Source organism: Podarcis filfolensis (genome assembly GCF_964270895.1).
Source record: "Podarcis filfolensis genome assembly, chromosome: 17".
Classification (NCBI taxonomy): Eukaryota; Metazoa; Chordata; class Lepidosauria; order Squamata; family Lacertidae; genus Podarcis; species Podarcis filfolensis.
Window position 1 is genome coordinate 10,627,609 of NC_139621.1, and position 142,317 is coordinate 10,769,925.

Genomic DNA, 142,317 nt, shown 5'->3' on the forward strand with positions numbered 1-142,317 from the left:
TCAGGATCTGTCCTTCTAGTGAGCACTCAGGGCTGATTTCCTTCAGAATGGAGAGGTTTGATCCTCTTGCAGTCCATGGGACTCTCAAGAGTCTCCTCCAGCACCATAATTCACTCGGAGATCACTCGGCTAGTGATCTCCAAAAGATCTACGAGTGATCTCCAAAGAAGAAGATGCTGATTGTCTAAGTCGTGGCGTGGAGAAGGGGAGCTTCAACCTCGCTGGCTCAGCAACCCACAAAGGCCCTCTCCCTCCCACACTTCCTCTCGCGGAGCCATTTCTCCGGGAGGAAGCGGGTTTTTAAATGCACCGCGGGCGCGCAAGACAAACGGATCCGCTTCTTCTGACGCCGGGACCGCCCCGCCGGGACCGCTAAGCGCAGGAAGGCGGCCGCGCCGAGGCAGGAAAGGGGCGGAGGGCCGTCGGGTGGGCCTGACTTCACCGCACAGCCCAGGCAACGCTGCCTCTCTCCGCCTCCTCGCAGTCCCCCGGCGGCGCCTGCGGCAGCAGCGGCAGCAGCGCTCTCTGTCCCGGCAGCGATGGACGGCGAGCCGAGCGGCAAGGAGCCCGACGACGCCGACCAAGCTTACGGTAAAGGAGGATGCGCGGGAAGATTGCGCGCGGAGGGATCCCTCGGGCCGGGGCTCGCACCCAGGACCTTCCTTCCTCCCTCCCCCCCGCCAGCCGCTGCGACAATGGCGCCCGCCCCTTGTGAGGGGCTTTGCCGGTGGTGGCTCTCTGCCCGGCTAGGGCGTCGGCCCAAGGCGGGGTGGCTCCTCAGACCCCGGGCTCCAGCGGCCTCCGGCTTCTCCCCTCGGCGCTGCTTCCAGCAAATAGGCAGGCGCCCGCTACCTGAAATCCAGGGCAGGTGGATGGGTCGTAGCCCCTCTCCCAGGTAACAGGTGTGGCCCGACGAGGAAGGGAAAGGGGTTGCTGGTTTCTTCTTTTTTTGCCGGGGGCGGGGGGGGGGGGCGGAGAGAAGATATATTGCTTTGTTTGTAGCTTCCCTCTATAGCAGTGGTTCCCAACCTTTTTTTTGGCCATGTCCCACCTAAGCGTCTCCAAAATCCTGATCCCATCCCCACCCCTGTGACATATAATTCTTATTATTCAAAAAGCAAAGTCCTATTCACGTGGAGGAAGCCTAAAAGGCCATTCACTGTTAATAACTCATTCTGGAATATCCCCCCCTTAAAAATCAAATTGTGCCCCACCTTGGGAACCAGGGGTCTATAGGTAGCAACCTGTTACCTGGGGCAAGATAGGAAGCGGGGGTGCCAACTTGAAATTTTATTTATGCTTTTCAGGTTTATACATTTCACTAATTTTACAGTCATTTTGACATTTCAAAACTTGATTTCCTTGAATAAACTACAGGGGGGGGGACCCAGGTAAGCCCCGTCCCGCAAAATCAAACACAAGATGTGACACACGAACACCATTTGAATGGCAATGCCCTTCAACTTTTGGGCAGAGCGGTCCCCTCAAATGTTTTATTGGGGGTGGCAAAGTGACCTCAGCCCCTAGGAGTTGACTCCTATGGTGGCGGGGGGGGGGCTTTCTCATCTCCCCGTGACCACCGGTGAGGTGGGTTGACTGTTGTTTGGGTGTTCATCATCGTCCTCTTGGCTCAGGCAGCTTCTGATTCTCCATTGGCCCAGGAATGTCTCCTGGTCTCCCTAGCTAGTCTTGTGAACCGTTAGAAGATGGGCAAATTGATTATGGCATGAATTTCTTGAGGACCACCGACTTTATGGACTGCAACTTACGCCACAATCAGCATCCAGGTGCCCCAAAAGTCCTTGTTGCCTTTCCTGCAACAGACTAAGGGGGCTGCCCTCTGGCCAGAGATGTATGAGAACCTCTATATAAACAGGAAGCAGACAGAAGCTGTGAAAACAGCAGTGCTTGTGGGTGACGAAGCGTCTTAGCAGGCAAGGTTTTTTTGAAACGCTGGGGGAGGAGGGCATTTATCTCTGCCCACTGGCTTGAAGGAGTTCGCTTCTGATTTAAACTACTGCAAAACAGTGGTTCTCCAAGGGTGTGGCAGGAGAGGATGGCAAGTGTGACGGGGAAGATTCTAGAGAGATCAAAGAAACATTTAAACATTTCTGAGTAGTGTGGATGTACAAACAGAAACAGTATCCACTCCTCTCTTCAAGAGAATTGGCTATTCTTCTACAGTTCTTCATGGCATATTGTGAACAGGGATTTTCAACTCTGATAAATATGGAAGATCAGAAAAGAGAAAGGCTTTTTTTGTGGTGATGAGGACATGAGGGTTTGTTTCAAATTGGACCTTATAGAAATGAGATTACCCGGCAAAGTAATAATAATAATAATGTATTATTTATACCCCGCCCATCTGGCTGGGTTTCCCCAGCCACTCTGGGCGGCTTCCAACAGAATATTAGAATACAATAGTCTAAAGCAAGCTTGCACCTCTCATTGAGTTTGTATACATAAGGTGCATATGTAAGAGGTTCATTTAATCATTACATTTTGGGAATGATTCATGTTATTATGTAGATGCATTGTTTTATACTCCCCAGATGTCCCATGATCATATTAAAAAGCAGTTGTGTTTGATGTTATAAATCAAGCACTGCTACTTGTTGTTTCTTTTTGTTCTGCAATGTATTTCTTGTCAAGAAAAGGGTCAATGTGGCACGAGCAAATTTTTATTCTGAAAATGTGGCCCAGGGAAAAAAGTTTTAAGAACTTCTGAACTAGAGCAGCAGGCAGCTCTCTTTTATCTAGGCTCCATCAAAAGGCCTTTTCTAAACTCACCGCCTGAAGCGGATTAAGTAAGTGAAGAGGAGAGTGAGGCTGAATTGGTTGATTGTAAGCTACTTACAGGGACGCAGGTGGCGCTGTTCGAAAGCATGCAGTGCAAGTAGATAAATAGGTACCACTCTGGCGGGAAGGTAAACAGCGTTTCCGTGCGCTGCTCTGGTTCACCAGAAGTGGCTTAGTCATGCTGGCCACATGACCCGGAAGCTGTATGCTGGCTCCCTCAGCCAGTAAAATGAGAAGAGCGCCGCAACCCCAGAGTCGTCCACGACTGGACCTAACGGTCCGGGGTCCCTTTACCTTTAAGCTACTACATTAGAGGGTCCGTACCAGGAGGTCCTGTGCCCAAATATGGTGCACGAGGGGGCAGCCTGCCCCTTCCACCAGTGCCAAGCAGAAAGGAAAGGGGTTTGTTGTGGCTGCAGAATGGCACTTTGGAAGGCTGGCCCAATTCCCCTTGCTCAACTTTTCAAATTCTCCACTGAAGGCTAGCAAGTGATGCCCTGACTCTAGTTGCTGCTCTCAGAGCAATGTGGGCAGTGGGAGTTCCCCTTTCCTTGAAGGAAGTGTTGTTGTGCTTACATCATGTGCTGAAGACGTAGACATGACCAGTGGGGTGCCAGGCAGACTCATTTAAGGCCTTCCACCTCTGTTTGAGTGAGTTGCTTTCCCTCTTAATTGTGCTTCGCTCTGGGTTTCTCTCACACACACACATGGCTGTGCTGCCTTTCTTCCACCCACATCCGCCCTAAAACCATTCTTGCTTCTAATCACTCTGTCCTCACGCATGTTTTCACTTTCTTTTTCTTAAGACAATAGCTTGGGCAGTGACTGGATCATGCCTCACCAGCTGAGGAGCACAAGCTGCGACAGCCATGCAGTGTTAGAAACTCAGCTATATAAGCTAGGAACCAAACGGCTCCTTAAAACCAAGGTTACAGTCGCCAAAATAGAATGTTTAGGGAAGCTTTTAATATTTGGTGAATTATTGTATTTTAATATTTTGTTGGAAACCGCCCAGAGTGGCTGGGGAAACCCAGCCAGATGGGTGGGGTATGTATGTATGTACAGTGGTACCTCAGGTTACAGATGCTTCAGGTTACATACGCTTCAGGTTACAGACTCCGCTAACCCATAAAATAGTACCTCAGGTTAAGAACTTTGCTTCAGGATAAGAACATAAATCGTGCTCCGGTGGCGCAGCAGCAGCAGGAGGCCCCATTAGCTAAAGTGGTGCTTCAGGTTAAGAACAGTTTTAGGTTAAGAACAGACCTCCAGAACAAATTAAGTTCTTATCCCGAGGTACCACTGTATGTTTGTATGTATGTATGTATGTATGTATGTATGAATGAATGAATGAATGAATAAATAAATATTATTATATAAATTATTATTATAATATCTAGTTGCCAGCTCTAAAGACAGCTCTAGTAAGACAGCTCAAAAGTCTTATTTTTCAAAGGATGGACTGACTGTGATTGGTTCTCAGTCAAACATATGGCTAGTTCAGATGACAACCTGGAGCTAGGTTAAGATCTTTGAGAACTGAATGAAGAATGTCACTTGATCCAGGGACAGTCCACATAGATTTTGGCCTATTCCTACCCCCCTCCCCCTTAATGCTGACTGCTCCTGCTCAGGCTGCACAGAAAAATCAAATTGGTTCCTGAAATTCAATCTGACTGTGCAGATAAAATTCTACAGGAGCTAGTATTAGTGTGTGAAAACAGCCCAGATCCAATGAACCACAGATGGTGGAGATGTCAGGCACCATCCTGGCACCTAGGCATCTTCACTTGGTCGCAGGTGATCATAACTGAGTGGGGATTTGAAACCTGGTCTCCCAGGTCGTAATCCAACATTCTAAGTACTACACCACACTGACTCTCATTTAAAAGCATTTTAAAAAACAGAAAAGGAACATTGAGGCAGAGGAGGAGGAAGAGGAAGAGGAAGAGAGAGAGAGAGAGAGAGAGAGAGAGAGAGAGAGCGCACGCCTTTAACCCTTTCACCACTGGCAGTTTTTAGCTGAAATCCAGCCTCAGCTGCTTCTCCTCATCTGCTTCTTCTTGCCCTATAGTGTGCCACCTTAAAGCAGTTTCTCAAGTAAAAACAGGACAACAAAAGATAGGAAGGAGAGTTTCTTAAAAGAGCGAGGTGCCACGCCTCAAGGAATAAGATGCTGGGCTTCCAGTTCTCGCATACAAGGGAGCTGGTTGCCATTGCTCTCTGACAAGGGGAGGTGCAGTGCTCAGAGGCACTCACTCATTGCTGAGTCCTGGCACTGAAGGAGAAACAAAAGTGCCCCCTGGTCAGGTCTGCCAGCTGGCCTGTGTACAGCAGGATGCTTAATGCCTCTCTTTGCCCATTGCACCTGTCCCCCAGTGGCCTCTTGACCTCAAGCACACAAAGAAACAAGACTGAGACATCCAGAAACTCTGGTGCTGTCTCTTCTGAGACCGAGACCCTAAACTGGGCCTTTATTCATTATCTCAAAACAGGGTGGATTTGATTTAAATCGAATCGATTTAAATCACGATTTAAAACATTAGTCAGTAAGACTTGATTTAGTTTTTACAGTTATATCAAAAATTACTGATTTGGTTATACTATTGGAAATACATAAGACAGATAATTATGAAATTATTGTGAAGTTTAATAAGTTAACTGTTTATATTTGGACAACTTTTCTGCTGTATTTCATTGGAAGGAAAAATAATCATTAGTAACCATTTAAACAATTTATTTAACTAAAACAATAACATTATAGTATATGTATCCATCTTTGTTAACTGATGTGGTTCAACGGTTTGTTTTTTTTAAAAAAACAACACCACTTAAGACTGAGTTTTAGCACACATGAAAAACTTAAAACAAATCATAGCCTTTGTAACTTAAATAGAAAACTATCTTTAGAAAGATTTTTCCTCCAAAAGCATTTTATTTTAAAAATCTGATTTAAATTTTAAAAAATCTGTTGTTGTTTTTATAAATTAAAAAAATCATTGATTTTTATCCACCCTGTCTCAAAAGGAGAATTTCAGCAGCTGTTGCTTCTTAACATCACCAGTAGTATGGTGAAACAATGCTTCCTGAACCACCCTGGATTTATATAGGGTGGTATATAAATTCAATAAATAATAATAAAAAGCAAAAACAAAAACAGGGCTTGATGTGACAGTGGAATCCATCGCTGGAATCCTTTTCAAATATTAAAGCAGCAAATGGAATAGGGATAGCAGAGATGCATTTTAACTCCTCCCCTTGCTGTTTTCCCAATCAAAGCCATCGTCCCAGAGTTATCTCTCAAGATAAGTTAACAGCAAGTTCTGAGTGGTTAGGAGGGGAGGGTTTTGATGAGGAAAATGGGTCCAATTTAGTCTGCTCCCTGCTCTGCACCCCATTGATTGCTTTTCAGCTTTGAAAAAGAATCTAGGTGGTCTAGTTGCAGGTCTCTGATATACAGCTGCAAGAATTACACCCTCTGCTTCTCTTTCCTTACACCTTCAGCGAGACTACAGAGCTTTCTCCTTGTGATTTGGCACAAGAAGTGTACCAAGAAGACCTGGAGTAGTTGTTAGAACCAGCAAAGGCCTCCATCAAGCAATTGGTGGGTCTTTTGATCCTGGCTGAGCAGCCGATAAAAGATAAAAGCCTTAAAAGCTGTCTAGAAGCACATTTGCTCCTTTTAATTAGCTAAGCCATTTTCCATTTAGTTCCTCATCTGTTTTGTCAGCCTCATGACAAGTGTGTGGGACGACTCTTCTCCCTCCCTCCCATAAAAACTGAGGAAGCTGCCGCCTCCAGATGGGTTGGAGAGTTTGGGAATGTTGAAAGCGGCTGAAACTTCGACATTTGCACATGTGAAATTTGCATTCTGTTTGCAAGCAGCAAAACAGAAATTTGCAGTGTGTTCGTGTGCGTCTGATACCTACCGGGGTTTTCCTGAAAGTGTTTTATTTTACACTTGTATCATTTGTGACTGGTTGAAGTTGACCTTGTGGTGCATGTTTCTCCTAAGTACAAGGACTTTAAAAAAAGAGAGAGCTTTCATGTCACAGAGCAACACTTGCTCGTGCCATATAGACAACAAGCTGCATTGTCTGTAGCCACAGAATCTGCATGCAGTTTGGGGCCAAAAGGACACCCTGTGTGTCCGTGTTGGGCTGCTGCTGATTCCCAACAAAGCAGGGCTGGAAAAGCGGGTAGAGCTTTGAGGCAGAGCATTGGCAAGCAAGAATGGAGGAGCTCAATATTTCCCCTGACTCATACTTTCCCCATGGAAACTAATACTCGCCCCCAAGCTGTGTTTCTTTGGTGAGACACCATTCCTGGATGTATTCCCTGCTAGGCTTAAAAGCATTTGTGGAGTGGAGGAGGGACATGGCTTCCCCCGCCATGAGCCTTCTTGTTTGTCCCTCTCCGCTTTGTAGGGATGCACCCTGGGTTCTGGGTTCTACCATCACATTTAGCTTGCCCCTCCATCCTTCCTTGCCTCCAGCTCCCATAGCTGCTAATGCCTCTTGGAGTGGTCCTTGTTTTTATCTTCTACTCACCTGTTGCCTTCGACTTCCATGTTGGGCGATTTGACCCACATGGTGAGAACATGCAGTGCCAAGAGGGGTGGCAAGGCAGGATTCTGGGTCGAGCCTGGATGCCCATTTTGTGGATTTCCAGAAGGATTATAACTCAGACAGATAAAATAATCTTGGTGTACAAGACCCTAGAATCAAACACTGGATTCTCTAGCCTTGTTGAAGTTCCCATTGGAGCAGGGTAGAGAGGACCAAGGGAGATGGAACTATCCAAGTGGACTCCGGTGGAAGGGCCTAAGCCAGGCTTCCTCAACCTTGGCCCTCCAGATGTTTTGAGACTACAATTCCCATCATCCCTGACCACTGGTCCTGCTAGCTAGGGATCATGGGAGTTGTAGGCCAAAAACATCTGGAGGGCCAAGGTTGAGGAAGCCTGGCCTAAGCAGAGATTTTGGGGAACAGAGGCAGATTTAGGTGAGCGCAGCTGGTTCACCCAGACTGGGTGCAAAACCAAGAGGGTGCTGCAGGGGGCACCGCAACAATGATGTAGAGCAGAAGCTGAAAGGCAAGGTGTGTGTGTTGAATTTTGGTGAAGGACAGCTAGGGCTAACCTAGTGCAGCTGGTTTAAAAGGAGTTACCATGCAGCAGCAACAGGATGTCCAAACCCAGAGAGGCAGATGTGGCCCATCAGATATCCTGGCTCAGGGCAAGGAGGAAGGAAGTAGCACCTAGTCTTCCATGGTACCAACCTCTGGTTTCCTCAGATGCTCTCTTCATAGGTTCCTCCCCCGAGTTTGCTAATTCCTGGCATTGTTGCTTCACTTCCGGTATTTCTTTCTTACTAGTGGACGCCAGTGGTGTGTGTGAGTCATGGGCTGGCTCATAGCTGCATGGTCAGATGCAGGGGGTTCTTCTGTGGCAGCTTTCTGTCTTTCCTCACACTACTCTACCATTGATGGCTGGGGACACACTTGGTTTCCAAGAGCCATTGGCCATTTCCTGGGTTTGATGGGAGTTGAAGTCCAGTGACTTATGGAGGGCCCTGGCCGCTTTCTGGCCTTGCTTATCCTATCTGCTGCCCAGTCCTGCAAATCGTGCCTTAAGACAAGAATATGATATGTCTCTGACAGTTTAAGACAGGGATTCCCAACCTTCTTTTTTAAAAAATAAATCTGGTGCTGCATGTAGAACTCTAATAAACTTGTGGGCATCAGAAATACCTATGTTGCAGAAGAAAAGCAGGCGATGCTCAGACAAAACAAATAAACACAGATTGAAAGAAGACTCCAACAGCCCCCCCCAACTAAACAACAGGTAAAAAGGTTAAGGACCCCTGGATGGTTAAGTCCAGTCAAAGGTGACTAGGGGGTTGCGGAGCTCATCTCGCTTTCAGGCTGAGGGAGCCGGTGTTTGTCCACAGACAGCTTTCCGGGTCATGTGGCCAGCATGACTAAACTGCTTCTGGTGCGATGGGACACCGTGAGGAGTGCCAGAGCACATGGAAACAGTGTTTACCTTCCTGCTGCAGTGGGACCTATTTATTTACTTGCACTGGCGTGCTTTTGAACTGCTAGGCTGGCAAGAGCTGGGACAGAGCAACGGGAGCTCACTCTGTTGCACGGATTTGAACCAGCAACCTTCTGCTTAGCAAGCCCAAGAGGCTCAGTGGTTTAGACCACAACGCCACCCACTCCCCCACAACAACAACAATCCCCACAAGTGCCAAAACATAATTTTTAAAGAATAACAACATTGGGAGGAGACTGGATTATTGGGGGTATCAGCGGGGTGTTTGAATTTCCCATGGTATCCATCAATGTCTCAATGGGGACTCTTGTTTTAAGAATTTCTTGTGCCAGTATCTCAGAATGGCTTGATAAGGGTTTATGTCTTAAGTGTGTAAAACCAGCAAGGAACAGTGGTTCTAAAAACAAATTATGCCCTGTGGGTAATTAGGTCAGGCATCATCTAAGCACATAAAAAGATCCCTGTTGTATCAGGTCAAAGTGGTGCAGCATCCTGCTCTTACAGAAATGCGAGCAGAACCTGAGCACACCCTCCTCATTTCCAGAAACTGCTATTCAGGGATACACTGCCACCTTCTGCATGAGCTTAGTTAACAGCAAATGTTTGTGCTTGTTTGATGCTGTGTATGGGACTAAACAAAAGAGTTGGCCAAGAAGGAGAGCCGCTAAGAGCCAGTTTAGTCACAGATATGGCTTAACTGTAGGTGAGTGTCCCTGGGTAATCCACTGCCTCTTGGCCACAGTTCTCCAATTTGTACAGTGGGGCTGATAGGTAAAGGTAAAATTAATAATAATAATATCAGTGGGACTGATAGTGACTTGCCCAACTGGGTAAATGAGAGAAGTCTGTGAAGCACTTTGTACGGGGAAAAAGCACTACAGAAATGGCCAGTAATAATTACAATTAAAGTTATTTGCATTCATATACCTTGGGAATCTTGGGAAGACTTTTTCTCAGGTGGAGGGTGGGGGAAAGCATAGAACAAGATTTGTGAAGTCCCGATCAAGTAGATTCAAGCAATCTACACAAATGACACCTAACAAGTAGCGTTTTACAAACAATAAAAGATGCGTGAATCTGTTGACTCCATGGATGTTGCTATCAGCCCCAACACAAGTCAGTTGACTTCCTGGGTAGTCTAGGGTGGGGGAAGATGGGCAACCAACTGTTCTTCCTAAAAATAGATAGTGGGGTTGGGACTCTTGTTGTTGTGGCTCTTTGAGGAAGTGCTTCTGCCACACCTGCTCCAGGAAAGGAGAGGTCAGCAGGAGTGTAGAGACCCAAACTTATACAGTGGTACCTCGGGTTACATACGCTTCAGGTTACAGACGCTTCAGGTTACAGACTCCACTAACCCAGAAATAGTGCTTCAGGTTAAGTGCTTCAGGATGAGAACAGAAATCGTGCTCCAGCGGCGCGGCAGCAGCAGGAGGCCCCATTAGTTAAAGTGGTGCTTCAGGTTAAGTACAGACCTCCGGAACGAATTAAGTACTTAACCCGAGGTACCACTGTATGTTCTCATTCCCAAAAGATAGGCAGAGGATATCAACTAAAGCCCTGGCTTGCTCTTGGGCCTTTGACAGCAAAAATCAACAGAAGAAGCTATTCACAGCGTGAATATAAGCACTAGCAGGAGATAATGTCTGCAGTTCAAGCTGTTGTTAATACACATAGTTTGATATAAAGTGGAGCTGTTATTCCAGGTTTGGCTGAGTTTTATTGTTTTATTTTTGTGCTGGTTTCACAGGGCTCATCCACACTTCTGTTTGGTCTGTGACTTCTTGTTCCATCACTTTCCCTGGGAAAACCCACTGCTGATTGCTGGAAATGTCAATTGGGTTTTCTGCAGATTGACGGTTGATGGGTCAAGACTGGTGGGACAAGAGAACACCCTCTTGGACCCAGGACTAGAAAGCGCAGGGCAAACTGAAGTGCAGATGAACCCATAACCTTGCAAAGTAGATAGCATGATATTTTCTACTGGGAGATGGATATTGCAAATGGTTTTTATCTTGTATCTTGATTTGTATTTTATACATGTTTTGAGTTGCTTTGTGGGGCCAAAAAGGCAGATTTGAATCTGTAAATCCTTTAAAATATTCAGAAGATGTGAACCATAGCTGTCAACTTAGAGATTTGAAAATAAGGGACCAGCAGCATTGAAAATAAGGGATCAGCAGCCAAAATAAGGGATTTTCCAAGCACAGGTATGTTCAACTTCTGAGCCCCTCCAAGCCAAAGGCAGAAAGCCCAGCCAGCAGCCAAACGAAGCTTCAAGCGGTGGTTCCCACAGCGCAGCAACCCGGCAAAGGGGATACAGCAAGGAAAACCACCGTCACCTCTCCGCTGGGAAGCGCTGAGCAAAGGCGAGTCTCCAGGCAACGCGGCTGATTTGATCGGCACAAGGCATGCAAGCTCCACCCCCCAGTCGTTCTTAGACTCCTTATTGGGTGAGCAACGCAGCCAAGCAACACCATTGGAGCCTCCCTCCTCTCTGGCCAGCGGAGAGGGAGGGAGAGAGAGGAGCTGCTGCCTTTGAAACCCAGGAAATTTAAGGGACATCATCAATAAGGGACAGCAGCGGGACACAGCGCTGGGATAAGGGACTTTCCTGCCAAATAAGGGATGGTTGACAGCTATGATGTGAACTGTAGCCCACAAAATTCATATGGGGAAGCGTCATAGCTTAGTGCTTGTCCTGATGGCTCTCTGAGGGGAAAGGCTGTGGCTCAGCGGTAGAGCTTATGCTCTGCATGCAAAAGGTGTCAGGCTCAAACCTTGGTGTCTCAGGGTGGGACAGGAAAATACTTTTGCCTGAAACCCTGGAGAGCCTCTGGCAGTCTGTACTGATAATAGTGAGCAATTTAGTGCCCTCCAGATGTCTTGGGCTACAGTTCCTATTGGCTTGCAGCCAGTAGGACCAAATGTCAGGGATAGGTAAAGGTAAAGGGACCCTTGACCATTAGGTCCAGTCGTGACCGACTCTGGGGTTGTGGCGCTCATCTTCCTTTATTGGCCGAGGGAGCCGGCGTACAGCTTCCGGGTCATGTGGCCAGTATGACTAAGCCGCCTCTGGTGAACCAGAGCAGCGCACGGAAACGCCGTTTACCTTCCCGCCGGAGTGGTACCTATTTATCTACTTGCACTTTGATGTGCTTTTGAACTGCTAGGTTGGCAGGAGCAGGGACTGAGCAATGGGAGCTCACCCCGTCGCGGGGATTCGAACCGCCGACCTTCTGATCGGTAAGTCCTAGGCTCTGTGGTTTAACCCACAGCGCCACCAGATTAGGAACGGTCAGAAAAAGACTGGGAAAATGTATCCAAAGGCTCATCTGTAAGCGGCTATGAAACAAGATGAATGGAAACTGGGAGCAGTTCCCAGCAATGTTTACTTTGGGCTGATGGGTGCTTCCTATGAAGCTGAGCCCTCTGGGTCCTCTGACTAGAGAACTTTTTCATAACAGAATAACTTCCTTTTTCAGTGGCTGAAAATTGTGCTGCAGAATGACCTATCCTGACTCTTCTTTCCTGCACTTGGTATTTGCATTAAGAAGAAGGAGGCACATTGCAGCTGCAGTTGGTTGTTCAAACTAAATGGAGAAACCCTTCTTTTTAAGGACTGGGGGAAGTTGCCTAGTTTTGGTGGGTACCGCAAGGTTCCACCTGGCTGTCCTCTCTTAAGATTCCTACCTGCCCGCTTTGGTTAGAGAGCAGGGCTTTACTCATGTTCTGGGCACAAAGTAGACACTTGTTCTGCAGTGAAAGATTTCTGTGCCTTAGAATCCTCTCCCCCAAGTGGATCTGCAAAGTCACTTCCTTGCTTGTGTTTAATGTCATGGGAAGGTCTTTGGTTTACTATAGCTTTTCCTTTTTATTGGAAACTCAGAATCTTAGAAGTTCCCGCTGCTCTTTTGTATTAATAGAATCCTTCAACATTGGTAGTTTTAGCTGTTTTAATGGTGTTGCTGTTTATGTTAGTCTCTTTCTGTGCTTCATTTTACATAAAAGTGACTTTTATTTATTTGTTTACTTACCTACTTGCAGCATTTATACCCTGCCCTTTAGCCAGAAAGGTGTGGATTAGGGGGGGAAACAGTCAAATAAGACAATCCCTGCCCTCAGGCTCACAATCCAGAAAGACATGACAGGTGAGGAGAAAGGAATAGGAGGGAGGGAGCAAGCAAGCCCAAGCGACAGTTCTTAAAGTTACAGACAAGGTTCAGGTTGCCTAGCCCTTGATCAAGAACAATCGCTCCCCAACGCACTCCCCCAGCCCCAAAATAATCAGAATCGGAAGCAGAGCTGTTGACAGCATTTGGGCCAGGAGGGGTGGGCATTTTCTGCCATACAGTTCTACCCCTGGAGAGATACATACGTTTCATAAATAAATGATTAGCTAACACATTCCCAGCATGGTAGCATATGCCATCCCATCATTGCAGCCGACTGTGGGCTGCTTTGATTGCTGCCCCAGGAACCAAGGCCTCCTAAGATGGATGTTTCCTTGCTGTTTTCATACCTGAGACACAGGTTATCTAAAATTACATAACACGCTTCACCCTCGCCTTCAGAAATATGCAGATATACTTTCTCAGTCTGTTCCTAGAATAATGGGCCAGCAGTCTCCTTGCAACTGTGAGACAGCCCAGGGCTGGCATCCCACCTCCCCTTTGCCCAGCCAAACAGGTTTCAGATATAAGATTGTGCTTTCTAAGCAGTGGTGATGCAAACTGTGATAAGTACTGTGGGAGGCAGTGGAAGACAGGAGTGCCTGGCATGCTCTGGTCCATGGGGTCACGAAGAGTTGGACACGACTAAACAACAACAAAATGTAGAGTGGAAGGGGATTCAGATTCCCTTCCTCCACTAGAGGAGAAACTTCTAGCCCTCACCCCCTGTGCTTGTTATCTGTAGTGTAGGTTGCATCAGGAACTTTCAAGGCATTCTTAACACCCCCACCACCCTGCTGCTGCCATTGCCCATGCAGTAAGAGAAAGGGTAGGCTCAAACTGTCCCAAGAGGCATGGGATGTGTGGCCCCAAAGCCCACATCAACCCCTCATGTAGTGCATGGCTATTGCCTTTACATACAGTTTGAGGATAACACCTATTCACAGTGGTGTGGAGACCTTGAGACCTTATGGGACGTGGGTGTCGCTGTGGTCTAAACCACCGAGCCTGTTGGGCTTGCCAATGATTGGCGGTTTGCTCTGTCCCAGCTCCTGCCAACAAACACCAATTCCCTCGGCCTGAAAGCGAGATGAGCACCGCACCCCATAGTCACCTTTGACTGAACTTAACCATCCAGGGGTCCTTTACCTTGACCTTTTTTTAGAGACCTTGAGTGTGACTGATCTGTACAACATGCAACCTGAAGAAAGAGACAATGATGTGCTTTAGTAAACGAGGAACACACACACACACACACACACACACACACACGGCTACAGTTCTGGAAGTGCCTGGGGCAACTTTCACTTCTACCAGAAACTCAGTAGATGGCTTGAAGCAAGCTGTTATCTCCTAGCTGCCAGTCCCCACTGTCTGCAAATCAAGGATAACAATCCTGGCCTTTATACACAGTGTGGTTGTAAGAGTTACACATAATGTGTGAGAAGCATTTACCATGCTCAGAAGTTGCATACATAACAAATGTGGAAGAGTATTATTAGGTGCAGGGCTGGAAAGTGTTTCAGATTTCTGGGTGATGTTCTTAGGTGTCAGTGCAAATCTCCAAGTGTCTGAGCATGCTGAGTCCATGGGATTTTTCCAGTCCTAATTGTCGGTTTGGGTTAATTTCATGAAAAGGCACCCTATCACTGTTCATCGGTCTGTTTATGGTCGTTTTACAACTTAAGCCAATGACATCTCCAACTCCAGTAAGGTAAAGGTAAAGGGATCCCTGACCATTGGGTCTAGTCGCGAATGACTCTGGGGTTGCAGCGCTCATCTCGCTTCACTGGCCGAGGGAGCCGGCGTACAGCCGTTGCTCAGTCCCAGCTCCTGCCAACCTAGCAGTTCAAAAGCACGCCAAACAGTGCAAGTAGATAAATAGGTACCTCTCCGGCGGGAAGGTAAATGGCATTTCCGTGCGCTGCGCTGGTTTCCAGAAGCAGCTTAGTCATTCTGGCCACATGACCCAGAAAAACTGCCTGCAGACAAACGCCGCTCCCTCGGCCTGTAAAGCAAAATGAGCCCCCGCAACCCCAGAGTCATCTGCGACTCGACAACTGTCAGGGGTCCTTTACCTTTACTTTTTTACACACATTGCAACTGTGATGAACTCAAGGCACCTGCTTAGTGCCATACTAGTGCATCCTGGCCCCCTGGTTAGGTAGAAGCTGTAGGTGTGTGAGTGGTGGCTGTGGGAACCAGGCCTGGGGCAAAGTCAGTGAGTGAGTGAGTGAGTGAGTGAGTGAGTGTAGCTTGGAAGTGGAAAGAGAGAGGCAGAAGAGAAGATCAGGTGCCCAACAGAGGGAGCCTTGCATTCTTTAGACTGCTAGCCTGACATAATTATTTGTTCCAGATTGCTCAAGGCAATTACTTGGTTGAGAAAGTTTAGCTACTCGAAGGTCACACAGTGAGCTTGGTTGCTGGAAAAATATTTAAGCCCAGTGCCGCCGCCCCCCAACCCACCTTGTCGGGATTGGCTTTCTTTTTCTTGTCTTGAACTTAAGACGTTCTTTCTGAGCTGCTCAGTGAACAAGGGGCAACACTGTTGGTTATGGAGAAGCGAGTCGCACGTGCAACGCCTCCCTTGTGCAAAAAGGCTTGGGGCGGGGCGTCTTTGATCCGGAGAGGGTCTCTCGGAGGCAGCTTCCCTCCGGTCCGCTGCTTCTGCTGCTTTTCTGTAACAGTTCCTGGATTGGGGTGGGTGGAAAGGCGCCTCCGAATACTTTATTTGCAAATAAAGAAGCCTCGGTCGAGCCGGCTCTTTGCAAGGCAAGGGCGTGCCTCCTCTTTTTTTTCTTTTCTGCTTTCCTCCAAATGTATTTTACAGGTTTGGCCAGTTCGGCCCCCGAGGCGCCTCATTGGGCGGTTGATCGGCAGCTGACTGGGGAAGGAGGGAGGAGAGAGAGAGTGAGAAGGAGAGAAAGAAGGAAAGCAAGCCAGCGAGCAGGAGGGGAACTCGGCTGGGATGGCGAGGGAAGAGGAGAGTTACTATGGCAAGCATGGTAAGGCTCCAGGCTGCCACCCCTGAGCCCTCCGAGGAGGGAGGGGGTGCGGGCAGCAGGTGGCCACGCGCAGCCCCGCTATGGGGGCTTCGGCGTCCACCATCGGGAAGCTGCAAACCCTCGAGGCGGGGCTGGGCCTTGGGGCGCAAGGCAGCTCGGCCTCGGCGGCGTCTCCCCGAGGTGCCCCAAAGCGCGAGCTGCGCCAGATGCTGTTTGTGCCACCCGGGTTGTACCGCGCACCGCCGTCCCTCCCGTCTAAGACCGGCCACCGAGCAAGTTTAAATTCTGGGCAGAAAGAAGCAGCTGGCGCCAATCGCGTCGGTTCAATCAATGGGGCAGGGGGGAGGGGAACTAGTTCAGCTGCCGAATAAATAATAATAATAATTCCAGTGGGTGTGGCGAGGGCGCGAAGAAGGGTAGAGCCCCTTCCTCTCCTCCCGGGCTAGGGACGCCCCCAATGCGCCTCCGGGCAATCTTAAGTCCTTGCTGGTGCAGTTTCTTTCTGCGCCTCTGGAGTGGAGGTTAGGAAACGGGCTTACTAAAAATACTACTCCCGCTGATCCACGGGTCCTCCCGGCCGTGGGTGCGCGCCTCTTACGGCGGGACGCACCACCGGGCGCTCAGTTCCGCGTAACCTTAAACCGGATTGCTATCCCCAGCGGGGCTGCGAAGCTGCTCTGGAACGCAGGCGCCTTCTGGGAGTCCGGGGGAGCGCAGTAGCCGGGGAGGAATGTCGGCGAGCCGCCGCCTCCCCTGCCGAAAACGCGCGCCCGGTCTAAGCAGAGAAACTTGCGAGTTCCGGAAAGAATGCTTCCAAAACTACGCGCCGCTGTTCTCTCTCTCTCTCTGCGCACTCCCAGCAGAAGGGATGTGTAGGGGGCAGCCAGGGGTTAGCTATGGGGAAGGGAACCAGGATGTCCCTGCAAGGCTAAAGAACTACAAAGTGTTGGCCGTGTACTGTATGTATACATATGTATATATGTGTGTGTGTGTATATATATATATATATATATATATATATATATATATACACATACATACATACATACATATATATGTGTGTGTGTGTGTGTGTGTGTGTATATATATATATATATATATATATATATATATATATAATATTATATATATATACGTGTGTGTGTATATATATATATATATATACACACACACACACACACACACACACACACAGTTAGGTAGCCGTGTTGGTCTGCCTTAGTCGAAACAAAATAAAAAAAATTCCTTCCAGTAGCACCTTAGAGACCAACTAAATTTGTTACTGGTATGAGCTTTCGTATCTTAAGAAGTGTGCATGCACACAAAAGCTCATACCAATAACAAACTTAGTTGGTCTCTAAGGTACTACTGGAAGGATTTTTTTATTTTAAATAATAATAATAATAATTTATTTATACCCCGCCCATTTGGCTGAGTTTCCCCAGCCACTCTGGGCGGCTTCTAATCAAGTGTTAAAAACAATACAACATTAAATATTAAAAACTTCCCTAAACAGGGCTGCCTTCAGATGTCTTTTAAAGAGAAGATAGCTGCTTATTTCCTTCATATCTGAAGGGAGGGCGTTCCACAGGGCAGGCGCCACTACCGAGAAGGCCCTCTGTCTGGTTCCCTGTAAATCACTTCTCACAATGAGGGAACCGCCAGAAGGCCCTCGGCGCTGGATCTCAATGTCTGGGCTGAACGATGGGGGTGGAGATGCTCCTTCAGGTATACAGGACTGAGGCCGTTTAGGGCTTTAAAGGTCAGCACCAACACTTTGAATTGTGCTCGGAAACGTACTGGGAGCCAATGCAGATCTCTCAGAACCGGTGTTACGTGGTCCCGGCGGCCACTCCCAGTCACCAGTCTAGCTGCCGCATTCTGGATTAATTGCAGTTTCCGGGTCACCTTCAAAGGTAGCCCCACGTAGAGCGCGTTGAAGTAGTCCAAGCGGGAGATAACTAGAGCATGCACCACTCTGGCGAGACACAATATGTATATATACATAAACCCACACAGTCACCAGCCCCTTTGCTTATCCCTCCTCTGGCTGGTGTACTCCTGGCTAATAATAATAATAATAATGAAATAATAATACTGGAGTGGGGAGGGAATTCAGCACTTAAACGGCAACCATTTTTCCATAGGCACCTGGAACAAAGTATCCTGATAGTAGCAATAAAGTCTCCCCCTTCACATGTTCTCTGGGAATTGCCCATGGAGAAACTTGGAGAAACAGTGACAGTGGTGCTGTCACTGTTGCTTGTTTGTTTGTTTGTTGTTTACTTTTATATATAACACCTTTTCTCCCAAGGATGTAATTGGGACTGCAGCAATCAATTCATTGGCCGGATTAATTAATTGGAACATTTAAAACAACTTTAAAAAGTGCCCCAGATGAACTGAGCAGCAGGTTTAAATATATGTCCATGCTTATAAAATTGGCAGGTGACTTTTGCGTATCTTGAAAGAGGCAGATTCTGCCTTTTCTCACACACAGGAGAAATCTCTTTTCTGATACCTCTGTGGCAAATGCATGCCTCATCTGAAAACAAAGTGTTCTGCATCAGAAATATTGAAGGGCGTTTCCTCCCCAACACTGAACCATTTTCTTGAGCATTTGTCCCCCAAGATAAAGCACAGTCTTTAAGCCTGGCTGATGGTGTTAGATGTCCATCAGAATAATCTCCTGCCCACCCCAAATGTCTAATAGAATATTTTGTACTCTCTTCTCCACAACATAGCCGAGGATGTTGTGCTTTATCTTAGCCTTATCTTACCACCAAACCCTTAGTATAAAGTTATTTTCCATGGGATTACGTCCATACTAGCCCTTGTGCTGAATTCATTTGTTCATCCAGACTACATTGTTGCAAGTGAATTTAATTCATTTTAGCTGTTGGTTTTAATTATATTTTGATTTCTTAAAAAACAACAACCATTTTTAACTTTGCCTTAATTTTTGTCAACCGTTTTTCTGCTTGTGAGTAGGCGGAAAGTAATTTTGTTAAATAAATAAAATAATAAAATAAAATAAATATTGGCTACCTGGGAAGACTTCAAGTACCGGTAAGTCTTCCAGGACTTCTTTTACCACATTATGGCTACTATGTGGGGGCAAAGATGCTGAAGTGGAAGCGACTTTTTCTTCTGGACATACTTTGGAACTCAAGTCTATTTGATTACCCTTGGCAATTATCCCACCAGAAGTTAAATGAGTAGATCGCTCATCTGTGCCCAACCCGCCTTTCCTAACAGGGAAAATTGGATATCTTCCAGTCTTCCCTTCACTGGCTGAGAGTGCTGCCAGTCCATAATTTCTTTGTGGCTCATGCTAAGATCAGCCACAGGCTAATTTTGTGCCACACTTGTATTCTGTATGAAACATTGAATCGGGGTGGAATGAAGGACTAGTTGCTGTAGTTCTCAGGGATGTGCCCAACTTCCTTTCTGCAAAGTCCCCAAAACTCCCCTGAAATAGAATGGCCATTTTGGAATGCAAAGCTGAAGTGGAGAACTGTGTGTCCCTTTCTGCCTCTCCCTGAAACCTGTGTTTTCTTGGAGACCTGTGGAAATGGAGTTTTCCACCCAGGACAGGAGGAGGTGTATATGCAAAGCCACATATACTGGGAACCGAACCAAGAATTTCCTCCAGCATGGAGAGGATGCATTTGCTGGAACTGCATTGGCAGTGAATACTCTGGCAGAATGAAACAAGAGAGTTGTTGAAAGAAATCAATAGAACAGTTGAATATCTGATCTTACCTCTAGCCCTGGTGTCTCCAGTCATTTTCCTGGGGTGCTAGTATTGTATTTTGCCCAATATTACATATAAGGAAGCCATTCTAAGCAAAGGGCAGCGTTCACAGTTGCCCAGCTAAAGTGGCGAGTTAAGGCTGCTTCAGGAAATGATATCAGTTGTCTATAGGGGTTGCTTTTAATTGAAATTTGAGGAATATCCAAACCCAATCCCCACTTGAAAAGAATCGTAAGGATGTGTGTTGTGAAAAACCATACTGCATTTTATTTGCATGCTAAAGTAATACCTGATTTAAGAATCTTGAACAATGAACTTCAGCTTACTCAGAATTTCCCCCCTTTGAGTCAGGGTGGGTGGGGGACATGATGCCATTTTAGAGGTGTAAAATTAGGCTGGCAAGACTCCCATCTCTATTTGCAGCAGGGCCTTTGCAAAGGGGAGGCAATGGTAGTGATGACAGAGGAGGCCTGTACCTACTGATAGTGCAACTGGGAGGTGGGGCAAAGTAAAAAAAGATGTTGCCTTTACCACCAGCCTGTCTGTTTCTCCTGGAACCTCAGGCCTGTCGTGCAGATGCACTTTAGAGCAGATAATAATATCTGAGGTTTTGCAACGATTCCAGGGCTTTTCGGCCGGGGAGTCTATGCTGGTACAGAGAAAAGTATTTTGCTTCACTGGCTGGTGTCTAACCAGAGAAATCTTATTTGGTGAATGGGAGGCATTGCAGCCTGTGGATGAAAGGAGTGACTGTTTGCTGGGCTGGGAAAGTTCAGTTGGGGTGAAGGAGGTGGGGATCACTCCAGTTTCTAAATTGAGAGGGTGCTCCAGTCTGCACCAGAAGGCATGCCTAGAAGATGGGCTTGCTATTAACACATGATGTGTGAAGGCTTGTGGGTTTGGCTTTCCAGTGTGGAAGAGGAACTCTGCACATGAGGAGAGGCCTTCTCTTCCTACCATTACTTCATTTATCACTTGCCCCCAAACCCATACGATAGGGCAGATTATACATTTGAATAAAAATGTGTTCTGGAGGATAGCTATCGAAGACCATTTCCTGGCTAAACACAGATTAAGGTGAAGTTCTGATGAGAATCCCTCGTTGAGAGATATTTGTGTGTGCTTCTCTCTCTGAAAATTTCCAGTAACAGCCTGGAACCACCAGCAGAGAACCTGTTCTGCAGCTATTCCTGGGATTATTCACTTGCTTAGCTTTGAAACACAGACTCCCTGCTTCACCTACTCCTTTGTCTATCCGTGTAGGAGTGTATCCTGAGTGGCTTACTCTTCTCCATTCAAATTTGCAAAGAATTTTGCTTCTTCTGTGTAGGAGGAGATTCCCACATTTCCCTTCCTGCTTCTGGTGCGCAGTGACAGGGCATCCCCATAGCTACTGCTTTGCTTTTGGCTGGGATGATTCCTCTCCCTCTTTTTACCCTCCCTGTCGGTTAACCAAGAGGGAGGGAGAGGAGCTTATAGGGTGACTCAGTGCAATAGACTAGCTGGGCGCAGGGTGTATGCCTTAGACTTTCAGGCTGTTTGGGACTGGACTATAACAACTGCTGAGGGTCCCAAGGCAACGGAGGGGAGAGAAATGAGAGCTTAGACCTGGGGTCAGCAAACTTTTTCAGCAGGGGGCCAGTCCATTCTCCTTCAGACCTTGGGGGGGCAGACTGTTTTTTTGGGGGGGGGATGAATGAATTCCTATGCCCCACAAATAACCCAGAGATGCATTTTAAATAAAAGGACACATTCTACTCACGTAAAAGCACACTGATTCCCAGACTGTCCACGGGCCGGATTTAGAAGGCGATTGGGCCGGATCCGGCCCCCGGGCCTTAGTTTGCCTAATTATGGCTTAGACTGACAAATCGAATTGCATGGACATGGGCTGGGGTTTGTATGGAAAGGCTCTTATTTATTATTGATTTATTTCGTAAAATGTATTACGCTACCTGATTGTGAAAAACCTCAAAGCGGTTTACAAAAAGATAAAACAATGAAATCAAGGGGAGAAATATACAACGGTGTTTTTGGACAAAGTGTGAGCTCTGAAGGTGGTGGATGAGCAAACTTGACAGATGAGAGGCTGGGGATAAGTTGTTCCTGGAGGCAAGGGACAGTAGATGGGAGAAGTTTAGCCCATCAGTGAGTCTGTGGAAATTTGTGGTTGGTGGACTGTGTACAAATTTTTATTCTACAGAAGGAGGAATGTTGGCAGCGGCTTTTTTCACCTCTGATGTACTAAGGTACTATGATCTCCACCTGCCACAATTTCCATGTCTTATTACAGAAATATTCCAGGTTCAGAAGCCCTATCTTCCTTACTGTCTGGTATCTGTCCTAGAATAATGCAGAAGACTTGACTTTTCTTATCCAGGTCTTTTGTTCCTTTAAAGTTGCACAGCTGTTAAAAGGTTGAGTTGCCAGGAGAGGAAGTGGTGGTCCAGCTCACTGAAAAGATGGTTATCACATTTGCAAAACCTCAGTGTTGTCCAGGTTCCTGAAGCAATTATGTAATACCCCTCTCCCTCTCACACACTGCTTAGAAGGCAGGGTCCTGTTCATTTTAGTGGGGCTTCTACCTGAGAACGTCCCAAAAGATGGATGTACTTAAAATCAATATATTTCCCAATTATCCTGTTCCTGCCTTCTGTAACTGCTTAACTTAGTACATATATTCTTTCTCTTTTTTCCCCCTAGGGACACCCCAAAAATATGACCCAACTTTCAAAGGCCCCATATATGACAGGTAAGAGCAACCTGTGTGTGATGGTGTTTTGCAAAGCGTGTGTGGAAGGGAACACTGCCAGGGGATGCTGTCTCTTGTTCTGAATTGCCGTCACCCCCACCCGCATTTTGGAAAGTAAGAGGGGCATGCTGCTGTATATGCAAATCCTGCAACCCTAAGACTCAAAATACCAAAATGAAATGATTCTGTGCATAGCTGCTGCATGGGATCTGGCAAGCTTTTGTGTCTTGGTGTGTGGAGGTGGCAAAGGGAGGCCATTCTACCTGTGTACTTTCTTGGAGCTTGCTTCATGGGAGTCAGGATGTTTGCAATGAGACTGGGTTGTTTTCTTGCCTGAACCACTCAGCTTCCATGGAGTCTCTAAGCTGGGGCTCTTCTTCTCTACTCTCCTCTGCCTTCTGTCAAAGCTTATTTATTACCTCTTCATTGTTGCACAAATATATTTTCTTTTCTTTTTTTATTGCCTGATGTAGAATACAATATTTATAGCATATATAATTGCCGTGTTGACATAGGCTGCCACATGGCACACACTTTAAGAGATTCAAACATTTTGGGGTGGTATTGAACTAAGTTTTACTCATAGTAAACCCACTGAAATTAAGGAACGTGACTAAGTTAGGTCCATTAATTTCAATAGGTCTATCTTGAGTAAAACACCCATCGAATTAATGTTTTGCCGAAATGTCAAATGGTGTTTATAAATTAATCAAATATTTACCTTTTAACTTTACTTTCATGGACCTACATGTGATACGCCACCTTAAATTGATCAGCTTATAATCACTATTCAGCTTTATTGCCTCATGATGATGGATGTTGTTGTTTTAAAAATGAGTGATTTCTGTTCTGCCTGGGAATATGATGGAGGAGCCTTTCATCAGTTATGGAATTGGAAGTGCTAGAATGATCAAAGGTCAAGAGGTCCAGTCCCTTTGCCCAAGAGGCAGGACCATCTACCCTCCGACCTCCTCCCTCAGATCAAGCCACACAAGCACAATCCAGGCCCCAGCAGCCTTGCCAGGAGAGAGTGACAGGTGACTTGAGCAAAGGCTTCAAACACACATTTTCATCCAGAGGCAAAGAAATGCCCGAGTGGTGGAACGGAAACACAGCTTTGTGTCATAATATACTAGCCCTTCTATCTTGTGGCAGAACTGCCCTGATGGAAACTAAGGGATTGCAAAAATAGACTCTGACTTAAACCCAGTGAAGCTGTTTGTTCGCCTATCTGGATTTACTTTGTTTGCTTTTTCTGTGTTGGTTTCTTTTGACTTAAAGGACTAGGAGAGCTGAGTTTTTACACACGCACACACACTCTGTTTTAAGAACCCGTAGCAGAAAGTAGCAGCAAAAAGCGTATACAGATATCGCTAAAAACAGGAGCATTCACCTTTCTCTCCCCCACAAGGTGAGCTTCTCTTCCTGCCTTTGTACTGCAGTTGAAAGGCACTACTTGTTTCCACTTCAGATATGGAGTTACTTCATTTTGCCCATCCCCCATGCTTCAGGTGTGCTTTCTAAAACTATTTAAATGCTGCTTGTGTCTTTTTACGATTTAAAAGTATATACCAGGGCTAGCATTGAGGGTCAGTATCGCTCATGCCCCAAATCTTATAATACATAAATACATTTTTCACTTCCAGTAACCTCCTCCTTGTTGCCTTCCCAGTCAAGGAGGAGTCGGTATACTTTAGAAAGTGTTTTAATTCTGGAATTCACCAAATCCGATTCAAATCTGGAAGTCTCAGTGGAAAAACCCCTTTGTTTATCAATTTTGAATGTCTCAAATAATTGGTGATATTGAAACCAATCAACAATACACTCTCTTATTTCCCCGAAGCTTTTTAATTTCAGTTGGTTATTATCCTCCTTTAGGAGTACTTTATACGTTGTCCAGGGTCCCTGAGTATTTTTTCTCTTAACTGCCTTCGCCTCTATTGGCGAGATTGGTTTGATTCAGGGCTTATGAAAATAGAAATAAAATACTGAAGTTGCGAATCTGCTGTGGGGAGAGGGGATCAAGGCATCAAAGCCACCAGACTGTGGGGAACAGAACACAAGCAGAGCATGACGGTTGTATAGCTCTCAATCCTTTTGCTTTCTCCTTCAGGGGTTGCACCGATATCATCTGCTGCATCTTGCTTCTGGTTGCCATTGTGGGCTACATCGCCGTGGGAGTCGTGGGTATGTGTTGTAGAACTCTCCATGTCCCTTTCTCTGGCTCTAGGCAACAGCTGAGTGTTGCTGGTGACCGGGCAAGTAGATGTAGGGTTGCCATATTTTGAAGAGCAAAAAAAGAGGACACATTTGTTGACTTCTTTGTTTAACTTTGGATTACTATGATGACTCTCATTTTACATACCCATGAAAAAGTAAAAGTGTCCTGAAAAAAGAGGACATGCAGCAAGAAGGTGCACCGTTATGAAAACGGGGGGTTTAAGCAAACTCTTTTTTGTGTGGAATGCACATCTTCATAGCCATGAATCATAGAATTGTAGAGCTGGAGGGAACATGAGGATCATCTAGTCCAGCGGTTCTCAACCTGTGGGTCCCCAGATATTGTTGGACTACAACTACCATCATCCCTAGCTAGCAAGGCCAGAGCTCAGGGATGATGGGAGTTATGGTTCAACAACATCTGGGGACCCAAAAGTTGAGAACCGCTGATCTAGTCCAACCTCCTTTAATGCAGGAATATTTTGCCCAGTGTGGGGCTCAAACCCACATCCCTGAGATTAAGAGTCTCGTGCTCTATCAACTGAACTACCAATGAAACATTCTCTTTTTTAAAACAAAGAAAATAACAACAGCAAGCCATGGTTCTTAGGAATCTACATGAGCTGTGGGACTGAATTCATGATAGGCCATGAAATTGCCCTGATAATATCTTATTGCCTCCTCCCTCTGTCTCTTTTTGGAGGGGTTGCTCATGTAGAATAACATGGTGATGGTGCCTGTGCTGAGTGGTGTCTTAGTTGGCCATATGTTGCCATTTCTCACCCAGGGCTGAGTCGCATGGGTGATATGTGGAACCCCTTTAATATTGTGAGTGGCTGCATACAGATTTGGGAGACTCTTGACAGAGAGGCAGTTTAACACAGTGGGTGGAGACTTGGACTTGGATTCAAATACCAAGTCACGGCACAGTCTTGAGCAAAATACATTCTTTCGTAGGTTAACATAGCTCATAAGTTGAAGGATGAAATGTACATGTGAATAACAGAGATATAATCATAGTCCAAAGCAGTTGCTGGGGAAACTGGGTGATGTTGCACAATGTGGAGGGGAGCACATTGTCAAGCTCTGGATTTCTGTCTTTTCAGCATGGACACAAGGAGACCCCCGGAAGGTGATCTATCCCACAGATAGCCGTGGGCAGTTCTGTGGCCAGGCCGGAACCCCCAACGAGTAGGTGGCTTAGAAAAATCCTTTGTTATCTGCACGAGTATAACCAATGAGGCACTTTGTATTACGAGAGAATTTTGCACATGCATCTTCCCTTTCCCGATTGCCTTTCCATGTCATCTCTTCTGGGTAGAAAAGGGACAGCTTCGTTTCTTGCAAAGCCTGCTTGTCTTACTCATGAGGCTACTCGTTTTCCCCCTTAATGTGGAATTCTGGAATGTTCTGCGGCATCTAAAGTCCCCCTTGGAATGTTCTTCTGAGTTGCCACAGTCAGTTGGGGCCAATTGTGTCACATGCCAGATGGATGTCAGGAAACCCCAAATAGTGGTATTCTAGGCCAAGTGAAACCAGAAATGAAAATCTATGCCTCTACAGAAGTGGTGGGATCATTCTGAACCATGGGCCTAATTAGGCCCAACCGTTCTCTTGCTTTGGTTCACAAGAGTGTTTTGGGTGAGCCACATCTGACACCAGATATTGGCCCTTTCAAGAGCAAGCTCCTGATACTTCCTTTGCAGTCATGGCTTGAAACACCTCATGTCATATAACATGCCTGAGGTGATTAGCAGGTGGGCAACCCCACTTGCCCATCAAAGTAACCCATGGAGGATCAGCCATGGTTGATTCCAGCCTTCTGGCCCAAAGGTGTTCCTCACCTCTGCTGTACAGGAAATCTGGTGGGCCTTTCCTCTGACTCTCCTTGTCACCCTCTCCAATGAGGTGGCATTGAATTCAGTGAGGGAGAGGAAGCCAGAGCAGTGTGAGAGGATAGAATAAGGAGAAGTGGCTCCTCCCCCCCAGTTGCGTATGAAATTTCAGGGGCAATTACATAAGACGGGGTGTATTTCGGCATTTGCAGACTGCATTCTCCTCCCAGTAGGCAACCACACTGAGTCTTCAGGCAGCATGGGTTAGGTGGTGTCACTTCCAGATAGGCCTGAGCTGTGGCAACTTTCATTTTAAGAATTGGTGATGGCTAAGGCTGGTAACCCTTGGCACATGGCTTTGTCTGTGATCCCCAAGCAGTGCTGGCTGGTCTGCGTAGAGAATTCTAACCTGTTCAGAAGTGGTTCAGGAGAGTCTGCTGGCATGAGCGATCTCCATCTTCTAGTTCTCCACAGTATGTCAGACTTGCTGAACTTTTGGGACCCATCTACTGATAGAAACATATGCTGGCTTGGATGTTCTTATGGTCCTTTCTCTGTTTCCAGGAATAAACCTTTCTTGTTCTACTTCAACATCGTGAAATGTGCCAGCCCTTTGGTGCTGTTGGAGTTTCAGTGTCCCACCACACAGGTAAAGTTTCTCTCCTTGTCAATACCTTTGTCCCAGAGAGGTCAGAATTGCAAGAGCTTTGCGCTCGTCTGCATAGGACAAAACTTCATGGACAACAAGGAAGGTGGATTGCTTTTGCTCAATGATATCTGGATATAGACAGGCTGATGTGTCATGTTGCCCAGTAAAGTGCACGGGGAGAGAGTCAGAGCAAGGATGGCTTATATCCTCTCTTGGTCACATTGGGGAAATGGGAAGGGAGGGCAGGGATTTCAAAGAGCAGCTGCCCAGAGAAAGAAAGAAAGCAGTTTTGAACAATCTATCCTGGTTGAATGGGTGATGTTTGCCTTTTCTTTGAAGTCCCTGAAGCTGTTTGCTACCTCCCTCTGAGAGATGTCAGCTTCTCACTAGAACCCCACCACAAGTGGACATGGAATCAGTAAAATTAAAAGGATGTAAATCTGTGACCTGTCACAGAGGTTGTGCTCTTCATGTTGAAGCAGCCTCAGTTTAATGTGATGCAGGGATGTATGAATGTGTGTGTGTGTGTAGGTCAGAATAACTATTATTATTATTATTATTATTATTATTATTATTATTATTATTATAATATCTGTATATCACCCTTCATCCAAAGATCACAGAGTGGTTCACAAGATTAAAATGCAAAATGAGAACTCAGAATACCTAATAAGACAAAAACAGAAACAAACCAATGACCCAGCCTCCCACAAACACATTTAAAAGGTCACAGAATTGTTCATTAGCGAAAGGCCTGGTTATAGAGAAATATTTTAGCCTTGCGCCTAAAGAGATGTAATGAAGGTGCTAGGTGAGACTTCCTGGGGAGAGTGTTCCAAAAGTGCGGAGCCACTGCAGAAAAGGCCCGTTCTCATGTTGCTGCCCTCTGGACTTTTGCGGAGGAGGCATGCGAAGAAGGGCCTTAGAAGATGATCTCAGGGTCCAGGTAGGTTCATATGGAGAAAGGCAGTCCTTTAGGTATTGCAGGCCCTTGAGGCATTTAAGGCTTTATAGGTCAAAACCAGCACTTTGAATTGGGCCCAGAAACTGATTGGCAGCCAGTGGAGTCGTGCCAGGATCAGTTTAATATGCTCGAACTGTTTTGCCCCAGTGAGCTACCCGGCCACTGAATTCTGCACCCGATGAAGTTTCAGGGGCAGCCCCATGTATGTGTTGCAGTAATCTATTATTCTCTTGATTTTACCATTGCCGTAATCTTCTTTAGTTCTCCCTTGCTATCAGACTATCAAGTCAGATACACCCTGGGCTAGGTGTTCCAGACTTTAATTTGAATGTGGAAAACTGCTTTAAAAGTCCTGTATTAAAAGAGAGATAGTGAAGCCTTGTTTGGTGAATAATACATTGTTACAGAAGCGTGCCGTTATGTTTCAAGACGCTGTTTATAAAAGGTCTTCAAAAGAGAGCATGCCTGTTAGGAATGGGAGGCATTTACAGTATTTATGAAATGGTCAGGATATTCAGGGTTTGACATGGTTTTCAATTGAGTGAGGTCTACCACACTGTAATGATTCTCTTTTTTTTAGGTTGTTTTGGTTTTTTCCAGTATAAGGTTACTTTAAAATGTGGCAACTGTTATAGGTAATATAATCAAAATTATTTATACTGGGGGGATGTTGTCTTTACCGAGGTGGTTTAGCAATGCTGTTATGGGTTCTGGATCGATAGAATATCCTGCAGTTTTATTTATGTGATCTGATGTTTGTACCCAGTAATTCTTTATATTTTACGGCAAATCTGCATATGGAAATAAGACCTCACTCTGTCACAGTTTTCTTGACACGTTTAGAGTGTGGTGAGGACGTGTGATGTAGCTTTGTTGGCAGTAAATACCACCTGGTGTATAATTTAGATGTTAGTTTCTGGATAATGAGTGAGGAGGCAGTGAGAAACTTTATTTACAGATGCCAAGCACCACTGTAAGTTTGCATTAGCATGTGTTAGTAATCTTCTCTGTTGCTGGAAATATATTAGACTAGGAGCCAATGCCTTTTACCTGTGGTAGACATCTGGAAGTGGTCAATGATTTTGAAAGAGGTGTTTGAAACTATCAGTTGAATTACTCACGTAGTAATTAACACCATGGATATTATCATTTGGTTACATTGAACATTTGATAACTAAAAGGAAAGAAGAACTGGTGTCAAACGTAACTATTATGGCCAGAATAGATCTATACCACAAGGTCCACAATCGAAAGATGGGTTGAATAAGGTCTGCAGCACATATATGGTAAAACTCTTGCATCAGCTCGTTTCAAGAAGACAAGAAAGGCTGACTGACCTAAGAAGTTTTGTGTTAAATTGGAATTCATTTGTTCAGTACTCTTTTTCAGAAAATGTAAAATGTTTACAGTCTTGATACAATGTTATAGTATTATTTATATCCTGCCTTTTACCCAGACTTGGGACTATTGACGATTCTGTTATTTTATGTATGGTACACAATTTATTATACAATTCTAGATAAAAAAAAACCACACTGAGATACCTTTTCAGTCAGTTAAAAGTTGATCTAACCAATTCATTAATTTAGCACTGCAGTCCTGGTTCAAATAAATTATATCGTTTGTAGTTGTCCCTTAAGGAATCCATCATATAAGGGTTCTCAAGAGAAGACACGAATAATTTTCCCCAGTAGCGGGGCCAAGGTTATGATGCTAGATGAAAGAAAAACAAAGGAATGTGGGGTGGTCCAGGACAACTGCACATTAGAGGCAAAACAGAGGAAAATGGGGAAAGGTAACATTGGGATGGAGTCAAAATGAAAGCATTAGGAAGCATTACTGTATTTTAATATTTTGTTGGAAGCCACCCAGAGTGGCTGGGGAAGCCCAGCCTGATGGGCGGGGTATAAATTATTAATAATAATAATAATAATAATAATAATAATAATAATAATAATGGGTGAAAAAACAAAAACAAAATGCCCTATGTGAACAAAACTGCCAAATACAGTGGTACCTTGGTTTTCGAACAGCTTAGTTCTTGAACTACTTGGAGCCCGAACACTTCAAACCTGGAAATGAGTATTCTGGTTTTCGAACTTTTCTCGGAAGCTGAACGTGCTCTGTTCTGAGTAAAACTTCCAGTTTGAGTTCCACACTTCCGTTTTCCGAGTAAGGGAAGGCAGGCCGGGCAGCAAGCGAGCGGGCACCTGCCACCCTCCAGCGCTGGGTCTCTCCATCACCACAGCAACCACCCCTTCCTCCAGCCCCAGAGGCCCCGGTGCTGAGTGAGGGAAGGCTGAACTGGGGCGGCAAGCGAGCAGGCAGGGGTTGTCGCCGCCACCCCTCCGCCTGCTCCTTGCAAGTGGGAGTGGGATCAGGCTGCTCCGCTACGCAGCGTTGATGCTTGCACGGGAAAAGGAGCTGGATCGAGGCTGCTCAGCTGGGGAGGTGCAGGCTCCATCGCACTTTCCATTGAGGGGTTCACGGCTGCACTCCCCTCAAGGGAGAAGTTTAAAGGAGCCCCTGCACCACCTGTTTTGCATTACTTTCTCTGGGAAAGCGTGCCTTGGTTTTGGAATGCTTTGGTTTTGGAACAGACTTCCAGAACCGATTAAGTTTGAGAACCAAGGTACCACTGTAATGTAGAGATTTGTCACTGCTGCTGGGAATTGGAACCCTGCTAGATAAGTTGTGTCTGAATTGAGACACTAAATTGCTGTGCTTCTTGCGACTGTTTCAGATCTGTGTTGAAAAGTGCCCAGATCGGTACCTCACCTACCTGCAGGCCTCAACGGGTGGCGCAGCCAGCGAGGAACTCAAATACTATGAGCAATTTTGTGTCCCAGAATTTAAAAACCGGAAGAAGGTGAGTGAACATTACGGATGCATAATGGCTAGGAACTAGTTCAGACTTAAGGGTGATCTTCCGTTCTGCTTTTGGCTTTGTTTTCCTGGGAGGTTCTCCTCCTTTGGGCAGGAATAACCTGTTCCTTTTCCCCCTCTCTCAGGCCCTGAGTGCACCTGAAGTTTTGAAAGATGATCTGTGCCCAGCCATGCTCACTCCAAGCAAACCCTGTAAGTCTGTCCGAGGGAGCAAACCAGTGGGGGAAAGCCTAGGGGTTTTATTAATGGTTTCTTGAACAGCTCAGTAGTCAGTCTTAATGCAGCTGAAGCTTTCAGTGGCTGTGACTCCCAGCCACTTCCATTGTCAGAAAGAGCCTCCCCTTAGCCTTTCCACACAAAGACTACCACAATGGTGGCTCCATTGAGACTTCTTACCTGGGAGTATGGGAATCTGAAATTTGAAAACAATAAGCTTCTGAGCAACCAGCCCACTTGTTCTGGGCTAGAGCAGAGCCTCAGACCCAGCATATATTATCCCCCACTTCATGTACTAAACAGTTGTTATCTCTATTGTTGGCATGAAGGCCATAATCCTCATAGACGTTGCCAACTCTCCAGGGGCAAAAATGGCCTGGCTGTTTTTAGTTTCGTTTTAACCCCTGATCCAGTTGCCAGAGGTTTTTTGGGATAGAAAGCCAAAAATTTGGGATGGCTGTCAGCTTTTTTGTAACAAAGCTATTCAGTTTCTATAACTATTTGAATGGAAGTAACCATCACTTTCACCTTTAGTACACTCTACATATACACTAGAGTACAAGATAGTTGACTTCAGACCTTGCACACCATTTCAGACATGGCTGCAATAAAGACTGTGGGGTTCATGTGTGTTGTTCCTTTGCTGCTGCCTCCCCCCCCAGGCTTTATTTACCCAATGTAATGGCTTTAGGGGTTGCTTGTGCGTAAGTTACCGCCGCTCTGGGCTAGGTTGCCTGGTTAAACCGTTTCTGTCTGGACAGCCAACCACTCCGTGGCTGTTCAGTCACTAGCAGAATCCGTCAGTGGGCGTTTCTTGAACCTCTTCCAGCAAAGAAGTTCTTTGACGCCAAGTCGCCGCCTACTTTCCCTGCGCGGAAGTCTTCTGCGCAGGGTGGGTGTGGGCAGTGGAGGACCTGTGCTCTCCTCGCTGGTCTCCTGCGAAGAGTCCTGGAGCCTCCTCTCTGCTTCCCCCATCAGCCACCCTCTATCCCTGGTGTTGCGCTGATTTTCTTCCCCAGCCGGAGACCTGCCTCTCTCCCTGCTTGGCCCCTCTCCAGCATCGCTGTGGAGCCTCGCCTCCTCCTCTAGTTCCGATGGCAGTTCCCTGACACCCAAGGTGAGGAAAGGCAGAGCAACCTGGCGACGTGGCACCCACAGTTGTGGGAATTGCACTTGCGCCCGTTTCCTTGTGTGGCCCCGCCTCCTGACCTACCACCCAAATTTTTGAAATTAAAAGTTGGCTATCATACGTGATCCCTGAACCCACACGCAAGCAGGTTGGCTTGGTGTGAATTTTGAATATCAACCCCCTCTCTAAGAAAACTGAATTAATTCTGAAGGATCATAAGAAAGCAGAAATAGATATTTGGGTTGGGTAGAAAGGTTATATTTTTCCCCAGTGACGTCTGGGAATACTAGGTCGGGAACTCCTTGCTGGCTCCCCCCCACCCCACCCCCAGGGCTTGACTTTGCTTGTGAGCTGCACCCTTTGTGGGGATGAGGGAGAGCTGTGAGCCAGGCAAGAGGATTTGAACATGAAGGACAGCCTCAGCTGCACAAGGAGAAAAGGAAGTAATCTGATTACACCTGTCCCTCTGACTCATTTTGAATGTCTGTGGCAAATAAAGCATCTATTAAATCACAACAAAGTTCGAAACAAGTCTTCTGGATAGTCATATGCATTACAAACACTTGGATGGGAGAGGCCTTGGGGTGCTGATTTCTCAGTGAGTTGTCAGTTAACTCTTGGGTGTTGGGGCAAGGGATGGAGATGCAATGATCTATAAAGAGGTCTTGTTCTACACTAAGTATCCTGACACCAACTCAGTATATGCTGAGTGGAGCCCTGGTTCCTATAGTAGGTTGAGGGAGGTCACTTCAAGCATCAGATGAAATCGCTAAGCATGCATAAGGATTTAGCCAATTTGCAACCCCCACTTTGCCTCTTCAGTTGCCAAATCTCACTCTTACCTGCTTGAAAGCAGCTTGGGGTGTTGGTGTGTGTTGTAGTTTTCCTCTCGGCCCGCTGATTATAGAGGGTCTTTTAAGCAGAGAACAAGGGGAGGGGGTGCGTACTAGTCTTCCTGCTGCTTAGATCTCTCTTACATGTTGTGATCCTTAGTGGCTCGCAGATGTCTACCTGCAGTCAGCTCGAAGAAAGGGGTCATCATGGTTGGGAACAAGACCACCTTTAATGACGGAAAAGGACATGAGAGGAATGTGACGGAACTTCTGGAAGGGGCCAAGTGAGTCTTAAGTGTGTGTGTTGGGTGGTGATGAGCAGAAAGGGGCTTTGTAGACCTTGTTATTCCAAATTTGACCAAAGAATACTTTTTGCCGACTTTGCTTAAATTACTTGCGTTATTCTGGTTGTTCAGCCTGGTCCCCAGTAATTTGTAGTTTTCTTGTTCTAGTTCTTTTCATCACACGTGGCAGAAACTGGGACATTAGAAAAACCAGGGTTGTGTTGAGACAACAGATGGGGCTGGCGGGGGTTGTAGAGGAAAAGGTGGGGTATGTGCTGAGAAGACCCCCATCTGACTACTCCTCTAATCTGTTAGGGGAAATCACATGCTATCTTCCACCTTAAAAATGTAAAGGTAAAGGACCCCTGACTGTTAGGTCCAGTCGCAGACAACTCTGAGGTTGTGCGCTCAGCTCGCTCTATAAGCCGAGGGAGCCGGCATTTGTCTGCAGACAGTTTTTCTGGGTCTTGTGGCCAGCATGACTAAGCCGCTTCTGGCAAAACCTATTTATCTACTTGCACGTTTATGTGCCTTTGAACTGCTAGGTTGGCAGGAGCTGGGACCGAGCAATGGGAGCTCACCCTGTTGCGGGGATTCGAACTGCCGACCTTCTGATCGGCAAGCCCAAGAGGCTCAGTGGTTTAGACCACAGCGCCACCCGTGTCCCACCTTACCCTGGCCAAAAAAAAGGCTCCACTTCTTCCAGGAGACTTGCTATATTCCGTGTTCTCTGGCAGCTACAAGGATTTTCCAATTCCTTTTCTGGGATGCTTCAAACGCTTCTCAGGCCTTGAGATATAGAACCTTAATGTGCTGCATATATGGAACTGCCCTCTGCTTGTCAACCATCCTTCTCCCCATGCAAAGGGAAATCCTGTGCTCACAATTGTTGAGTCTCTCAGCAGAAGTGAAGTTCCTGCAGTGTCAGTGAGCAGTTAGTGCTCTACCTAACACCAGACTCTGCAGCTTTCTTATCTCAAATAAAGCTCCCAGTATGTATCCGAATACAATTCAAAGTGTTGGTGCCGAACTTTAAAGCCCTAAATGGCCTTGGCCCAGTATAAATGAAGGAGCGTCTCCACCAGTGCCGGATTTATGTATAAGCTAAACAAGCTACAGTCATAACTTGGGTTACGAACGCTGTGGGTTGCACGTTTTCGGGTTGCGGACCACACTGAACCCGGAAGTACCAGACTTCTGAGTTTCGGCGCTTGCGCATATGCAGAAGTGCAAAATGATGTCATGTGCAGAAGTGCCAAATTGCATCATGCGTGTGCGCAGACGCAGTGCTTCAGGCTGCGAACGCTGCGAGTCGCGAACGTGCCTCCCGCACGGATCACATTCACAACCTGAGGTATGACTGTATAGCTTAGGGCCACACTCTGTTGGGGGCCCCCAAAAAAATTAAAGGAAAAAAACCTGGATGTACATTTCTTCACCTTTCCTGTGCTTCTCACTTCTTCTTACTTTGAATTCCAGAAAAGCAAATGTGGTTCTAGAGGCGAGACAAGTGGCTATGAAGATCTTTGAAGATTACACTGTTTCCTGGTACTGGATAATAATGTGAGCAGAGAACGGACTAGTCCAGCTAAGGGTGGAATAAGAAGACTAATGGGAGTAGCAAAAATGAAGCTCTGGCTGGGTTCCAAAGGCAAAGGACCTTTCGGACTTACAGGCCATTTTAGGAGTTTTTTTAAGTTCTGGATGTCCAGCTGAACATTTCACCATTGTGAAGACCTGTGTCTTCTGCTGTATTTCCCCCTTGAAAGTAGTGAAAAGGAACACCACAAGAGTCCTTAAGGGCCACCTGGCACTTTTCTCCATTATTAAATATTGATATATTGAACTGAGACTTGCAGCCAGAGGGTTTTTTCATGATTGGTTTAAATCACTGTATCAGATTCAGCCCTACACCCTTCTCTCTATGTATGTATGTATTTATGTGTATAATATATCACTGTTCCAATGGATTAAGGGGAACAGTCTCAGAGCTGCTTATATGGCGTATCAAAGGCCCTCAGGCCATTCTCTGGGATTCCTACCCCTTTTTTGCCCATGCTTATCTCTTTGGTTCCCTGGTCTCTGCAGTTCTTTGCCTGTCAACTACCTTCTTGCTAATGGTTCATAGCCCCTTTTGTCAGCTTTTTGTGACCCATACTTAACTTAAATTTCCTTGATATAATTTGCACTGTTCACCTTCATTCTGCTACTGATTCGTTTACCCCAAGTAGTTAAAATGTTTGTGCAATGCAGCATCTTCACCCAGCAGCTTGTGAGTTGCTTGGTAGTTCAAGAACGTCTTGAGAAATCCCTTGTTGTCTTCTATCTGCAGAGGTCTGGTGATTTCCATGGTGGTCAGTCTCATCTTTATTGTCCTGCTCCGGTTCCTAGCAGGGATCATGGTCTGGGTGATGATTGTGCTGGTGATCCTGGTGCTTGGATATGGTGAGTTTGGTTAAGTTTGGTGAGTTTGCTTGGATATGGTGAGTTTGGTTAAGCCCAGGGATCTGGGCAGGTGGGCTGGATGCCTACTGGAATTAATAATGATAATAATAATAATAATAATAATAATAATTATTATTATTATTATTTATTACTTATACCGCACTTCTCTGACTGGGTTGCCCAGTCTGGGCAGCTTCCAAGAAATTAAAACATCAAACACAGTAAAACATCAAACATGAAAAAGCTTCCCTATATAGGATTGCCTTTATATAATTGTTTATTTTCTTGACATCTGATGGAAGGGCATTCCACAGGATGGGGGCCACTACTGAGAAGGCCCTCTGTCAGTTTCCCTGTAACTTCACTTCTCACAGTGAAGGAACTGTCACAAGACCCTCAGAGCTAGACCTCAGTGTCTGGGCTGAACGATGGGAGTGGAGACACTCCTTCAGGTATACATTCCCACTAATGGTCTATCTCAGCACCGTATGCTTCTTTCCACCCACTCTTGGTGGTGAAACGTCTCCCTTTCCACTTGTGGCAGGTGGCACAGCTTGCTTACTGTTACTCAGGTGAGCCTTGCTAGACCTCACTTTGGGAATCCCCTTACTTGTGACTTTGCTTGTTGGTGGTAGAACTGGGCCTGGGGTAATGCCATTGTTTTGGATCTTTGCCTCAGTTTAGGGGATGCTCTGAGTGACCTTTATAGATCTTGCTGTGCAAATTATAAAATTGTTTCCTCTGTGAATCCAGGGAAGGTGAGCTGAGGATCAAGTAGAAGTTAGGAAGTTTGATGTAGCACCAGCCACTTCTACAGTAGCCTCTTCAGTTACCCTTCCTGACCCCCTTAATTTTTTTTTTTATATATATATGTTGCTCTTGGAAGTAACTCATGTCTTGAGGAAGAGGAAGGGAAAGTTGCCCAGGTGAACAACTTACAGTAGTTGTAGTTGAAAAAGATTGCAACAGAGTCTGTAATTTCTGAATAGATGATAAACCTGTCCCTGTTGCAAGTTAACTGATCCTTCTAATTCTGTGATAGAATATCACTTCGGAAGACTGTGCTCTTTATGTTATATTCAGACTGTTGACATATGTCCCCTCTCTGCATGTAAGTAGCATCTGGTTTTCACAGAACATGTGTGGACATGATGTCATTAAGCAGTTCATAAATGATGATTATTAATAAGATCCCCTTCCACCTTTTCATTCAACTCTCCCTCTACCCACAACCTGGCACCTTGAACTGAAATGATCCAAATCCTTTTCAAACTGTGAATAATTCTCAAGAACTGTTGCAACAGAATTGAATGCAGGAAGTCAGGTAAAGCCTTGAGGACAAGCCTGGACTGCTCCTTCCCTAAACCTTTGCTATGATAGGTACTTCTGAACTTGCTTCCCCATTGGTACACTTTGCAATCTGGTGTTTAACAGCGGGACAGCTTTCAACCATTTGGTATGTTGGAGGTATTAAGCCAAGGCAGTGGGCAACCGTGTTCACTGCTGCTTTCATCTTGCAGGAATCTTTCATTGCTACATGGAATATGCCCAGCTGAAAGGGCAGGCTGGTTCTGATGTTTCCCTGAAAGAACTTGGGTTCCAGACAGATCTCCGTGTCTACCTCCATCTGAAGCAAACCTGGCTGGCCTTCAGTAAGTCTTCTGCTCAGCTGAGTGCTTCACAATGAGTGTGTCTCCTTGTTAGCCATGCCCTCCTGTGTGTTGATGAAAGACCAGGAGGAGGACTTCCTCAGGCCTCTGTGCAGACCCAGGGATGGGAAGTCTGTAGCCCTTGAGGAATTGTTGAGCTCGATCTTGCATCATCCCTGACTATTGGCCATGCTGGTTGAGGCTGATGCAAGTTGGAGTCCAACAACATCAGAAGAGCCAGATGATCCCTAAAAGTGACTTGCTCCAAGAACCATCCAGTCACTTGTTTGGCGTTTTACCCTGCTTTGTGGAATCAGAGCACAGGAGGGCTCAGGTTCCTCTCTCTTGTCTCTCTCTCTCTCTCCCACATCACCTCTCTGTTTCCTTGCCCAGTGATCATCCTATGCATTGTGGAGGTTGTCATCATTTTACTGCTCATCTTCTTGCGCAAGAGGATTCTCATTGCCATTGCATTGATCAAGGAAGCCAGCAGGTGAGCCTGATGTGGCATGTGCCCAATAGATCGCCTTGCAAGGGGGCTTTTATCTCCCCTCCCCACCCCACCCCCCATCCCTAGTGTTTGCAGATATCCAGAGCAGTTTGCTGTTCTGTCTGATTCTGCTGCTGGGAAATCTAGCGGGACTAGCCAACATAAAGAGGCAAAAACAGACAGTTCCAGGGTTCAGGGCAACTACCTTCTAACTAGAAATACTGTACAGTCATACCTTGGATCCTGAACACCCTGGAACCCATCCGTTTTGGCTCCTGAATGCTGCAAACTTGGAAGTGATTGTTCTGGTTTGCAAACGTTCTTTTGGAACCCGAATGTCTGACAGGGTTTCCGCAGCTTCTGATTGGCTTCAGGAGCCACGATTTGGTTTTCGAACATTTTGGAAGTCGAATGGACTTTCGGAACAGATTCTGTTCGACTTACAAGGTACGACTGTAGTTAGTGAGAATGCCCATCTCTGACACAGCCTGACTCGCCACTCCCAGGGGATCGTTGGGTAATTGTTTCTAGTAGAAGTGTTTCAAGTAGAAGTGTGAGAGGAGAGTAGCTGCAGTGAATCGTCACTCCTAGAGTGGGATCTGGCAACTCTTGGTGGGACAGGAAGCCAGTCCACAGTGAAGCTAAAGGGAAATGTGACAGAGGTCCTTGCCCTGCCTAGACAGAGTTGGGGCCTTGAAACTGACTTGTACCTTTTCTTTCTCCTGTCCCCTCTGACAGAGCGATTGGTCACATCATGACATCCCTGCTGTTCCCTCTCTGCACTTTCTTCCTGGTGTGTCTCTGTATTGCTTATTGGGCCAGCACAGCTGTGTATCCTTACTCAGTTCCCCCCCCCCCACCTCCCCTGCTCTCATGGGAGAATGGATTAAGGGGATATGGTTGGGTGGGAGGGATTCCAGGAAACTGGCCAGTGTTCCAAGTCTGCTTCCAAGCCGGCAAGAATGGGGTGTAAATTTGTGCAAAGCTCCTTGACTGCTCCCAGTTTCTTGTCTACCTCCAATGAAGCTGTCTACAAGGTGTTCAACGAGACAGAGTGCATTTACGCCAGAACGACCTGCAACCCAGAGGTAAGAAATCTGAAATAGTCACTAATGGAGTTGTCTTCATTGCATAATGGGCAAAAAAGGATGTGTCCAGAATTATTGTCTTGCTTTCTCCATGGGGCTTCTCTTGAAGGTTCAGCTGGGTGCAGAATACAGCATTCTGCTTCCTGCTGGAATTGAGGCAGTGCTCCAGAGTCATGTTGCAGACTTGGCCCAAATACTCTGGAACAGGCATTCATTCCCAAATGCTTCCTCTTCCCCTGCCGGACTGCTCAAAAATCTGCAGAGGGTCTTAATTATTTTTCTGCCTATTGTAGCAATTGTAATGTGGTGTGCCATGTGCCGCATGAACTTTAATTGTATTTGCATTGCTGCTTTTATTTCTTACAAATTAAGAACTCTCATAAACTCGATAATGAATTCAGATTGTAATACAGTAACATAAAGTATAGGAAATAAAAGAAGCAGTAAAAACACCATTAAAAATTGATACAAACGTTCACTCACAAGTCCACGCACACACTGCGGGTCACCTGAATAAAACTTGCAGACCACAGGTCGGGAACTTCTGTTGTAGAAAGCTTAAATTCTGAGTGGCCCATGGAGGCTGTGGGATCTCCTTTGCATCCTGACTCTGGGTGGATTCAGACAACCTGTGTGGTCTGATGGTCACCTGCTGAGGGGAGGCAGAAAGCTCACTTCGCTCTGTGATTAAAGTTTCACAGAGTCCGGTTATCTTGTGATAGCTGCAAACCTCTCACATGGTGTCTGCCCAAATCTGGACGATACCAGATTAGGGAACTAGTTCTCAAAAGGATGAGGCAGCTGAAATGCCAGCAGCTGGGAGAGGCATAGGTTCATTGATTGTGTTTGTATATGAAATCAGCTGCTGCCTGCCCCCAACTTCCTGATCAGTTGTACATGCTACATATTACCCCCTTTCACATTGTGGTTTTGCTTCCCTGTGTCCCCACCTCATCCCAGCCAAACGCCATGAAAGCTATGCAGTGAGAGTCGTCTCTCTTCTGGGGATTTGCCAGTCCCTTTGAGGAGGTGGGAAATATGGCTTGACCCAATATCAGTTTCCCCTGCCTGCCCATCCTGTGGAAAACTGAAAAGGGAAGCCCCACATGACACATTTGCAAGAATGACCTGACTTCATTTTTTCTGGCAGGGTCCCAACTCTAAAATACTGACCCACAATTTGGGGAGAGATTTCAAAATGTTAACGTCACAAGCTGCAGCTTCTTCCCATCAACCTGCCCAGATCTAAGTACTCGTATCCATTTCTAAAATAGAACATGATGCAAACAGAACTGCCGCACGCCCTCATTCTCAAGTGGGCACCTTCACTCCGGTAGGGTTCCCCTTTATCACATACATAGCCCAACAAGACAATAAGAAGAATCTGCTGACAGCATACAAATCAATCTGGCTGACCTGATCCAAACACACACACACACCTACTCACACACAAAAACAAATCTCACTACAGCCAACCAAAGACAACCAACCATACCCTAGGCCACCCCCAAGCTCTCTCACCACCAAGGAAATACAACAAGCAAAGAGTAAGAGAACCCACACATGTGATGTTGACACAAAACCCCCCTCACACTAAGTAGAATAGAAGCATTGTCACCCGACCCCACTCACCATTCCCTCCTCCCCCTCTTTCCGCCTCTTTTCTTCCCAACCTAACACTGTAACACTAATATCTCACAAGAAATGAAACTGATCTGTAGAAAACACAACTTGAAAAAAGAGACAACGCAGGTATTTTTGTAAACGTAAGAAATCCTTAATGAAAATATATTCAAGTGGAATTCTGAAGCTGCCTGTCTGGCTCCCATAGTGATGAGAGTAACATCATTTTCTTCCTTCTTTTTTTAGACCTTCAATACTTCCAATGTCACCAAAGTGTGCCCAAGCGCTCGCTGCCTCTTTGCCTTCTACGGTGGCGAGAGCACCTACCACAAGTACCTCATCATCTTCCAGATCTACAATGTCTTTATGTTCTTCTGGCTGGCAAACTTTGTCATTGCCTTGGGCCAAGTCACGCTGGCCGGAGCCTTTGCCTCGTACTATTGGGCCTTTAAGAAACCGGATGACATGCCAGCCTTCCCTCTGTTCTCCTCCTTCGGCAGAGCACTCAGGTACAAAGACTGGGGTGGGCGGGAGAGTTGCAGCATGCAATTCTTGACCATCGGAAGTCCCTGCATCAGTGTTTCTCATGCTTTGGGTCTCTGCCTGTTGTTGGACTACAACTCCCATCATTCCCTGGCCACTGGTCCTGCTGGCTAGGGATGATAGGAATTGTAGTTCAACAACAGCTGGAGACCAGAGTTTGAGAAACACTGCCCTGCACTCTGCAGGACCAGGGAAGGATGCAGGGTTTGTTGGCTGAACAGGATCCTAGATAGACAAGGCAGGTTTCTGCACAGTGATTTCAGCTCAGTATTGGACTATCTGCACTCTGGGCTAGATAGGGCATCCAGACTGGAAAATGGCAGAGCGTTCAAGTCATTGTGGTACAGAAAAGAGCTTTGATATCCTAGGAGCTGGCACAAAGCAGAGGCTTGTTATTTCCAATTGCATACAGAGAACAGAGCCTTGTTTACCACTTAACATCAGGGCTGGGCAACCTGTGGCCCTTCAGATATTGCCAGGCTACAACTCCCATCATTTCTGGATATTGGCCATGCTGGCTGGGGCTGATGGGATTTGGAGTCCAACAACAACCTTATCTCTGGTTGACATCTTTATCTGAATCAGGATAATTTTGAGGCAGTTGATTTGCATGATCTGTGGAGAAGTCCCAGGGCAGAACAATATCATAGCAAGCTCCAGGAAGGTGCTTAGCATGGTTCCATGACTGAAGGGGGCTTTGGTGATTTCTTCCCAGGAGGAGGTCAGATGCTTAAAGCCAGTTGGAGTAAATGAGCCTTAGAAGTAGGCCAGCAGCCCATAAGGATATGCTGCAAAGCCCAATATGGAAATTGGGGTTCAAAATGGAACTTGAGAAACTCAGGCCGGTGTACCTAGTGGCTAGACAAGCAGGCTCTCCTGTCCCACTGTGCAGGCTGATACAGCGTCCTTTGTCATAGTTCACAAATGCTCTGAAGCCACAGCAAATACAATTTTTCTGCTCCCCCCAACAGGTATCACACTGGCTCACTAGCCTTCGGCTCCCTCATTCTTGCTATTGTCCAGGTCATTCGAGTCATGCTGGAATATTTGGATCACAGGCTAAAAGGTACTGAACAGGGGGAAGGATTTAGTACAGGAAGTGTGCTAGGAATGAGAGTCCGCCTCTTTCCTTTGGCCACGCATCAGTAGGCTCAGTTGGCATGAAATCATTTTTCCATGTTTAGATTGGGAGATCTACTCCCTTTCCCTCTCTTTCTCTGCCACCTAGCTAGACATCTTGGGGCTGTCTTTGGATTCTTGAGTCTCTCCTTTTGTATTCTTAGAGGGATATTTTTTATGCTCCGGGGTGCTGTTGAAGGATGTGCCTGGCCCGAGAATACAGTTAAGCCTATGAGTTATAACTCCCAATCAGTAAAGTAAAAATTGTGCCAAGAAAACAAGCTATGGAAATAGTGTGAAAATTCTGCAGATGTCTCTTTCTGCAGTTTTCTCACATCTTTGTTATGCAGTCAGGGCTTGAAATTTTTGCAGATTTGGGGAATTTTTGCCAGGCAGTTGAGTAGTGGCAGCAGAATATCCCAGTACAGTCGTACCTTGGTTTTCGAACAGCTTAGTTCTCGAACGTTTAGGCTCCCGAACACCACAAACCCGGAAGTGAGTGTTCTGGTTTGCGAACTATTTTTGGAAGCTTCCTGCAGCCAATCAGAAGCTGTGCTTTGGTTTCCGAATGTTCTGGAAGTCGAATGGACTTCCGGAACAGATTCTGTTCGACTTCCGAGGTACGACTGTATATTACAGGGTGGGGAAAAGGGAACTACAAATAGCTCCACAAGCCAAGACAGCCCTGGCCCCTGAGTACTGCAGCCCCCTACCCCACCCTGCTCACGGACACAGATGCTTTGGTCCTGCAGATCTGGTGCACACACAGATCACTGGTCTGCTGAGATTTCCTCATTGTCTTGATTGATGTTTTCCACAGCACTCTGGACCAAGGGCATAACTCTTGAAGTTATCCCTTTTAAAAAGCTGCTCTTTTTAATAACAAAGGCTAGGATCCTTCAAGTGTTAATGATAATTCCAGATTCTGTGCTTGTGAGCAACTGTGTGCATGGGTTCCTGCCCAGTCTGACAAATAGATAATTTTTTTCTCCTCCTCTTCCTTGTTGCCATCCTTGCATTAGCTGCCAACAACAAGTGTGCCAAGTTCTTCTTGACCTGTCTCAAATGCTGCTTCTGGTGCCTCGAGAAGTTCATCAAGTTCTTGAACAGGAATGCCTACATTATGGTGAGGAATCTGGACCATTCTCAGGGAATTCATGCAGAGTTGTAGATGCTCAGATGATCATGGGGATGACTACCAGACCAGTTAGCCAAGCCATTAGCAGGAGAGGCTATTAGATGCCTTAGTCATACTTTAGACTGGAGTGGACCTACATTTTGGGGACCCTGAAGCCTGAACTGTTATGGGGCCCCCCCTAGCAACCAGCAATGAGATCTGGGTAACCACTGTTGGCTTCTTCAGTGGGGTCGTTTACAACAACCTTTACAACATCTGTGCTACTGAATCTCAGACTTTGGGATTGTTGAAATGTATACAGTGGAACCTCAGTTTTTAAACTTAATCTGTTCCGGAAGACTGGTTTGGCTTCCAAAAAGTTTGAAAACCGAGGATCAATGGGCTGGCTGCAAAGTCAATGGGAAAAAATGAAAAACGCGGCTCAGAAGCCGAAAATTGTTCAAAAACCGGAGCTGTTACTTCTGGGGTTTTGGCATTCATGAGCCGAAATGTTCCAAAACGGAGGCATTCGGGAACCGGGAACCGAGGTTTGACTGTACAACAAAAATGTAACCAATTTAAGTCGTGCGACTCAAATTGTGCCTACTAAACCCATTTCTTTAAAAAAGAAATGTGGACTTAAATTGCTTCTGGGGCCCCTCCAGGATTAGGGAACCTGAAGCTTAACCTTCATTAGTTTCATAGTAGATCTGTCCCTGCTTTAGACCTTGAAGAAGCCTCTGGCTAGATCTACACTCACCTTTTAAATGTTATTAGAATGATACTAAAAATATCGTTCTAAAACGTCAAGACATGGAAGGTCCACTTTTGGTTTCTCCTTTGCTTCCTTTCCACACCATCTTCCAGGTTTCCAGTAGCAGGCTTGTTGGTTTTGAATGTCTGATGTAGATTTTTAAAATTTCGTTGTTCTGTATGGGACAATGACAATAAAGATCGTATTGTAGTTGGTTGCTCTGCAGCACCCTCTGGTGTCACATTTTAATAACACATTATGAACGTTAAAAAAGAACATCATACGGCTATATGGTTATCAGAATCATTCCTTAACTCTTTTTTTAGCATTAAAAACCATGAGTGTTGATCCACCCTCTGTTTTCAGGTATGGTGAGGCTTGAAATGTGTCTAGGTCAGTTCTTTCCAAACTTTTCATGCTGGTGACACACCTTTTAGACATGCATCATTTCGCGACGCAGTAATTCAGTTTTACTAGCAAGCCGGAAGTTAAACTAACCCCTCTCCAGCCCTGGGAGGAGTGCGGGGAGCAATTTGCATTTGTGTAACACACCTACACACTGCAGCCGACACACCAACATGTCGCGACACACAGTTTGGAAAGCTCTGGTGATACCTGTGATTTGGGGAATGCTGTAACATGACATGTTTGGTACTGCTACCAAACCTTGTACTCAAGACATCCCTGTCCTTTCAACCTGTGCTGGTTCTTCTGATGACAATGACATGAAGAGGAGACCTCAAAGATGCAGAGAGAGTGTTCTATTGACTCAAAAGTGTTTTGAATCTGCTGACATTATGGTTTGAGCTCTATCGAAAGATATTCAGATATGGCGTGGAAGATATGACTGACTTTTTTTAGAAAAGAAGCTGTGTTGGCTGTTCCACAGACTTGAAACATTTTAGGCCAAGCCAATAAACCATCCTTTGTTAACTGTTGAGGTATTCAATCTATATTCTTGCATTTGGTGTCATCCCACCTTTGGCCACAGTTGACAAGAACCAGCACAGAGAGACACCATAAAGGAAAGCACAGAAACTCCCAACATGCTCTCTCTGCCTGCAAGTCCTCTTTGCATTCTGGAAACAGAGCAGCACTGATGCTGAACAAATGTCACATAGTCACGATCAATGTAAATCATCCATCTGGTCTGGGGCATGAGGTCAAAAGCTCCTGATTAAAGTACCCTGGATAACTTGACGGAATGTTCATATTCTCTTTGGTGATTCCCCCCCACAGATTGCCATTTATGGCACTAACTTCTGCACTTCTGCAAGAAATGCCTTCTTCCTGCTCATGAGGAATATCGTCAGGTGAGGGCCTGCCAATGAGTTGCCTAGTTATTACTGCTTCAGGGCTTTAAACAGGGATAGCCAGCTTCTTTGGACTGGTGGGGGAGCATCCTCCTTGGGCAAGCTACTTTGGGATGAAAGTCTTCCAGCTTTAAGGTTCCCTCTCATTTCCCTCCCACTCCTTTTAAGCATTTTGTTCAGAGACAGCTTGCCCACCCGCCCCGGCCCCAAGCTGAAGAATCCTCTCAGAGCTACAAGAGAGGGTGTGCAGCTTCTGCCAACTGGCACACAATGTAAAATGACATGGTGTCATATCCCATATCTTTAGAACTGGGAAGGATCCCAAGTGCCAAAACCACTGCCCAAATGGGCATATGGGCAATAGGGAATAGATGTCAGTTGGCTGGTTCAGAGGGCCTTCTTGGTAGTGGCACCTGCCCTGTGGAATCCCACCACCACCACCAGATGTCAAGGAGATTAATAACTATACAACTTTTAGAAGACATCTGAAAGCAGGAATTTTTAAATATTTTATTGTGTTTTTATATTTTGCTGGAAGCTGCCTGGTGTGGCTGGGCCAACCCAGTCAGCTGGGTGGCATATTAATAATAAAATTATTGTTATTAACATTGCACTGGCTTATAGGCAAGGTTTGGGGATGTGGTCAGGGCTCTATATTTCCTGTGTAAAGAAAGCTTCAGTCCTAAATTCAAAATTGGGAATGGATCATTTTCTTGCAAACTTGGTGTTTTTGATGCGAACCAGCTCGATTCATGTGCTCTGTTTGAACCAGCTATTTGAGAGAATGCAGACTTGAGAATTTCCCTGCACAAAGGAGAAATGTGGAGGGAGGAGAGGCATGGTGAAGTCCAGTATCAGAGGTGTGAATGGGGAAGCAATATAAATCCTGAGCCACAAAAACGGCATATATACTGCAGGGGTCTGCAATCCATGATCTGTTGGTTGTGCCCAGTCCAACAAGGGAAAATGCATGGCGGTTCATTTACCTATAATCTAAAGTGGCCTTCTCTAACCCGGTGCCCTCCACATGCTGTTAAGACTGCCTGATGTTCTGGGAGTTGTAGTCCAACAACATCTAGAGGGCACCAGGTTGGCAAAAGCTGCCCGCAGTAACTCTACTCGGGAGTCTCTTCTAGGCATTGCTAGAAATTTCTCTAACATAATTCCACAATGGAGAGGAGGCTTAGAAAATTATTGTTTCTCCTTCTATCTGCTTTCAGGGTTGCTGTTCTGGATAAAGTCACAGACTTCCTGCTTTTCCTTGGCAAACTCCTGATTGTGGGAAGTGTTGGTAAGTTCTTGGGGATATTTCAGGCCTCCTCTCAAATATCCTTCATCCTCTGAACTGATTTATTCAGCTTCTCCTCGGGAATGAAATGCCTTCCATTTGCAGAGGCCCTCCACCCCCTCATTCCCAGCATTGTTTTGCTTCTTACTTCCTTTTTGCTCAGCTTGTTCCCACTACACACAGATAGAAAACGCAAGGTCCAAGAGCTAATTTTGCAGAGAAGGGGGATGTTTATTTGTGCAGAGACCTTGTCGAAAGATGCATGGGGCACAGAGGGAATAGCCTCTGAGGTGGAGGAGGGGAGGAATGGATTCAAAAGTTTGACTTGAAGATCAGACAGAAAATTCTGAGATGAAATGATTTTGTTTTTCTTTCCTCTTTTAGGTATACTTGCCTTCTTCTTTTTCACCCACAGGATAAAAGTTATTCAAGACACAGCACCACCCCTTAACTACTACTGGGTCCCCATTCTGGTTGGTATCTAAGCTAAGGACTTCTTCAGTTCTTAACTCCCCTACTACATATCTTGGCAGCTAAAGTTTCTTTCGCATATTCTCTGTCTTTCAGCTATGATAGTTTGAGTTAGTCCTTGTTAGTTGTGTTGCTTGTTGAGAACGCTGGGAAAGGGAGGAGAAAACCACTATTAATTTGCAGTTATATCTATATTGGACTCTCTCTCTTACATTTATTTCACCTGCAATAAGTTCAAGGCAGTGAGTGTGGTTCCCCCCGCCACCTATTTTATTCTCACAACAACCCTGTGAGTTTTGGCAGAAAGTAACTGACTGGCCCAAGGTCATCATCTTGACTTTTATGAACCCAGGTTTCCACTCTTGACTTCTTGCAAAAGTTGCAGCTTCAACGCCATTTCTAGTTTGCAGCCGCTGGCTAGCTGAGATGCAGCTCGTAACAGAGACGATTCTCTGCTTTTTCTTGCAGACGGTGGTTGTAGGCTCCTATCTAATTGCACACGGATTCTTCAGTGTGTATGCCATGTGTGTGGACACACTCTTCCTCTGTTTCTGTAAGTATCCAGCTCTGGTGCCGTTCTAGTGAAACAAGCACGTTTGCCCAAGCACTATAAACTGTAATGGAAATGCTCCAGTCACTGTGGTATTAAACCAGCAGCTGCTGAAAATGTCCTGCAGGCAGTTTCTCCTATGCCTCCCCTACCCACAAAAGAACCACAAATTCCTGATTCCTTGGGCCATAGTGCAAGAGGACCCTCAGAAGGCATGATGCAGGCCAGAAAAAGTGGTCCTGCATGGGCCTTGCTTTTGCCAAAAGGTTGGGCTCTAGTGATATTCCATTCCAGATAACAGCCATGTCAGTCTGTTACAGCACAAACTGCTGTTGTGCATTGAAGGCTAACAGATTCATTGTGATCTATGTCATGTCATCTGTCACTGACTTCTCTTCTGGGGGACACATACAGATAAACTGACTTTTGAATACCAGTCATAGAAGCTGTAGGCTACAAAAGAACCCTCAGCCCTTCTGCCCTTATTTTGCCTCTGCATTTTCCAGCACTCGTTTGGTAATCAATTGGATTACGAAATTTAATTGGTAGATTTAAGCAGCTGAAGCTGATTAACTGAAGAGGGCAGTTTCTAACCGGGAAGGCTGAGAGTTTTGATTTTGAGCCTGCTTTGCATTTTAGTATCTTCTTGTCATGGGGAATGCTAAAAAATGAAGAGTGGTAATTTAAAATGTACAACCCGCTCCTATTCATGCTTATTCAGAAAGATGTCCACTTACTGTATTGGGGTTTGCTCCCATTGCCATGCTACGCAATGCATCCTTCCTATAATATCTGAAAAGCGCACCTCTGAGGTTTAGGTAACTTGCACATTTATTTTGATTTAATTAGTTGCCCTTTTTGATCATTTAAATCCTAGAGTGCCCCTATATGTGTCTGTCTTTTTGTTGCATTTGCATTGCAGCAGAATTGCATATTGACTTAAAATGTGTTTGAGGCAGCCAATCGATTCTGTTCCCAAGGGAGAATTTCCTTCCCATTCCCTTGGTCATATTCCGCTCTTGTTGTCTCCTGCCTCTTTCCCGATTCCTTTTCTTCCTCTGAATTAGAAACTCTCTATCTGGCTGTGAGTTTCCCCCATTAGGTACTGCATTCACCACCTCAGTGCTTCTCAAATTGTAGGTGCATGTGAAAGAGATCTTCAGCAGAGGCAGAAAAGACTGCCTACTTGGCTGAATTGTTGCAGTTTTATTTAGCTGAGAGGCTCCCCTGTAACCATCCGAGTCTTCCCTATTAGGTAGCAGTCAAGGACAGACAGAATGTGCCTTCCTATCTCAAGTCTTTATTTGCCTCCGCCTCCCACACTGTGAGGCACACACACACACAAAAAAAGGGGGGGGGGAGAGAACTAGAGTTTAGGATTGATCAAAGGAAGGACTTCTCTCACACAGTTGGCTTACGGAACTCACTGTTCTAAGATATGGTCATGGCCATCGATTCAGCAGACTTTAAAAAGCATCAGGAGAAGTCTGCCATTCACTATTTGTCAGAACAGTGATGCAGAAGCTCCCCAGATTCACAGCTAGGATACTTCTTGTCTACCTGATGCAGGAGAGAGAGAACTTAGGACAGCTGTTGAGTTTATGCTTGGTTTGTGGCTTTCCCATAGGCATCCACCTGGTTTGGGAGGGGATGCAGTGTGGGAATAATTGACAGGTCCAAGGTCATGCAGTCAGCTTCATGGCTGCGTGAGGATTTGAACCCTGGTCTCCTAGATCTTAGGACAGCACTCGTAAGCACTACACCATACCCGCTCTCTGGTTCTGGAAATGACTCATTTCCACTGTAATGTGGGTTTTAGCCCCATGGTAGCAGGGCAGTACGAGCTGACTCCTCTTGCGATTGTGAAAACTATTAACTTCTGATTTCTCCTTCATGTCTCCGTCATCAGCTCAGTTAGCAACTCCTCCGCTTCTGCTGTAGTAGCAAGCATATTCCATAGCATAAAAGCAGTTGACTGCCTAAGCTGCCTTACTCTTTTTCTGGGTGGAGGAATCTATTTGCAACTAACTCCAAATCTTCTCTTTCTCTTTCTCTCCCCCCCTTTTGTTTTGCATTCCTTTGCTTTTGTCTTTATTTGTTTTGCTTTGCTTCTCTCTTGTCCATCCTTCTGCGGCTGCTTTCTCTGTCTTCCGTGGGATCCCAAAAGGTGAAGACCTGGAAAGGAATGATGGATCTCCTGAGCGGCCTTATTACATGTCCCCCGCACTGAGTGAAATCCTGCTGAAGGGAAGCCTAGAATCTTCCAAAAGTGCTGAGAGCCAGGAATAGGGACTGGTGCACGGAGTGGGAGAGGCACACGCAGGTTCCCCACTGTGAGCCTTGTGCACACCTGCCTGGTCCGTGTGCAGGTGTTGTTCCTTCATGGCTGCCCTGAGAACTGGTGCAAACCTCCTAGTTTTGCTGTTCTGGGAAACACTGCTTCCTCTGGCAAGTGGGAGGCAAACATTCTGGCGCCAGAGGAGCGGAAGCGGAAGTTCAAGGCCGAATGCGTTTAATGTCAGGAAAACTCGCCGCATCTCCGTTGTTTGCACCATGTGGTGCTGTTTTCTGCTCTCCCCAAAATGCCATCGCTATAGCAAGTCTGGCTATTTAACCGGTTGCATAAATAAGCAGAATGCATACAGTACAGAGTGGGTGCTGCAGATATTTACATTAAGTATTGGATCATTTCTTGGACTTGCCCTTTCCTTGACTAGGCAGGTGTAGAACAGAGCCTTTTATTTGGTTATCATGGAATTTCGAGAGCAGATGCTTTTGTCCAAAGGGGCAAAAGAACCAAAATTGTTGAGGTGCTAGGGATATCTTTGGCTGGTTGGGCTGGTTTTGAGTTGAGTCTACTTAGACGGGAGGCTTCGAATTGCTTAGGACTTGCTTCCAGGCAGAAGTAAGTGGAGGAGGAAAGGGATTCTAGCAGAGCAGCAAAGAGTTGTTTCTTTGTTTTGAAGTTCCTGCTGCAACTTTGTGGGGCTCTTGGCCATGTCTCCCAGAAGCTTTGAGTTTCCTTCATTTTCAGTTCCTTTACTTATTTTGTTGAAAAGCAGTATTCTGTGCAACCTGCAAGCTTGCTATCCTGCTGGATGATCCCTTTTACTGAACTGTTCTGACACTCTAGCATGCCATTGAGATTACAATAGTTTGCAGAGTAATCTTTATCAATATACAACATTTGCTTGTTTGTAACTTCTCTACAACTTGTCTTGATGCAGAAAGTAATGGCTACTAATTTCCCTAATGGCTCTTTTCCTAGGCTATGGTCCCAATCCCACACAGCTATGTATGCTTAAGCCCATTGAAATACATAAGTTTTAGCATACCATACTGAACTATAGTCAAAATGTAGTGTTGAAATTCCCAGTGTAGCCTTGAAATTCCCAATGTACATCTTTGCAAAGTCCTTAATTAAGCTAATAATGATCTTGAAAAATCTTTGACTGATATCTCCTTCCTATGGCAGATAAAGTATTAGATTTCCTTCCTCAAAATACAACCCCCCTCTTGGTTTTTCAGTATTGTATAAAGCTGGAGTTTATTTTTGTCTGCTTTACAAAAGTTTATTAGCTGAACATAGTATATGTCAGGATATTTATTCCTTGTGCCAGAAAAACAAATCTGGTTCCAATCATTGTAAAACTAAAGGGTATTGTTTTTTGTTTTTTGTGGGGATGGGGATGGGGAGGGAAGGTAAGTTAGCAAACAATTGTGAATTTGCTTAGGAAAAGATGAAAAGGAATTATGTGGGTTTGGCAGAGGCTAGGCAGTCAGAAAGGAAAGTGGGGCAGACAGAACGCTGTATTGGGAGGTTTTCTTGAAAACACTTAATACATTCTGCATCTTGCTCCACATAGCATCAAACTTCCAGGTTCCATCTCGGAAAACTCAGTGCCTTATTAAAGAGATACTTCCTTTGTTAGCTCTCCAGGTGTCATGTGGAACATTATCCACTTCAAGTTTATGGTCTGGAATTACCTTTGATTAAATATAATTATGATAAGTTTTTTTGATTTTTTTGTCCCTGGCTTCTTGGTTATCCCTGAGAGTTGCTTTTGGCACAGATATTCTGTAAACATGCAAAAGATAGCATAGGATCAATTCAAAATGAAATTAAATGAATGTTGACAAAGACTCACTAGTGATCTTCATCACAATGAGATGGAAACTTGTTTTTTTAAAGATGAAATTGGAGACCAAAAGCATTATAAATTCTGTAGTGTTTCATGAGACAATGGCCAGCCTGGAAACTCCTGTGGCTAGTGGCAGGCAGTTGTTTTCTAAAGGAGCTAAATAAGAGAAAGGTTTTGCTTCCCATGATGTGTACACATTTCTTCTGCCCCAGGGTTGTCTCTGGCTAAACAGGTTCTGGAAGCAAAATAAAAGGTGAAAATCATTTTCCAGAGGCAATACTGGTATGAAATCCAAAAAACTATGGTCCTACTGCTGCCTGTTGATGACCTGAGCAGGCAGAGCACTTTTTGAAGTTTTTGAAGACTTCACTGTTTCTGGTGGACTTTTTTTTTGGAGCAGCCAATTTTGGTTTTGAGCAGATCACTCATACCTGTATCAGGAATATGCCTCTTTCTTGTGCTGCACCAGTTTTTAAAAATATATATATGCAGGGAAGTTGACAAAAGGCTGCAAAGACAGAACTTTGTGAAGAGAAGGCCAGATGCAGGTTTGATATGCGTCTGGCAAATGGGCCAGTATGCTATTCACATACATTGGATCTTATATCACAAAAGAGGCATAGTATTTGTCAGGATGTGAGTAGGGGAATGGTGCTCTTTACAAAGCTTAATTGATCAGTTTGATGCTAATAAAAAAGATAAAGAATTTCCAAATAAAAAGACAAGCAGAGCAAAACTTCATATAACTTATCAGCACCACTGTTGCTGCCACGGCCAGAGGCAGTATTCTTCAGCTTCTCTTCCTGCTTCCCCATGGAGGAAAAAAGATCCTCTTCATTGCCACCCCTTGGAAAAAGAAAGCAGGTGTAAAAACTTGACTCTGCATTTTAAATATGCAAATAGAATTCCTCATCTTCTCCTCCGATTCTGCTTGCCTGGAATCCTGCTAAATTTAAAAGGCTGTTGAATTAAATTCTATCCTCAAAAGAAGCTGTGCAGTTCAGAGTTCATACGTACCTGCTTGTTGTGCATTGCAAGGTTCAACTGACAGCTTCGTTCTAAGCACTCAAGTTACATGCAGAGAGGAGGGAAGTTGTGAGCTTCCCACTTAATTTTCTTAATGCAAATGTTGCCTCAAATGTGAGATTTCATCTAGATCTTGACATCTGTGGAATCATTAGGACACTGCCATAGCCTTGAGAATGGGGTGATCCCTCTCCTCGCACCGAGACATGGTTGAGGAAACCCATCCTGACCATATCCTCCACCATGAGGAATTGTTCAATCTTCCTTGAGGAAAAGTGGAAGGATTGACTTGTCAGTTCGAAATCCTTCTCAGTTTGGGACATGCATCTAGAGTAGGGAACACTAGCTTGCTTGGGGTGAGTCCCAGCTTCCAGTTAGTGGTGTCGGGTTTCCCTGTGTTTTCATGGGTTCAGATTGCTAACACTTTCCCTTTGTAATGGCCTTACTTGATCCCAGATACCTGTCATTTGGTACTTGGGAGACAGACTTTTTCACATCCCTTTTGCTGGGGGGGAATTTGTGTCTCTTTGCAGTGGAAGATCTGGAACGTAATGATGGCTCTACCGAAAAGCCTTACTTCATGTCATCTAATCTGAGAAAGCTCTTGAAGAAGACCAACAAACAGCAAGCAGATGCATAGCTGGCCCTCCCGTTCATTCCTGTTGCTTCCGTTGGTAGCATGCAGCAGACGCACTGGAATTAACCAGTCTGAGCTTTGTCGAGCCTTTTCTTTGAAGAGCAGCAATCTGTGGGGTCCTGCTTCCACTTGCTGTGCCAGAACAACAGTAGCTTCCCTTGATTTGGAAACACTCTTGGCCCACCCCCCTTGAAAAACAAGGAACTTGTGTCACAATAGCTCCATCTGAAGTCTTGAGTGTAGAGGTATCTGCTACTAAGTCAATCAAAGCCTCCCCGCTCACGATCGGCCTGGAGCGGCTGGGTTTCTTGCTTGCCAGTGCAGAAGCAGTTTGCAGAAGCGGTAAATTTCAGTTGCCAGCAGTCCAGGGAGGCTGTAACCCGCTAGCCAGCTGAGCTGATTTCATTCCATTAACTTGTTTCAGTAGACTCCAAACTGGCCTCAATCCAAGTGTTCTGGCTTAATCTTAAAACAAATAATCTTGGAGAAGTTGGATCATTCCAATAACACATTTTTTAACCGTCTGTATTTACTAAGTGTCTTTTCTCCTTGCCGTGGCGTTTACTTCATTATATATACCCTTTGCCACTTGGGATAGACACCTTTAAAGGAGCAAGCTGCCTTTCAGCATGGCACGTTGACTTGGTGGATAATTTATAACCTCTTCCAAATGACTAGCAGCCTTTCATACAAATGCTGTGAAGAAAAGCTTATAGGCAACTGTTGTTGGGGTTGCCGGTGAATGAAAGCTTGGGTAATAGCGCTGTTGTTTCTTGAATGAGGATGGGGCAAAATGGTTGTAGCAGCTTTGACTTGCTAAATAGGGAAAGGTCTTCAAAATATTATTTGCAAGAAAAAAGCTGTGTGTTTGTTGGGCGGGGGGAAGTAAACAAAGTAAGTATGAACTTTGGAATAACTAAATATGAGGCAGAACCTAAATATATGCAAAAAATGTATCACTAAAATGCAAGGACGTAGGAGGATTAGTTGAAAAGAGTTCCAAATTGTGGCTACAGGAATTGGTAACTTTCCACAAAGGTAATGATAATACCATCAATCAATTTTTAAATCTGGGCAGTTAATTTTGTGTTTGCTTTTTATAGTCCTTTTCTACTCTCCTATACATCCCTGTATCTTTCAAAAATTATTTTATAACTGAAACATTAAACATTTTGTTTTGTACATCTGTTTAGTGCGGTTTTCTTTTTTACTCAATCTGTAATTCCAACAAAACTTATGAAGGCCAACGCAATTTGTATTTTTAGAAATCAAAGTAATTAGTGGTGTCTTTCTCCCCCACCCCAAAATTCATCCACTGCATGGAAGATGTTCTACATTTAAATTGCTGGGGGACTTCAAATATATATTTAAGGAAAACCTATTATATTATTTATTTACCTGAACTCTAGTTCAAAAAACAGTTTTAATAGAAACGGGAAATTATGTGTTTGGCACAGCCCTCTTTCTTTTAGGAACCTGAGTAAGCAGATTCCATGATCCATAGTCAGGTTGGAAATCAACACTTTAACTGGAGATAATCCCAGATGTAATTAAATGTATCTTGGCATATCTTAAGGAGACATTCGTTTCAAAGAAGATACCACCCAAAACGGTTAATTCTGTGATCTCAGGCATTGGGAACAACCCACCTGTTGAGCGTATGTTTTCAATAGGACATCACAGTTGAGAAGGGGGTTGTCTCACCCCACCTGTCAAAATCCCTTATGTGGGGTTCCCAAGTTGCCTGGGAAGCCCCAAGCTCAAGTGCTGGCAAAATGCTTCCCCATCAGCTGACAGGAAAATGAGAATAGAAGCCTACATTTAGCAGGTATCAGATGCACATGGGAGAAATCACCCCTTGCAGCCAGTGTCTGCAAAAAAGAAACAGAAAAAGGGTGATCCACTGCCCCAAAGGAGGGCTCATGTGAGTTGTTGGGTGAAGGGATACCAAAGAAGGGTGTCAAAAACGCCAGAGGGATCAGTTCTAATGCTTTATTCAAGTAAAGTGTAGACTTAAAGCAGATCAGCCTGCTAGGTCCCAAGCAAACATGCATACAGTGGTGGAGCTTCATGCTCTGGCACCGGGAAGGCGGAGAGCAGGCGGGGGCGGAGCCGGCGCTGGAACTCGTCCTGGGGGTGGGACGCCCAGCGCAGGTACCCCACCGGGATTGCATTGCCGGGGACAGTGTGCTCCCCTTGCACTCCTCTTCCTCCGCCGGTGCATGCGTACATTCTTTATACACAAAGCAGCATACGTCACTTTGGCCACAACTTCCCAACGCTTTACCTAACCAGATGAGAGCATAGGTGGCAAACACCCAAATCTTACAGATAGTTAACCTTTCTGGGCTCAGAGCACAGCACCCCAAGCTGACAGATAAGGATAATATTAAAGGTAAAGGGACCCCTGATCATTAAGTCCAGTCGTGACCGACTCTGGGATTGCGGCGCTCATCTCGCTTTATTGGCCGAGGGAGCCAGCGTTTGTCCGCAGACAGCTTCTGGGTCATGTGGCCAGCATGACTAAGCCGCTTCTGGCGAACCAGAGCAGCACACGGAAACACCGTTTACCTTCCCGCCAGAGCGGTACCTATTTATCTACTTGCACTTTGGTGTGCTTTCGAACTGCTAGGTTGGCAGGAGCAGGGACCAAACAACGGGAGCTCACCCCGTCACGGGGATTCGAACCGCCGACCTTCTGATCAGCAAGCCCAAGAGGCTCTGTGGTTTAACCCACAGCGCCACCTACGTCCCTAAGGATAACATTAGAGCCTGCTAATTACGGTAGCTTATATCAAAGCAAGTGAATATATACGAGCTCATTGCTGCAAGAACTACCAATTAATTGTGATTACTAAGATGGCGTTAGCGAAGCTTCTGGAACAGTTCACCTTTGATTCAACACAACTGTTTCCCAGACTCTTTCCTCTGCACAGAAGCTATGTAGGGATGTGTCCCAGAGCACAGTTTGGCTCTGCTAGTGATCCCATGCCTCTAGAAGGCTTGCACACACATCCAGGAGTTGGAATAATGCTTCTCTGATTGAATAGGAGACTCGTGTTGCTGCAACATTTCCCCTTAAAGGAACTTCAAAGGGACCCAATATAGACCAAAAGTCCCAGAAGGCAGTAGAAGTAGGAAAAGGCAGAATGTTCTAAAGACTACAGCATGCCTCCATCAGAAAAGAGAGAATCTAGACATAGCAGCGGATAGAATGGGAGGCAACACAAATGTCCAAATCCTAGAGGGGGGAAAGTATTGGAAAACACCTGGGAGAAACTAATATGACCTATGCATGTCAAAACTCCTCCGACCATGAACAGTTGGGTAACTGGTCTCCTGACCCAGCACTAGTATGTGAAAATTCTTTTATTACACATGTGGATCATAACAACATGCAGTTCAACACAAGCTCTACCCCTAATCAATAGGCTCAGTCCACAGCCAAAGGAACTGATAGGGCAGAGCGAGAAAGATTTGCAGATTTGTATGGCTACCTCCAAGACCATTGTCTCCTTAATGCCCAAACTAATGGGGGGCGGGGGGAATCAGAGCTTGGACTGCTTAAGAAAGGAACTGTCTGGCATCAAGGTTAATATGCTTGTCTTGTTAGGGCTAATTGAGCTGGGGATCCTAACAACAGTTCCCGCACCTCTGCTGGAACAACCCAATAAACCTAACCAAGACTGCCTATGCATGCAACAGTACAAAATAGGAATAAGGTGGTAGGATGGCTTTGGACTTCATTAATCTGCAGATTGGGAGCAGGGATCACGTTTCTTAATATCCCCCTATGTACTAATAAAAAAGCTGCTAACTGCTATTATTGTTTTACTAATAATTCCTGCCAGTAGCAAACTGTCAGAGCAGTAAGTGGGCGAGCTAGAATCCTCCTCTCTGATGTAATAGGCTTTTATTTGCAGGTGATACTTTGTGTGTGAGAAGAATTAAGGCAGCACCATCCACAGGGTGAAGTGATAGGAGTCCACTCAATGGTCTCATACTTGTTGGCCTCCACCTATCTCGAGAGACAATGGAGTGCGTCTCCGGGTGTGAAATCAAATGGCACCAAAGTGACCTTCCTGGGGTGCATGTGCAAACTTGGGCCCCAACCAGTGGTTAAAGTCAGCCTCTTAGTCCATAAATTAACAAGGCCATTGTGTGGCCTGGATCACAAACAAGGAGCTTGCCACCACGACTGGATTCCTACATTAACATATAGTTATTTTTCTTTCGGAAAGCTTAACATGTGGAACACAACTCACCCACCTAGAAATACGTGTTTCCCCATCTATGTTCCCCTCTGACATTTTGTTCTAGTGCTGCCACTCTTCACACAAGGCAATCAAAACTATGACTTACCAGGATCATGCGACTGTGCAGGGTTTAGAGAGCAGTTCTCCGAAAGCTCTTTCATCTCTAACCCTGAGCTGCAGCCAAGAACAAAACCTTGAAATATGAAACCGCAGTTAAAGGGGCTTTGGAATTTGTATACAAGTGAGAAAAGAGCCCTGTACCCTTTGCTGTTTCTCTGCTCTCAAGCGCCCTGCCAGGGTTCGAATATATGCCTAACTTGGAATTAGGCACCTAGTCGAGCCTGCCTCTGCCTCCCATTGCCTCATGGTCAATACAGACCAGGCCGAGTATTTGGTCTCTATAATTTTGGAGGTGATGAACATGGTTACAAATTGGAGGTGATGAGCATGGTTACAAAAGAAGCACCAGAGACTGGAGAGGAATTTTCAGAGAGAAGAAATGAAAGGTGCAAATAAAAAGTAATTTAGAAACCTCTCAAGAAGAAAAAAGTAAAAACTCTAATAAAGTGTTAGGGTGCCTTTTCAATCTTCTGTGGGCATCCCTTTTCCCCAATTTATTATTTCTTTCAAGATCTGTTTGAGCAAAAATCTGATAACAAAAGATTAATCATTTAAGTGCTACATATCTGTGAGAGGGAATGTTGGTTGGAAAGGAATCAGCACTGCAGTACTTGGCATTCCCAAGTAGTGACCAAAATGCAATTGATGTAAGTGCCCCCTGCATAGTACATTTGAAACGTTGGCTCAGTGTATTAAATGGGAGCTCTTATTTTGCACTGTATTATTCTCCCTCAAAAATGATTTGTGAAACCAGAACAAAATTGGAAATATAAGCTTAACTTCTATATTTTCTTCACTAGATTTGTTTTTTAAAATATGAGCCTCAATAAATCCCTCTTAAGACAATTAACAGGTCAACACAACCAGATTAAATTAACTAAAATCCCAACATTTCTGCTTGCTTGGGTGAGGAATCAATACAAAAAATTTAAATAATTCCATTTTTTTGTAATTGTTTTAATGATGTTTTGAGTATGATGTTATATGGCTGCTATTGTATCCTTTGGGAGGAATGACATGATAACTGTAAAATAATAATGGATCCCCATATTATTGTGGGATATTGCAGCAAGATTACAAAAGGAGTTCTCTTCACCCCACCACAGAAAGCTACAGAGATGTGGACCATACAAATAATTCTGGTCTTTGCTCCCATGTAAGCTGGCATCAGTGATCTGTAGTTGGGAAGGACTGGCTCCTTAAATCCAATTTTCAGAGCAGTCATTCTGCAAAGCCAGATGTGCAGAAACTTGGAACAACTTTATAACATTGCTTGGAACATAATACTCAAAGGCTGAACGACTCAAAGGGTAAGGCAGACTGAGGTCTATGGGAGTTCCTATTAACTAATGAAACAGTCAGTCTGTGAACAGTTAGAAAAAGGATGATGTGATTACTAAGACCCAGCATGGGTTTCTAAAAAAACAAGTCATGCCAGATGAATCTCATTCCTTTTTTATATATACAGTGGTACCTCAGGTTACATACGCTTCAGGTTAAAGACTCCGCTAACCCAGAAACCCAGTACCTCGGGTTAAGAACTTTGCTTCAGGATGAGAACAGAAATCGTGTTCCTGCGGTGAGGCAGCAGCAGGAGGCCCCATTAGCTAAAGTGGTGCTTCAGGTTAAGAACAGTTTCAGGTTAAGAACGGACCTCTGGAACGAATTAAGTACTTAACCCGAGGTACCACTGTATAAAGTAACAAGCTTGGTGGATCAGGGGAATGCTGTGGGCATAGTGTATCTTGATTTCAGTAAGGCTTTTGACAAAGTTCCACATATTTTTGCAGAGCAGCTAGTAACACATGGGCTGGATTAGGTAACTGCTGGGTGGATTTGTAGCTGGTTGACTGACCAAACCCAAAGAGTGCTCATTAATGGTTCCTTATCATCCTGGAAAAGAGTGGTAAGTGGGGTGCCTCAGGGTTCTGTCTTGGGCCCATTGTTGTCCAATGTCTTCATAAACGACTTGAATGAAGGAATTGAAGGGATGCTCACCAAATTAGCAGATGACACCAAACTTGGGGAGGGGGGTAGCTAATGAGTCAACAGTGGGATGCAGCAGTAAAAAAAAGCTAATGCTATCAACCAGTATAGTATCCAGATCAAGGGATGCAATAGTACCACTCTATGCTGCCTTGCTCAAACCTACCTGGAATAGTGTCGTTCTGGGTACCACAATTTAAGGAGGATATTGCCAAGCTGGAACATGTGCCGGGTATGGCAAACAAGATGATCAAGGGAATGGAAACCAAGACTTATGAGGAATGATTGAGGGAGTGGTTATTTTTAGCCTGGAAAAGAGAATATATGATAGTCATATTCAAATATTGAGAGGACCGTCACATGGAAGATGGAGTAGGCTTGTTTTCTCCTCCAGAGGGTAGGACTCAATCCAATGGATTCAATTTACAAGGAAGGAGATTATGACATCAGGAAGTACCTTCTGACAGTGAGAGCTGTTCGACAGTGGAATGGACTCCCTTGAGAGGTTGTGGATTGTCCTTTCTTGGCGGTTTTGAAGGAGAGGTTGGTCATGTCATGCATTAGCTGTGATTCCTGCATTGCAGGGGGTTGGACTAGATGACCCTAGAGGTCCCTTCCAACCCCACAATTCTTATTCTAATATTTCATTCTTCAGCCCAATCTTAAGCATATTTATTTACACAGAAATAAGTCTTACTCAGTGGGGCTTGTTTCCCAGATTTTTACTGGATTTTATAAGATCTGTAGTGTGCAGCTCGTTTATGCTATCCTTTCCACGCTTACTTCCGTTTTTAATTTACATCCCGCCAAAAATCAGTATTGTATGTGAAAATACAAGCAGTAAAACAATACCTAGTATCACTAGTTCGGTCTGGACATTCCCCTAGATCCCTTTTAAGGTGCAATGTGGCTACAGCCATGTGGCGACCACCTTAAGTGTTTCCCATGTTGTATCACACCTGAGCCACCAGCGGCTAAACAAGACATAACAAGACGAAGGCATCAATCCCATCCCCATTTACCTGGTAGCAAATGCCACTAAATTCAACATGACTTGCTTGGGTGTAGATATGGTTAGAATCGCACTGCAAATCCCACTAATTTCAATAGGACTTGCTTCCAAGTAAAGCAGGCAGGTCCGCTTGAGCGGAAGTTTGCTATCGGCTCGGCTGCTTCGTCTAACGGGTGCAATTTATAAATGCTACAGGCGGATTATTAACAAGGCGTCCGACTACAAAAGGATTAAGGGCGTGCCTAAACGTGAGTATTTTATTCTTATTTGATGGGCAACGTAGGAACTGAAGAACTCCGAGCAACCATAGCTGAGTGGCAAAGCTTCCACCTTGCAAGCGGAAGGTCCCGGGTTCGATCCCCGACACCCCCAGATCAGAGTTGGGAGAGACTCCTGCCAGAAATCCTGGGAAGCTGTTGCCAGTCAGTGCAGACAATACTGAGGTAGATGGACCTCCACAATGGTCTGATGAGCAGCTTCCTGACGCCGAAGCTATGGGTGTTTAGGATCGCAGCTTTATTACGCACACTTCGCTCCGTGGAAGGAGGTGAGCTGGCCGGTCTCTGTTACGACGCTTTGGGTCGCCCTGCCTGTGCAAGATATAGAGACCGACCAGTTCAATAAATAAAAAAGATATAGTGTATATGGAAAGGTAGTTGCGCCCTCCATCCGCCTCCACAACCCCCTTTTCCTCGAATACTTGGAAGCAACCGTCCCGTTTCGCGTGTGGGGACGCGCGGGGTCGAGCGCCCCGCTCATCTCAGGCCGCCGGCTACGCACGGCTCGCGTGTGAGGAGACAAGATGGCGGCGGGGAAGGAGGCGGGGCGGAAGGACTAGAACGCCGCGCTCCTCCACCCCGCAGGCAAGGCGCGCGCCTCCTCGCCCGGCCGCGATTGGAGGAGAGGGGCGCAAACCACGTGGTCCGGCGACCTGCCTTTCTCCTCCGCGCAGCCCCGCCCCTCCCCTCCCCCCTCCCGCGCGCCGCCGCCGCTACCGCGCTGCAGTTAGAGGCTGACGGAGGAGGAGGAGGAGGAGAAGCCGCCGTCAACGTCGCCCCCGTAGCCGCCGCCACCGCCTTCTGCGCGGGAAAGCCGCGAGCCCGATACCGGCAACCGCCCGCTTTCTGTGGCGGAGAGGGGAGCGGGCGGCCGTTAGTAGAGGCCGCCGCTGTCGACGGGCCCAGCCCGCTCGGTGAGTGAAGGGGCTTCGAGGGGAGGGAATGAGGGAGAAGCCCGAGCCTCAGGCCCGCCTCCCACACACAACACGGGGTTCTCCTGAGGCGGCGGCGGGAGCTTGGCTCGTTTCTGAGGGAACGTGGGGCGGGGGGTGGGAGGGGGAAATAACGTTTCCCTGCGTTCCGAAGAGGATCCTCTCTCCCGCTTGTGTCTCTGTCTTTGCGCGCGCGCGCTCCATTGTGTCGAGCGAACAAAATGGCGGCGGCGGCGGCAGCGTTGTCTGGGCCGGGAGGGAGGGGGGAATCGGAGGGAGAGAAGCGCCATGGCGCGCGGGGCGGCTCGACGGAAGGGGAGCCAGTGGCCCCGGGGACGTGGGTGCGCTCTTCCCCGGACCCCGGCCTCCATCTCTTCCCCGATGCCTCCTCTCACGTGTACTGCCGCCGCCGCCGCCTCCTCCCTCCTATAACTGCCGATCCCGCCCTCGAGTTCCCCTTGAAGGCAGAGGGGAAGGGGACCTTTGCAGCGGCCGCCGCCGGCCCCCTTCGCTTGGCGCCCTTTGCCTCCTCTCCGCCGGACTCTCGTTTTGTGCCGACCCCCCTTCCCCAAATGAAGAGCCGCCCTCTCTTATTTTCTCCCCGGTACATACCGTAATGGCTTTCGCCTGCTGGTTAACCTTGCCCAGGTCGGCACGCGCTCCCTCCACGTGGTTAAAAATGCGGCAAGGGCCGGGTCCCCTTCTTCGGGTTACGGGAAAAAGGGGTCTTGGGCCGCGCCGGGTTTCTCGCGCGCGTCTGAACGGCCGCAGGTGTGAAGCTGGTCTTTAATCTCCTGGCAGATGTGAGGTTTAAATGGCCGAGCCCCTGTGTGCATTTGGGGGGGGGGGGCGGAGGGAGAGAGCCACGTTTTGATCGAGTGAGGATCTTAAGTTTGTGATAATCAGCTCTCTTCAGAGTCTGCGACTTCTAGGCAACTATCAGCCTTTTGTTTTGTCCGTTAACTAGCAAAAGAGGTGATGGCGTTTCCCAAGCTTAGGAGCCTTGGCTTTCCGTTTACAAAAGTAGCGCTCCTATTAAGTTTGGCTAGGAATTACGATTTCAAAGTAGTGGGTTAACACCTGAGCCCATGGAAAGAGAAATAGGGGTGGGTGTACAGCTACTCAGGATTGTAGCGTCAAGAAATCATAGCCCCACTAAACCGTAATTTGAAATAATTTAATGCAAGCTGAATCCAGGATTATATGCTGTAGTGCACAAATTGGGGGAAGGCTTAAAGGCAATAGGATGTACTGAATAGTGTTGTACAGACCAGGCATTTCCCAGTGTCTCTGTGCTTTCTTCCTCTTCCCCCAACAACAATGAAAACAAAATGTTCTTCCCTGAACTTTGCAGCTCATTTTCCACAAGAAACCAGCTCTGAAATAGGCTTGCAGAGCATTTGAGTTTGATGAATACAACTGAATCTGTGCAGCTTCACAAGCTTAGCTAAAACAGGTGCTTAATTTGTGGTTTAAAAGCTAAGTTAGACTGAGACTAGTTTTTATTTGTTTACAACATCAATTATATTCTTACTGTATGAAAAGTTGTGCTAGTAGTATTAGTCTAGTATAGCATCATTGTCTGTGATCTGAACATTTGTCCAAGACACTGCTTCTTGCCTCATCAACTTCATGCTACAGTGTAATGTGTTGTTATTGATTGCCTTCCCCCCATCTCTACCGGGTAGGGTCACTTTGGTTTAACATTTTTCAACAGAACAGTCTGGGGGTTGTGCTAAATGGTTTGTTACTGTTAAAAACTGAAAGAAATTTTTATCTTTGTTCCCAAAGATATTTATCCTGCTGTGCTCAAAGGACCGCATAGCATAAGATGAACGTCTTCTGCCAGGCCCCAGTATGCTTAACTTCACAAATTACAAACTTAAATCATTCCTGTGACCAGCAAGCTCTATTTTTAGTTTTTTTTATGTATTTCAAATGTGTCTGTCCTGCACTTCTCAAAGTTCTTGCTACAATAAAGCAATTGGTTCTCATGGCAACACATAACACATTGCCCCATTCTCACAACACAACAAGTCATGGGTGACTCTCCAGATCCTACTTGATCACAGTTCTTCTCTTCAACCATTGGCCATGCTTTCTAAGGGAGCTTGGAGTCCAGGCTCTGGAGGACCACAGGTTTCCTGTCCTTGTAGTACAGTGATACCTCTGGTTACGAACTTAATTTACAGATAGGTAGCCGTGTTGGTCTGCCATAGTCAAAACAAAACAAACAAATTCTTTCCAGTAGCACCTTAAAGACCAACTAAGTTAGTTCTTGGTATGAGCTTTCGTGTGCATGCACACTTCTTCAGATACACATCTTCAGAACTTAATTTGTTCTGGAGGTCTGTTCTTAACCTGAAACCATTCTTAACCTGAGGTACCACTTTAGCTAATGGGTCCTCCCGTGCACGATTTCTGTTCTCATCCTGAGGTAAAATTCTTAACCTGAGGTACAACTTCCGGGTTAGCGGAGTCTGTAACCCAAAGTGTTTGTAACCTGAGGTGTTTGTAACTCGAGGTACCACTGTACACCATAGTCACTAGTTTATCATGAATGCAGAGATGGCTCTGGCTTTGCCCCTCCCCTATAAGGAACAACAAACCACAATTTCTGCCTTAGCATTTCACTCAAATTGTGATCAGAAAGCCAAGAGTAAATCTTGGTTTTACATTGTGGTTTGATTGGAATGAAACAAACGGTGATCACTAGCTCAGACATAATGCTAAACCAGGGGGCATAAGCTTGTTGCTCACATGGTTTGCAACATGGTTTGTTGATGGGGAGATCAGAGTGAGACCTCTGTAAACATGATAAATAATTGATTAACATAAAATGTAGCAGGGTATATTCTGTTATAATATAAATTCATAATTGTACCATGTTGTGACAAGTCCACCAATTTGTTTTCTGATACTGGATGAAGATTAAGTGTGTGTTTCTGTTGTTAAATTTTCTGTCTGGTCTATGACGACAATAAATAATGATTGATTGATTTCTGATATTGTTTATCCTTTTCATTTTCCCAGAGTACTGAATACACTGAGCGAGTACAAATTGGAAGAAGCAAATATTTCTTGAAAAATTCAGCCAAAGTTCAAAAGCAAAAATGGTAAGAGACTGCCATTCAGAGGTGAAAGTCAATAGCATACACTGGTGGTTTACTATTTGTGTTTTTATTTTCAGCGGCCAATGCGTATTTTTGTGAATGATGACCGCCATGTTATGGCAAAACACTCTGCAGTTTATCCAACGCAAGAGGAGCTGACAGCAGTACAGAACATGGTCTCTCACACTGAACGTGCTCTCAAGGCTGTATCTGACTGGATTAATGAACAAGAGAAAGGTAGCGGAGATCAGCCAGAACCTGAGACCATGGAGACTGTAGCTGAAGAAGAGAACAAAGAAGGAAGGTAAGTAACATTTCTGCTCATCAGTCAGCTGCTAAATACTTAACTAGAAATCAAAGGGCACAATTGCAAGCAGCCATCTCTACGTCTAAAGGCAAATCTCCAGTTGCCACAGTAGGTGAAACAGTAAGCATGATTTTGTTCCTGTTGTCCATAGTTTTGGTTGTTTCATTTACCATAGAGAGAGGAGAACTTGTGGTCATCCATATGTTGTTGCATTCCAGCTCCTATCACTCCTGACTACTGGCCATGCTTCCTGAGACTGTTGCAAATTCAGGTCCAACACCATCTGGAGGACCGCAGGTTCTCCATCCCTGATTAAGCTGATAGAACAGTCACAAACATTTTAAAACATTTCATCAACTCAGTTAGTTGCTGCTGGAGGATTTGCCACTACCACAGAATCTCTTACTGTGCAGTGCTATACACATCTACTCAGAAATGTGTCATTTAGGTCAGTTGGGCTTATTCCCAGCTAAGAGTATAAGATTGCAACCCAACTACACTACCACATACATATGTGTGAGTAGTGTTTTCTTGAATCTTGGGTAATTGTATTGAAGTCTTCCTGGAACTAGAAAGTGTCACGTTTTTTCACTAGATTTCCCTATAAATACAGTATAGGTTGGGTATGTATTGTCAAGGAGAAAACATGGTCTGGATATGATACCCCTTTGCATTTCTTGTGGTTATACTAGTACAGCATAAATTTAAACATCAAAAAAGTGGATTTTTTCCCTGAAAATGTTTGAGTTGGAAACTTCTGGTGCATTATGTAGGTTGGGATCTCATTTTGCATCTTTGACTTATTTTTAGTAAGCAAATCTAGAAATCTGCTATTCTAATTTTATCTGTTGTGTAACTGTCAAAAGAATTTTCAAATAGCCAAAAATATTTGAAATTAAATACTTTGACAAGGAAAGGAAATTGAAAAAAAAATCATGCTTAACGCATTGTAAATATATTTAGGGATGTGGCAAGACAACCACATATGCCTCCTTATAGTGTTTAAATTTTAAAAGGTAATGAAGGTGCTGAAAACTTCATATGCTAATTTTTGCACACTAAAGAGCTATGTATTTATATAATATATGCACACAGACATACTAGGGTTAGTCACCCCAAAAAAGGTTCAGGTAAGTTTCCCCAGAAAAAGTCATTCCGCATGTGCAGTGTTTTAGTTGCTTCAATTGGTAAAGTACTAAATGGATAATATATAAAGTACTAAATGGAGTTTTGGGCTGGGCTGCCATCAGTATGCTGATGACACCCAACTCTATCTGTTGATGGATGGCCATCCTGACTTGGCCCCAGACACACTGATCAGATGCTTGGAAGCTGTGGCTGGATGGTTACGTGGGAGCCGGTTGAAGTGAAATCCTTCGAAGACAGAGGTCCTCTGGCTGGGACGGGATGATATGAGATTGAGGGGGCAACTCCCATCTCTTGCGGGGGTGTAATTAGTGCCAGCACCGTCCGTTAAGAGTTTGGGTCTAATCTTTGATACCTCCCTCTCCATGGAGGCGCAGATTGCAGCTATAACAAAGGCGGCATTTTTTCATCTCCGCCAAGCTAAGCAGTTGGCTCCTTACATCTCTCGCCCTGACCTAGCCACTGTGATCCACATGACGGTCACCTCCAGACTGGATTATTGTAACTTGCTCTACGTGGGGCTGCCCTTGAGACTGACCCAGAAACTCCAGCGAGTGCAGAATGCTGCAGCGAGACTCCTTACGGGGTCTTCGCTGCAAGATCACATTCATCCAGTGCTATACCAGCTGCACTGGCTCCCGGTGGAGTACAAGATCAGGTCTAAGATGCTGGTTTTAACCTTCAAAGCCCTATACGGCCTAGGACCCTCGTACCTACGGGACCGCCTCTCCTGGTATGCCCCACAGAGGAACTTGTGGTCTTCAAATAAAAACATCTTGAAGGTCCCAGGCCACAGAGAGGTTAGGCTGGCCTCAACTAGAGCCAGGGCTTTTTCGGCTGCGGCTCCAACCTGGTGGAACGCTCTGTCACAAGAGACTAGGGCCCTGCAGGACTTGACATCTTTCCGCAGGGCCTGCAAGACAGAGCTGTTCCACCAGGCCTTTGGTCAGGGCGCAGCCTGACTCCCTCCTTTGGCAATCTTTACAAAACTAGTTTATGGTTGCCATCAATTTTGATTTTAATTAATTTTTATAATGTTTTTTATAATGTTGCACTATTTTAGTGTTGTTAGCCACCCTGAGCCCGGCTTCGGCTGGGGAGGGCGGGATATAAATAAAATTTATTATTATTTATTATACTAGTTGAACCAAGCAGAAGAAGAATATCTATTTAGTGTATTTAGTAATTTAAATATTTAGTGTATTTATTTCGATGCAACCTATTGAAACAATATGTTGCATCCAACTAAATCATTGTGTGGGATGACTTATGTGGGTGCAATGGAGCTTCTCGTGCTGTGCAGCCACCCACTTCCGCCTTGATGTGGGGGTTCCTCTGGGGAAGATAGGTGAATGCGGGGGGAGTACAATTTCCATTGTGCTCACAGAAGTCATTCCATGTGCAGAGTGGTTTAGTTTAAAATGACATTGTATTTTTATTTTTAAACTGAAAATTCATGAAAAAATAACGCTGTAGAATGTTTATAGAATTTTCCTCCTTACATCACAACCTCAGGGCTGATTTCTTGGTGGGTAATGAGTAGGGCTGGGAGAAGGCATTCTTGAAGTTGCTGAACCATAGTAGATAAGAGACTGAATTACAGATCAGGACATTGCTGGGTCAAATCTTGCCTTTGCCATGAACTCACTAAGTAGCTTTGGGAAGTCATTCTCTCTCAGCCTCTCCAAATACTCTTTAGCCAAACAGTGCTTAACAGATATTCCATGTATCTGGAATGGAACAGCATCCAAAGGTGTCTAATTATTGTTTTTTCCAGTTGGGGGAAAAAGTTTCAACTTGAGAGCATTGAAGAAAATAAAAGGAAGATTATCATTGTTGCTTGGTAACAGTATGTAGACCTCTGCATTTTAATGCAAAGGTGGAAGGAACATTTGAGGAACACATCACAGGATTAGATTAATTGCAAACTAAAATATTCAGTTAAATGTTCTCTGTTAATAGTTCTGCAATATAACCGTTACACAGGCTGCACTTCTGTCTGTTCACTAAACTAAGGATACACAGTTCATTGGTACCCAGTGGTTTAGACTCCAGGACACTGGCGCGCTCTCCATGCTATCGTCTAGGAGGGAAACACTTTAGAAGAAGGTCTTTGCTCAGGGCTGGATTACGAGGTATCTCCCAGTGCCTTTCTTGACCAGTCTTTCTGCCACGAGCTATACTTGAGTTCCCATCATCTTCTGTTACCTGTAGTACAGATCATCCATTTTCAGGGGCCCATAAGCACATGAAGCCTTCATAGTCACCTAGAATTTATGATTGCTACCAGCCCTGTTGCAACCCTGAGAGGAAAGGAATGGCATCTTGCCGAACTTCAGAAACACTTAGGAGTGTTTCTAGAGCCCAGTGCAACTTTTCACTTGCCCACACACCAAGCTGGAGGGTGTAGGATGCTTCACTCTGATGAATGTTTAAAAGGCTCAGACAGCAGCAATGCAACTCTCTTCTCTGCCCACACCTCTGCCCTGTTTGGGATGGTGGGGAAATCTCCTAGGCTTCATGCTGAGCCTCAGAGGCTCTGGAAGCAGTTATTTATTGCATTTACATCCCACCCTTTCCCCCAAGGAGCTCATTTAATCTCCATAGCAACACTGCAAGGTAGGTTAGGCTGAAAGGCAGTGACTGGCCCAAGGGCACCCAGTAGCTTTATGGCTGAGTGGAGATTTGAACTCTGGTCTCCCAGATCCTAGTCTGACACTTACGTCAACACTACACTGGCTGTTATGCCTCACTGCTTCCTGACTTTTCTAAGACTCCGTATTCCATGGCAAGGAAGTACCCTTTCCAATTTTTTTGCTGAAGAAGAGGCCATATTCTATTTGTATTTTTTCCTTGAAATTAAAATTTTACTAATACTGTATTTTACCCCTGGCAGGTAGATTGAATACTTTGGGGATTAAAAGACCTGTACATGATGATAAACTGTTAGAAATGATGAGCTGATAGAGATGTAATACCAGGTCATGGTGTTTGTTCTACTTGAATCAACATTTAAAGATATTTGGGTCCCTCCATGTAGTGCAAAACAGTTTGGTGGCTATTTTGAAACAGCCCAGTGTTTCCATTGTGTGCTGAAAGTTTGATTTGAACAAATACTTAGCACAATAAAAGAGCAGTTTGTCATTTCATCATTTTCTGTAAAGCTTCTTTTCATCGTTTCTTAGTGAGCCGAAGACCACAGAGCACTTAACTCGGACACTTCGTGGAGTGATGCGTGTTGGTCTTGTAGCAAAGGGGCTCTTGCTTAAGGGAGACTTGGATCTTGAGTTGGTTTTGTTGTGCAAGGAGAAGCCTACTATTGGTCTTTTGGAAAAAGTGGCAGATAATCTTGGAACCCAACTTGCTGTGAGTATGAAAAATATGCAATTTTTAAAAGTTTATAATTGCCGCTGCTTATCTTGTTTATTTTTTACTTGTTCGTGCAACAAATACAATGTTATCCTACTTTATTGGGTTATGGGGTTTCATGCCAAAGAGTGCACAGAATTTTTGCTGTTCTGCCAACTTGGGTACTCTAATGTAATGCAGTTTTGGATAAAGTTACTCAATCTGAATAAAAGGCACCTGTTTACATATTTTTAGGCGCCAGGCAAAAACATTCCTTTTCTCCAAGGCCTTTGGCTAATTCAACAATGTGTGGCTTTTAAAACTGTTGGGGGGGGTGTTATAGTTTTTGTTTGTTACTATCACCTAGCAGTTCGAAAGCACCCTTAAGTGCAAGTAGATAAATAGGTACCGCTTTATAGCGGGAAGGTAAACGGCGTTTCCGTGTGCTGCTCTGGTGCCAGTTCGCCAGAGCAGCTTCGTCACGCTGGCCACGTGACCTGAAAGTGTCTGCGGACAGCGCTGGCTCCCGGCCTCTAGAGTGAGATGAGCGCACAACCCTAGAGTCTGTCAAGACTGGCCCGTACGGGCAGGGGTACCTTTACCTTTACCTTTATGTAATGTATTTTTGTGGTTTTATATTGTAAACTGCCCTGTGCTCCTTTCATGAAGGGCAGTATAGAAATTTAATAAATAATTACAACATCTAAAATCATGCATTTTGCTATCATATACTGTAGCATTTTAAGTTCCCTTGTAATCAAAGCATTGCTGACAGATAATTCCGGAGCGAACATTTTATGTAGTACATTGAGCCTGCAATCACTTGCAAACACAAACTTATGCGGGGTGGGGAGAATAAATAAATAAATGGAGAGCAGGGAAAACCCACCGTTCCCCACTCTCCATTTATTCATTTATTTCTGCCCAACCCATGCACCTAGTGGGTTTCTCTTCCAGCTCTGCTTTGGGAAGGAGCTGCCCGAACCCATGCTTCTCCTTCCCAAAGTTGAGCAAGGTTTGGCAAGGAGCTGCCATGGCTCTCCCTTGTGCCTCCTTCCCAAAGCCCAGTGCCATGCTTACTGGACTCTGGAAGGTTGCAGGAGGGCGCTGGGAAGCTCCCAAGTGGTCCTGTGGCCTTCCCAGAGTCCAGTAAGCAGCCATCCACCTTGCAGGTAGCCGTTCCAGGTGTTCCATTCTTTGCACTTTGTGCACGGTGCTCCGGAACTGAACCTTCGCATAAGTGGTGGGCCCACTGTAATTAAATCTACCAAGTAGATACCAAACCTACCACTTGCCACTTTTCTGTATCCAGTTGCTGGCACCTCTTCTTGTACCTAGCCCTGTGGGTCTGACCCTTCAGAACTTCCATAACATTACAAATTAAGCTGGTGAACATTTCTCAGAACTTGGTAGCTCATCTTCATTTGCTACCGCTGGCTTCTTTGAGAAACTAGTTAGATACCATAGTATGATTTCATTATCAATATTTCCTCTTTTGAAATCTTTTTTACTAGTCTGATATTTGAATGGGCTAGATAAACTCATTGTTCAGACAAAATGGGAAGCTTTAGTTGAACCTTCTTAAGAGGAAATGTCGTCGTGTTGAAAGGGGTTTTCTGCCTGAAGAACCTTTCCAGTCATTGTGCAAGGTGGGGGTGGAGAGATACGTGTGATGGGCAGGGAGATGTGGTGGATTCCATATCTTGGGCAGCTTGCCCAAGGAGCATTTGGGCTCCTGAAGTGAATTTCCTTATGTTGCTCTTAGCTATACCAACTACGCCAAAATCAAACATAGTTGCCCCAAAGCTCTAACTTGGATGTTGGCACTGCAGAAAGGGAGAGACTCTGATAAAACTCTAAGGCATTTCTTTGTGTTTCAGGCTATTACTGAAGATAAATATGAAATTATCCAATCTATCAGTGATGCTGCAATTATCATTAAGAATACAAAAGAGCCTCCACTGACACTTACCATCCACTTGACATCCCCTGTTGTCAGAGAAGAAATGGAAAAAATGTTAGCTGGAGGTATGGAGGACTGAAAACTGCTAGCAGCCGCAGAATAAGTTTCCAGACTGACTTCATTGTTCACTGTGGTGTTCTGTTTTTGATTAGGCAGAGCAATTTCATGCAAATCAACTTTGTGTCACAATGCTACACAGTGTCATGGTTATGAACAACTGGATTATAGGCTTCTAGAATCTGAGTAGCACCTTCCAAATTAACTCACTTTTTAAAATGTTTGCGCCTTTTTGTATGGCCTTGTACAAGTACATTAACTCACTGGTATAACTTTTTTCATCAGACCTTAACGATGGATACAGACGTTATAAATGTAAACTAAAACCTCTTAAGATGAAGTCTTAGTTTAAATGACTTCTGCATGTTCATGAAATTGGATATGTTACATAAAAGCAGTTTGTGTTGCAGCAAAAATGATAGTTGCTTTTTGTATTTTTGATCGTTTTGGGGTTTCAGCCTGTTCAGCTGAATTCAAGAATGTAATGCAGAGTTTTGGATAAAGTTACTCCATCCTTCATCTTACTTATACATCTATGGGTCTGAGTGACAAGCATGTATATAATAACTCGGCCTGATTATTTGCAGCTGAGTTTAAAGGAGGCAGTCCACACAAAGTATTTGAGGTGATATCAAATACTACAAAATACCTATCCGGTGTTTGTGTGATAGCTGTCTTCATACATGCACATCACTTGATCGTACAGAGATGAGCTTGGATGTGTGAATTCACCCTTAATATTAAAAGCAATCTTCACATTTGAATAAATCTAGAATGGTTTTTTCAGTAGCCAGGTGAACTCAATGCTTAAAGGGTCTCACATTTCAAATGACTGAACTAGCCTTATCTAAAACCCTGGCTTCTTCCTATGTTCAGTTTTGCTGCAGCACAGACTGGATAGTAATTTTGTTCGCTACTGATTGTTTTATGGTTCTGATATCTGACCACATCTACCAAGCCTTCTAGTTTGTCGATTTTAGGGACGCTGGACCTTTGACCAACAGGACGCACTCTGTCATGGGCTGGGGCCAGGGCAGTCGAGCCTTGTGGGCGGAGGGGGTTCCCACCTAGAAAAGCATTTAGTTACGTACCTCTACGGATATAGAGTGGGGATATAATTTTAACCTTCCATTCTGTTGGTTAGCATAGTTCTATACCTTTTTGTAACCTGGTTAAAATAGTTTAGGATTTCTGTCCTTCCCTGTAGGGTTTCCTTTCCTTTTGTAAGAGTGAGTTAGTGCCTCACATTGTTCTCCTTATGTAGTTGTTAGTTCATAAGGGTGACAAAGTAAAGTGTATTGAGGCTATACTTTCAGGTACAGGGCTGTAGATCAGAGTTCTGGGAGCCTCAGCTGCCCTTTAGGAAACTGCCTCATCCCCTCTCCACCCGACAGAACCCCCTTGGTCAAACTGTACCTTGTCTTCTTATTCCACCCACGAATAGAAACGCTATCAGTCAACGACTCACCGGACGTTCTGGACAGGCAGAAATGCCTTGCTGCCTTGGCGTCACTCCGACACGCCAAGTGGTTCCAGGTTTGCATTTTGTTCTTATATTTGTCTTTAAGTAGAAAACTTGTAAGTTGTAATTGTCTAACTTCATTAAAATGTTTTAAATCTGGGCTGTAGATGTGCAGAACTTAGCATCTGTTAAATGCACAGTTGCTAAAGAAGCACTTGAATGAATTTAGTTTTTCAGAGAAGGAATGGAGTAGATTTCATTGCTGCTGCTTTGTGTTAAGAGTAAGTTTTCATACACAGTAATTAAACTAAAGAAATAAAGCTATGGAGTTGTATACATAGTTTACCCTTGACAAAGTAGCACTACAAGAAATTTATATTTTGTCTCAATTTGGTCCTGGTATGCAGTATATTACTGAACCTGTGTTGCTTATTACTTTATTCTAGGCCAGGGCAAATGGCTTGAAATCATGTGTCATAGTCATCAGAGTGCTGAGAGATCTGTGTACCCGTGTGCCTACTTGGGCTCCACTTAGAGGATGGGTAATCTTTCAAGTTAATTTCTTTTTTAATATGCAAATGTGTGTGAGAAAAAGCAGGTGCTTTTTATATCCCATGGAGAGGAAGGCAGTTCTCATTTTACTATGAAAATGTGAAAAATTTGGATAATATTTAAGAAAAGCGTAATCTTTGTAAGACTGCCTAGGTTGTTAAATAAGACTGATTGTATGTGACCAAAGGTTCTAGTGTAAGGTGGGCTTTTAGGGATTGTGGAAGCCTGACAGTTCTAAAATGCTTGCCAAAAGTCTACTTTGGTTTATAGCTAGAGTATCCTCATGGCATAAGTTCATCAGGTTGTTGAGGCTCAAAATTGACTTGTTCTGTGCTTTTAGAATAGGAGTGGTCTGCAAGCTACATTCGGATGGTTCAGGGCAGATCTCTGGATTGTGGTTGAAAACAAGAGCCAGCATATCCATCCTATTAAGCAGTTATATTGATTTCAATTGTGTTTGTATTTTATTACTTATTTTGTATTTTGTAATGCAACTGAGTTCTATGGAATTCAAATTATAATACAATAAAATATTTAAGGAATTAAATAATGAAAATACAATTAGAAATCTTACAGTATTTAACACAGTTGCTGCAAGAGGCAGAAAAATCATTAAGTAGTCCACCAAGAGTCTTAGCAAATTTCAGGTGGCCTGGGGGAGGGAATAGTTTTGAAATCACTGCTTGGGAATAATACCCATTTAGTGGCATATAAATAATTTGAGTGTGCAATGAATATATGCCATTTTAGGAAGTTTCCATTGTTTTCATAGATATAATGGTTGTGAACATTGTCATAAGCCAGTTTCTAGTTTATTATGGTAAGCTGTAAACAAGCAGTGAGCTAGTGCATGCTGCCTGCTTACTTCCACTTCAACCCTCTCCTGGTGTGAGCAGGATATGTATACCAGGAAGTTGTTAGTTTGATTGTGACAACAAAGCATAGTCACTGCCCATCTTAAGCCATGCTTTGTTCACTTGCGTATTGTGGCTTGTTAGAATGCAAAAGGAAGCCAAGGGCCTCCTGGTGTGTTTATCCCACTTGTACCAGAGGAGGAGTGATCAGACCACGTGCACCAGCACACAGAAAGTCTGGCTTATGTGTCTATGCAGCCAGTGAATATTTGAGAACGTGGTGAGGTTATTTAGTCTTCAATGCAGATTACCATTCTAATACTTCACAGGCATTATTAGACAGCCCCTCACACACATTTCAGACCTTCAGTTAAGCTTATGCCCAGGCAACAGCTAAAAATGACTCTAGTCCAGGTTAGACGACCACACACCTTACAGCAGGCATAGGTAAACTCTGGCCCTCCAGATGTTTGGGACTACAATTCCCACCATCCCTGACCACTGGTCCTGTTAGCTAGGGATGATGGGAATTGTAGTCCCAGACATCTGGAGAGCCGGTGTTTGCCTGTGCCTGCTTTACAGCAACCCCCTACAACCAAACTTGGCTAAGCTTCATTGGATTCCGCTTGAACGGAATATAAATGCAGGGCGAGTAAATTGCAAGTGTCTGTATCACTTAACGTGCAGATCATTCTTGCTTTCACCAAGATGAACAGTGCAAACGCCCTTTTTTTAACAATTACCATTGACATCAAACACTTAAAATTTTATGAGGTGCATGCTTCAATTCAAGTTGCTGGTGAGGTTAGGGAACTACAGTCTCCCCCCCCCCCCAAAGCTGCAGCAGAGAAGCCACTTTGAAGCAGAAGCAATTAATATGTGAGCTATGAGCATTCTATATGTTAAAGCCATAGAGATCTTGTTATTTCTACTATTTATGTTGCACTTACTAAGTTTTAAAACTTTATTCATTCATTGATTCCCATTTTACAGAAAGGGCACTAACATCCGCATGTTAACTCCCATTGAGTCAGTGATAGGCAAGCTTGTACCAAGGTCTCCTAGATCCAACACCCATTTTTCTAGTCATACATGTGTCTCTTTAACTGAGTTATTTAATAGATTAATGGTTAAGGTAGGCCAGCATCTGTACTATGGGCACTGATGACTGTTTACTATTTTCCTTACAAATTTCTGAAATGTCTTTTCAGCCTCTAGAACTGCTGTGTGAGAAATCAATTGGAACAGCCAATCGACCAATGGGAGCCGGTGAGGCCCTGAGAAGAGTTCTTGAATGCCTTGCATCAGGAATAGTCTTGCCAGGTTAGATAGTTCTCGACTCTTGAGAAATTTCAATAGAAGTGACTGAAATTGGCTCTAGTCAAGGTTTTGTGTTTCCACCATGTTAGGCATGACCATATTTTATCTGTTTCTTTCACTTAAGGCTTGATGTATAGGGCATGACATTATCTTGAACAAATGCTCTTAAAATTATGGACCCAGTATTCCAACTCCCTTAATGGGGATGTGACAGAATGTGCAGGTTGCTTTTGGAGTGCTTGAAGACTTTGGCAATCTTGCCACACAGTGTTGGGCTTAATGATCTGTATTGCAGACTAGATCAAATTATTGCCCATTGGATCAAGAACTTCAATTGAGCTACTTACATTTCTGAGTCTTAGGTGATGCTGAGGGAATATTTGAGTCTACGTAGAGACCCTAGGATAATTCTCTGCATATCTTCCTTGTTTCCTGCCTTCAGATGGTTCTGGTATTTATGATCCTTGTGAAAAAGAAGCCACTGATGCTATTGGGCATCTAGACAGACAACAAAGGGAAGATATCACACAGAGTGCTCAGGTATAGTTTTGATTACAGATGTTACAAAACCGCAATGAGTTCTTAATGATAGCTAGTTTTCCCACTGAGGCTGGCTTTAATCGGAAACAGAAAAAGGGTCCCATTAAGTAATGCAGGAGGTTTTTGCTGATTTGCCAAAAATAAGATGTCAGGTTTTTAAAACTTTAACAGTAAGTTCCAGAGTGCTTGCTGACTTTGGTCTTCAGAAATTTCTGGCTTGAAATACTGGGAATGGGTTTTGTTATGAATGTGGGAAAAGCTAGGAGCAGTTTGGACACCTCAGTAATACACATTCTATCTCTCTAGCATGCGTTAAGGCTTGCTGCTTTTGGCCAACTTCATAAAGTTTTGGGGATGGATCCGCTGCCATCAAAGATGCCCAAGAAACCAAAAAATGAAAACCCAGTTGATTACACTGGTAGGTTTCAGTAGTCTGGAATTTTATTTCTGACAGAAAATATCTTGGTGTTTTTATTGACAATCTAAAATCTGTCTACAGTCCAGATTCCCCCTAGCACCACATATGCCATTGCTCCGTTGAAACGTCCTATGGAAGAAGACGGGGAGGAGAAGTCTCCAAGCAAAAAGAAAAAGAAGATTCAGAAAAAAGGTATTGAGTTGGCAAGAGGTAGGTATACATAGTTTTCCAAGTGCTTGCTAATCCAGATGTTTCGGATTCATGTTGATGTGTAAATGTCAGTGAATGGTAGGAAGTAGAAAAAATGTCGAGTTGTTCTTCTGCTTTGGCTGATTTGCTTGATAGCTATAAACTTAACAGTGTGCACTTCGTAGAGCACAAAAGACATTAATGTGGGGTCTTCAGTCAATATGTTAATATCTTCTTTTGTTCAGAGGAGAAATCCGAACCGCCGCAAGCTATGAATGCACTGATGAAACTGAACCAACTGAAACCAGGACTTCAGTATAAACTAGTGTCTCAGACAGGTCCAGTTCATGCTCCTATATTTACCATGTCTGTGGAAGTAGATGGCATCACATATGAAGCTTCAGGACCTTCAAAAAAAACAGCCAAGCTGCATGTAGCTGTAAAGGTAGGAAGTGGTTATGAATATGTGCATAACTATTATTTGTAAGTCAGTACATACAGTTTCGCTTTGAACGTAGCTTGAATTCCTTCTGAATGGAAGGGGATCTTGTGCCTTTCCCAGAATACATCTGTGTCATTGATTACAAACCATGGTTAAGGAAGCTGTTATTTAGGTGTTGTTTTTACCTGTATGGGCCTATGGCCGTAATAAATTTCTCAATTCTCAAACTATGATTTAGTCTTGTGCTTGTATTGACATACACATAGTTTGCAATTGACCAACAAGACAAAATTGGAGAACAATGATTTGACACAGACATGTAATCAATGTAGTTTGTGCTTTATGATTTGCCATGGTTTCAGTTGACTAAGAGTGCTTTACCTAGAAGCTGGCAGGGATAAGCACAGGCCCATGCAAAGAGAGCTGGCAGCCAGGTATACTTGCCCCATGCCTTGGAGGGCTAAGCTGTCTGGGGGGCCTCTAGAAACCAGCTCCTTCTTTTCTCTTTTCTCTTTTTTTAATATATAGCTTTATTTTAACATGACTTCCAACCTTGAGCATCAGACATGTTCTGCACGGGCCTGGATAAGCAAGCTCTAAATCATTTTACGTCCTGTGTTTGGAAGCTTAAGCTATAGTTTGTGAAGCCCTAGTTAGGTGTGGTTGCTGAATGGCTTAATGGATGTTACTGAGTATATAACAGTAGTCTGAAGTTGTACAGAAGCTTCTAAAGTGATCAGGATAATTTTTTTTCCTTAGGTGTTACAAGATATGGGATTGCCTACGGGTGTAGAAGGAAGAGAGAGGGGTGATGAATCAGCAGAGGAAACAGATCAGAAACCAGTAGCTATAACTGCTCCGCCTGTAGTAGAAACTATTTGTACACCCAGTGCTGCTTCTCCTTCAGAGCAAACAGAGGTAGGTGTACATTACTTGTGCCTCTTTTAGGCTCTGGTCATTGCTCTTCAGGCTAGAATCCCTGTCACTCCAGATCAATTCCAAGTGCCTACTTCATTTTAGAAACTCTTGTACAATCAATAACCACAAAATGGTTATGGAGGTGATTCAAATGATACAATTATCTCTCATATATATATAGCTTAACTAAATCTGACATTATAGTTTTAAGTGTACTCTACTAATCAATTGTACGTAGTCGATGAAGACAAAGTCAGTACATTATAGTTTCTGGTACACTTCACACCAGCACCCAAGTGTCTCTTTTGAAAGTCTACTTTTTCCTCTACTACACATTCACAAAGCCAATGCCTTGTTCTAGTGGGCAAATACCACGTGGTTTGCTTCTCTGTGCTCAGCATTTTGGCTTGCGGCTTTTCTGTAGTGGTTTAGCACATACACACCCGTCCCTCCCCCCATTATTGATCTACATTTTTAAAAAGTGGAAATGGCACCAATGCAGTGGTATTTTAATTTCATAGAATGTGAAGCAGCAGGGACCAATACTGACAAAGCATGGGAAAAACCCAGTTATGGAGCTAAATGAGAAACGACGTGGCTTAAAATATGAGCTGATCTCAGAAACTGGCGGCAGTCATGATAAGCGGTTTGTGATGGAGGTGAGATGATCTGGTATACAAAGCTGCATTCAGAATTACTATTAGTTAATGCTGTTACAACATGGGAACGTGCAGTTCTCTCCCTGACACTTTTCCTTACTTCAAAGGTTGAGGTTGATGGTCAGAAATTCCAAGGAGCTGGTTCAAACAAAAAAGTGGCGAAAGCTTATGCTGCACTGGCTGCGTTAGAAAAGCTTTTTCCAGATGCCCCCCTTCCAATGGAGCAAAAGAAGAAAAGGGCCCCTATGCCAGCGCGAGGTGGACCCAAATTTCCTGTAAAGGTAAATTTTAACCCTATAACTTGTGTTTTCAGGTAGATTAATAATACTTACTCAATCCCCTAGAGAGACTGTACTCTTAACAGACTATTTGGCGGTTGATTTGAAAAGCATAGCTTGTGGCTACAGTTCTAGGAGCTGCTTAGCAATGAGTTATACAAAATACTTAACATAGCAAGAATCAAAAATAAGTTAGTTGACTTTCTGTTGGTTGGATTTTTACTAATTTCAACAGCATAATCCAGGCTATGGTATGGGAGGCCCTATGCATACTGAAGTGCCACCCCCTCCAAACATGCGGGGTCGTGGTAGAGGAGGAAATATCCGAGGCCGCGGTCGAGGAAGAGGTGGATTTGGTGGTGCTAATCATGGAGGATATATGAATGCTGGTGAGTTACTTCCTTTCTGTTCCATACTTTAAAGTGTAAAAGCTAGCATTAAGCATCCTGCACATGCTGCTTTTTCTGCTTTATAGCAAGGGTGGGAGGCCTGTACCCCAACAGGTTTGGTTAAATTCTGGTTCCTATCATTGGTCATGTTGGCTGGAGCTGATGCCCATTGAGAGATCAACAACATCTAGAGGGACACTTGCTCACCACCTCAGCATTATAACATTGCATATAGAGTGTGAGTGTGTGAGAGAGAGAGAGCGCAGGACCATTTCCCTTTTGCAGATTTGAGACTAAGGAGGAGCTGGAAGATAAATACAGGTGAAAGCCTTAATGGTTGCTGAACTCAGTGGTTCCGTGGAGTCCACTTTTTATATATGTGCCTGAATCTGAGCATCAGTGTAAATCCATGGTGCAAACATACCAAATGGTCTACTTAATTCGCTCCTTTTTTGCAATATTGTCAGGTGACTAATATATACTTCATTTTGTTCCAGGAGCTGGATATGGAAGCTATGGCTACGGTGGCAATTCTGCAACAGCAGGCTATAGTAAGTGTTCATGGAAAAAATAAACACAACACCCTGGGGGTAGTGAAGCTCAGTTCTATTTTACATAGCGAAATGAGGAAAATCTGATGTTGAAAGCAAATCTCACTTGCTTTTAAAATGAACTAAACATTTCTCTGCTTTATGCCAGTGAAGCAAATCACCATTCTGAAAAGCATTTTCCCTAAAAAAAATACAATTTTAAAATACACAGCTTGGTTTGTTTCGGGAGGGGGGGAAGACGGGAGCAGAGAAATAAAAATAAATTTTAAAAATGTGGCACATTTTGCCATCTTCCAAAAATTCTAATTTTTTTTCCTCTGCTCTGTCTCCCCCTTTTGTAGGTGACTTTTTCACAGACTGCTACGGCTATCATGATTTTGGGTCTTCCTAGATCATCTAAAAGTATTGCACATAAAACAGCTTTTTACTCCAATTTTCTCGAACTCCAAAACCCAAAGTGTTCGTGCTGTGTCCCTGTGCTTCACTGGGTTTCTCAACAGTGGCTTTTCACCGCAGCTTGTCTGAAACTGTTAGCCTACAAACAGTGGCAGTTTTTATTGTGACTTGCCTTTGGTCATATTGATGTACACTATGGGGGAGCTAAATTTCAAGGAATGTGTTTGTGCGTTGTGCACAAAAAGAGCCAACTCTGTTCTGCTTACAAGCTAAAGGCCCCCGTTTGCTTTTTATGGAAAGCATCGCTTTATTTTTAAGGAACATGATAATGTGTGAACTACTTGATTTAATTTACAACAGATTTTGTACAAAACTTAACCTTTTTGGTTCCCTGAAGTGGATAGATGCCTCTAATAATAATGGAAAGACATTTGAACAATTCAGAATCTATGACAACTTAGTGTTTTAAGCATGCATGATATTGACTTGTATGTGAAATAGTATGTGCTAATTTTAATATCTGCATCCTTTGTGCTTCTTGTATTGGTATAACATCCAGGACCTACAGCCTCAGCTACAATGGTTGGGTTGCGATTCCTCTAAAATTGAATGGTTTCATTAGTTGCAGTGGGCATTTTTTGCAACTAAAGATAAAAGGCCTAAAGCACTTTGCAAGTTGGTTCAAATTCTTGTAGGGTATGGCTACTTACCTTTTTTGCAGTGCATGTCCCCAAAAGCAGGTGTATGTAATGTCCAGGAAGTGAAAGCTACTAAACACTGAAAAGGCACAGGGAATAAACTAGTTGTTGAGGTTTTTAATAAACATACTGTTTGGTCTTCTTTGCTTCAGTAGTTGATTTAAATGTGTGTATCTTGATACCTGTCTAGGGATTAAAATTTCTATACCACCTTTTATCCAAAGATCACAGGGGTGGTTTACAATATAAAAACACAAAATTGCATAACATAGTAATAAACAAAAGCAATACCCCCCCATGCACACACATTGTTATTTATTTGTTAATGAATTCTAAATGAAATCATTACTAAATAAGCAGTTTACAAAATAGTTAACATGGTAACTACAAGTAGTTGTGGTGAGGGAATTGTTTTCCCCAATGAATTTTGTTGTTAAATGTTCTTTTTTTAAAGAGAAACTGTGTTTTTCATAGTTCTGAACTGAGGGAAAACTCACTTTAACACCCACTGTGTTGTGGGTGTTCTGTGGGTGTTAGTGTGAAGATGGTTTGGGGAGCCAAGACTTATTTCCAGAAATTATTATCTAAATTTCTATTTAAAACTAGTGCTGTTCCTTCCAGTACACCATGCTGTGCAGATTGGCTGCATGTGTCACCTTACTAGACAATAGCCATTCTTGTGCAGTTTTAACCATAGGCTTATAACACCTGTTGTGGGTCTGAAAGCTGGTGCCTTTGTTACTAAAGCATAATTTTAGATCATGTTAAAAAGGGGGTTCAAATCTTATGTGCTCAAATTGTATTTCAAAACAGGATCTTTGCAGACTTTAGATGTACCCAAGTAACTCTGTGTCTTCTGCTATTGTTTCCAGCTGTGATCATCACTTCCTTTTACACACCAGGGGATATTTTGCAGTCTGGTACATGGGGAACTGAAATCATACCAGACTGCTTTGTTGGATGTTCACTCCCAGCTAAAAGCATCTGCCTGAGATGGCTGATGTAATAAGTCTGACTTCAAGTCTATAGAATTCCAAATTTTGAATTGTCACTGCTACAGAAAATGGGTTACTCTCATGTCAAATATTGTGGGAGAGTGCATAGCCCTTCCAGAGAGAGGTATAAGGCTCCAGTCAAACCTAAGTATCCCTTTAGGGAAGGGAGGACATCTGGGGTAACGTGTCAGTTTGCTCCAGATTTCTACTAGGATGCGGGGGAAGCTCGACACAAGTCATGCTACACAGTCACATTTTAGGCCCGTTTCTTCCTGAGCATGTAGCCGTTTCAAATAACTTGAACAAGTGTAGTGACTGCTTTCTGTCCTGTCCTTAGGTCAGTTCTACAGCAATGGTGGCCATTCCGGCAATGCAGGAGGCGGTGGTGGATCCGCAGGGTATGGTTCCTACTACCAAGGTGGCGACTACAGCTCTCCTGCCCCTCCTAAACACGCTGGGAAGAAGCCGCAGCATGGAGGACAGCAAAAGCCCGCCTATGGTTCAGGGTATCAAGGCCAACAACAGCAATCGTATAACCAGAACCAGTATAGCAACTATGGGCCACCGCAAGGCAAGCAGAAGGGATATAACCAAGGCAACTACGCTTCCTACTCGAATTCCTACAACTCTCCTGGCGGCGGCGGAGGAGGATCAGACTACAATTACGAAAGTAAATTCAGTGTGTTCCTCGTGGGGGGTGGGAGCTGTGAAAGCCCTTAATACACTTTTAGCATAAACATATGTCTCGTGCACTGCACATCAGGGCTGTTATCGTTATGTAAGTCCCAGAGTGCAAGGACAGAGATTGGAATTGTAAAGGAAACGTGATAGTTTAAGAACTGGTGTGATTCTGTGTTCCTTTGTATGCTTAAGTAAAGTAGATGTATTTTAAAGACCCTTGTGGACAGCAGATATTCCAGTAACTGGGTTGAGATGCAGATCAGAGGAGAATCTTTTAAAAAGCAGTGGAGTTGAGCTGCAGTGATAAATGAAGACATCTAATAATTTTGTGCAGGTGTGTTGGGAAACGTTCATTCAGTATAGCCTCTCCACTGCTGCTGTGTTGCAAGAAACTAGGGGAGACATCTATGATAAGAGCTGATAATCTCCCTGTGTATTTTATGGTGGTATTATATGAAGTCAGCTTTCATATATTTACATCTGATTTTGAATGTTTCCAAAGTAGCCTGATGTGAGACTTTCCTCAGTATACATTCTTAATTCCAGGTTACGGTGGTGGCGGTGGCGGACGTGGCGGTAGTGGCGCGAACAGTTATGGCTCAGGAACCGCCTACAATGCTGGTTCCCATGGTGGCTATGGGGGCGGAGCTGGAGGAGGGTCATCTTACCAAGGTAATCAATGTCCGTATAGAATAACAGCAACCCTGAAGTGTTTGCATGTTGAGTGGAATAAGTTCTTTTGTTTGGTAGTCCACAAATCTTGACTTTGCTAATCAGCCATCCATTATATGTGATCACTGCTATTGCTCCCTTCCTTCCTTCCTTCCTTCCTTCCTTCCTTCCTTCCTTCCGTCAGTCCTCCGGAACATGCAATGAACAAAGGTGGAAGAGTGTCACTCTCACTTGATTAGGCTTTAGTTTCAAGAAAGATTAGCAGTGCAGGGAGGGGACTCCTGTTGCTGCTTTTCTTTTCCAAAAGGTGATGGGAGTGCCTTTGTTACTAAAGCATAATTTTAGATCACATTAAAAAGGGAGGCGGTGATAAACCAGAGCAGACAGAAGTGCAGCAGGGAAAGATTATTGTACCCCAAGTGCTCTTCAGTTACCAAACTTTGGGGAGGTGATGTTCATTCTGTCGTGGTGTGTTGCCTGCTATTTGTGTATGTGATAGTTTAGACTATATAAGCAAAGTAGAGATTTATAATGATATATTAAAGTGACCCCTCTCCCTTTTCACCCTAGGAGGATATTCTCAGCCAAACTACAACTCCCCAGGTTCAAATCAGAATTACAGTGGACCTCCCAATTCCTACCAAGTCTCCCAAGCTGGTTATGGCAGAAATGACCACAGCATGAACTATCAGTATAGATAAACCAGTCTGTTCTCGGGTGTGAAGCTTTGTTACCTTCTAAACTTGCATACCCTTTGAATATTGAGTTTTATTGCATCACAGTAAACATGTAAACCCTGTTTCCATGTTGCAGTGCTCTTTGTGATATCAGTCACTAATGGTTGAGTACTTTGTAATTCCATACTTAGCTGTATTTTGGACATTTAATGGTGTATTTAATGGTTTGTTTGCCATTTCAATTTTCTGTCTAAATAGAATTTGAGTTCAGTATCCTTTTTCTGTTTAAATGACATTCATGTGTTTACACAGTATGGCTTTAAATAGATAAGGGATATCTTCTGCTAATGCTTTTGTGAAGTGAGTTTAAACAAGCTTTCTGTATTTTAATGCTTTAGTGTTTTTCAGTTTTATAAGTGAGGATTTTATTTTAAAACTTGTGGGAAAGAGTGGGTTTTGTATGTCTGGGTCATTCAGACAGCACATCTGGATTATGCTGAATGTAGACAAATAAACACAAACTCTTCATGTGTCTGTCTAGATTCTTATTCTGCCTAAATCCCATAACCTGATTGCTACCAACTGCCTCTCAACTTTCAAAGCAAGCCGTTAGGTTGTTGCATCCTAATAATTTATGGTAACTTTCAAAAAATCCCTTATAAAGCCGCAAACTTTACATGGCCAGTAACACTCAAGTTGTATTAACATCTCAAATGGCCTTTTTTAAGTCTTTCACAAGAAAACAGTTAGGTGAATTACAGAGTCTGATGAAGTGATGGTGGAAGAATGAGAGACAGCTTTGGTAACAATGAAACAGTAATGGGGTAAGGAACAAGAAACACTGGTGATTTTGTCCAACTCTTATTTTGAGTCTTCAGTCATTAATTGTTTATCTGTTTTGCCCGCCCCTAAAAGCTATAGTAACCAGATTCTGCCTTGTGCAGCATATATGGTTGTTTTAAAATCGCAACTAACTGCTGGGACAAACTAATGAATCAAAGCTAAAGGGTCACAGAAAAACTTACGTTGATACTTAGAAGCAGGCTTCAAAGTTGAAATATGTTAAAAACTGCCTAGTATCAAGACTAAAAATAAAGGGCACATAAAAGCTGAAGCAACAAGATACAATTTGCGTGTGATACTGATGAAGCATACCCTAGCTATTCTGGTAAATTGGAAATAAGCTTACTAACAAATAGCTGTAAATACAAGCCAAAAATAGTGTTTGTACCATTTCCTAACACACACACACACCCTATCAAGAGTTCTTACGATGATACTGAGGTACAGATTCATAGAAGAATAGAATTGTAATTGGAAAGGGAACCTGTGCAGTTACTAGATTTCATTTACATTTTCTTCAAGTTTAATCCCAGTTGGAAGCTGGGTAATTTAAACACTACAGTGGTACTTTGGTTTTCGAACAGCTTAGTTCACAAACTATTTGGAACCTGAACGCTTCAAAACCGGAAAGGAGTGTTCCGGTTTTCGAACTTTTTTTGGAACCCAAACATACCCGGGGGGGGGGTGGTACACTTCGGTTTTGAGTACCACACTCGCTTGCCTCCGGACCTGGGCTCCCCTTACTCAGCGCCAGCCACTGGCGACACCCAGTACTGGAAGAGGGGGTGGCTGATGCTGCAGCAACGGTGGTGGCAGAGGGAATAAGCGGCTCAGAGCGGCAGCGACATCACTTGCCTGCTCAACATGGCCTTCCCTCACTTAGTGCAGGCCGCGGCAGCAAAATCCAGAAGCCAAGAAGAGGGTCACTGATGCTGTAGCAACAGCGGCGGCAGAGGGACCCGGCGGCATGGGCAGCAGCGATATTGTTTGCCTGCTCAGCACAACCTTCCTAAACTCGGCGCCGCTGCTGCGGGAAACGCTCCCTAGAGTGTACACCTCTCACAGCTGCATGGAGGGGAGTTGTGCACCGCCATATCAAAGACCCCCGTCTCTGCTTCTGGATTTTGTTGCCACGGCAGGCACCGAGGTGGGGAAGGGCATGCTGAGCATCAAAGACCCCCTTCTCGGCTTCCGGATTTTGCTGCTGCCCTGCACCACTTGGTCCCTCTGCTGCCCCAGAAGTGACTGCCTCACAGGGCGCGGGACAGTGTGGGCAGGATGCTGTCACTGCCACTGCAGTAAAATCTTCAGTGAGGAGAACACATCCAAATGGCATGGGCTGCTTCTGCTTCTGCTAGCCCTGAAGAAGGTGAGGAATGGGTGCTGGGGGGGGGATCCAGAAAAGCTGGCCTGGGGCGGATGGAGAGGAGCCAACTGGCTCTTCAGAGAACTTTTGCCTCCCTTTCCTCCCCCTTCATGCACCCCGCACACTCATCCCTCCAATGGTAATGGGTATATAACTCCAGTTTTTTAAACTGGGTGGTAGATTGCAGCCTGGTCTATTGCTTTCATTCTGTGGCTCCATGGTCTCGTTAGATACTAAAATTCATGTTAAATTGCTGTTTTAAGGGTTGTTTTTAATTGTCTGGGACAGATTAATCCCATTTTGCATTACTTTCTATGGGAAAGCTTCTATGGTTTTGGAAGACTTCCAGAACTGATTAAGTTTGAGAACCAAGGTATCACTATATCTGTCACTGCACTTGTTTGAAGTGCTGCAAGTCAGCAACTTAAACAGAGGAAGATGGAAACATTTTCACCAGCTCTAGCCAGCACTACTACCCCCTTCCCTTTTCCAGTAAAAGAAAAGGCAAAAGTGTCAAGGTACTCAAAATGCCTGATTTTGCCACTAGGTGTTGCTATGGCATTAGAAGCTGGACTGCTCTTCTCGCCTCTTTCCCCCTTTAGGAAAATGCCCTCCATCAACTCACTTCAGTTTTGTCTTGAATGCCTACATTTTTTAGCCTTTGCCCCCTCTGCACCAACGAACGTGGCCAAGTATGGCCAAATAAAACAAGGCACTGTTCTAAGATCGAAGTCCTACATTCCTTTATTGCAAGATAGAAAATGTGGGAAGGTGAGGTTGCATTGCATGTATTTAAAGCACAGATGGGGAACTTGTGATCTACAGGTGCTGGACTGTTCCACCATCCCTGACCATTGGCCATGCTGGTTGGAGATTATGGAAGCTCGAGCCCAGCAACATATTGGAGGGCAGAGACAGAGGTTCTCCATCTCTAACTTACAGCTTTGTTACTGTTGCAATGCAGATAAGAGAGTCCACAAAGAAATCATAATGTTGAGCAGGGATTTGAAGGAAGAGAGCTGAGAAAAGTAGTTCCAAGTATAAGAGGCGGAAGATTAGGTGCATACTGATTTATATGAGCAGCAAGTCTTTTGGCCAGAAGGTGGAGCACAGAAGCCACTATGGTGGCAATTGTTTTGGCAGGCATGAGTTGATAACTGGGCTTAAGGGCTTATCTCCGCAGGATGCCCAGGTCCAGGGAAACCAGGTTGGCCCACATTTTTAAACTGCTGAATCAAATGTCTGTCAGCTCATCTTAATTCTCAAAAGTACTGATAAAACCCCATCACTCGGGAATCTAGAGGGGATCAGGACACCCGCAACCCCATAACATCAACCTCTTCCCAAAGCACACATTTGACCCAGAGGTGCCGACGGAAAGGAAAAGTACACAACTTTCCTGTAAAAAGAAATAACAGAAAATGTAAGTAGAGGCGTTTAGAACAAATCAAAGCAGATAATACAATACTTTTAGACCAATCCAGCAATTTCCAGTTCCTCAGGAATTCTCCAGGCTTCCTCCTCCCTCCTCCTTTGTGCATAGTTCAGCCAGAGCTACATCTCAAAGGTGGATTTCAAACACACCAACAGTTACCAGAGCAATTCTTTTTTTTAAAAATCACATTTAATAGTAAAAAACCATAAACACGCAAAAAAGCATTGTGCTACAAAATCCATTGCTAAGACCAGCAGGAAAAGTAAAGAGTCTCTCTTTAACAGACTCAAACCTCTGCCCTGCTCCCCCAGTGGGCAGCTGCTTGCATGGCCTTCTGTCTTGGGGCCTCCACAGAGTTCCTTGTCTTGGTATCGTCACAAATTTCTCAGTCCAAGTAAATTAATCGTCTTGGACCTCATCTGTTTTGCTTTGGCCTCCCCTCTGGTTGTGGGTCAGAAGCTCTAAACTTGCACCCCAGTCCCAAAACAATCTCTGCAGCCACATCAAGACACAATTCCAGGATCAAATCTGCTTTCTCACTAGCACACCCTCCAACATTTCTCCGTTGAAAATAGGGATGTGACATCCTATTCCATAATAATCATTTTATTATTTATACCCTGCCCGTCTGACTGGGTTGACCCAGCCACTCTGGGTAGCTTCCAGTATATATAAAAACATAATAAAACAAATATTTAAAAACATCCCTATACTACAGGTGAAACTTGGAAAATTAGAATATTGTGGAAAAGTTCATTTATTTCAGTAATTCAACTTAAAAGGTGAAACGAATATATGAGATAGACTCATGACATGCAAAGCGAGATATGTCAAGCCTTTATTTGTTATAATTGTGATGATCATGGCATACAGCTGATGAAAACCCCAAATTAACAGTCTCAAAAAATTAGAATATTAAATGAAATCAGCAAAACAAGGATTGCAAATAGACCAATATTGGACCTCTGAGAAGTAGAAGCATGCATATGTCTTCAGTGCTTGGTTTGGGCCCCTTTTGCATCAATTACTGCCTCAGTGCGGTTTGGCATGGATGCTATCAGCCTGTGGCACTGCTGAGGTGTTATGGAAGACCAGGATGCTTCAATAGCAGCCTTCAGCTCTTCTGCATTGCTCAGTCTCATGTCTCTCATCTGTCTCTTGGCAATGCCCCATAGATTCTCTATGGGGTTCAGGTTAGGCAAGTTTGCTGGCCAATCAAGCACAGTAATCCCATGGACATTGAACCATCTTTTGGTACTTTTGGCAGTGTGGGCAAGTGCCAAAGTCCTGCTGGAAAATGAAGTCAGCATCCCCATAAAGTTCGTCAACGGAAGGAAGCATGATGTGCTCCAAAATCTCCTGGTAGACGGCTGTGTGAACCCTGGACTTAATGAAGCACAGTGGACCAACACCAGCTGATGACATGGCTCCCCAAATCTCTTTTCTGATGAGAGCAGCTTTTGCATCTCATGTGGAAACCCAGGACCCAGAGTCTGGAGGAATAATGGGGAGGCACTCAATGCCAGATGCTTGAAGTCCAGTGTGAAGTTTCCACAGTCTGTGTTGATTTGGGGAGTAATTTAAAGCAGATCAGTAGAGGTTTCCTTCACAATAGGAAGCCATACTCCACATAGCACATGCCTCTTTGGGTTGTTGCCAGTTGTGCAAAAGACTTATTTGTCGTCTTCTGTGCTTTTTCATATATATAAATATACATTGCCCGGCTGTGAGTGTGAAGGCCACTCCTTGCAAGGCCCTGTCCACCTGACCTAGGGAGCAAGGCCCACACTCACCAGCCCTACTGAAGAGGCTCCTCATGAAGCCGGAGGGACAACGCCAAGCTATTACACACAAAAAATGTATATATATTTAAAAACCCAAAATCCCGAACAATTGATTTAAATGTAAAATTCCCCCTGGATGGGCATGTAGGACCCCCAAAAGAGGATATTTCCAGGAATTCCTGGACGTATGGCAATCCTACACCTAGTGCCACACATGCATGGCTTGAGGGTTGCTCTCTTCCGGTGGCTGTGATGATCTCAAAACTCTGTGGTTGTCAATTTGGCACATTAGTGGCACAGTGGTCAGTTCAGAGCAGGCCAAACAAGTTGCTATGGGCAACAAGTTGCTAGAGATTCTACAGGGAGGAGAGCACAGAATCATCCTTCTTCTCTGAGCCATCCTTCCCTTCCCTCATCTCAATTTGTTGGCATGGATTTGTCCATTGTACAGGAACATGCCCGCATGTTGCCAGTCCTCTATGTCAACTTCTCCACAAGAAGCTGTGTGTCTGTTCACCTCCCTCCCTTTTAACTCTTGCAAGTCTGGTTCTGGTCCCGAAAGCCAGGCCAAATCTGTAGCAGCTCCTCTGGCACCACCAGAGGATGCACCACCACCACCTTGGACAGCTTGCATTTCTCATACTTGACATGGAACGTCTTGAAGAGACCCCCGGGGCTGTTTGTCACACTGATGCCCAGCTCATACAGGCAGATTCCCATGAAGGCATCTTCCATGTTAATGACCCTGATGGTCTTTGCTACCTGGTAGATCTTCTTGGCCAGATCCCCAGAGAACACATACCCTGGGCCTGCACAGTAGGGCGGGTAGGTTTCATTGGGGTACACCTCCCGTGGCACATACCACTTGTAGGCCTTATTACGCACTGGCTTTGAATTCCTACAGATGTACCCTGTCATGTAGTTCTTCTTGGGTGGCAGGTGAGGCTGCAGCAGCTGGGACACCATGTAGTTCACATTGAGAAAGATGTCACTGTCTGCCTTCACCACGTAGGTGGCATTGGGGCAGAACTTGCTTATCCACTCCATGCCCATCAGAGTCTTCAGGGTAAGGTTGTTGTAGGTATCCAGGAAGTCCTGCTGAATAATGTCTCTGTGGATGGAACTCTCCTCTTCCAAAAGGGCCTGGAGCGGGTATCCAAATTTTGGGTGGACACCCGTCAGAAAAAGACGAAGAATGGAAACGCCAGGCACTGAGCTCTCATTGCCCCACGTCTGCCGGATGGCCTGCCTTGTGGCAAAATCCTGGGGCTTAGTTATCACCAGCAGGATCAAGAAAGGGCTCCTCTCCCGGCATTTCTTTGGCTCGTTGAGAAGGAACTTATAATCAGTGGAATAGACAACCTCCAAGGGATGCCGCTTGGCCACTGGTTGTGGCGGTGAAATAAGACCAGAGGGCTTGGTCTCCTTTGTCCTCTCCAGTGCAGATTCCCATTCAAATACCATGGCACTTTTATGATCGCCTGCGGAATCTGGGCCGCCCTTGAGCTTGATGTCGTGCGGTGAGAAAAGCGTCTCAAGAGACTCCCATTGGCTCTTCGCAACAAGTAGGAAAAGGAAAATACAGCAGAAGAGGACCACAGTTGGCAAATTCTGCAGCTTGGTCATGAGCATCTTCCTGGCACCTTGCATACTTTTGGTGGGCAGGAGGAAGGCACTTGCAGACTACGTGGGTGGGGGAGAGATCCTGGCCACCTCTATCCTGTTTCCAAAAGCAACCTGCAAAAGAGAAGCCCAGTGAAAGGGAGATGAATTCTGTTTTCTCTCTCTCTCTCTCGCTCTCGCTCTGTGTGTGTGTGTGTGTGTGTGTGTGCACGCACACAAGGGGAGCTTTGGGGATCAGGCTGGTCGCACGGAGAATCAGTCTGCCAACTGCCGACACACTCAAGACCTGCTAATAATACCTGCTTCTTGCCTTTGCTATCTGTTTCTGGAAGGAAAATATGTACTCTTGGGGATTGTACTGTATATTGTCTCCCTGCTTATTTAAATTATATGCAGATTTCATCATGCGAAAGGCTGGACTGGATAAATCCCAAACTGGAATTAAGATTGCTGGAAGAAATATCAACAACCTCCTGTACTTGCCCTAATTGGCAGGCTACATAGGCTATATTTGTCCACAGAATACCTTTAATACAAAAGGAAGCAATTCCGAGTCCTGCCTCATAATGGGGTGAGAGTTCCATAGTTTGAAGTGAAGAAGTACTTTCTTTTATCTGTCCTAAATCTTCCAACATTCAGCTTCATTAAATGTCCACAAGTTCAAGTGTTATTAGAGAGGGAGAAAAGGCTTTCTGAATCTGCTTTCTCTATGCTATGCATAATTTTTATAAACTGCTGGAAGGAGCAGGTCTACAGCTTGAGGGTACTTCTGAATTGGACCCTGTCACTGAGGAGCAATCACAATTGGTAAAACTTGGAATAAAAAGGAAGAAACCTTGCAAGAATTGACATCTTCACTGTGGTGAAGCATCCAAGGCATGAGAGATTTAGATTCCCCCTAGTTTTCATTTTCTGTTTGCCCTGCCAGAGCAGGAGAACAAAATTTATTTTCTTTATAGATACAGGTTCCCAAATACTTTAGTTATCAAAGGGAAACATTGAAGCTAGCTAAGTTGCCAATCGGATTTTGCTTCATTAGTCTAATTCTCCCCAAACTTCAGGCATCATTTCCTCTGGGTTGGACAAGAAAAGCACAATTTCATGTGGGAACAAAGTGATTGTGTGGACTTCAACCTTGTATATCAACACTCCAAAACTTTACATTGTGTTTTATTGGTGCTGTTAAAGGTTCGATGGAAAGAATATATAATAGTGGATAAACAATAAAACAATATCCGGGCGATGTTCCTCCGGCCTCATGAGGAGCCTCTTCAGTGGGGCTGGTGAGTGTGGGCCTCACCCCCTAGGCCAGGTGGAGAGGGCCTTGCAGGGAGCGGCCTTCACGCCTCACAGTCAGGCGATTTTCCCTGGCCTCATGAAGGCAGCCCTCTTTAGGGAACCTTTTAATGATGGATGTTTTAATATATTTTTAACCTTCTGTTGGAAGCCGCTCAGAGTGGCTGGGGAAACCCAGCCAGATGGGCGGTGTAGAAATAATATATTATTATTATTATTATTATTATTATTATTATTATTATTTATTATTATTATTAGCCTCTTTAGTACGGCTGGTAAGTATGGGTCCTGCCCCTAGGCCAGGTGGACAGGTGGACAGGGCCTTGCAGGCAGCAGCCTTCACTCCTCACAGCTGGGCGATGTTATTCCGGCCTCATGAAGACAGCCCAGTTTAGGGAAGTTTTTAATGACAGATATTTTAATAAATTTTTAACCTTCTGTTGGAAGCCGCTCAGAGTGGCTGGGGAAACCCAGCCAGATGGGCGGGGTATAAATATATTATTATTATTATTATTATTATTATTATTATTATTATTATTATTATTATCAGCCTCTTCAGTAGGGCTGGTGAGTGTGGGCCCTGCTCTCCTCTCCATCTTAGGACAGGAGTCCAAATAGCAATAGATCAATCAACACCTCCCTTTCCCTTTTCTTTTTGGTTAATATCCACCCTGAAGAGAAGAATTCTGATGAACTTAGAAGCTTGCTCATTACTTTCAATCCATCTTAATAAAGGAGCTATGCTGCTGTCGCTCTTTGGGTTTTATCCCGTGGGCCGCCATGGACCAATAGGTGTGTCTGTACTGCTTTCAGATTCACAGTGATTCATATGTTTCCTTCTCTAGTTCTGTTCTTCATTTTATTTGTTTAAAAGGTTGGTTTCTTTACAGCTCAATAAACTGGAGACTCTCCTCTTGCTTCAAGAACTTGTTAACCCTATTGTTAAATATAGTTTTTGATAAACTACTTATAGGTCTTAATTACTTGCGAGCGTTTTGCTGGGATTCTTTGCTGCCCTTGCCCTTCTCCAGACTTCAGTCTTGGCTCCAGTACAGATTGAGCTGACTTGCCTGTTCTGCTTCTCCACCAGAAGAAGCAACAGCTTTCTGCTGAATATGGAGAAATGGTCCAGGCACACCTGCGCTTTCTTTCGGGCGGTTCTTCTTTCTTGCAATTTTGCCAAAAAGCTCAACAAACAACTTCCCCTCAACAAAAACCCAACAACGTTTCCCTCCCCCCAAAATTCAACAACTGTCTCCCCGCCCCCAAAGCCACTTCAGCAACTTTTATGTCCTGGTTTTCACTGTTTGAAATATGGCAATCTTAGATTAGGTCTCCTCCAGAGACAGTATAAAAACACAAGGGGCTGCCATATGAGAGACAGTGTGCTCAGCCCCCAGCACACTCACCAGCATACATCTCCTTGTCACCTTTGGTGACCAAGCAAATGGTTTAATAAATACAAGCCTACTCTATGAAACACCTTTGCCATCATCAATTTCAAAGGCAATCTCATTCAGTGCTCCTGGTATTTTTACTCTCCCTCCTTGAGGGACCTCTCAGTGGTGCCTTTCTATCCCTCTCCCATTCTCTTCTCTGAGGTGCCTTTTGCGACATCTCAGGTGAGCACTTACCTGCCCGAGGTGCTGTTCACTCAAGGTTGCCGCCTGCCTTTGACAGAATACTCCAGCTGCATGTCAGCTGCAATTTACCTTTCCATGGGGAGGGTGTGGAAGAGACAATGCCCACGTGATATAGCTAAAACAGAAGGGAGGGAGCAGGGACTCTTCTTCCAGGAGAGTCTTTTTTCCAGGACCATTGAAGCACCTGGAAGGACTCAACACCTGCATGCCAATCCCATCCTGAATCAATCTCTCTCTCTCTCTCTCTCTCTCTCTCTCTCTCTCTCTCTCTCTCTCTCTCTTCTCTCTCTCTCTCTCACACACACACACCAGAAAAGAAGAACATGCCCGTCAGAACCTAAAGCCAAGCACAAGAACAAGATGAAAGGGATAAATTTATTTTATATAAATGTATTTTATATAAATGATTATTTTATATAAATTATATACATGTGCCAATGGGTGTTATCATAATGCATACCCTCCATCATTTCTCCAAATAGGGATGCCCTGTTCATTCATTGAATTATTGTTGTTGTTGTTGTTGTTGTTGTTGTTGTTATATTTATACCCTGCTCTGGGTTGTTTCCAACATATAATAATAATAATAATGATAATAATAATAATAAACATTAAACATTAAAAGGGATGTGGGTGGCACTGTGGGTTAAACCACAGAGCCTAGGACTTGCCGATCAGAAGGTCGGCAGTTCGAATCTCCGTGATGGGGTGAGCTCCCGTTGCTCAGTCCCAACTCCTGCCAACCTAACAGTTTGAAAGCACGTCAAAGTGCAAGTAGATACCTTCTGGTGGGAAGGTAAACGGCGTTTCCGTGTGCTGCTCTGGTTTGCCAGAAGCAGCTTAGTCATGCTGGCCACATGACCCGGAAGCTGTACACCGGCTCCCTCGGCCAATAAAGCGATATGAGCGCCGCAACCCCAGAGTCGGCCACAACTGGACCTAATGGTCAGGGGTCCCTTTACCTTTAAACATTAAAAAACTTCCCACTTCCGGGTCTCCACAACATGGCCGGCGGACCACGAATCTGACAGCTATGTCAGATTCGGCTTTGTGGAGTGAAGGGGAAGAGTACGAGGGTGATACGCCTCCCCAAAAAAACCCAAGAGGAGCATTGGGGTGTCCTGGGATCCTGTGGCTCACTGACGGCACTGCAGCAAAAGGAACGGATTGAGGGGAGCCAAAGGCGCTGGTGAGCTCGGCACCAGCGCAGCTCCGCAGAAGCAAAGCCTCTGATCCAGTCACGAGTGGTTACCTTTCCAGCATACTGTGCCAATTGGAAGGTGAGGAAATATTAAGGAATTAATTAATTTGGCTTATTTTGGCAAGAAAATGGGAGTGATAAAAGGAAGTCCGCTCCCATTACTGGTGCTATAGGCACAAAATATATGTGTGGATGAAATTTACTTTGGAAGAGAAGTTAACTAATGAACAATTAGGATTAAAAGACTGACCCCAGCTTCCGTTTATGCCAAGATTTTCTAAAATAATGATCTTGACCTGAACTCTAGTTGAACTTGGACATAGCACACGGTGAGATTGAACTTGACTTAAAATGGAGGTTAAACCTGAGAAGATTATAAGGTTAAGAGTGAAGCAGGATCACCTGGATGAATTTTACCCTTACGGTTTCTATAAAATCAGCTATCCATATATATCTATATACTGTATAACCATATATCTTTATGATGATTTCTATATATTCTTTTTTTTAAAATATAATTTTTATTAACAAACCAATCGAATCACATTAATTCCAAATTACAAAGCCAAATTTTTTAAATTTTTGTTGGGGGTACACATGCTTCGAGCTCAGAAAGGGATCCAAACATCTCTCTTGCTGCTGCTTTAATATTCACAGTTCTGTCCAAATAGTATTCACAGTTCTGTCCAATCTTCTCTTTATTGTTTTTCTCATCTTCTTGTTGTTATCATATATTCCTTTCTTTGTGACCTCTGATAGTCTCCCAAGTGGGTTGTAAACAAATGTTGTTATATCCTGTGTGAATTTTCCGTTCCTCCAAGAGCCATATTCAAACAAACAGACGCCATTTCAGCACTTCCGTACAAAACATTCTTAAAGTCTGCCCTTTAATCCTCGCAGGCCTGCACTCTCTCCTCTCTTAGGGGGTTCTGCCAGGTCAAACTCACAGTCCAATATAATAACAAAACCATGGTCTTCTCCCCCTCGATCGTAAATCTTGCCGCCAGGCCTGTCTCCTAACGAGTCGCCTTTTATAACTGCGTCATTCCAAAGGCCTTTCATTCCTTTCCAAATATTTCACAAGCCATGTCTTTGATTAGTAATTCATTTCCACATAGTTCTTAATCCTCCTGCTTATAATCAGTAATTGCAGCGATTCTTCCTGGGGGGGGGGATCGTTAGGTAATCACATAAGGTAAAAAAAGAAAAGTCCCCCCATTCTGTCCCGTTCCGACATACCGACCCTTTGATGTGTCTTCTTCTTGATTTATTCCTGTTGAATCCAACCCGTCGCTCCACTTCACAGAGGTCACTTTAATTAACAGTCTATACTCCCCTTCTTCACTCGAAATATGTGCATTTGCTTATCTCTAATTGTTTATTTTGAGCTGCTGCAAGCAGGCCGCGCGATCAGAGACAGCGTCCGGGACAGCCGACCCACATGGGTGCTGTGCGCCTTGTGCCCTCACCCCCTTCTTTCGAACTTGGGGGTGATTTATGGCAACCGCAGGCGAGGCAGTGTTCCCCATTCCCTTGGGGTAACAAGGGAGGCTGCATACTCCCATATCAGCCGCTTAATTACCTCGTGTGAGCTGGAGAGATGGTATTGTCGGCCATCTTCCAATGCGCCCCTAGCGGCCCTCCGATGATTTCTATATATTCATGTATACGAAGGGTGTTTGAATCATGAAGGCTTCTGCAGAGCTAAGAGCGAAATGCTTAGAATTTAGAACTCCAAAATGACCTCTGCCCCATTTCTCTCCCCTTGTTCTTCTAATGCACCCAAACATAGTAGGAAGCAATAAATCTGATGTGCTGGCCATTTCCTCCGTCCAGGCAAGCTCCTCAGCAGCTAAAAACAGGAAAACGCTAACCACAATGTCCCCGTTTATAACAGATGTTGTGTAGGAGGGTTATCAATACAGTACGGGGCGAATAAGTTTCTTTTCTCCTTTCTTACTATAAATCAGGGGAAAGGTCAGGCTGATGTACCATCTGGGGAAAGCAGAAGTTGGGAGGAATTCTTTACATGGTCAAGGGCAAGGTTTATGCATCCGCTCATTGGTTTTATTTTTGCTGCAATATGCGATTGTATATGATTATGTCATGTTTTATGATGTATGTACTCAGGTATAAAGCCTCAGGGCGCTAGAGCTACGACGCCTTTGGAAACCATTCCACTGGGTCATTATTGCTCAGCAATAAAATACCACTGCTGCGTCTGTCAATTCTTGGACACAATTTGAGTGGGTCACAGGTACTTTAAAAATCCTTGCTACAAGAGTACTTTAAATTTTCCCTTCTGGGGAAAAAGACTGGACTGACTCTCTGGAAACTATCTCACTTCTGTGAAAGAGTTTCAGAATTTATTTGACTGTTGAAGATGTTCAACATAATGGAATTACAATTATGTACTTGCTTTATTGAAAGACACCAGCTGGTTAAAAATAAAGCCTAAAAGAAGAGGACTAGCCATTGCTAATATTGGACTAAATTAGACCCAGAATAGACTCAAAATAAAAGTTACAATTGAAGCAAAGACCTCTAGCTAATTTCCTTTGCAATAAAGAGTTGCCCCATTGTATCAGGAAAAATTCTGTCCTTAAGGTACCAGGAAAGGCCTTACTCCTTATCTTGTTTACCACAAACCAGAGTGTATGCATAATAAGGCCCACTCTCCTTCACGTGCTGCAAGGTGATACTTAGAGTCTTTGTTCTGCCTCTAATGCATATGCAATTAGAGTTGCCCATATGAGGATCTCATTAGTAGAATGTGTAATTCTAGGATTGGACAGAAGCTTATGCGTATTCATGCCTTAAGAATTGTATATCAGAGAGCGCCTGCTCTGTAAGCACTGCTCAGAATTTGGAACTGATTCCTCTGAGTCAACTTTACTGGCCAATAAAAACAATAAACCCTCACTCTTTCCTCATGGCAGGGCCGGCCTTGATTACTGTTGAGTCAGATGTGCAAAATACAACAAAGGGGTAAATAAGCCCACCCATTTATTCCCCATCCCCAGTAGATTTTATTAAAGCTTAAAAGAACATGTACAAATGTTAATATCAACTACAAAATAACTTTCCACAATGCAAAAAAGCATGAAAAACTCTAATCTAAATTAAAACAAAAAACAAAGGAAGAAGAAAGAAAAAGAAAAAGAGAGAGAGAGTGAAGGAGACAGATTCTGATTCTACTGGCGGTTCCCTTGCTGCAAGAAGCCAAGTTATAGGGAACCAGGCAGAGGGCCTTCTCGGTTGTGGCACCCGCCCTGTGGAACGCCCTCCCACCAGATGTCAAAGAGAAAAATAACTGCCAAACTTTTAGAAGACATCTGAAGGCAGACCCGTTTAGGGAAGCTTTTAATGTTTAATAGGTTATTGTATTTTAGTGTTTTGTTGGAAGCCGCACCGAGTGGCTGGGGAAACTAATAATAAATTGTTATTATTATTCGCCTGTCAGCTATATAAAAAAAATATTCAAAACATGTGCTCCAAGGTAACCCCCAAGTATTCCACTTATAAAACAATATTTTATTTGGTCCACAAACCCAGATATCACAAATTCAAGCCCACCAACTTCTGGCTAGAATAAGTTCTTTATAATGGGGAAATTTACTTCATAAGCTATCCATTCTTAAGGAAATCAGCCCTGAGTGCTCACTGGAAGGACAGATCGTGAAGCTGAGGCTCCAATATTTTGGCCACCTCATGAGAAGAGAAGATTCCCTGGAAAAGACCCTGATGTTGGGAAAGATTGAGGGCGCAAGGAGAAGGGGACGACAGAGGATGAGATGGTTGGACAATGTTCTTGAAGCTAACAACATGAGTTTGACCAAACTGCGGGAGGCGGTGGAAGATAGGAGTGCCTAGCGTGCTCTGGTCCACGGGGTCAGAGTCGGACACAACTACACAAAAAATTACTTCATAAGAAGTTTGTTGTGAACCAAATCCCTCCCCCCTCATTTATTTATTTTTTTAAATAATATTTATTGAAGTTTCAAATAATTACAAAAATAGGGGGAAAAAATAATAAAACAAAAAGTACAAAATACTGAAAAATAAAAACAATTAAAAACAAATCAATCCTCCCATTACTTATCTTTCATTGGCTTATTTCCCTGACCTCCTCACACCTCCTTTTTTTGTATTCTAGGTCAATTATCCATTTCAGCAAATCCTTTCCCTCTTTTCAAATTATTGTCCTGTAAATTTATCTTGAAACTAATATAATTTTACTTTCCCTCCTTTCACGAATTAACAGTCTATTTTTCCTAAGTCTTTATAGCATATCTGCTACAGTCACATAGATTCATTTCAACATCCTTCTAACATTCATTAATTTTACAATGTTTCTGTAAATAGTCTTTAAATTTCTTCCAATCTTCCTCCACCAACTCTTCTCCCTGGTCTCGTATTCTGCCAGTCATTTCCGCCAGTTCCATGTAGTCCATCACCTTCATCTGCCATTCTTCCAGGGTGGGTAGATCTTGTGTCTTCCAATACTTTGCGATGAGTATTCTTGCTGCTGTTGTAGCATACATAAAGAAAGTTCTATCCTTCTTTAGCACCAATTGGCCGACCATGCCCAGGAGAAAGGCCTCTGGTTTCTTCAGAAAGGTATATTTAAATACCTTTTTCATTTCGTTATATATCATCTCCCAGAAAGCCTTAATCCTTGGGCATGTCCACCAAAGGTGAAAGAATGTACCTTCAGTCTCTTTACATTTCCAACATTTATTATCGGGCAAATGATAAATTTTCGCAAGCTTGACTGGTGTCATGTACCACCTATATATCATTTTCATTATATTCTCTCTTAAGGCATTACATGCCGTGAACTTCATACCTGTGGTCCATAACTGTTGCCAGTCAGCCATCATAATGTTGTGTCCAATATCTTGTGCCCATTTAATCATAGCAGATTTCACCATTTCATCCTGAGTATTCCATTTCCCTCACCTCTCATTTAGGGCTTATTCTGGCTTGAAATGCACTGGGGCTCATCCATCACACACCCCAGGCCTATTTTGCACACCTTTCTCAATTATTTTTTGAATCTGTACATGTCTGCAAAACACTGCAGCATTCTTAGAGTCCTTTGGAGGGTATTCCTCTAAGTGCTCTGGCACCTCAGAGGTCACTTGGTAAAAATGGGTTGGATGAGGATTCAGCTGGAACCAACCCTACCTTGAAGCACACTAAAAATCAATTAACCACCACTTTCCTAAAAGATGTGGGCATCCAAGACAAACTGAAGTGAGTTGATGGTGTGCATTTTCCTAAAGGGGGAAAGAGGCGAGAAGAGCAGTCCAGCTTCTGGTGCCATAGCAACACCTAGTGGCAAAATCAGGCATTTTGAGTACCTTGACACTTTTGCCTTTTCTTTTACTGGAAAAAGGGAAGGGGTAATGCTGACTAGAGCTGGTGCAAATGCAAGCTAAGAGATTTAGTTAAAGTTAAACCAAAAAAAAGCTGCTTTTTGGCAGTATGCCCTTCAAAATGGCTGAAAATATAGTAAATATAGTTTCGATTTTAAAAAATACATTGCACACATCTCAACAGCAATATTCGATTGTGTTTATAAAGAAACAGGTGGAACAGAACATCTAAAACTTCAGTGGAGAACCTGTCGCCCTCCAGGTGTTGAATAATTGTATGTGTGACCGTTGACTCTGCAACCTCCTCCCCCAAATCTAAAGAAATGGCTTGGATCAGAGAAACCTCTCCTTAGGATCAACAAAATTCACGAATAGGGTGGCCTGTGGCAGTAACGGCTAGGGTGGAAGAGCTGAAAAACAGGTGGGAGCACATTTACTTCTCTTCCATGACTGGCAATGTTTCTTTTCCTCAAGGAGCTTTCGAGTCTGTCACAATGTGTGAGAAGCTTCGTGCAACATCTTCAGCGGCAAATAATGATGCTAAACAGGGAATCCAGAAAATGTTTCCATCTTCCTCTGTTTAGGTTGCTGAGTTGCAGCACTTCAAACGAAAGTGCAGTGACAGATATGCTCATGGATGTCCACATGGGTATTTCAAGGAGAAGCTATGCCACAGCCATCTTTGGGACGTTGCAGGAACAAGTGAGGCAGGCACCTTCTCTGGGATAGAGACAACAGAAGGCATTTTCCTGGCAATCCTGGCTGATGGTTCCTATCAGGTCTAGAAAAGGAACATGCGTTGCGCTGTGGTCTAAACCACTGAGCCTCTTGGGCTTGCCAGTCAGAAGGTTGGCAGTTTGAATGCACATGAAGGGGTGAGCTCCTGTTGCTCTGTTCTACTGAAGAGGCTCCTCCTGAGGCCAGAGGAACATTGCCCAGTTGTGAGGCATGAAGGCTGCTCCCCACAAGGCCCTTTCCACCTGGCCTAGGGGGTGAGGCCCACACTCACCCAGCCCTATAAAAGAGGCTCCTCATGGGGCCAGAGGAACATCGCTGTTATGTATTGGGTTTAACACTTTTTATGTTACAAGGCGCATTGTAGACGAACGTTCTAATGGCAAGTAAGCGCATGCACTTTCAACTGTCAGTTCATGTTGGGGCTTTTATTGTGTAGCCCTGTGAGTTTGGGTTTTGTTTTCCTATGAGTGAGTCATTATCACTGACAAGGTTGAATAAACGTAGTTGAGGAACTTATACTGCCTTGGGCTTCTGACTTTTTCCGAACATTTATCCATTGGCAGTGACCCCTTCGGAGCTGACCGCCCCACTCAGACCACGGGTACCAGAGCAACCTCCTGGGTCACCCACTCAGGCACAGGAACTGCGACGGTCCCAGCGGGAGCGGAAAAGGCCGGCACACCTTGATGACTATGTTTGTTCCTTTCGTTAGGAAGTTTGGAGGAGGAGTGTTATGTATTTAGATTAACGCTTTTAATGTTACAAGGTTCGTTCTAACCGATCGTATAAGCGTTGGTAGACGAACGTTCTAATGGCAAGTAAGCGTATGCACTTTCAACTGTCAACTGTCAACGGTCAGTTCATGTGGGGGCTTTTATTGTGTAGTCCTGTGCATTTGGGTTTTGTTTTCCTATGAGTGAGCCATTGTCACTGACCACGTTGAATAAACGTTGTTAAGGAACTTATACTGTCTTGGGCTTCTGACTTTTTCCGAACGTTTAACTATCGCCTGGCTGTGAGACATGAAGGCCGCTCCCTGCAAGGCCCTTTCTACTTGGCCTAGGGGGCGAGGCCCAAACTCACCAGCCCTATTGCAGAGGCTAATAATAATAATAATAATAATAATAATTTATTATTTCTACCCTGACCATCTGGCTGGGTAGAATTTATTTATTTACTTATTTCTACCCCACCCATCTGGCTGAGTTGCCCAAGTCACTCTGAGCTGCTTCCAACAGAAGGTTAAAAATATATTAAAACAACAGGCATGAAAAACTTCCCTAAACAAGGCTGCCCTCATGAGGCCGGAGGAACATCGCCTGGTTGTGAGGCGTGGAGGCCGTTCCCTGCAAGGCCCTGTCCATGTGGCCTAGGGGGTGAGGCCCACACTCACCAGCCCCACTGAAGAGGCTCCTCATGAGGCCGGAGCAACATCGCCCGGCTACTGTTTTATTGTTTATCCACTATTATTTGCTCTTCCCATCGAACCCTAAACAGCATCAATAAAACACAATGTAAAGTTTTGGAGTGTTGATATACAAGGTTAAAGTCCACACAATCACTTTGTTCCCACATGAAATTGTGCTTTTCTTGTCCACCCCAGAGGAAATGATGCCTGAAGTTTGGGGAGAATTAGACTAATGAAGCAAAATCTGATTTGCAACTTAGCTAGCTTCAATGTTTCCCTTTGATAACTGAAGTATCATGTATCTGTAAAGAAAATAAATTTTGCTCTCTTGCTCTGGCAGAGCAAACAGAAAATGAAAACTAGGGGGAATCTTTTTTTAAAAAATCCTTTTTATTGAATTTTCTATAACATATACAAACAAAATAAATACTCTAAAGTTCAAACAATCATATTTCTACTTATTTACTACACGCTCTATTCCACGCGGACTTCCCTCCCTCCCTTCATCCGGGTTTCGTATTTAATTTTCTCTTTCACAGATTTTTAATTACATTCTACAAGACTTATTTTAATCCTGCTACAGTCTTTAAACTTCTACAGTTATTACCTATATATTCAACAGATTTACTCCATTCCTTTTTGAACTTTGTTTCCTCTGGTTACGGATCCTGTGGGTCAGTTTTGCTAATTCTACATATTCAACCATTTTTGTCTGCCACTCCATTAGTGTTGGTATTTCCATTTTTGGGCTACTAAGATTCTGGCAGTAGTCATAGCATACATAAATAGTCTATGATTTGCCTTTCTTAATTCATCACCTGTCATCCCCAGCAGAAAAGCTTCTCGTTTTTTTGGGAAGTTATATTTAAATAATTTTTTCAATTTGTTATAAATCATATCCCATTTTTTTTTCATCTTTTCACATGTCCACCACTAAACTAGGGGGAATCTAAATCTCTCATGCCTTGGATGCATCACCACAGTGAAGATGTCAATTCTTGCAAGGTTTCTTCCTTTTTATTCCAAGTTTTACCAATTGTGATTGTTCCTGAGTGACAGGGTCCAATTCAGAAGTACCCTCAAGCTGTAGACCTGCTCCTTCCAGCATTATGCATAGCATAGAGAAAGCAGATTCAGAAAGCCTTTTCTCCCTCTCTAATAACACTTGAACTTGTGGACGTTCAGTGAAGCTGAAGGTTGGAAGATTTAGGACAGATAAAAGAAAGTACTTCTTCACTTCAAACTATGGAACTCTCACCCCATTATGAGGCAGGACTCGGAATTGCTTCCTTTTGCATTAAAGGTATTCTGTGGACAAATATAGCCTGCCAATTAGGGCAAGTACAGGAAGCAACAATTGTTTTATTATATTTTTATTGCCTTGAATGTGGTGTCTGCATAATAAACCTCACATTGGTAAACAAATGTGTTCAGGTCCAGGAGAATTACCGTATTTTTTGCTCTATAAAACTCACTTTTTCCCTCCTAAAAAGTAAGGGGAAATGTGTGTGCGTCTTATGGAGCGAATGCAGGCTGCGCAGCTATCCCAGAAGCCAGAACAGCAAGAGGGATTGCTGCTTTCACTGTGCAGCGGATGATCCTTCTTGCTGTTCTGGCTTCTGAGATTCGGAATATTTTTTTTCTTGTTTTCCTCCTCCAAAAACTAGGTGTGTCTTGTGGTGTGGTGCGTCTTATAGAGCGGAAAATACGGTATATGTTTAAATGAATCACATCTTACTTCATCTCACATTAGCATCTTTATTCTTTCAGCCAAGCCACATAGAAAGTGTACCCTAACACTTGTGGGGGTGACTAGAGGTTGAAAACTGGCAGAAACCATACCCTCCAACATTTCTCTGATGAAAATAGGGACGTCCCATTCCATAACGATTATTTTACTATTTATACCCCACAAAAAAGCTTCCCTATACAGAAATGCCTTCAGATGGCTCCGTGGTCAGATAACTCCATCCCCTTCAACATTTCTACACTGAAAATAGGGACATCCTAAGGAAAAGCAGGACATTCTGGGATGAAATCAGAAACCAGTATGGCTTCTCTAAATCAGGGATGTCCCTGGAACATAGGGCCACTTGGAGAGTTTGAGAAACTCAGGTGATGCTCCAGTTTCTCCACTTGATACAGACTCTCATCCTCAATATTTAAAAGCTGGGCAGCTCTTTGTTCCAGAAAGTTGTGCTTAATTGAATTTTAGTGTGCTTCAAGGTAGGGTTGGTTCCAGCTGAACCCTCATCCAACCAGTGGCGTAGCGTGGGTTGTCAGCACCCGGGGCAAGGCAAGTAATTTGCGCCCCCTAACCCGTGGATTTGCGCCCCCTAACCCGTGGATTTGCGCCCCTAACCCTAACCCCCAGATGTTGCGCCCGGTGCGACCAGCCCCCCCTGCACCCCCCATGCTACGCCACTGCATCCAACCCATTTTTACCAAGTGACCTCTGAGGTGCCAGAGCACTTAGAGGAATACCCTCCAAAGGACTCTAAGAATGCTGCAGTGTTTTGCAGACAAGTACGGATTCAAAAAATAATTGAGAAAGGTGTGCAAAATAGGCCTGGGGTGTGTGATGGATGAGCCCCAGTGCATTTCAAGCCAGAATAAGCCCTAAATGAGGGGGGAGGGATTTGGTTTACAACGAACTTCTTATGAAGTAATTTTTTGTTTAGTCGTGTCCGACTCTTCGTGACCCCATGGACCAGAGCACACCAGGCACTCCTGTCTTCCACTGCCTCCCGCAGTTTGGTCAAACTCACGCTGGTAGCTTCGAGAACACTGTCCAACCATCTTGTCCTCTGTCGTCCCCTTCTCCTTGTGCCCTCCATCTTTCCCAACATCAGGGTCTTTTCCAGGGAGTCTTCTCTTCTCATGAGGTGGCCAAAATATTGGAGCCTCAGCTTCACGATCTGTCCTTCCAGTGAGCACTCAGGGCTGATTTCCTTAAGAATGGATAGCTTATGAAGTAAAGTTCCACATTATTCTAGCCGGAAGTTGGTAGGCTTGAATTTGTGATATCTGGGTTTCTGGACCAAATAAAATATTGTTTTATAAGTGGAATAGTTGGGGGTTACCTTGGAGCGCATGTTTTGAATATTTTATATATATACCGTATATACCTGACAGATGAAGAATCAGAATCCCTCCCCTTCACACACTCTCTCTTTTTTCTTTCTTTCTTCTTCCTTTACTTTTGTTTTTGTTTAGATTAGGGTTTTTCATGCTTTTTTGCATTGTAAAAAGTTATTTTGCAGTTGAGATTAACATTTGTATATGTTCGTTTAAGCTTTAATAAAATCTACTGGGGGGAGGGAATAAATGGGTGGGCTTATTTATCCCTTTGTTGTATTTTGAACATCTGACTCAAGAGTAAGGCTGGCCCTGCCATGAGGAAAGAGTGAGGCAGCTGCCTCAGGCGGGAAATATGAAGGGTCTGTCAGTGGAGAAAGTTCTCTGTGTTCGTAGGCTGGGCAGCCTGTCCTGCACCCACTAAACTAGGCCACTGACCTCAAGGTGCAATGGAGGATGTGTAAATCAGATTCAGTGGTTTGCTGAGCTTTTATACATGAAGTGGAAGATGGCATCTTCTTGCCCTTTGCTTCAGGCAGAAAAGCCCCTTGATTTTCATGGGAAATTTTCATTGCTTGGATAACGTCATATTTGTTTTGCTGCTGCGTAATGGGCACCTCCAGTTCTGTTACCTATCCTGGTCTTTTCAAGCACAACTTGTTTGGAATGTATATTTCATATTATGATTGCTGTGGGATACAGCATTATGCAGACCCTCAGCCAAGTCTATATTTTCCAGGCACAGTCCCGGATTTACAGAAGCCATCTGATTTGATCCTGTAATCTCCCGCTTTTCCTTAAGACATCCCTATTTTCATCAGAGAAATGTTGGAGGGTATGGAGTTATGCGACCCTTGAGCCAAGGAGATAAGTACAGTGGTAGTTCAGTTGTTGAACGCAATCCATTTCGGAAGACCGTTCAACTTCCGAAACATTTGACAACTGAGGCACAAAGGTTGCAGACTTTGCAGTCTGCAAAGTCAATGGAGAAAATTTTAAAAACACAGTGGAAGCCGTTTAACTTCCGAGGCGCGTTCGAAAACGGAAGCATTTACTTCTGAGTTTTCGGCGTTCGAAAACTGAAACGTTCTGCTTCCGAGACACTCAAAAACCAAGGTACCACTGTAACTGACAACCTTTAGAAGACATCTGAAGGCAGCCCAGTATAGGAAAGTTTTTTTGGTGGGGGTAACATTTTATTAATTTTCCAAAAATAACAGCAAAAATAAAAATAACAATAAACAGATTTTTAAACCATAATTTTGCCTGACTTCCCTTTACTCCCCCTCTCGCTTCCATTGTTTAGTACTCATTCATGCACGTCCTTAAAAACCTTATATTCTTAATAATCCAATTTTAAACCTTCTTCATCTTCTTACAAGTGACTTTTAGAAGTTATGCTAACGTAAAAATCTATAGGTAAAGGTAAAGGGACCCCTGACCATTAGGTCCAGTCATGGCCGACTTGGGTTGCGGCGCTCATCTCGCTTTATTGGCCGAGGGAGCCGGGGTACAGCTTCCGGGTCATGTGGCCAGCATGACTGAGCCGCTTCTGGCAAACCAGAGCAGCGCACGGAAACGCCGTTTACCTTCCCACCAGAGCAGTACCTATTTATCTACTTGCACTTTGACGTGCTTTCGAACTGCTAGGTTGGCAGGAGCAGGGACTGAGCAACGGGAGCTCACCCCGTCGCGGGGATTAGAACTGCAAACCTTCTAATCAGCAAGTCCTAGGCTCTGTGGTTTAACCCACAGCACCACCCGCGTCCCTCCAAAAATCTATACACCAAGCTTAAAAAATATGCATTAAACATTCCCCCCACACACACTTTTAATTCAAAGTCTTCTTTTCTTTCTAGGGTTTCAAGTTAACTGATTTGTCCTGCGTAGTTCAGTAGTTTATTTTGCCAATCTTCTTTATCTTCTTAGGCCGAGGCTTCTTCCTGTAGGAACTGGCTGGTCTTGACCTGGCGTCCACGTTTAAGTACAGGAACAAAGACTTTCGTTGAATAAGTCCATCAAAACCTGTACATCTCAATATCATAACTTCAGGGGTTTTTTAACAACAATCATTTTCCACATTCCTTTCCAATCTTTATATATCTTTTTCCAGGCCTACTTAATTATTTTACATTGCAACGACATAAACCTTTTATCCTTTTTGCCCTTCCTTCCTGTTTCTTCTCTATCACATTCAGGAGCCTCCCAGATCATTTCACATGAGGTACCATTTTTATTTTGGACCACTCTTACCTTCCCTTGTATTTTCCTCAAGCTTCGCCCCTCTACCCTTCCTGCCTTGGTATTTTGTGCATTCGCTTCTATTAATTGTCCCACAGCTTCTGTATTTTCCCGAATTTTAAGAGCCCGAAAATTAGTATTCCCGAAAATTAGTATTTTCCCGAATTTTAAGAGCTGCTTTGTTAACATCTTCCTTCAACTGATCAAACAGTTCTCTTTTAAAATCTAACAACAAATCATACAATTCATATCTTATATTCTCTTGCATTGTGGCCTGGCTGGTTTGCTTTAACAATGAGATTTTTTCTTCTGCCATTTCCAACCTCAGAATGCAAACACAGCAGTAATTGTATTTTCTTAAGACGCATAGCGAAAAGGCACATAGCAACATGCTTTCTTAGCAACAGGACACATGTAGCACAGTAATAAGGCAATAAGGCAAAGAAATATATATTTTCCCTGAGCATGGTTGCCACACATTAAGTTGAGTGTCTTCAACAGTCAAATAGATCCTGAAACTCTTTCACAGAAGTGAGATAGTTTCCAGAGAGTCAGTCCAGTCTTTTTCCACAAAAGGGAGATTTAAACTACTCTTAACCTTATAATCTTCTCAGGTTTAACCTCCATTTTAAGTCAAGTTCAATCTCACCGTGAGCTATGTCCAAGTTCAACTAGAGTTCAGGTCAACATCATTATTTTAAAAAAACTTGAGATTGTCATAAACGGAAGCTGGGTGCAGTCTTTTAATCCTAATTGTTCATTAGTTAACTTCTCTTCCAAAGTAAATTTCATCCACACATATATTTTGTGCCTATAGCACCAGTAATGGGAGCAGACTTCCTTTTTTTCACTCCCATTTTCTTGCCGAAATAAGCCAAATTAATTAATTCCTTAATATTTCCTCACCTTCCAATTGGCACAGTATGCTGGAAAGGTAACCACTCGTGACTGGATCAGAGGCTTTGCTTCTGTGGAGCTGCGCTGGTGCCGAGCTCACCAGCACCTTTGGCTCCCCCCCACTCTGTTCCTGTTATGTACTGAAGTTCTCACCCTTGGCCAGCAGGGGGATACTGTAGATAGTTATGCAAATAAGGGATCGAAAGTGACGTTCAGTGATTGGATAGTTTTAGAAAATTGTTACAGTTACGTTGTACTGGAGCTCTGTATAAGCAGGCTGACTGAACCTTTCAGTTCAGTTCTGTTCTGGCCTGTGAATAAACAAGAGCTGTTTGAAGAATCGCTGTGTTGTCTGATATGCTCACCCACAACTTAACAGTTCCTTTCGCTGCAGCGCCATCAGTGAGCCGCAGGACCCCGGGACATCCCAATGCTCCTCATGGGTTTTTGGGGGGAGGCGCATCACCCTCGCACTCTTCCCCTTCACTCCACAAAGCCAAATCTGACATAGCTGTCAGATTCACGGTCCGCCTGCCATGTTGCAGAGACCTGGAAGTAGGAAGTTTTTTAATGTTTAATGTTTTATTATTATATGTTGGAAACCACCCAGAGCAGGGTATAAATAGAATAGTAGTAGTAATAATAATAATAATAATAATAATAATAATAATAATAATAATAAATGAACAGGGCATCCCTATTTGGAGAAATGACGGAGGGTATGCATTATGATAATACCCATTGGCACATGTATATAATTTATATAAAATAATCATTTATATAAAATACATTTATATAAAATAAATGTATCCCTTTCATCTTGTTCTTGTGCTTGGCTTTGGGTTCTGAGGGGCATGTTCTTCTTTTCTGGGGTGTGTGTGTGTGATTCAGCATGGGATTGGCATGCAGATGTTGAGTCCTTCCAGGTGCTTCAATGGTCCTGGAAAAAAGACTCTCCTGGAAGCAGAGTCCCTGCTCCCTCCCTTCTGTTTTAGCTGGATGACGTAGGCGTTGTCCCTTCCTCTTGTGCCACACCCTCCCCGGGGAAAGGTAAACTGCAGCTGACATGCAGCTGGAGTATTCTGTCAAAGGCAGCTGGTGACCTTGAGTGAACAGCACCTCAGGCAGGTAAGTGCTCACCTGAGAGAAGAGAATGGGAGAGGGGTAGAAAGGCACCACTAAGAGGTCCCTCATGGAGGGAGAGAACAAATACCTGGAGCACTGAATGAGATTTCCTTGAAATAGATGATGGCAAAGGTGTTTCATACAGCAGGCTTGTATTTATTTAACCATTTGCTTGGTCACCAAAGGTGACGAGGAGGTGTATGCAGGTGAGTGAGCTGGGGGCTGCTGGGGGCTGAGCACTCTGTCTCTCATATGGCAGCCCCTTGTGTTTTTATACTGTCTCTGGAGGAGACCTAGTCTAAGGTTGCCATATTTCAAACAGTGAAAATCAGGACATAAAAGTTGCTGAAGTGGCTTTGGGGGCGGGGGGACAGTTGTTGAATTTTGGGGGGAGGGAAAAGTTGTTGAGTTTTTGTTGAGGGGAAGTTTTTTTTGAGCTTTTTGGCAAAATTGCAAGAAAGAAAAACCGCCCAAACCGCCCGAAAGAAAGCGCAGGTGTGCCTGGACCATTTCTCCATATTCAGCAGAAAGCTGTTGCTTCTTCTGGTGGAGAAGCAGAACAGGCAAGTCAGCTCAATCTGTACTGGAGCCAAGAATGAAGTCTGGAGAAGGGCAAGGGCAGCAAAGAATCTCAGCAAAACGCTCGCAAGTAATTAAGACCTATAAGTAGTTTATCAAAAACTATATTTAACAATAGGGTTAACAAGTTCTTGAAGCAAGAGAAGAGTCTCCAGTTTATCGAGCTGCAAAAAAACCAACCTTTTAAACAAATACAGTGGTACCTCGCAAGACGAATGCCTCGTAAGACGAAAAACTCGCAAGACGAAATAGTTTTTCGTTTTTTGAGTTGCTTCGCAAGACGAATTTCCCTATGGGCTTGCTTCGCAAGACGAAAACGTCTTGCGAGTTTGTTTCCTTTTTCTTAAAACCGCTAATACCCAGGGAATCCGTGCTTCGCAAGACAAAAAATTCGCAAGACGAAAAAACTCACAGAACGAATTAATTTCGTCTTGCGAGGTACCACTGTAACATGAATAACAGAACTAGAGAAGGGAACATATTAATCACTGTGAATCTGAAAGCAACACACACACACCTATTGGTCCATGGCGGCCCACAAGATAAAACCCAAAGAGCGACAGCAGCATAGCTCCTTTATTAAGATGGATTGAAAGTAATGAGCAAGCTTCTAAGCTCATCAGAATTCTTCTCTTCAGGGTGGATATTAACGAAAAAGAAAAGGGAAAGGGAGGTGTTGATTGATCTATTGCTATTTGGACTCCTGTCCTGAGATGGAGAGGAGAGCAGCCCATTGATTTTAAAGTGAATGTTCTAACGGGTACCCGACCTTTTGCAGCTTTATGCCAACAAGGCAGGGGGAGGGAGAAAGCTCTGAGCAAGTGTAACTCCATGACTGAGCTTTGCGCCAACTCCACCATGTCTCCCCCTCCACCCCTTTGAGCCACCAACATAGGGGCTCCACCAGCACAAGGATGGTAGAACCACTATGTTAATACACTTTCAGGATTTGCCAGTGCGAGTAAAATTAAGAATGGTCCTTTTCCCACCAAGAAGGTGTATGTCAGGATAACAATTGTACAGGAATAATAATAGTAATAGTAATAGTAATAGTAATAATAATTTGGCCTAATTTGGAAATACAGGGAGGAATTCCATGTAGCACAATGGCAATTGTTCCATCAGTGCAAGCTTTTCAGCTTACCAGACACCCTGGCACACACCCAGCTGGGCCCTTTACCCAGAGTTTGTGTTTCCTTTTGGAAGTGAGGCACAGTGGAGACTGCGTGGTCTTTATTTGGTTAATTGACACATACATATATACAACCTGAGCCTATGATGGAGAGGGTCCCAGCATAATCACCTCAATAAGTTATTGTTTCTCCCGTACCCACAGCTGTGGATCCCAGCAGAAATCAAACATCATGTTCTGCCTCTGTGCCTTTCCAGCCTGCAGCTTTTCCTCTAGTTCACACCACAGTCCCCAAAACGTTAACTCTGTCTTTCTAGCTGGGGGAGGCTGGGGGAGGGGCCCCACCCTTTTGCTGTCTCGGACAGAGCCCCTTCCCTTTCTTTTCCTTTAATGGCTCATCACCCAGGTGATTACCTCATCAGGAAGCTGGTCTGGCTTATAGTTTAACATTTACTGGATCCAGGAATTCAGGAGTCTGACACCCATAAACTCATATAACACTTCATTCGGATTCCAATGGATCTGTAAATAGATGGGTTGAGTGAATAATGCCAATCCCCGAGAGTGCATATTTTCCTTCCAGAAACAGATTGCAAGGGCAAGAAGGCAGGTGTTATTAGCAGGTCTTGAGTGTGTCGACAGTTGGCAGACTGATTCTATGTGCGTCCAGCCTGATCCCCAAAGCTCCCCTTGTGTGCACGCACACACACACACACAGAACAGAATTCATCTCCCTTTCACTGGGCTTCTCTTTTGCAGGTTGCCTTTCGAAACGGGACAGAGCTGGCCAGGATCTCTCCCCCACCCACATAGTCTGCAGGTGAAGGTGCCAGGAAGATGCTCATGACCAAGCTGCAGAATTTGCCCACTGTGGTCCTCTTCTGCTCTATTTTACTTTTCCTAATTGTTGCGAAGAACAAATGGGAGTCTCTTGAGATGATTTCCTCGCCGCCCGACATCAAGCTCAAGGGCAGCCCAAATTTTGCAGGCGATCGTAAAAGTGCCATGGTATTTGAATGGGAATCTGCACTGGAGAGGACAAAGGAGACCAAGCCCTCTGGTCTTATTTCACCACCACCACCAGTGGCCAAGCGGCATCCCTTGGAGGTTGTCTATTCCACTGATTATAGTTTCCTTCTCAATGAGCCAAAGAAATGCCGGGAGAGGAGCCCTTTCTTGATCCTGCTGGTGATAACTGAGCCCCAGGATTTTGCCACGAGGCAGGCCATCCGGCAGACATGGGGCAATGAGAGCTCAGTGCCTGGCGTTTCCATTCTTCGTCTCTTTCTGATGGGTGTCCACCCAAAATTTGGATACTTGCTCCAGGACCTTTTGGAAGAGGAGAGTTCCATCCACAAAGATATTATTCAGCAGGACTTCCTGGATACCTACAACAACCTTACCCTGAAGACTCTGATGGGCATGGAGTGGATAAGCAAGTTCTGCCCCAATGCCACCTACGTGGTGAAGGCAGACAGTGACATCTTTCTCAATGTGAACTACATGGTGTCCCAGCTGCTGCAGCCTCACCTGCCACCCAAGAAGAACTACATGACAGGTCACATCTACAGGAATTCAAAGCCAGTGCGTGAAAAGGCCTACAAGTGGTATGTACCACGGGAGGTGTACCCCAATGAGACCTACCCGCCCTTCTGCGCAGGCCCAGGGTATGTGTTCTCTGGGGATCTGGCCAAGAAGATCTATCAGGTAGCAAAGACCATCAGGGTCATTAACAATGAAGATGTCTTCATGGGAATCTGCCTGTATGAGCTGGGCATCAGTGTGACAAACAGCCCTGGAGGTCTCTTCAACGTGTACAAAGTCAAGTATGAGAAGTGCAAGTTCTCCAAGGTGGTGGTGGTGCATCACTACGGGCCGGAGGAGCTGCTGCAGATTTGGCCTGGTTTTCAGGACCAGAACCAGACTTGCAAGAGTTAAAAGGGAGGGAGGTGAACAGACACACAGCCTCTTGTGGAGAAGTTGGCATAGAGGACTGGCAACATGCGGGCATGTTCCTGTACAATGGACAAATCCATGCCAACAAATTGCAATGAGGAAAGTGAAGGATGGCTCAGAGAAGAAGGGAGATTCTGTGCTTGTCAAAATCAGTATTTTTGCCCTCAGAAGCAAGCTGGCCCCACATAACATGCTCATCGTGCCGTGTGGTTCGTTGCCATTCATACAGCTCTCCTCCCCGTAGAATCTCTGCAGCTGCCCATAACTGACCATTGTGCTACTAATGCGCCAAACTGACAACCTCAGGGTTTTGAGATCATCACAGCCACCACCTCACCTACTGGAAGAGAGCAACCCTTCGGCCATGCAGGTGTGGCACTAGGCATAGGGTTGCCATATATCCAGGATTTCAAAGAAATATCCTCTTTTTGGGGTCCTACATGCCCATCCAGGGGGAATTATACATTTTAAAGCAATTGTTCGGGATTTTGGGTTTTAATATATATATACATGTTCTGCATGTTTACCTCTTGAAATATGGCAACCAAAAAAAGCTCAACAATTTTTGTGTCCGCAAACCCTACACTAGGGCAATGCAGAGTTCACCTATTCCAACATATTGAAATGCAGGCTGGTCATCTTCAGAATAATTTAAAGCAGATCATTAGAAGTTTCCTCCACAGTAGGAAGCCATACTCCACATAGGATATGCCTCTTTAGGTTGTTGCCAGTTGTGCAAAAGACTTATTTGCCATCTTCTGTTGCTTTTTCATATATATAAACACACACACACACTGTGTTTTCAGAAAGCTTCTCCCAACACACAACGCAGCATTATTTATACATGAATCACCATAAAGACGTTAACACAACCATCCCCTGTTCTCTTTGAAGGATGAGATGTTGATAGATAGATAATTTATAATAAATAAAAACAATAAAAACAGCATTCATAAAGATAAAATATACAATTAGAGCAGATTGCAGCAATAGCTCATGAGTTAAAATTGAGATATATACATACACATGTGCAACAGAGATTTGGGCTACCATAAAAACTGACCCTGAGGCGCCCCAAAGGGCAGCTTCAGCTTTTCCCTTGTAAGCTATATTATTCTAGAGGATGATCTGTGCCTACAGATCTGAGCGCAGAATCTGGCTACCAGCCAGGTCGTCTTGTGATCTTTGCCTAAGAGGAGAGAATTAAGTTTTGACTTGTCTGAAAGATCGGCGAGCCTCTTCAGCAAAAGGTCAATGGTGTCTCTACGAATCTCAGCAGAAAAAGGACATCTAAAAAATATATGTTTGGGGCTTTCTATTTCCCCTAATGGGCAGGCGCAAAGTCTCTGTGCATATGGGACTCTTCTATAGGAGCCTTCCAGAACAGGTGAAGGCAATGCTGAGCTTCTAGCAAGAGTGAAAGCCCTTCTTGCGTTTCTGGATGTGATGCAATAGAGATATGTTGCTGGAGTGGCTACGTATCTCCCGTTTTCTATGATTTTATAATTGGGGACCCTTGTACAGTCCTGTTGTCTCTCTATGTCCATGATTCTTTGCCTAACCATGGATCTAGCTTGGCCCAGGCCAATAGTTATGAGGGTTTGGGGAGCAAGGCCCAGTTTCTGAGGAGTGTTTAAGACTGCTTAAACTTCAGCCAGACTGAAACTGGTCGCTCAGAATCAATGGGGCTATTCCTCGGGGGAGCAGTTTCAGAGTTAGCCACTTATATATTGATGTTAGACTAATATGAGCTTCGACTTTCATCATCCCTGTTTCTAGTCTGACCCATGCATTTGAAACGCATCTAGGAACTTGTAGAAGGGGTCTGAGGAGTTTGGATTGCACTCATTCAAGGGGAATGAACAAGGAGGGAAGAGGGAGATAAGGATGAAAAGGAAGGAAAATGTGAATCCTAAACCAGGGAATAGGATTCAGAAAAAGTAACTGAAGTATCATTATACAAGTCCAAAATTTTTTTATGCTCCACTGAACCCACTTCACAGAAGTAAAACTGGGAATGCCCAGAACCTCCCCCCAACCCTAAAACACCTACATCCGGCAAAACAAATAAAAAACATTAAAAAGCAGGCAGCATGTATCAGCCAACCCTCCCCTAAACCAAAAGACCCTAGTTCGTTGTTAAAAATTGGTAGGGGCAGGGGGGTCTTAATGGGTCTTGTAGTGCCCTTGGAGCTACGCTGGGGATCCCAAGAACAGACTTGTTTTTTTTGACTGAATGCCTTTTTCACTTGTCTTATAATTTTGGCCGGAGATTTAAATGCCTGTGTAGGAAAAACTCTGTTGTTCCCTATTTAATTCATATAAACTATGTCTTTTGTTTTATTATGATTTTATTAAACTGATTTATTTATATATCTATATCTCTTTTTTTTAGTATTGTTTGTGTTTCTTTATTGTAAGTTGCTTTGCAGGCCGCTAAGTGGGAGAAAAGTAGTCTAAAATAATGCTGTGATTACAATGATACAATCTGAGAAGTGTTTTATTAGCTCGTAATATATAAGAAAGCCACTTGCCAGGTTTCTCGTATACCCTGAGGCCACCCCAGAATAGACTCCGGGTAGGAATATGTTCCAGGTCACTGATATAATGAAATCGTGAGTCTCCAACAACATTTTCACTTACTGAAACTTCTTTCGGATTCTGCCAGTTATTGGCGTTGCCCAAAAAACCATAACACACGTTGCTGATTTTTGTTAGTAAGAACACACATGAACCTTTTGGGAGGAAAATTCTGAGAATGCTCATCAGAAACAGCTGTGAACTGCATTTACAGCATGCCATGGCAGCGTGGGTGTCAAGTAGACCTCTATATTTTGGGCCTGTAAAGCGGCAGCCCTGTCTTCTACTGTGCCCATAGGATCAATTTCACCAGCCTTTCACTGATGGTTCCTCCATGCACTCTATTATGCACAAGGAACTCAGGGGTTGTTTGTTCTTGAGAAAGCAAGTCTCATAGGCAAGCACAAATCTCTCTGTATCTCAAGCTTCAGGTCCTCATTTAACTGCACAATCTTTCTCCATTCTGCAGAACAGCACATCTCACAAGAGCTGGACAGGAGGCACCTACATACATCTATATGAGCTACAATTTAGCATCACTCCCCCCCACCCCCCCATGGTAATGGGTTTGCAGTCTGGGCTGGGAATCCTTGCATCTTGAGGCTCCAGAAATGTGCACTCTTTCTCTTCTGACAGATGCTTGTGTTATAAGCAATTCCCCATCCTTGGAAGATGCCACACTGTCCAAACTGGCCTGGGAAGGGTTGCCCCAGCCTGTGCAGCACCGAGAGAAGCCAACAAAAGGTTACAGATAAAAATAAGGACAGCTGAAAACATGGGGGGGGGGGAGGGGGAGAGAACCACAATCATTAAAAGACAATCCAACACTGATAGAATTAAAACGTTGTTGATCCTCTTAATCGAAGCATCATGTTTTAGGCCCTTGCAAGGGCCATCCATGCCAACAAAATTTTGAAAGAAGCAATTATAAAATAATAATAACATTATATAATAATAATTTATTATTTATACCCCACCCAACTGACTGGGTTTCCCCAGCCACTCTGAGCGGCTCTCAACAGAATATTAAAAACACAATAAAACATCAGACATTAAGAACTTCCCTAAACAGGGAAATACACAGTACAAATGTCAGAATCCTCAGTTCAGCAAAACTTTTATTTGGGACAAACCCAAATACTACCCAAGTGGCAAGTGTTTAAGTTCTCCAGGCAAGATTTCACATAAGGTATTTGGGGCGGGGGGTGGAGAACAAGGAAAACAATAAATACCAAGATTACAGCAACCAGCTACAAGAATTTCTAAATAGGCCAATGTAAATTTGCTGCTACAGAACAAACAGAGCCACCTTTTTGAATATCCTTTTCCTGTTGGCAAGTGAAGGTTTTTGGTGTTGTTGATTGGGTCGGTAGCCTGATGCAAGCAAAATGTAAGCCAGGTATTTGGACTCCTCCAGTTCCACTTTTACTGTGGAGGGAGAGATGGACCAGCATCTTGGCCCCCATAGCTAGGAGGATGTGGATCAGGGGTCAGCAAACTTTTTCAGCAAGGGGCCGGTCCACGTCCCTCAGACATTGTGGAGGGCCGGACTATATTTTGAGAAAAAGAACAACTTCCTATGCCCCACAAATAGCCCAGAAATGCATTTGAAATAAAAGGACACATTCTACTCATGTAAAAACACGCTGATTCCCGGACCATCCGCGGGCCAGATTTAGAAGGCAATTGGGCTGGATCCGGCCCCTGGGCCTTAGTTTGCCTACCCATGATGTGGATGATGACAAGGGGAAGGCATTTTGAGTTAAGCAAATCCTTGCTATTAGAAAAAGAAGCTCAGAGATACTTTTATGATAATATCTGAATGCCTGCACCAGTAGCATACTGGAGTAAATTTGGAAAGCATTTGTAGCTAATCATACGGTCAGTAAGATTTCCTTTCTCAAACATTTTGGCTGTTGTTCTTCCTTGTTCCCCATGTATTGTCAGCGCATTCCTGGGAGGCAAGCTGTTAAATCCAGTGATCAACTCATCAGAGAAGTCATCAATAGTGCTAAGCCTGTGTGAAATGGGGGGGGGGGGTTTGAGGCTCCTCCTCAATATATGTGCGTTATTTGGCAGGGAAAGAAAAGGTTTAGGGTTTCAGCTTGGGTGACATAGCCTGATGGAAAACTGTATTTGTTTTTAATTACAAGTGCACAGAGTAAGAGAAGACACACAAAAAAGAAGAAACAAGAAATAATATCCATGTCGAAAGCAAAAGAGATAAACAACAAGAAGATACTGTGTATATTTTAAAAAGGCGGAAATTGTTGTTGTAGTTAACCAGACATTAATCTAATATGGTATTTATAAAAAATGAACTTCAAATGTCCTTGATTGGTCCGTGGGAGGGTTACCTGCCTTGGTTGGGTCCCATGAAGCGCTTCAGATAAATTGGGATTAAGCAGAGGGAGAGAGAGAGAGAGAGAAGGGGGGTCTGGGCCAATGGACTCGGAAGAAGGTGCCCCCTGAAAGGGACTGGGGGCAGGACTCTGATCTGTGGTTTGGGGCTGTGGATGGACTGGGCCAGGATGTAGAAAGATGGAGAGGACCCCCAGCAGCCCCTCCAAGTGTCCTTATTTTCCAGGGACAGTCCCAGATTTACAGAAGCCATCCCGGTTTTTTATTTGATCCCAGAATATCATGCTTTTCCTTAGAACGTCCCTATCTTCATTGAAGAAATATTGGAGGGTGTGGAGTTATGTGACCCCCGAGCCAAGGAGATAAGTAACTATACAGTACAACCTTTAGGAGACATTTGAAGGCAGCCCAGTATGCGGAAGTTTATGAATGTTTGTTTTATTATGTTTTTATATATGCTGGAAGCTGCCCAGAGTGGCTGGGTCAACCCAGTCAGACGGGCAGGGTATAAATAATAAAATGATTATTATGGAATAGGACATCACGTCTTTGTTTTCAATAGAGAAATGTTGGAGGGTGTGCTAGTGAGAAAGCAGATTTGATCCTGGAATTGTGTCTTGATGTGGCTGCAGAGATTGTTTCAGGACTGGGGTGCGAGTTTAGAGCTTCTGACCCACAACCAGATGGGAGGCCAAAGCTAAACAAATGAGGTCCAGGAAGATTAATTTACTTGGACCGAGAAATTTGTGATGATACCAAGACAAGGAACTCTGTGGGGGCCCCAGGACAAAAGACCATGCAAGCAGCTGCCCACCGGGGGAGCAGGGCAGAGGTTTGAGTCTGTTACCTGAGACTCTTTTACTTTTCCCGCTGGTCTTAGCAATGGATTTTGTAGCACAGTGCTTTTTTGCATGTTTATATTTTTTTACTATTTTTTAAAAACACTATTGCGATTTTTAAAAAAGAATTGCTCTGGTAACTGTTAGTGTGTTTGAAATCCACCTTTGAGATGCAGCTCTGACTGAACTATGCACAAAGGAGGAGGAGGGAGGAAGCCTGGGGAATTCACGAGGGACTGGAAATTGCTGCGTTGGGCTAAAAGTATCGTATTATGATCTGCTTTGATTTGTTCTAAATGCCTCTACTTACATTTTCTTTTTACAGGAAAGTTGTGTACTGTGATAGGAATTTTGAGGTCTTAGATATATGTTAAATGTTCATGAGTGTACCAACCAAGCAAGTACATAGATCAGCACAGGAAGACCGACCTGGAACTATTTTTGATTCCCAAACTGTCCCAAACTGACCAAATGTTTTCTCTGCAAGGTCAAAGGAAAATGGAAAAGCCTCCCCATTGTCTTTTCCTTCACAAATCCTGTCTTAAGGGTATGTCTGTGTTTGAATAGGGTGAGCCTGTGACCTGACTCAGGAATTAAGTATTTATCATTACTAAGTATTTATCATTACAAAAGACTGTCCAGGCTCCCCAGGGTATCCAACCAAGTAACCTGCCAGACAGGAGATAAACAAGGACAGGAGAAAAAGAACATTCAAATTTCTGTTTTAGACTGCCTTTTCTGTGATGTAGGTATGATGTATCTGGGGGGTAGTCTTAGGTTACACCCCTTCTGTGATGTATGTATGATGTTTCTGGGGGTGGTCTTGATCTACAGGGTGGCAATTTCAAAATGTCTATATAAGGCCTTGCGCGCCATTGTTGTGGGTTCCTCCTCCATCCTGTGTGTAGTGAGTGAGGATCCTGTTGCAACAGTTTGATAAAGATCAGACTTACTAGCTGCTTTCCTTCTCAATATTCTCTTGTTGGCCTCTGTTATTTTCTCCTACCAATAGGGAGCCAATGTAAGGACTCTCTATGGGCTCTTGGATACCCCATAAACGAAAAAGGGCAATTTTTGTTTACAACAGTACATTTCCTTTCCGTCGGCACATCTGGGTCAGATGTGTGCTTCAGGAAGAGGTTGATGTTATGGGGTTGTGGTGCCCTGATCCCCTCTAGCTTCTTTAGTGATGGTGTTTGTTATGTACTGAGTTGAATAGGATCCAAAATGCAGCAGTCTGATTGGTCCTAGAACAATAGGATACAAAATGAAGCAGTCTGATTGGTCCTAGAACAATACAGCAGTATGATTGGTCTGCAGGAGCCACCCAATCCAGCTCTAGATGTAAGTGAATCCACAACCTGATTGGCCTACAGGAGAATTCTGGAATTAGCCAATCACGTGCAGCCCATTGTGTAAATAATGTATATAAAGCAGATACTTTGGGGAAACTTTCATTCCTCCTCACCACTATGAGCTGAATAAAGAGCATGAAATCCACTCTCGACTCGGAGTATATTTCAGTGTTTGATCAGTACTTTTGAGAATTAAGATGAGCTGACAGATATTTTATTCAGCAGTGTAAAAATGTGGGCCAACCTGGTTTTTCTGGACCTGGGCATCCTGGGGAGATAAGCCCTTAAGCCCAGTCATCAACTCATCAGGAAGTCATCAATTGACAGAGAGGAGTGGTTTCTCCAGCTTCTGCGTGATAGTGGGCAGGAAAAGAAAAGGTTGAGGGTTCGAGCTTGGATGATGTAGGCTGATGCAGAATTGTTTTCTTCAAAGCTGTTTTTGAAGAGACACAGAGAGGACTGTTTGGTTGCCACTGAATCCAGTGCTGCGCTTCTGTAGCAAGCAAGCAAGCACCTCCTGAGATGTGAATGCTGGGAATCCCTCCAATGTAGACTCAAGTTGCATATATACGTTAATAAATAATTGTCCAAAAGGGAGCACAGACCTTGTGTAAAGCATGCCCAGATCCCTGGACTCAGAGATTGGGGTGGCCTGTTATTTTTCTCTGAACAATAGAATCTTACGGTTTGCAGGAAGGGATTTTTGTGTTTTTTAAAAAATAAAGACAAACTGGAATACTTAGATGCAACTGTGAAACAGAAGAATTCCATGTTGTGGATCATTAGGAAAGGGGATGAAAACTAAAATGCCAATATCATATTATTGTTATACGAATTTCTGTTGCAACAACCACTTGGAATACTGCATACAGTACTGGTTGCCTCACCTCACAGAATCGTAGAGTTGGAAGGGACCCCAAGAGTCATCTAGTCCAACCCCCTGCAGTGCAGGACTCTCAGTATAAAGCATACTGCAGACCTGGGGGGCGGGGAGGGAATCAGAAACAGACAACCCAAATGAGCAAGGAATTGGAGCGACTTCCCTATGAGAAAAGGTTACAACACTGAGGGCTTTTTACTTCAGTGTAGATGGGAGGTTGCAGAACCCCTTGGTGGCATATTTCCTGGAACAAATGTTTCTCCAGATCACTTCCAGCACTTCATTCTGCAATCACATCTACCCCAAGCGTGATAACCGGACCCCACAAATTTGTAGAGGATACTAGGCATGGGGCTATGTATTGCCCACAACAAGCCTCTAAACCAGCAAGCCTCTACAACACCCATCATCCCTAGCTAGCAGGGCCAGTGGCCAGGGATTGATGGGAGTTGTAGTCCAAAAACAGCTGGAGACCCAAGTTTGGGAAACACTGGTCTAAAACATTACAGTTTTGGTGAGGAGCACTCACGTCAAGCATATACAATGGATAATGGAGCTCATGAGACAGAACAGACAATCATTGGGCTGTTCCAATTTATTTGTTGCAGAGTCTCCATGTCTAAATCTGTGTGCGACAATACCATCTCCGTTCAATATTGTATTGAGAGATAGCAACACAGTCAAGATAAATAAATAATACCTATAAATAAATAATACCTATAAATATAGGTTTGTTTGATGGTGTTGTTTGTTTAGTTGTTTAGTCGTGTCTGACTCTTCGTGACCCCATGGACCAGAGCACCCCAAGCGCTTCTGTCTTCCACTGCCTCCCGCAGTTTGGTCAAACTCATGCTGGTAGCTTCGAGAACACTGTCCAACCATCTCGTCCTCTGTCGTCCTCTTCTCCTTGTGCCTCCATCTTTCCCAACATCAGGGTCTTTTCCAGGGAGTCTTCTCTTCTCATGAGATGGCCAAAGTATTGGAGCCTCAGCTTCAGGATCTGTCCTTCCAGTGAGCACTCAGGGCTGATTTCCTTAAGAATGGAGTGGTTTGATCTTCTTGCAGTCCATGGGACTCTCAAGAGTCTCCTCCAGCATCATCATTCAAAAGCATCAATTCTTCGGCAATCAGCCTTCTTTATGGTCCATACATCACTACTGGGAAAACCATAGTTTTAACTATACGAACCTTTGTTGGCAAGGTGATGTCTCTGCTTTTTAAGATGCTGTCTAGGTTTGTCATTGCTTTTCTCCCAAGAAGCAGGCATTTTTAATTTCATGACTGCTGTCACCATCTGCGGTGATCATGGAGCCCAAGAAAGTAAAATCTCTCACTGCATCCATTTCTTCCCCTTCTATGTGCCAGGAGGTGATGGGCCCAGTGGCCATGATATTCGTTTTTTTGATGCTGAGCTTCAGACCATATTTTGCGTTCTCCTCTTTCACCCTCATTAAAAGGTTCTTTAATTCCTCCTCACTTTCTGCCATCAAGGTTGTGTCATCTGCATATCTGAGGTTGTTGATATTTCTTCCGGCAATCTTAATTCCGGCTTGGGATTCATCCAGCCCAGCCTTTCGCATGATGAATTCTGCATATAAGTTAAATAAGCAGGGAGACAATATACAACCTTGTCGTACTCCTTTCCCAATTTTGAACCAATCAGTTGTTCCATATCCAGTTCTAACTGTAGCTTCTTGTCCCACATAGAGATTTCTCAGGAGACAGATGAGGTGATCAGGCGCTCTCATTTAAGAACTTGCCATAGTTTGCTGTGGTCAACACAGTCAAAGGCTTTTGCATAGTCAATGAAGCAGAAGTAGATGTCTTTCTGGAACTCTCTAGCTTTCTCCATAATCCAGCGCATGTTTGCAATTTGGTCTCTGGTTCCTCTGCCCCTTCGAAATCCAGCTTGCACTTCTGGGAGTTCTCGGTCCACATACTGCTTAAGTGTGCCTTGTAGAATTTTAAGCATAACCTTGCTAGCGTGTGAAATGAGTGCAATTGTACGGTAGTTGGAGCATTCTTTGGCACTGCCCTTCTTTGGAATTGGGATGTAGACTGATCTTCTCCAATCCTTTGGCCACTGCTGAGTTTTCCAAATTTGCTGGCATATTGAGTGTAGCACATTAATAGCATCATCTTTGAAAATTTTGCACCGCCTCAGCTCAGTGCCCTTTACAGGGATACTGCTCATGCTGCCCTAAATCTGACATTGCAGTTAGCATTACCGTATTGGCCAGTGATTGACCTGGTATGCACTGGCATTGATTGGATCCTCAGTTTAAGTTATGAGCACAAAGCTTGGACTTGCATGTGCCTTTTGCCTCTTCTTCCTCCTGAGAGTGAGGGGAGGCCACTGAAAGCTTCTGCTTTTCTTTATGAATAAATCAAGCTTCCCATTACAGTGGTACCTTGGTTCTCAAACTTAATCCGTTCCGGAAGTCTGTTCCAAAATCAAAGTGTTCCAAAACCAAGGCATGCTTTCCCATAGAAAGTAATGCAAAATGGGACTTCCGGTCAGCGCCAGCAACTGTAATGGCGGATTTCCTCCAATCTCCGGAGGAAATCTCCTTCGTGGAGCTAGGGTTCTACCGCTACGGCGAAGCGGGGACCCGAAAAAAATCACAGGCGGGGAAGCCTGTGAACTGAAGGCTCGGCGGGCTCCATTTGCGTCCCCCCCCCGCTGCAAAGGAGTCTTTTTAAAGGCTCCGGAACAGACCGGGGGTGAGCGGCGCGGAGCTGAGAGCTGTTTACCCGTCTCCGCGAAGCGAAGCCGCATGCCATGGTTGGAGAGCGCTGACTTCTTCCTTTGAACATTTGGACTAAAAGTAACAACCCGTGAGTAATACGGAATTTGGATATCAAAAATTTATTTTGTGATTCGGCACGAGCGGGGAAGGCGCAAAGAGGAAGTCCGTCTCCCCCTTTTGTAAACATTTTAAAGCAAGGACTAGATAACTAAGGTTGAAAAGAACGTCTTCTTCGTGAGAAGTTAAAAGTAATTAATTTCACGTTTTGGCAGTATAAGTGAATGTGCTGGAGGATAAGAGTTAACTTTGAGAGTGGAATTGCTACCCCCCCCCCCAGGACCCGGGAGCAATCCGTGAGGGAGCCTGTTGAAGAGATATAGAAGACTTTGACAGCTGTCAAACTAGCTGTCAAAGCTGAGAGAAAAAAAAAGAGAGAGAACTTTGTTTCTATTGCCTCGGCTGGTTATATTTGTTACATTTAGGCAACAAATTGTCGAAAATAAAGGAAAATAAAGGACTTTTGGATTAGAACTGGAAGGAATACTAAGTAACCAGTACTCCCCTAGAGGGGGCTCTGGGACATTACAGAATGGCTGTAAGTGGAAAAATACAGATGGAACTGGAGAAAATCTTTCTTCGTCTGGGAAAATTTCAAGAACAAAGCATTGTTTTGGCTAGAAATGCTATAATATTGAATGAAAAAGCAAACAAACTTGCGGAAATTGGAAGGGACCTGACTCAAGCCTTTGTGCCAGAACAAAAAGACTTTGCATCTGAGCTAAAAACTCTTGCAGCTGAACAAGAAAAGAAATTTGAGAAACTTGAAAAAGTGGGAGAAGATACACATGACAATTTAGAGGGAAAGGAAGGAGGAGCTATAATGCAGCAGAGGATTAAAGAGAGCCAAAGGCCTGCAAAGATGGATATAAAGGAAAAGACAAACTTGATTAAAGTGGAAGCAGGAGTTTCCGAGACACTTGAACTTAAAAGAAGTAAAAAACAAGATTTGGATTACAATTCTAAATATGGAGGCCTGGCAGGCCAAAGGCCTGTAAAGATGGATACAAAGGAAAAGACAAATCTGATTAAAGTGGAAGCAGGAGTTTTTGGGACATTTGGACTTAAAAGAAGTAAAAAACAAAACCTGGATTACAATTCTAAATATGGAGGCCTGGCAGGAAGAAACATGGACCTTATTGGGACAGAGCTTCTCCGAGATTTGGTGTTTATCATAAAAGACTATCAAAAAAACCGGCAGAGAGGAAAGGAGAGAGATTTAAGGGCCTCGGACGTGAGGTCACCAGGCTGACACCAGATGGATTGAAGGACATCGGTTGGAGATTGAAACCGGGAAAGGCGGGGAGTGGGGTTTTGGGTATCCAAAGGCGGTACAAATATATTTGGTTTTTTCTTGTAAATATTTTGTTTTGCTATTTAGATTAAAATGGGGAATTCGTGAAATGGAATTGGGGTTGACTTTAGAAAAAGGTATTAAGAATAAGTTTTGATGTATAAAGATTGAGGTTTATGTTAAAATTGGTTAAGCAAAAGGATTTAAATATAATAAGGTAAAATTTGGGGATAGGAACTTGTTGAATTAAAAACTGAATTGGAATACAAGAAGGGGAGATGTGGGGAAGTCAAGGAAATATGTGATTGAAAGTTATATGTCTGTTTTTTGTTCTTTTTTGTTTTTTGTTTTTCTTTAAACTTTTTGAAAACTTCAATAAATATTTTATAAAAAAAAAAAGAAAGTAATGCAAAACGGATTAATCCGTTCCAGACTTTTAAAAACAACCCCTAAAACAGCAATTTAACATGAATTTTACTGTCTAACAAGACCATGAATCCATAAAATGAAAGCAATAAACAATGTACTGTACTATAAAATAAATAAAGCAGTATTGTAGATGATAAAAATTAAAAAATAATAAAATTCTTACCTGCACTAATGATAGTCACTGTATGAATGGGTGGCTTTTATCCATTTCTGCAATCACACAATCAATCAATCAATCAATCAATCAGTAGCTGAACTAGGATCTACACAGTCACCCAAAAAAATTAACTGAAAGAGCCTCAAAACAAAAAACGCAAAATAAATAGCAAAAACAAAAGCCCCAAATATAACTCCAAATATCACCTCAGAACACTGCAATCAGAAATGGAAGGCTTGAATTACAATGGGAGGACTCAAATTAGCAGCGCAACAAGAAACACGGACTCAAAACAGAGGACGTTCAGCTTCCAAAAAAAAAAGTTCAAAAACTAGAACACCTTCTTCCGATTTTGCAGCATTTGAGTTCCAAGTTGTTCATGAACTAAGTTGTTCAAAAACTGAGGTACCACTGTACATCGAAACTTCAGAAATTGTGGTCATTCTGACTCGTTATTTAAAAACAAACAAACAAACACCTAGGAACAAGCCATGGTTTACCATCCCAGTGTGCTGACTAACTGCAATAATCAGGTTTCCTGAGTCTGGATTGCTGGGTTTCACATCTTTTTCCATGGTTGTCTCCACAGATGTTTTCCTCCATGCCTGCCAAGACAATTGCCGTCATATAGTGGCTTTTGGGCTCCACCTTCTGGCCAAAAGACTTGCTGCTCATATAAATCAATATGCACCTAATCTTCCGCCTCTTATACTTGGAACTACTTTTCTCAGCTCTCTTCCTTCAAATCCCTGCTCAACATTATGATTTCTTTGTGGACTCTCTTATCTGCATTGCAACAGTAGCAAAGCTGTAAGTCAGAGATGGAAAACATGTCCATGCCCTCCAATATGTTGTTGGGCTCAAGCTTCCATAATCTCCAGCCAGCATGGCCAATGGTCAGGGATGGTGGAACAGTCCAGCACCTGTAGATCACAAGTTCCCCATCTGTGCTTTAAATACACGCAATGCAACCTCACCTTCCCACATTTTCTATCTTGCAATAAAGGAATGTAGGATTTCGATCTTAGAACAGTGCCTTGTTTTATTTGGCCATACTTGGCCACGTTCGTTGGTGCAGAGGGGGCAAAGGCTAAAAAGGTAGGCATCCAAGACAAAACTGAAGTGAGTTGATGGAGGGCATTTTCCTAAAGGGGGAAAGAGGTGAGAAGAGCAGTCCAGTTTCTGGTGCCATAGCAACACCTAGTGGCAAAATCAGGCATTTTGAGTACCTTGACACTTTTGCCTTTTCTTTTACTGGAAAAAGGGAAGGGGTAATGCTGACTAGAGCTGGTGAAAATGCAAGTTAAGAGATTTAGTTAAAGTTAAACCAAAAAAAGCTGCTTTTTGGCAGTATGCCCTTCAAAATGGCTGAAAATATAGTAAATATAGTTTCGATTTTAAAAAATACATTGCACACATCTCAACAGCAATATTCCATCGTGTTTCTAAAGAAACAGGTGCAACAGAAAATCTAAAACTTCAGTAATAATAATTTAATAATAATTTATTATTTATACCCCGCCCATCCAGCCGGGTTTCCCCAGCCACTCTGGGCAGCTTCCAACTGAATATTAAAGACAGTACAGCATCAGGCATTAAAAACTTCCCTAAAGAGGGCTGCCTTCAGTTGTCTTTTAAAAGCAAAATAGTTGTTTATTGCTTTGACATCTGCTGGGAGGGCGTTCCACAGGGCAGGCGCCACTACCGAGAAGGCCCTCTGCTTGGTTCCCTGTAACCTCACCTCTCTCAGTGAGGGAACCGCCAGAAGGCCCTCGGAGCTGGATCTCAGTATCCGGGTGAACGATGGGGGTGGAGACACTCCTTCAGGTATACAGGACCGAGGCCGTTTAGGGCTTTAAAGGTCAGCACCAACACTTTGAATTGTGCTCAGAAACGTACTGGGAGTGGAGAACCTGTGGCCCTCCAGGTGCTGAATAATTGTATGTGTGACCGCTGATTCGGTAACCTCCTCCCCCAAATCTAAAGCAATGGCTTACATCAGAGAAACCTCTTCTTAGGATCAACAAAATTCACAAATAGGGTGGCCTGTGGCGGTAACGGCTAGGGTGGAAAATAGGTGGGAGCATGTTTACTTCTCTTCCATGACTGCCAATGTTTCTTTTCCTTAAGGAGCTTTCGAGTCTGTCACAATGTGTGAGAAGCTTCGTGCAACATCTTCAGCGGCAAATAATGATGCTAAACAGGGAATCCAGAAAATGTTTCCATCTTCCTCTGTTTAGGTTGCTGAGTTGCAGCACTTCAAACGAAAGTGCAGTGACAGATATGCTCATGGATGTCCACATGGGTATTTCAAGGAGAAGCTATGCCACAGCCATCTTTGGGACGTTGCAGGAACAGTTGAGGCAGGCACCTTCTCTGGGATAGAGACAACAGAAGGCATTTTCCTGGCAATCCTGGCTGATGGTTCCTATCAGGTCTAGAAAAGGAACATGCGTTGCGCTGTGGTCTAAACCACTGAGCCTCTTGGGCTTGCCAGTCAGAAGGTTGGCAGTTTGAATGCACATGAAGGGGTGAGCTCCTGTTGCTCTGTTCTACTGAAGAGGCTCCACATGAGGCCAGAGGAACATCGCCCAGTTGTGAGCATGAAGGCTGCTCCCCACAAGGCCCTTTCCACCTGGCCTAGGGGGTGAGGCCCACACTCACCCAGCCCTACTGAAGAGGTGAATTATTATTATGAATTAATTTATTATTATTATTATATCTACCCTGCCTATCTGGTTGGGTTTCCCCAGCCACTCTGAGTGGCTTCCAACAGAAGGTTAAACATCAGTCATTAAAAACTTCCCTAAACAGGGCTGCCTTCATGATGCCGGAGGAATATCGCCCGGCCTTAAGTATGAAGGCCGCTCCCTGCAAGGCCCTGTCCACCTGGCCTAGGGGGTGAGGCCCAGACTCACCCAGCCCCACTGAAGAGGCTCCTCATGAGGCCAGAGGAACATTGCCCAGCTGTTGTTTTATTGATTTAATATGCTGTAAACCACTTTGAGATTTTTATTAAAAATATAAAGCGGTATAGAAATTAAATAAATCAATAAGGTTATCCACTATTATTTATTCTTTCCATTGAACCCTTAACAGCACCAATAAAACACAATGTAAAGTATTGGAGTGTTGATATAAAAGGTTAAAGTCCAGATGATCACTTTGTTCTCACATGAAATTGTGCTTTTATTGTCTAACCCAGAGGAAATGATGCCTGAAGTTTGGGGAGAATTAGACTAATGAAGCAAATCTGATTTGCAACTTAGCTAGCTTCAATGTTTCCCTTTGATAACTAAAGTATTTGGGAACATGTAACTGTAAGGAAAATAAATTTTGCTCTCTTGCTCTGGCAGAGCAAACAGAAAATGAAAACTAGGGGGAATCTAAATCTCTCATGCCTTGGATGCATCACCACAGTGAAGATGTCAATTCTTGCAAGGTTTCTTCCTTTTTATTCCAAGTTTTACCAATTGTGATTGCTCCTCAGTGACAGGGTCCAATTCAGAAGTACCCTCAAGCTGTAGACCTGCTCCTTCCAGCAGTTTATAAAAATTATGCATAGCATAGAGAAAGCCTGGGTCTCCAGCTGTTTTTGGACTACAACTCCCATGAATCCCTGGCCACTGGTCCTGCTAGCTAGGGATGATGGGTGTTGTAGAGGCATGCTGGTTTAGAGGCTTGTTTTGGGTCCTAGTAAATTAATCTTCCTGGACCTCATCTGTTTTGCTTTGGCCTCCCCTCTGGTTGTGGGTCAGAAGCTCTAAACTCGCACCCCAGTTCCGAAACAATCTCTGCAGCCACATCAAGAAACAATACCAGGATCAAATCTGCTTTCTCACTAGCACACCCTCCAAGATTTCTCCGTTGAAAATAGAGACGTGACATCCTATTCCATAATACAGTGGTACCTCTAGATACGAACGGGATCCGTTCCGGAGCCCCGTTCGCATCTAGAGGTAAATGTAACCAGCGACAGCATGTCTGTGCACGCGCGCATTGCTTTTCGCCACTTCTGCGCATGCACGTGACGTCATTTTGAGCGTCTGCGCATGCGCAAGTGGCGAAGCCTGGAAGTAACGTGCTCCATTACTTCCGGGTTGCCGAGGAGTGCAACTCGAACGCGCTCAACTCGAAGCATATTTAACCCGAGGTATGACTGTAATCATTTTATTATTTATACCCTGCCCATCTGACTGGGTTGTCCCAGCCACTCTGGGCAGCTTCCAGCATATATAAAAACATAATAAAACAAACATTTAAAAACTTCCCCATACTGGGCTGCCTTCCAATGTCTTCTAAAGGTTGTACTGTATACAGTGGTACCTCAGGTTAAGTACTTAATTTGTTCCCGAGGTCCGTACTTAACCTGAAACTGTTCTTAATCTGAAGCACCACTTTAGCTAATGGGGCCTTGTACTGCTGCTGCGTGATTTCAGTTCTCATCCTGAAGCAAAGTTCTTAACCCGAGGTACTATTTCTGGGTTAGCAGAGTCTGCAACCTGAAGTGTATGTAACCCGAGGTACTACTGTAGTTATTTATCTCCTTGGCTCGGGGGTCGCATAACTCCATACCCTCCAATATTTCTTCGATGAAGATAGGGACGTCCTAAGGAAAAGCACAACATTCCTGGATCAAATCAAAAACCGAGACGGCTTCTGTAAATCTGGGACTGTCCCTGGAAAACAAGGACACTTGGAGGGGCTGCTGGGGGTCCTCTCCATCTTTCTACATCCTGGCCCAGTCCATCCACAGCCCCAACCAACAGATCAAAGTCCTGCCCCCAGTCCCTTTCAGGGGGCACCTTCTTCCGAGTCCATTGGCCCAGACCCCCCTTCTCTCTCTCTCTCTCTCTCTGCTTAATCCCAACTTATGTGAAGCACTTCATGGGACCCAACCAAGGCAGGTAACCCTCCCACGGACCAATTCAAGGACATTTGAAGTTCATTTTTTATAAATACCATATTAGATTAATGTCTGGTTAACTACAACAACAATTTCCCCCTTTTTTCTAATATACACAATATCTTCTTGTTGTTGATCTCTTTTGCTTTCGACATGGATATTATTTCTTGTTTCTTCTTTTTTGTGTGTCTTGTCTTACTCTGTGCACTTGTAATTAAAACAAAAACAGTTTTCCTTCAGTCTATGTCACCCAAGCTGAAACCCTAAACCTTTTCTTTCCCTGCCAACTAAGGCACATATATCGAGGAGGAGCCTCACCCCTCCCCATTTCACACAGGCTTAGCGCTATTGATGACTTCCCTGATGAGTTGATCACGGGATTTTACAGCTTACCTCCCAGGAATTTTTGTAAACAAAATCTGCTTTGTAGGTTCTCCATCGGTAGGAGAAAATAACAGAGGCCACCAGAGAAGCAAAGAAGCTAGTAAGCCTGATCTTTATTGAACTGTTGCAACAGGGTGCTCCCCTCACATGCAGGAAAAGAGGAGGACCCAGAATCAAGGTGTGCCCGCCCTTATATAGACATTTTAAATTCCCTGCCCTGGAGCTCAAGACCACCCCTCCATACATCATACATACATCACAGAAGGGGTGTAACCCAAGACCACCACCCACAAACATCATACCTATATCACAGAAAAGGTGGTCTACAACAGAAATTTGAATGCTCTTGTTTTTCCTGTCCGTCAGGTTATCTGAGAATGCCTTATCTGATTGCCTTTCCTGGTAGTCTGGCCATTCCTTTGAGATGGTGATTACCCAATTCCTGAGACAATGGGAAGGTTCCCTCACCCCCCCTCCTTGCAGAGAAAACATTTGGTCAGTTTGGGAGTCAAAATGGTTTCAGGATGTCTTCCTGTGCTGCTCCAGACAAGAGGTCCACATATCTATGTACGTGCTTGGTTGTTACATTTATGAACATTTATTATATATATAAGACCTTAAATTTTTTATTTCAGAATGCTAAAGTGGTGCTTCAGGTTAAGAACAGTTTCAGGTAAGGCATTATCAGGTACCCCGGCAGGCAGGAGAGAAGCAACACTTCCAAATTTCTTTGGAGACCGCCTCCTTCTGTGATGCATATATAATGTTTTGGGGGTGGTCTTGGGCTACAGGGTGGGCAATTTATAGTTTTTAGAGGGACTTGCACACCATGGTTCAGAGTTCTCCTCCTTCCTGCGTGTGGTGAGTGGGGACCCTGTTACAACAGTTTATTTTCTTTAATAAAGACTAGGCTTACTAGCTGCTTTGCTTCTCAATATACTCTGGTTGGCCTGTGTTATTTTCTCCTACCAATAGGGAACCCGCTTAAGGACTCTATACAGGCTCTGGAATACCCCATAAGGGAAAGAGAGCAGGTTTTTTGCCTGTAACACAAGCATCTGTCAGAAGAAAGAAAGTGCACTTTTCTGGAGCCTCAAGGTGCAAGGATTCCCAGCCCAGACTGCAAACCCATTACCATGAGGAAGGAAAGTGATGCTAAACTGTAGTTCATATAGATGTATGTAGGTGCCTCCTGTCCAGCTCTCGTGAGATGTGCTGTTCTGCAGAACGGAGAGAGATTGTGCAGTTAAATGAGGACCTGAAGCTTGAGATACAGAGAGATTTGTGCTTGCCTATGAGACATGCTTTCTCAAGAACAACCAACCCCAGAGTTCCTTGTGCATAATAGACTGCATGGAGGAACCGTTGGTGAAAGGCTGGTGAAACTGATCCCGGGGCACAGTAGAAGACAGGGCTGCCGCTTTACAGGCCCAAAATATATGTTAGAGGTCTACTTCACACCCACGCTGCCATGTCATGCTGTAAATGCAGTTCACACCTGTTTCTGATGAGCTTTCTCAGAATTTTCCTCCCAAAAGGTTCATTTGGGTTCTTATTAACAAAAATCAGCAACGTGTGTTACTGTTTTTTTGGGCAACACCAGAGTCCTTAAGCGGGTTCCCTATTGGTAGGAGAAAATAACACAGGCCAACCAGAGTATATTTGGGCAGAAGCCAAAAGAAGTTTCAGTAAGTGAAAGTTTCAGGAAGAAGTTTCAGTAAGTTGTTGGAGACTGACAATTTCATTATATCCGTGACCTGGAACATATTCCCACCCGGAGTCTATTCTGGGGTGGCCTCAGGGTATACGAGAAACCTGGCAAGTGGCTTTCTTATATATTACAAGCTAGTAAAACACTTCTCAGATTGTATCATCGTAACCACAGCATTATTTTAGACTCTACTTTTCTCCCACTTAGCGGCCCGCAAAGCAACTTACACTAAAGAAACACAAACAATACTAAAAAAAAAAAAAGATACAGATATATAAAGAAATCAGTTTAATAAAATCATAATAAAACAAAAGACATAGTTTATATGAATTAAATAGGGAACAACGGGGTTTTTCTTACACAGGCATTTAAGTCTCCGACCAAAATTATAAGACAAGTGAAAAAGGCATTCAGTCAAAAAAATCAAGTCTGTTCTTGGGATCCCCAGCGTAGCTCCAAGGGCACTGCAAGGCCCATCAAGACCCCCCAGCCCCTACCAATTTTTAATGATGAACTAGGCTCTTTTGGCTTAGGGGGGGGGGTTGGCTGATATGTGCTGCCTGCTTTCTAATGTTTTTTATTTGTTTTGCGGGGTGCAGGTGTTTTAGGGTTGGGGGGGGTTTCTGGGCATTCCCAGTTCTTCCTCCTCCAAAAACTAGGTGCGTCTTATGGTCTGGTGTGTCTTATAGAGTGAAAAATACGGTGTTTTTTCTGAATGCTCTTCCCTGGTTGAGGATTCACCTTTTCAACCTTATCTCATCCTTCAAAGAGAACAGGAAATGGCTGGGTTAACAGCTTTATGGTGATTCATGTATAAATAATGCTGCGTTGTGTGTTGGGAGAAGCTCTTTGAAAACAGAGTGTGCATATATATTTATATATATGAAAAAGCAACAGAAGATGACGAATACGTCTTTTGCACAACTGGCAACAACCCAAAGAGGCAGGTCCTTGCAAGTCTGGTTCTGGTCCTGAAAGCCAGGCCAAATCTGCAGCAGCTCCTCTGGCCCGTAGTGATGCACCACCACCACCTTGGAGAACTTGCACTTCTCATACTTGACTTTGAACACGTTGAAGAGACGCCAGGGGCTGTTTGTCACACTGATGCCCAGCTCATACAGGCAGATTCCCATGAAGGCATCTTCCATGTTAATGACCCTGATGGTCTTTGCTACCTGGTAGATCTTCTTGGCCAGATCCGCAGAGAACACATAACCTGGGCCTGCGCAGTAGGGTGGGTAGGTCTCATTGGGGTACACCGCCCGTGGCACATACCACTTGTAGGCCTTTTCACGCATAGGCTTTGCATTCCTATAGATGTGACCTGTCATGTAGTTCTTCTTGGGCGGCAGGTGAGGCTGCAGCAGCTGGGACACCATGTAGTTCACATTGAGAAAGATGTCACTGTCTGCCTTCACCACGTAGGTGGCATTGGGGCAGAACTTGCTTATCCATTCCATGCCCATCAGAGTCTTCAGGGTAAGGTTGTTGTAGGTATCCAGGAAGTCCTGCCGAATAATGTCTCTGTGGACGGAACTCTCCTCTTCCAAAAGGGCCTGGAGAGGATATCCAAATTTTGGGTGGACGCCTGTCAGAAAAAGACGAAGAATGGAAACCCCAGGCACCGAGCTCTCGTTGCCCCATGTCTGCCGGATGGCCTGCCTTGTGGCAAAATCCTGGGGCTCAGTTATCACCAGCAGGATCAAGAAAGGGCTCCTCTCCCGGCATTTATTTGGCTCGTTGATAAGGAACTTATAATCAGTGGAATAGACAACCTCCAAGGGATGCCGCTTGGCCACTGGTGGTGGTGGGGAAATCAGACCAGAGGGCTTGGTCTCCTTTGTCCTGTCCAGTGCAGATTCCCATTTGTTCTTTGCAACAAGTAGGAAAAGGAAAATAGAGCAGAAGAGGACCATGGTGGTCATGATAATCTTCCTGGCACCTTCCATACTTTTGGTGGGCAGGAGGAGGGCACTTGCAGACTGTATGTGAGCTGGGAGAGATCCTGGCCAGCTCTGTCCTGTTTCCAATGACAACCTGCAAAAGAGAAGCCCAGTGAAAGGGAGGTGAATTCTGTTCTTTCTTTCTTTCTTTCTTTCTTTCTTTCTTTCTTTCTTTCTTTCTTTCTTTCTCTCTCTCTCTCTCTCTCTGTGTGTGTGTGCACGCACACAAGGGGAGCTTTGGGGATCAGGCTGGGCGCACATAGAATCAGTCTGCCAACTGCCAACACACTCAAACCCTGCTCATAACACCTGCCTTCTTGCCCTTGCAATCTGTTTCTGGAAGGAAAATATGCACTCTCAGGGATTGGCATTATTCACTCAACCCATCTATTTACAGATCCATTGGAATCCGAATAAAGTGTTATATGAGTTTGTGGGTCCCAGACTCCTGAACTCCTGGATCCAGTAAGTGTTAAACTATAAGCCAGACCAGCTTCCTGATGAGGTAATCACCTGGGTGATGAGCCATTAAAGGAAAAGAAAGGGAAGGGGCTCTGTCTGAGACAGCAAATGGGTGGGGCCCCTTCCCCAGCCTCCCCCAGCTAGAAAGACAAAGTTAACGTTTTGGGGACTGTGGTGTGAACTAGAGGAAAAGCTGTAGGCTGGAAAGGCACAGAGGCAGAGCATGTTTGATTTCTGCTTGGATCCACAAGCTGTGGCTATGGGAGAAACAATAACTTATTGAGGTGATTATGCTCCGGCCCTCTCCATCATAGGCTCAGGTTGTATATATGTATGTGTCAATTAACCAAATAAAGACCACGCAGTCTCCACTGTGCCTCACTTCCAAAAGGAAACACAAACTCTGGGTAAAGGGCCCAGCTGGGTGTGTGCCAGGGTGTCTGGTAAGCTGAAGAGCTTGCACTGATGGAACAATTGCCATTATGCTATATGGAATTCCTCCAAATTAGGCCATAAAATTTGGACTGCACTGAAAGAACAGCAGCATAAACAAAAATTCATGAGGTGCAGGAGGCAAATTGAGCAATACAGGTAGTCTAAATCTCAACATGTTTAGAGTGCTACATTATTCATCTGAAACAGGAATAGCTTACACGTTGTACATGTGATGCTAAAATGGAATTATTTAATTACTGATAAATTATCTGTCTCCTGAGAAATCTCTATGTGGGAGAAGAAGCTACAGGTAGACCTGGATATGGAACAACTGATGGGTTCCAAATTGGGAAAGGAGTATGACAAGGCTGTATATTGTCTCCCTGCTTATTAAATTTATATGCAGATTTCATCATGCGAAAGGCTGGACTGGATGAATCCCAAACTGGAATTAAGATTGCTGGAAGAAATGTCAACAACCTCCTGTACTTGCCATAATTGGCAGGCTACATAGGCTATATTTGGCCTCAGAATACCATTAATGAAAAACGAAGCAATTACGAGTCCTGCCTCATAATGGGGTGAGAGTTCCATAGTTTGAAGTGAAGAAGTACTTTCTTTTATCTGTCCTAAATCTTCCAACATTCAGCTTCACTGAAAGTCCACAAGTTCAAATGTTATTAGAGAGGCATAAAAGGCTTTGTCAATCTGCTTTCTCTATGCTATGCATAATTTTTATAAACTGCTGGAAGGAGCAGGTCTACAGCTTGAGGGTACTTCTGAATTGGACCCTGTCACTGAGGAGCAATCACAATTGGTAAAACTTGGAATAAAAAGGAAGAAACCTTGCAAGAATTGACATCTTCACTGTGGTTGATGCATCCAAGGCATGAGAGATTTAGATTCCCCCTAGTTGCCAATCAGTTTTTGCTTCATTAGTGTAATTGTCCCCAAACTTCAGGCATCATTTCCTCTGGGTTAGACAATAGAAGCGCAATTTCATGTGGGAACAAAGTGATCGTGTGGACTTTAACCTTGTACATCAACACTCCTAAACTTTACATTGTGTTTTATTGATGCTGTGCGGTGGAAAGAGCAAATAATAGTGGATAAACAATAAAACAATAGCCGGGTGATGTTCCTCCAGCATCACGAGGATCCTCTTCAGTAGGGCTGGTGAGTCTCAGCCTCACCCCCTAGGCCAGGGGGACAGGGCCTTGCAGGGAGCGACCTTCACGCCTCACAGCCGGGCAATGTTATTCTGGCCTCATGAAGGCAGCCCTGTTTAGGAAAGTTTTTAATGACAGATATTTTAATATATTTTTAACCTTCTGTTGGAAGCTGCTCAGAGTGGCTGGGGAAACCCAGCCAGATGGGCGGGGTAGAAATAAATTATTATTATTGCCCTTCTCCAGACTTCAGTCTTGGCTCCAGTACAGATTGAGCTGACTTGCCTTTTCTGCTTCTCCACCAGAAGAAGCAACAGCTTTCTGCTGAATATGGAGAAATGGTCCAGGCACACCTGCGCTTGTTTTGGGTGGTTCCACGTCTTTTTTCTTTCTCGCAATTTTGCCAAAAAGCTCAACAAACAACTTCCCCTCAACAAAAATTCAGCAGCTGCCCCCACCCCAAAAATTCAACAACTGCCGCCCCCCAAAGCCACTTCAGCAACTTTTGTGTCCTGATTTTCACTGTTTGAAATATGGCAACCTTAGACTAGGTCTCCTCCAGAGACAGTATAAAAACACAAGGGGCTGCCATATGAGAGACAGAGTGATCAGCCCCCAGCAGCCCCCAACTCACTCACCTGCATACATCTCCTTGTCACCTTTGGTGACCAAGCAAATGGTTAAATAAATACATGCCTGCTCTGCTTTGCCATCATCAGTTTCAAAGGAAATCTCATTCAGTGCTCCAGGTATTTGTTCTCTCCCTCCTTGAGGGACCTCTTAGTGGTGCCTTTCTACCCCTCTCCCATTCTCTTCTCTGAGGTGCTTTTTGCGGCATCTCAGGTGAGCACTTACCTGCCCGAGGTGCTGTTCACTCAAGGTTGCCACCTGCCTTTGTCAGCTGCAATTTACCTTTCCCTGGGAGGGTGTGGCACAAGGGGAAGAGACAACGCCTACGTCATCTAGCTAACACAGAGGGGAGGGAGCAGGGACTCTGCTTCCAGGAGAGTCTTTTTTCTAGGACCATTGAAGCACCTGGAAGGACTCATCACCTGCATGCCAATCCCATGCTGAATCTCACACACACACACCAGAAAAGAAGAACATGCTCCTCAGTAGTTTCGATAAACTACTTATAGGTCTTAATTACTTGCGAGCGTTTTGCTGAGATTCTTTGCTGCCCTTGCCCTTCTCCAGACTTCATTCTTGGCTCCAGTACAGATTGAGCTGACTTGCCTGTTCTGCTTCTCCACCAGAAGAAGCAACAGCTTTCTGCTGAATATGGAGAAATGGTCCAGGCACACCTGCGCTTTCTTTCGGGCGGTTCCACGTCTTTTTTCTTTCTTGCAATTTTGCCAAAAAGCTCAGCAAACAACTTCCCCTCAACAAAAACTCAACAACTTTTCCCTCCCCCCAAAATTCAACAACTGTCCCCCCGCCCCCAAAGCCACTTCAGCAACTTTTGTGTCCTGATTTTCACTGTTTGAAATATGGCAACCTTAGACTAGGTCTCCTCCAGAGACAGTATAAAAACACAAGGGGCTGCCATATGAGAGACAGAGTGCTCAGCCCCCAGCAGCCCCCAACTCACTCACCTGCATACATCTCCTTGTCACCTTTGGTGACCAAGCAAATGGTTTAATAAATACAAGCCAGCTCTATGAAACACCTTTGCCATCATCAATTTCAAGGAAATCTCATTCAGTGCTCCAGGTATTTGTTCTCTCCCTCCTTGAGGGACCTCCTAGTGGTGCCTTTCTACCCCTCTCCCATTCTCTTCTCTCAGGTGAGCACTTACCTGCCCGAGGTGCTGTTCACTCAAGGTCACCAGCTGCCTTTGACAGAATACTCCAGCTGCATGTCAGCTGCAATTTACCTTTCCTCGGGGAGGGTGTGGCACAAGAGGAAGGGACAACGCCTACGTCATCCAGCTAAAACAGAGGGGAGGGAGCAGGGACTCTGCTTCCAGGAGAGTCTTTTTTCCAGGACCATTGAAGCACCTGGAAGGACTCACCACCTGCATGCCAATCCCATGCTGAATCACACACACACACACACATACACACCAGAAAAGAAGAACATGCCCCTCAGAACCCAAAGCCAAGCACAAGAACAAGATGAAAGGGATACATTTATTTTATATAAATGTATTTTATATAAATGATTATTTTATACAAATTATATACATGTGCCAATGGGTGTTATCATAATGCATACCCTCCATCATTTCTCCAAATAGGGAGAAGGTCGGCAGTTCGAATCCCCACGATGGGGTGAGCTCCTGTTGCTTGGTCCCAGCTCCTGCCAACCTAGCAGTTCGAAAGCACGTCAAAGCGCAAGTAGATAAATAGGTACCGCTCCGGAGGGAAGGTAAACGGCGTTTCCATGCTCTGCTCTGGTTTGCCAGAAGCAGCTTCGTTATGCTGGCCACATGACCTGGAAGCTGTACGCCGGCTCCCTCGGCCAATAAACCCGACCCCAGAGTCGGCCATGACTGGACCTAATGGTCAGGGGTCCCTTTACCTTTAAACATTAAAAAACCTCCCACTTCCAGGTCTCTGCAACATGGCAGGCAGACCACAAATCTGATAGCTATGTCAGATTCGGCTTTGTGGAGTGAAGGAGAAGAGTGCGAGGGTGATACGCCTACCCCCAAAACCCCAAGAGGAGCATTGGGGTGTCCCGGGATCCTGCGGCTCACTGATGGCGCTGCAGCAAAAGGAACGGAGTGGGGGGTGGGGGGAGCCAAAGGTTCCTGAAGCTACCAGCATGAGTTTGACCAAACTGCGGGAGGCAGTGGAAGACAGGAGTGCCTGGCGTGCTCTGGTCCACGGGGTCACGAAGAGTCGGACACGACTAAACAACAAATTACTTCATAAGAGGTTTGTTGTGAACCAAATCCCTCCCCCCTCATTTAGGGCTTATTCTGGCTTGAAATGCATTGTGGCTCATCCGTCACACACCCCAGGCCTATTTTGCACACCTTTCTCAATTATTTTTTGAATCCGTACTTGTCTGCAAAACACTGCAGCATTCTTAGAGACCTTTGGAGGGTATTCCGCTAAGTGCTCTGGCACCTCAGAGGTCACTTGGTAAAAATGGGTTGGATGAGGATTCAGCTGGAACCAATCCTGCCTTGAAGCACACTAAAAATCAATTAACCACCACTTTCCGGAACAAAGAGCTGAAGGTTTTTTGTGGGGTATAAATAGTAAAATTATGTTGGAGGGTATGGTTTCTGCCAGTTTTCAACCTCTAGTCACCCCCACAAGAGTTAGGGTACACTTTCTCTGTGGCTTGGCTGAAACAATAGACACTAATGTGATATGAAGTAAGATGTGATTAATTTAAACATATAATTCTTCCAGACCAGAACACATTGGTTTACCAATGTGAGGTTTATTATGCAGACACCACATCCAAGACAATAAAAATATAAAACATTTGTTCTTGCTTCCTGAATATATAATAGTAGATAAACAATAAAACAATAGCCTGGCGATGTTCCTCCGGCCTCATGAGGAGCCTCTTCAGTGGGGCTGGGTGATTCTGGGCCCTGCCCCCTAGGCCCAGTGTAGTATCCAAACAAACCCGTCATGCAGAAGAGAACGTCAACAATATTTAGGCAACACGATGACCACATGCATACTTCATAGACAATCTTTATAGAACTCCTTCAAACAATAACAACTTTAAAATGGAATCTCAGTCTCAAAGTCTCTGAAAATCTTTAAATGAAGCGAGGTACCAAACTTTGTATTATGAAAGATAAGCTGTGAAGCTTTGTGTATTCAGCAAATATAATGTCCAACACTGAACAGAGATTCCAGATATTGACTGCTGTTTCGTAGATCTTTGTC

At 44.3% G+C, this 142,317-nt stretch overlaps 5 protein-coding genes and 2 long non-coding RNA genes across 23 annotated transcripts; 3 read left to right on the forward strand and 4 right to left on the reverse strand.

Moving 5' to 3' along the window:
- Positions 1-270: 270 nt before the first annotated feature.
- Positions 271-54,992, forward strand: SLC44A2 (solute carrier family 44 member 2 (CTL2 blood group)). Of its 4 annotated transcripts, none has more exons than XM_083593253.1 (22): positions 271-591; positions 22,491-22,539; positions 24,653-24,726; positions 25,866-25,950; positions 27,159-27,243; positions 30,951-31,076; positions 31,219-31,285; positions 33,432-33,555; positions 35,035-35,118; positions 35,888-36,000; positions 37,521-37,652; positions 38,043-38,142; positions 38,878-38,970; positions 39,143-39,227; positions 41,097-41,359; positions 42,365-42,459; positions 43,535-43,638; positions 45,623-45,696; positions 46,917-46,987; positions 47,369-47,457; positions 47,924-48,008; positions 53,707-54,992. In XM_083593253.1, the coding sequence occupies exons 1-22, from the start codon at positions 540-542 to the stop codon at positions 53,811-53,813; spliced, it is 2,157 nt and encodes a 718-aa protein (XP_083449379.1). In that variant the 5' UTR covers positions 271-539; the 3' UTR covers positions 53,814-54,992. The 4 variants fall into 4 exon arrangements, with proteins under 4 accessions (XP_083449379.1, XP_083449378.1, XP_083449380.1 ...); XM_083593252.1 differs by having other exon boundaries at positions 295-591; positions 50,173-54,992; XM_083593254.1 differs by lacking the exon at positions 271-591 and adding an exon at positions 15,892-16,030 and having other exon boundaries at positions 50,173-54,992.
- On the reverse strand, positions 5,860-15,786 carry LOC310753134. Its single transcript, XR_014543217.1, has 3 exons — positions 15,492-15,786; positions 14,181-14,226; positions 5,860-6,822 (listed from the first exon to the last, which is right to left on the reverse strand). It is a non-coding gene; the product is annotated as an uncharacterized lncRNA (long non-coding RNA).
- Positions 54,690-63,742, reverse strand: LOC310753040. The gene is made up of 4 exons (XR_014543100.1): positions 63,007-63,742; positions 61,195-61,774; positions 58,173-58,259; positions 54,690-55,681 (listed from the first exon to the last, which is right to left on the reverse strand). It is a non-coding gene; the product is annotated as an uncharacterized lncRNA (long non-coding RNA).
- On the forward strand, positions 61,774-85,549 carry ILF3 (interleukin enhancer binding factor 3). Of its 13 annotated transcripts, none has more exons than XM_083593106.1 (21): positions 62,092-62,376; positions 63,749-63,850; positions 65,428-65,510; positions 65,585-65,811; positions 70,146-70,326; positions 72,189-72,336; positions 73,773-73,864; positions 74,237-74,332; positions 76,408-76,519; positions 76,959-77,056; positions 77,363-77,474; positions 77,556-77,666; positions 77,909-78,108; positions 78,865-79,023; positions 79,545-79,682; positions 79,790-79,963; positions 80,196-80,349; positions 80,847-80,900; positions 83,327-83,659; positions 84,217-84,342; positions 84,913-85,549. In XM_083593106.1, exons 3-21 carry the CDS (start codon positions 65,508-65,510, stop codon positions 85,041-85,043), a joined length of 2,649 nt encoding a protein of 882 aa, XP_083449232.1. In that variant the 5' UTR covers positions 62,092-62,376; positions 63,749-63,850; positions 65,428-65,507; the 3' UTR covers positions 85,044-85,549. The 13 variants fall into 13 exon arrangements, 7 of the variants coding, with proteins under 7 accessions (XP_083449229.1, XP_083449231.1, XP_083449226.1 ...); XR_014542985.1 differs by having other exon boundaries at positions 62,130-62,376; positions 77,556-77,684; positions 81,242-83,659; XM_083593104.1 differs by having other exon boundaries at positions 62,130-62,376; positions 77,556-77,684.
- A 5,146-nt stretch (positions 85,550-90,695) lies between these two features.
- On the reverse strand, positions 90,696-139,405 carry LOC310752780 (beta-1,3-galactosyltransferase 1-like). 2 transcript variants are annotated; one of them, XM_083593784.1, is made up of 3 exons: positions 139,370-139,405; positions 95,001-95,078; positions 90,696-92,184 (listed from the first exon to the last, which is right to left on the reverse strand). In XM_083593784.1, exon 3 carries the CDS (start codon positions 92,095-92,097, stop codon positions 90,976-90,978), a length of 1,122 nt encoding a protein of 373 aa, XP_083449910.1. In that variant the 5' UTR covers positions 92,098-92,184; positions 95,001-95,078; positions 139,370-139,405; the 3' UTR covers positions 90,696-90,975. The 2 variants fall into 2 exon arrangements, with proteins under 2 accessions (XP_083449910.1, XP_083449911.1); XM_083593785.1 differs by lacking the exons at positions 95,001-95,078; positions 139,370-139,405 and adding an exon at positions 94,081-94,097.
- LOC310752785 (beta-1,3-galactosyltransferase 2-like) lies at positions 111,020-117,118 on the forward strand. Its single transcript, XM_083593793.1, has 2 exons — positions 111,020-111,081; positions 113,549-117,118. Exon 2 carries the CDS (start codon positions 113,627-113,629, stop codon positions 114,725-114,727), a length of 1,101 nt encoding a protein of 366 aa, XP_083449919.1. The 5' UTR covers positions 111,020-111,081; positions 113,549-113,626; the 3' UTR covers positions 114,728-117,118.
- On the reverse strand, positions 134,728-139,358 carry LOC310752767 (beta-1,3-galactosyltransferase 1-like). The gene is made up of 2 exons (XM_083593758.1): positions 139,313-139,358; positions 134,728-136,485 (listed from the first exon to the last, which is right to left on the reverse strand). The coding sequence occupies exon 2, from the start codon at positions 136,395-136,397 to the stop codon at positions 135,246-135,248; it is 1,152 nt and encodes a 383-aa protein (XP_083449884.1). The 5' UTR covers positions 136,398-136,485; positions 139,313-139,358; the 3' UTR covers positions 134,728-135,245.
- Positions 139,406-142,317: the final 2,912 nt, after the last annotated feature.

Coding starts and splice junctions, on each gene's coding strand:
- SLC44A2 (XM_083593252.1), top strand. CDS start 540: ATGGACGGCGAGCCGAGCGGCAAGGAGCCCGACGACGCCGACCAAGCT. Junction 24,727..25,865: donor CATCGCCGTGGGAGTCGTGG/GTATGTGTTGTA, acceptor CTGTCTTTTCAG/CATGGACACAAGGAGACCCC. Junction 38,971..39,142: donor TATTGGGCCAGCACAGCTGT/GTATCCTTACTC, acceptor GACTGCTCCCAG/TTTCTTGTCTACCTCCAATG.
- LOC310752767 (XM_083593758.1), bottom strand. CDS start 136,397: ATGGAAGGTGCCAGGAAGATTATCATGACCACCATGGTCCTCTTCTGC.
- LOC310752780 (XM_083593784.1), bottom strand. CDS start 92,097: ATGCAAGGTGCCAGGAAGATGCTCATGACCAAGCTGCAGAATTTGCCA.
- LOC310752785 (XM_083593793.1), top strand. CDS start 113,627: ATGCTCATGACCAAGCTGCAGAATTTGCCCACTGTGGTCCTCTTCTGC.
- ILF3 (XM_083593100.1), top strand. Junction 65,812..70,124: donor GAAGAGAACAAAGAAGGAAG/GTAAGTAACATT, acceptor TTTTCTGTAAAG/CTTCTTTTCATCGTTTCTTA. Junction 80,350..80,846: donor TGGAGGATATATGAATGCTG/GTGAGTTACTTC, acceptor ATTTTGTTCCAG/GAGCTGGATATGGAAGCTAT.